The 130,102-nt window shown below is 41.8% G+C and overlaps 1 protein-coding gene and 1 long non-coding RNA gene across 5 annotated transcripts; one reads left to right on the plus strand and one right to left on the minus strand.

Moving 5' to 3' along the window:
• Positions 1-19,277: 19,277 nt before the first annotated feature.
• Positions 19,278-75,796, minus strand: LOC117348333. Its single transcript, XR_004536968.1, has 2 exons — positions 75,583-75,796; positions 19,278-19,609 (listed from the first exon to the last, which is right to left on the minus strand). It is a non-coding gene; the product is annotated as an uncharacterized LOC117348333 (long non-coding RNA).
• A 1-nt stretch (position 75,797) lies between these two features.
• C14H15orf39 (chromosome 14 C15orf39 homolog) lies at positions 75,798-121,549 on the plus strand. Of its 4 annotated transcripts, none has more exons than XR_004536967.1 (5): positions 75,798-76,099; positions 76,223-76,479; positions 86,899-90,345; positions 116,867-117,077; positions 118,454-118,579. XR_004536967.1 is itself a non-coding variant. In XM_033920328.1 (5 exons), exons 3-5 carry the CDS (start codon positions 86,958-86,960, stop codon positions 118,455-118,457), a joined length of 3,426 nt encoding a protein of 1,141 aa, XP_033776219.1. In that variant the 5' UTR covers positions 75,798-76,099; positions 76,223-76,479; positions 86,899-86,957; the 3' UTR covers positions 118,458-118,590. The 4 variants fall into 4 exon arrangements, 2 of the variants coding, with proteins under 2 accessions (XP_033776219.1, XP_033776217.1); XR_004536966.1 differs by having other exon boundaries at positions 116,867-117,005; positions 118,454-118,523; XM_033920328.1 differs by having other exon boundaries at positions 116,867-116,900; positions 118,454-118,590.
• The last annotated feature ends 8,553 nt before the right edge of the window (positions 121,550-130,102 follow it).

Genomic DNA, 130,102 nt, shown 5'->3' on the forward strand with positions numbered 1-130,102 from the left:
ATAAAATCAACTTATAGATCGCATAACCGTGAGGATCTATGCAGTTTAACAAAAAATTAGCCTAAGTCACAAATAAAAAATCTGAAGAAATTAATTACCCAGAAATCTAGAGAGCAAATAAGTCTTCAAATGCCTTCTAAAGTACAAATATGACATGGATAGAAAGAATAGTTGTGCAAAATCTTTATCCCAGAGGGCGGCCTGGTAAGACAGTGTATGTTCATGATATCTTTTAAACTTACATCCCTTCGCTGAAGGGTAAACGAAAAGAGCACGAGCTTTGTGGGAGTTTTTTTTTTGGGTATGAGTGTGTTTGACCAGTTATAATTCTATAATAAATTTAGCCAAATTTGAAAATGATTTGGGCCTCCATAGGTAGCCAATGTAATTTACGATAAAAGGGGGATACATGATCATATTTTTTCAGATCAAAAATCAGTCTCACCGCTGTGTTCTATATGAGTCGTAATCTGGAAATGTTCTTTTGTACCCCTGCAAGATAAACTATAATACTATAATATAGTAATCTAGGTGTCCAATGATTGCACCAGCAGCTTAAATGCAGTGATATCAAAATAAGCTCTAATTGTCCGCAATTTCCATAAAGTGTGGAAAGCCTTGCAGATTACCGTATCAACTTGTTTCTGCATAGTCAAATTCTGATCCAATGTAACTCCCAATATTTTAATCGATAGTACTGGGTGGACTTCTATAGTCTATGTCCCAGAAATGTCAAAGACAATTTAATCATTAATTAATAATGAGTATGACTGTTGGGCATGTCTTTAATTACCATCATTTACTATGTTACTCCAAAAAATGGCACCAAGGGACAGATGGACATTTTTCTCCTCAAACCATTCCAATTCGGTATTTTCAAAACTTGGCATCTAGATGATTTTCTATGTAGTTTAACACTAGTACATCTAAATTTCCAGGGGGCATGTTAGAGGCATAATGTGGGAAGGACTAGGGCAAGCTTATTACTTGGACATTTTTCTGCCATAATCAAATATTTAAGAATACGTCCAGGGCACAGTTTGGCTGTGCAGGGATAGACCTGTTTTAATAGCAAATAAGCGCCAAAAAGGTACTCAAACTGACCCAGATGACCACTGGAAGGATGAAGGCATGACCCCTCTGCACTCCCCCTATGGTCGCTGACTCCCCTCCTACCCCACCAAAGATGTGAATGAAACAGTACATACCTGCTTGTATGATATGTATGATACCTGCTTGTATGCCAGTCCTATTTAAGCAACAAGCAAAATCTCTGGAGTAGCCTGATGGTCAGTGCAGTGAACTCCAGAGAAGGGGACCCAGGCCAGTACCCCACTCTAACTACTATCCTTGTGGTGGGAAGTGTAAGTCCACCAAAACCCACCCAAATCCCACTGTATCTACATACAGGTGGCATCTGCAGTCATAAGGGCTATTGGTGTGGTGTCCAGTAGGTTTTGCATGGCTTTTGAAGGGCTCACCATACACTATAAGGGGGTTATGGTGAGATGTTTGCCTGGGCCTTTTTATATGAGGTTCATTTCTGTGCCCTCTAGGGTGCCCCATTGCACTGCTGGGATGTGTGGCCAGTCGACTAAAAATGCTGACTCCTCCTACAACCCGATGGCTTGTTTTGTGCATTTTTCTTTTGGACTTTTATTTTCAAAAATGGTCAAAAAGGATAGATGCACTAAGGGTAAACACATCTAGAAATGGTCATTTTCATTAAATAAGATAGATGTTTTGCTGTTTCGAAAATGGTCATTTTCTTTACCCGATTTTTGGACTCACTTCCGAAATCAGATTTAGACATCATATTGAAAATGGCCGTCCATATTAGTTACATCATTCCATCCACTTTTACTGTACTGTTCTTCTTTCTTATCAGGTGTTAAAGACTGTATTTTGCTTCCTTAAATACTACCACACATTTTACAGACAGAAAACACTGAATTGTTGCCTTCTATTAGCCTTTTATGTATATTGCATTAAGCATGTGAAATTGAAATGGAATGCAGTAAATTAGAACTGTAATGTAATCTGGTATTCAGAGTTTAGGGCTGGGAGACACCATTTTCAATTTCTAATCCCTTACACTCCCTTTGTAATGTTGGACAAATCATCTTACCTCCCAAAGCCTTAATTTATTTTCACATTTGAAAGAAGAGTTGATGAGCTAAGTATGTTAACTGATCTTACTAAGGTTGACTTCACAGAGCAATAACAAAGAGAAATTTATAATGACCCAACAGCTGAGGTGTGGCTCAGTCAGAGAAAGTAATAGCAGATCCAGTTGGCTTCCAATTCACTGGGCTCTTTGCCAACTCAAGATTATGGTTGATAGGAAAATGTAGGTTACAGTTAGTTCTCTTGAATGGGGGAAAGATCATGTAATGCAGAAACAAGAGAAGTGGAGAGGCTATAGGAAGTAATATAATCAGTAATAGTAAACTAGATTTAAAAGGTCTTTTAAATCTGATTTTGAACATTATCTTTATTGGTGAAATATTTTATTAAAATAAGACTTATTCCCACAGATTCTATATACAATGCACGAAAGTGTGCAGCAAATTTGGGTACATTTCCAAATTGCGCAAACAATTTAGTAACGAACCAATGAACACTGATAATTGGGTGCTAATATCAGTACTAATTGGCAAGAATTAAAATTTGCTGGGAGCTATTCTATACAGATGTGCACACAAATATTTGTGCGTGGATCCAAAAAGAGGGTGTGACCATGGGAAGGGCATGGGCAGGTCATCAGCATTCTAAGAATTCAGGGGATCTGTGACTAAATTAAGTGTGGGGATTTACACCAGGTTTCAAGTGGTGTAAATGTTTGCACCTAAAAGTTAGGCATGAATGCCAGCACTAAGCACTGTTCTATACATGACACCCAACTTGGAGAACAATTTATGGAGCAGTATTTAGCAGCCTGAGAGAACGATACAGTATAGGGGGGGTGAAGAACTTTTGTGCATGAAAGAGGAACAGGACATGGGTGTGGTAGTATGTGATGACCTTAAGGTGGCCAAACAGATTGAAAAGGCGACGGCGAAAGTTAGAAGGATGCTAGGGTACCAGTAGGAAAAAGGAAGTATTGATGCCTCTGTATAAGATTCTGGTGAGACCTCATTTAGAATATTTTGTACAATTCTGGAGGCCGTACCTTCAAAAAGATATAAAAAGGATGGAGTCGGTCCAGAGCAGTGGTTCCCAAACCTGTCCTGGGGGACCCCCCAGCCAGTCAGGTTTTCAAGATATCCCTAATGAATATGCATGAGAGAGATTTGCATGCCTGTCACTTCCATTATATGCAAATCTCTCTCATGCATATTCATTAGGGATATCGTGAAAACCTGACTGGCTTGGGAACCACTGGTCCAGAGGAAGGCTACTCAAATGGAGCGTGGTCTTTATCATAAGACGTATGGGGACAGACTTAAAGATCTCAATCTGTATACTTTGAAGGAAAGGCGGGAGAGGGGAGATATGATAAAGACATTTAAATACCTATGTGGCATAAATGCGCATGAGGCATATCTTATGATGGCATAGGCTGAAGTTAAAAGGTGATAGGATCAGGAGTAATCTAAGGAAACACTTTTTTACAGAAAAGCTGGTAGATGCGTGGAATAGTCTCCCAGAAAGGTATATGAGATCTCTTAGGGAGAGGAAGAGATAATGGATGCTGTGGACGGGCAGACTGGATGGGCCATTTGGCCTTTATCTACCATCATGTTGCTATGTTTCTATTTGGATGTGGGAGAGGTCAGCATTGTAATGGACTGGCCACGCAGACATGCCAACACAGCAGTAGGGCACCTTAAAAGGCACTACTATGAACTTCACATAAAAGGTGGCAGATATATATCTCACCATAACCCTCTTATAATGCTTAGTGAGCCCTCTAAAATGCTGTTCTGCCTTTTTGTGGGGGACGGAAGGGGGGAGGGTAGGGGATGGTTTGGGGGGTGCCTGGTGCAGGGGGCTCCATTGGTAGGAGGGATTGGGCATCCCTCCTGCCAATTTTTTCATGTGCGGGGTGGGGGGTTGGTCCTTAGTGACATTCGTCAAGGGGATGTCAGGGAGGGCCGTCTTCGGTGGGGGGGGGGGGGCTTTTTTCTTCTTCTTCTTTTTTTCCGAGACAAATATTGTGTGTATGTAACACACACAGCGTCTGTGCCCATTAAAAGAAAGGGCGGAACGATCAGTACAACAGGTAAACGGCTGCTCTTGACCAGTCACTTTTTTTGGATCGCTAAAACGCATCGCTTTATTATGGTGCATCGCCAAGCTATGTTAGTGCATCAATCACTCGGCTAGTTTGCACGGCATTTTATTATTAAATAGCTGATTTGTACGGCTGGATCGGAAAATGGGCAATCGAGGGGAAAAACACGTGGTGAACCGTTTTGTGCATCGGGTCGGCAAATGCAGTCATCGCTCAAGCAGTCAAAACTGGTTTATCGGCCATCGCTGACTGTAGTATATCTAGTTCATATTCCCTTCCAGCACAAATTAAGCTGGCACAACTCCCGTGTCACACGGTTGAAAAACACTACCACAGGTGATTTTTAAAAAAAATTGATTTATATTTTTTTTGCATTCAAATGTACTAACACAGCCATTGCTACTTTATCTGTTGGGGTAAGCATTGCCCTTATCATACAAGCTTTTATAGTCACCATTGAGCCAGAATATAGCCTGCCTGTATTTTTTCAACCATCACAATACTACTATTTATTATTTCTATAGCGCTGAAAAGCGTGCACAGCGCTGTACATTTGACATACAATACAGCCCCTGCTAAGAAGAGCTGACAATCTAGTTAGACAGGACATTTCATGGTTGGGGAGATTATGATAGAGGAAATGATACAGTGGGTATAGGTATCTGACAGCAGGGAGTGGGAGTTAAGAGTTGAAGGCAGTTTCATCATCAGCTTAATTGAACTGGATCCATGGGTGCAGTTGCCTGGGAATTGTAGGATTCTCTGGTCCTTGGCAAAATTCGTCATCTCATTTGCTCTGTAAATCAGTCATTCCATCTCACCACCCTCTCGCGTTCTTTTTGGTGGAAAAGAGCAATCTATTCCCCACTTCACTTTTCCCGTAGACTTTCATGGCATCTATCGTGTAAATATTCGAATTATTCCAGGAAAATGCTGGCAATTTCTTTTATTTTAGAATGAAAGCTTAAAATGTCCCTTGTTCTGCATGCAGCAGGTTGGAAGGTCCGTGAAGCACGCTGCTGCCTTTCAAAATGAGCTTTTGTTTCGAAAAAAGTATTGTTTTCCATCCTTATTCATTGCCTTGATTGCAGCACAGACACACAATACATGCCAAACAATGACCAGATTGTAGCTATGTATTTTAACATATGGGTGAAACCCCTCGTTATTTCCCATTTCACCAAGCCGTAATCTCTCCTAGCAATTGCAAATTCTGGCACCCTTAGTTACTAAGATAAACATTTCGGCCCTTAATATGATACACAGTGACCAGATTAGACGTATCTCGGCAAGTCAGTGTGTAAAGTCCTTTAAACAACAATCTGACAAGATTTTTGAGCACATCCATATTCGTGTGCTTGAGTCTGTGTGCATGTGAATGCAGTGAGTATATATACATCAACTGAGCTGGTGTAAACTTTGTTCAGGAAAAACACAGGAGGTCACAGAAGGAAATCAAAACAGTTCTAAATCCATCCCTGGTGAGATCCTTTTCTGGAGATCTATATTCTACTCTTAATAAATAAGGAACAACATTGGAGCAGAGGGAATAGAAAGCCTGCCTAGCACTAATGAGAATCATGATGTAACTTCAAGCCCAGCTTGCAGGAGACTTAAACAGGAGACAGTAGTTACACATCATTCTAATAGGCTTGTTTACCTTCATGGCATAGCCCTATGATTAAACTAGGTTAATCATAGCAGCTGGATAACACCCACACTCATATATACGGAGTGTACTGGACACATAGAGATAGACACATGAAATATACCCATATGGTGTACAGTAATTACATATACCCAGGTGCGCATACACACAAAGGAAATGTTCATATGTCTGACAATTAAGTTCATGAACATGCCACCATGCACTTACGTTGGCAGCACTGTACATACAGCTCGGTAAGATTCCATAACCTTGATATATCAGTGTCTCACAGCTGTGTTCGTGTCGACGTGTGGTGGTGTCTTGCTGAGTGATGTTCATTATTGTTGTTAAATGTTTTTGTGGGCCATCTCAAGAATGTCAGAGCTTGAATTAGAGCAACGAACAAACATTGCATTTCTTGTTAAACTTGGCAAGAGTGGAAGTGAAATCAGGGATATGTTAGTCCAAGTTTATGGGGATAATGCCATGAAGAAAATGGCAGTGTACAAATGGATAAAACATTTTTCTGAGAGGAGCAAAACCGTCACTGATGAAGAGCGGTCAGGGCAGCCAGTAACGAGTAGAACTGATGAAAACATTGCAAAAATTAATCGAATTCTGCATCAAAATTGTCAGCTGACTGTGAGAACATCAATAGAGAAACAGAAAAATCTTAACTGACAATCTTGGCATGAGAAAGGTGTGTGCAAAAGTGATCCCAAAGGAGCTCATTGATGAACAAAAGCAAAGGAGAGTCAAAGTTTGCCAAGACCTTTTGGAGAGGCAAGACAATGTTTTGGGCCTTGTTATCACTGATGATGAAATATGAATGTACCAATACGACCCTGAAACAAAGGGTCAAAGTGCCCAATGGAAGTCAGTCAATTCTCCACTGCCAAAAAAGTTCAAAGCAATTTTGGAACTCTTTTTCTGGAATGCCCATCAGAGCTGTCGTCATATTACCCTTGATATCCTGAATGTCATCAAAATGTCCTCCTTTCAATAATTCCTTTATCATCAGGTAAAGAAAAAAGTCATTGGGGGCTATATCAGGTAAGTAGGGAGGGTGTTCAAATACAGTTATTTGTTTTCTTGCTAAAAACTCCTTCACATACAGTACCATGTGAGCTAGTGCACCGTCGTGATGCAAGAGCCATGAATTGTTGGCGAAAAGTTCAGGTCATTTTCGTCTAACTTTTTCAAGCAGCCTTTCCAGCACTTCCAAATAGTAAACTTGGTTACTATTTGGTACAAATTCATAATGAATAATCCCTCTGATATCAAAAAAGGTTAGCAACATCATCTTGATCTCTTAAAAAAAACTAGAAGAACCCCCTATCTGTCCAAGTAGCTCCTACAAAAAATTGATACCATGTACAGATTTCAGAAGTGTCCAGGATTTGAAAGGACATGACTACAACACCATTCCCTAGTTGTTGAGTCATCTCAAAAGTGCCTATGCATTTCAAGGTCTCAAGCTTCTGCTCCTCCTTTGGCAAACATATATTTCAAGCATCCATGCTTCCAAATAGAATCAAAATCAAAATGTGCACCAAAGTAACAATACTAAAGTCCCACTAAGCATACATTTGCCACCTAAGTTGAGAAATTTCAACACACAAGTTCCTCAGAATGCCACACTAGATATTCGTGTGGTAGCCGTCCTCATAGGAACTTTTAAGTGTGTGAGTTTGTTGTTTTCTAACGTTTCATAAAGTGCAAGTGCTTCAATAAATAATTATCATTTTTGTTGTATTTTTAAATCGTTATCATTTTTGTTATATTTTTAAAGAATTACTGCAAAAGCAAATACTTAGCTTTATAAAACTGGGTCTGCCTCAATCCCCACCGACGCGTTTCATAATTTCATCAGGGTCGGGGATAGGGAGAGCTATAAAGAATAGATAATAAAAAAAGTTGTTAATAATGAAAACCCCCCAGTAAACTACAATTCTACTATCAATTCAACTATGTGTTTAAAATCTTTAAACAGCTGCCATCTATTGACGAATTTCTTCCTCAAAGCAAAGACTTTCAACAACTTTGCCAAAACTTGTAGACCACCAGAAAGTTTCTTGCCGGAGGCTTAAGATATCTGAGCCAATCAGAATCTTAGGCTCCTCGCAGTGCATTCCAGGATGCACCAGGAAGAGGGGCCTGAGGCCCTGATTGGCCCAGGTGCCTAAGACCCCTCCTATGGGAGGGGCCTTAGGTATCTACTAGTACTGCTACTATTATTTCTTTAGCGCTCCCAGACGTACGCAGCACTGTACAGAGTCACAAAGAGGACAGTCCCTGCTCAAAAGAGCTTACAATCAAAACAGACAAGACAGACAATCAGGGTGTCATGGATACAGTTAAGGGGAATGGTTAATCTGCTAGCTGGGTTGGTGAGCAGTGGGGAGTAGGGAGTAGGGTTATGGATTGAAGGCTATATCAAAAAGATGGATTTTCTGTCTGCTTTTAAACAAGGGAAGGGGCTTGGTGGACAAACTCGAGTAATTTATTCCAGGCTTAGGGGGCAGCTAGATGAAAGGAACAAAGTATGGAATTGGCAGTGGAGGAGAAGGGTACAACTAAGAGCAGCTGATCTGAGGAACAGAGTTCTCTGGGAGGTGTATAAGGCGAGAGAAGAGAGGAGAGATCTTGAGGGGCAGCAAAATGAGCATACTTGTAGGTCAGCAATAGGAGTTTGAAATGTATGCGAAGGCAGATAGGGAGTCAGTGAAGTGATATAAGGAGAAGGGTGACATAAGTGTAGCGAAGTTGGTAGAAGATGAGTCGTGCAGCAGAGTTTTGCATAGATTGCAGGGGGGAGAGGCAGCACTGCGAGAGATCAGTTAGAAGTAGATTGTAGTAATCTAAGTATAAGGTTACGAGAATTAGGAAAAGAGTCTGGGTATGTACTCAGAGAGGAAGGAGTGAATTTTGGTGATGTTGTAGAGATAGAAGCGACAGGCCTTAGCAGTTTGTTGGATGTGCATATAAAATGAGAGATCGGAATCAAAGATGACTCCAAGGTTGCAAGCAGAGGAAACTGGAACGATAACAATATTATTTACCAAGATGGAGAACAGAGGAAGAAGAGCAGAGGGTTTAGAAGGAAAGAGGAGAGGCTCAATCTTGGATATGTTTAGTTTCAGACGATGGCAGGACATCCAGGCAGCAATGTCATTCAAACATGTAGACTTTTTCTTGGACTTTAGGCGAAATTTCAGGTGTAGAGAGGTAGATCTGGGAGTCATCAGCATATAGATGATACTGGAAACCATGGAAGGAGATCAGGGCACCAAGGGAAGAGGTGTAGAAAGAGAACAGAAGAGGTCCTAAGAGAGAACCCTGGGGTACACCAACCACTAGTGGAGTAGCAGCAGAAGAGGACCCACCAATGCATACACTAAAGGTGCAATGGAAGAGGAGGCAAATCAGGAGAGGACAGATTCGTGGAATGCAAGCGAAGACAGTGAATCAAGGAGTAAGCTGTGATTAACAGTATCAAAGGCAGCAGACAGGTCAATAAGGATGAGGATTGAGTAAAGGCCTTTAGATCTGGCCATGAACACGTTACTGCAAACTTTGGTGAGGGCAGTCTCTGTGGAGTGGTGGGGGCGAAAGCCAGATTGTAGAGGATCAAGAATCTGTTGAGTTAAAAGGAAGTCCAGGAGGCGACGGAGAACAGCACGCTCAAGTAGCTTGGATAGGAACAGAAGAAGGGAGACAGGGTGATAGTTGGATGGGCAGGTGGGATCCAGTGAGGGTTTTCTGAGAAGTGGCTTAACCACCGCATGTTTGAAGGCAGCAGTGTTAGTTGCAGTGGAAATGGATAGGTTGAGAATTTGGCAGTTGGGAAGGATAAAAGTTTGTGAGATGGGGTCAAGTTGAGGGGTGGGAATAGGGTCCGAGGGGAATGTAGTAGGCTTAGCTGAAGACAGAAGTTGTGCAGTTTCTTCCTCTGTGATTTCAGAGAAGGAATAAAAGTCAGCGGTAGTTGACGGAGGGACGAGATGGTGGGTCCAGGCAAAAGGAACTTCCTGAGTTGTTTGAATGAAGGATGAAGGGATGGTGTGAGTTTGAAGTTCAGAAGAATGGATGGTTGGTAGGAGAGAAGGATGTGACTTTGTAGTGAATTCAAGGGCAATCTTGTGGACCTTGTCATGGAAGTAATCAGCCATAGTTTGGGGAGAGAGAGAAGGAGGGGTGGGAGATGGGGGCACTTTGAGGCGGAAGTTCAGTGTGGCAAAGAGATAACGGGGGTTAGAAGAAAAGGAGTTAGTTAGTTGGATGTAGTAGCCTTGCTTGACCTGTGTAAGCGCATAAATTTAAAGTGAAGAAAGTCAGCTTGTGTGCGAGATTTGAGCCAAAGGCACTCGGCACAGTGGGTACAGGAACATAAGTAATGGATACAGGGATTGAGCCAAGGTTGACAGAGTGGGAACAAGGGTGTACAGAGCAGAGGAGAGAGTAGAGGTATCTGGGCAATCATAGTCTTAGGCCCCTCCCAGTGCAACCCAGGATGCACTGGGAAGGGGAAAGCTCACTATTTTGAAGAAGCGGGCCTGCTTGCAGGAGGGAGTGGACATCCTTCTTGCTGGATTTCTACAACAAAGTATGAGGGAGAGTTTGGGGGTGTATGCTTGTGCTGGGGGGGTTCTTACCTGACTCCACCCAGCCCAGCAGACCACCAGAGCCTTCTCTTCGGGACTCGATGGGGTGGTGGGAGGAGTCAGAAGGGGGAGCCTTGCTGTCAGGGGGAGTTGGGGGGAGGGGGTCCAGGTTTTGGGAAGTCAAGGGTGTGGAGGTGGTCCAGGTGGCCAAAGCAGGAGGGGGTGGGCATCCTTCCTGCTGATTTTTTTAAAGTTGTTGAGGAGGGGGGGGGGGTCAATGTCGGGGGGGGGTCTGGGTGTGGGGTCCAGGTGGCCAAAGCAGGAGAGAATGGGCATCCCTCCTGCTTCTCTTTTTTTATGGGGGCTGTCGCGGGGGGCGCTTATTGTCAGGGGGCTGGCACAACTTTTTTTTTTTTTTTTTTAATGGGGACAGCTATTGTGCATGTGTAACACACGCATAACATTTGTGCCATTAAAAAAGAAAGAAAGAAAAAAAGTTGCTTTTCCAATGACTGATGGGTGTGGGATTTTGTCCGACCTCCGCAAAACTAATGTGCATGCAGAGTTAGTTGAACATCAATCACCGTTTTAAAATCGGACAATTAATCGGCCCCCAGTGACTCACACGTCTTAATGGGGATTTTTGGTGTGTCCAGGCCTTAGTAGCTTGCCTTTCCTTATCTTAGATTTTGGAGCTATTTAATGGGGTGGTTGTGCGCTTATGAATGTTTCACATTCCAGGCAAAGAAAGCAACCATTTGATTTACAGGAAGATAAATGACAATACCTAAATTATAAATAATCCTTGAATGTGTGTTTTATTGATTCAAGGTCAGCCAATAGAAACATTTCCAAGCCTAATAAATCCTTGGCTTCTGATAGCAGGCAAAAAATCAGCCTGGGGAACAAGTGCATAATTTGGGGGTTTACATTTTTTTTTTTTTTTTTAATCTCTATGCCAGGGTCTAGTGCAACAGCTCCAGTGTTTTATTAAACCTTTTTGGGAATATATGTAAATACCAGTTTGGTATTTGAATGTTAAAAACACAATATGGGTGTTTTGAGAGAGGAAGGAAAGAAGAGCCTGAGGGAGATTTGGATTGAGCTGCAGTCTGGTGACACTAAGTCTAAACATACAATAGTTTATGTCTCTTTTTATGCCTTACAAACAAGTAAAAGAGTCATAATGTCCAAATGGCAAAAGCACAAATTAGCTTTAAAAATTCCTTCCATCATAAGAGCATAAGAATTGCCGCTGCTGGGTCAGACCAGTGGTCCACCGTGCCCAGCAGTCCGCTCATGCGGCGGCCCCTAGGTCAAAGATCAGCGCCCTAACTGAGACTAGCCCTACCTGCGTACGTTCTGGTTCAGCAGGAACTTGTCTAACTTTGTCTTGAATCCCTGGAGGGTGTTTTCCCCTACGACAGACTCTGGAAGAGCGTTCTAGTTTTCTACCACTCTCTGAGTGAAGAAGAACTTCCTTACGTTTGTACAGAATCTATCCCCTTTTAGCTTTAGAGAGTGCCCTCTCGTTCTCCCTACCTTGGAGAGGGTGAACAACCTGTCTTTATCTACTAAGTCTATCCCCTTCAGTACCTTGAATATTTTGATCATGTCCCCTTTCAATCTCCTCTGTTGAACAGTTTAATCTTTCGCTGTACAGCTGCTCCTCCAATCCCATAACCATCTTAGTCGCCCTTCTCTGGACCCTCTCGAGTAGTACTAACTTCGTCTTGAATCCCTGGAGGGTGTTTTCCCCTATGGCAGACTCCGGAAGAGCGTTCCAGTTTTCCACTACTCTCTGGGTGAAGAAGAACTTCCTTACGTTCGTACAGAATTGATCCCCTTTCAATTTTAGAGAGTGCCCTCTCATTCTCCCTATCTTAGAGAGGGTGAACAACCTGTCCTTATCTACTAAGTCTATTCCCTTCAATACCTTGAATTATTTGTAAGGATAAATCTTACATTTAGGGGCTCCTTTTTCTAAAAAGATTTACAAATCGATTTTGGAAGAGATCAAACTGGCTATGTCACTCGAAGCCCAAATGATGAAGTTACGACTGTCTTATTTTGATCACACTGTCAGAAGAGAAAGCTCATTGGAGAAGGGAATCATGTTTGGGAAGACTGAAGGAACCAGGCAAAGAACGCGACCTGCAACCAGATGGCTGGACATGATGAAAACAACCATGGGGATGATGCTGGAGGACCTTAGCAAACTAACACAAAACCAATTTTCTAACATTGCTTCCTAAGTCTTCCTCCCTGTTACCTCAAATTATGCCCTCTACTTTTACCATTTTTTCGTCTCTGGAAAAGATTTGGTTCTATATTAATACCTTTCAAGTATTTAAATGTCTATATCATATCTTCCCTGTCCCTCCTCTCCTCCAGAGTATACAAATTTAGGTCTTCTAGTCACTTCTCATACTTCTTTTGGTTAATTAAAACCTCTTACCATTTTTGTCGCCTTCCTCTGGACCTATTCAAGTCTTTTAATATCCTTCACCAGATATAGCCTCCAAAACTTAATACAATACTCCAAGTGTGGCCTCACCAATGACCTGTACAGGTGCATCAACACCTCCCTTCTTCTGCTAGTTACTCCTATTCCTATATAGCCCAGCATCCTTTTGGCTACAGCCACCGCCTTATCATACTGTTTAGATGCCTTTAGATCCTCCAAACGGTAATGGAATTCAAAAAAGTGTGGGATAAAAATAGAGGATTTCTAGTTAGAAAATGAAAGATGTAAATTAAAGAACTAAGGCCAATATTGGACAGACCTGTACGGTCTGTGTTCCATATATGATGATTTGGTGTAGGATGGGCTGGGGAGGGCATCAATGTGAACTCCACTAATATGGAACATGAGGATGTTACTGGCCAGATGTCCTGCAAACACCTTATGCACCTAAAGCACTTTATATTTATTGAAATTGAAATGATAAATATTCACAGCACAGGTCACTTTACCAAGACCAATGATGAATTTACCACCCCAGTAAAATCATTCAAGTAGTGCCTTGGGTATTTGAGGCCTGATAATTCAATACAACTTGATATGAATTTGTTCTCTGGTTCATATTAGCCGACTGTTAACTATACATTGGTGAATATGGGGTCCTTTTTCTAAGGTCCTTTTACTAAGGTGCAATTTACTAAGGTCCTTTTACTAAGGTGCAATTTAGAGTCCATAGAATATAATGGGCGGGTTAGCATTTAGCGCACGCTAATCCTTAGCACGCGGTAAATTGATTAGCGTGTGCTAAATCGGCTAGCGCGCCTTCGTACAAGAGGGGGCATGTTTCTTCAGTGCATCTGCAGTCATGCTGTCAGTGGCATGGGTTTGTTTCGTATTAATTATTGATATGCAAATTAATTTAAACTGCCTAGCTATCCCAACACACAGCTTATCTACATATGTTTTTATGCCATGGTTTGTTTTAGGTTCACTTATGTGCACATCTTTCATATGTTCTTAATATTTCTATCCTTATACATTATTAGACCTATGATCCATTTATTCATATTTGCAGGCAGATACAATCTGTCTGGTTTTGCATCTTGATTTCACTTGGCATTTTGCACTCTGACGGTAAGATTGTCCATTTACAACTCTGTTCATCTCTCTTTCAATCACATATATTCGTGATTGAAGTCACTTGTCATTGCATCCTGTTCTAGTTTACATATGACATATTCTTTATATTTCACATTTATTCACTTGTCACTTTATTACATAATAATAATAACTTTATTTTTATGTACCACAATACCACAAACTGTTCAGAGCGGTTTACAGAGGAAGAGACTGTATACAGACAGTGATATTACCAAAAACTTTCAAAATTACATTAACTTGGTAAGATTAATCAATTTTTCCTGGAAGTGTTTTAGAAGGAGTCAGAGAAATTTGTCAAAGAGATAAGTTTTATTGACTTCCTAAAAGTTTGGTAAGAAAGAGCGTTTGAGATAAAGTTGGTTAAACAATTATTCCATTTGCCTGCTTGGAATGATAATGTTCTATCGAGGAATCCCCAGTTCACCACAGAATCCAAAGTGGTGAACTGGGTCAGAAACTGGCTGTCGGACAGACGCCAGAGGGTGGTGGTTAATGGAAGTCGCTCAAAGGAAGGAAAGGTGACTAGTGGAGTCCCTCAGGGTTCGGTGCTGGGGCCAATCCTGTTCAATATGTTTGTGAGTGACATTGCTGAAGGGTTAGAAGGAAAAGTGTGCCTTTTTGCAGACGAAACCAAGATTTGTAACAAAGTAGACACCGAAGAGGGAGTGGAAAATATGAAAAAGGATATGCAAAAGTTAGAGGAATGGTCTAATGCCTGGCAACTAAAATTCAATGCAAAGAAATGCAGAGTAATGCATTTGGGGATTAATAATAGGAAGGAACCGTATATGCTGGGAGGAGAGAAGCTGATATGCACGGACGGGGAGAGGGACCTTGGGGTTATAGTGTCCGAAGATCTAAAGGCGAAAAAAACAGTGTGACAAGGCAGTGGCTGCTGCCAGAAGGATGCTGGGCTGTATAAAGAGAGGCGTAGTCAGTAGAAGGAAGAAGGTGTTGATGCCCCTGTACAGATTGATGCCCCTGTACAGGTCATTGGTGAGGCCCCACTTGGAGTATTGTGTTCAGTTTTGGAGACCGTATCTGGCGAAAGATGTAAGAAGACTTGAGGCGGTCCAGAGGAGAGCGAGAAAAATGATAGGAGGCTTGCGCCAGAAGACGTATGAGGAGAGACTGGAAGCCCTGAATATGTATACCCTAGAGGAAAGGAGAGACAGGGGAGATATGATTCAGACGTTCAAATACTTGAAGGGTATTAACGTAGAACAAAATCTTTTCCAGAGAAAGGAAAATGGTAAAACCAGAGGACATAATTTGAGGTTGAGGGGTGGTAGATTCAGGGGCAATGTTAAGAAATTCTACTTTACGGAGAGGGTGGTGGATGCCTGGAATGCGCTCCTGAGAGAGGTGGTGGAGAGTAAAACTGTGACTGAGTTCAAAGAAGCGTGGGATGAACACAGAAGATTTAGAATCAGAAAATAATATTAAATATTGAACTAAGGCCAGTTACTGGGCAGACTTGCACGGTCTGTGTCTGTGTATGGCCGTTTGGTGGAGGATGGGCAGGGGAGGGCTTCAATGGCTGGGAGGGTATAGATGGGCTGGAGTAAGTCTTAACAGAGATTTCGGCAGTTGGAACCCAAGCATAGTACCGGGTAAAGCTTTGGATTCTCGCCCAGAAATAGCTAAGAAGAAAAAAAAAAAAAAATTTAAATTGAATCAGGTTGGGCAGACTGGATGGACCATTCGGGTCTTTATCTGCCGTCATCTACTATGTTACTATGTAATCTCTTGTAGATATAGCCCTTCAAGGATGGGAAAGCGAACAAATAGGCACTACATGTACAAGTTATGCTTGGAAAATGGAAATGATGGGATAGATATATTGGGGATGAACCTGTTATGGGTTTGAAGCAAAGGCAAGCAAACTTAAAAATAACCTTTGCTTCCACGGGCAGCCAGTGTAGTTTTTTGTAATACGGGCTTACATGATCTGACTTCTTGAGACCGTAGATGAGATGGACTACAGCGTTCTGAAAAATTCTCAGTCATTTGATGGTTTTCTTAAAAGATCCCAAGTATATAATATTGCAATAGTCTAAGATACTTAAGATCAAAGATTGAACCAGCAGTCAAAAAGAGAAGAAGTCAAAATAGTGTTTAATGGTACAAAGTTTCCATAAAGTGATAAAACATTTTTTTAACCTGAGAGTTAGTGTGATCTTCAAAAATCAAGCTTCGGTCCAAGATGACACCCAAGATTTTGATGGTAGAATTAATTGCGTGGTCCGACCCATTTAATCTCAAAGAGGTATTTGTGATCTTGTTATTAGGACTTGCCTAAAAGAACTTAGTTTTATCCAAATTCAGTTTTAATTTAAATTGCGTAGTCCATTGTTCTACCTTAGTAAGGACAGATGAGATGAATTGTTCTGTCTCTTGAGTCAGTGAGGTTATGGGAATAATAATTGTAATGTCATCCATGTATATATATGATTTCAGTTTTAAATTGGATAACATATTTCCAAATGGTGCCATACAGACATAGAAAAGTGAAGGGGAGAGTGGGGAGCCCTGTGGAACTCTGCAGGGATTACACCAAGCCTGAGAAAAAGTACCTTCGCTGTAAACCTGGTAAATACGTTTTTTTAAGAAACCCGTAAACCAATTTAGTACCTGTCCGGAAATGCCAATGGAATCAAGGCATCTGAGCAAAATGGCATGATCAACAAGGTCAAAGGCACTGCTCGGGTCGAACTGCAGTACCAGTGTGTTTTTTTCCCAGGGAAAACAGATGGAAAAGATGATCAGTCATGGAAGCTAAAATTGTTTCAGTACTATGATTTGTATGATAACCAGACTGAGAGTCATGTAGGATGTTGAACTTCTCTAAATATTTCATGAGATCGATGTTAACCAATCCTTCCATTAGTTTAAGAAAAAATGGTATGTTGGCAATAGGTCTGTAGTTGGCAGTCAAGGAGACAGACTCCTTAGAATTTTTAAGAATAGGAGTCACAAGGATATGACCAAGTTATGCCGGAAATTTGCCAGTACACATGCAAAAAGAACCCCAATTAAAGAGTTCAGCCTGGATAGGGGATGATTTCATAATAGTTGGTGGACAGTTATCCAACAGGCAATTGGATTTTACATATTTTGAATACAGCTTGAGGAATTGGTTCCAATCTGGATTTTCAAAATGATTCCAGATCATATCAACAGCTGAACTTTCTTTTCCTAAAGGAATTAAACTGATTGGTAAATCTAAGCTTGAATCTACAAGAGACGATCTCAAATTATGAATTTTTGTAGCAAAATAGTCAGCTAGATTTGCAGCCAAAGCTGGAAAATCTGTATTAGAACATTTATGTAAATCAATATCAAAGAGTTGACTATCTGAAAAGTTCTTTACTATTTAAGGTAGGAGAATTAATTTTTTGAGAGTAATGTTTGCAACGCTTTTCAATGATCATTCTTTTATATTCTTTAAACTTAAGCTGCCAAATAAGTCTGTCCTCATCTTTCCCTGATTTACATCATATTCTTTCCAATTTACATAATCCTCGCTTTAAAACCATTAAGTCAGTATTGTACCAGCTGTCTGATATGCGTTCTCTTTTCCTAAGTTCTTTCAGAGATGCAACGTCGTTTAAGACCTGGTCGCTAAAGTTTTTCCATCCTAAAATGAAATTTGGATCAAAAACTGAGTTAGATATTAGGCTATAATGCATCCAGAATTCTACCGGTTTCAGTTATCTTCTTGTGCAAATAGTTTTCTCTTTGAAATTGTTCCTTGGTTTCGTTTTGAGTTATCTTTTAATCCAGCATAGTTCATAATTACATAAAAGATGTTCCAACCAATTTTGGTCCAAATTTCACCCTAATACATATTATTTGTCATATTTCACACGAGTTCTTATCCTCACTCTATGTTTATACTAGCTCATGTTCACTATATATGTGGTTACTTTTTGGTTATTTTACATGGAATTGTTTTTATTCTTATTTGGTTTGATTATTATTTATGTATTTGATTATTATTTCTCCTGACGCAGGCACTGTGTGCCAAAACATGGCCCATGTCAGATCAATATAATAAAGACTGCTCCCAATTTTTGAATCTTTGTGCTCTTTTTTCATATCCATATTAGTGTATGAACCTCTCCAAGTTTCTTATTTTTCCTTCCTGTCGTACTTGAATTGTACTCGTACTAGTCACCTGAGGTTTAGGATAGATTTTATACAAGGTGTTACCACATGAAGGTTCTCAGCAAGACTTGGTGAGAGTAATTTGTTCTTTTCCTCCCCACCCCTCGAGATAAATAGCAATTTGCCAGCATTGCTGTTAAATTTAGTTGATGCTGTGCGCTCTGTTGACTGTGCTCCTGCCAGCTGATATCAGAACAGTTGCTCAAGCATTGGTGATTTCGCACTTGGACTACTGTAATGCGTTGTACCTTGGTATTTCTGTCTCGAGTTGCAGGACATTGCGATTGGTCCAGAACACGGCTACCAGATTAGTGACTGGTATTCCTAGAAAATAATATGTCACTCTGGTTCTGAAGGCTTTGCATTGGTTGCTTATCGAGTCCTGAATTTACTTTAAAATTTTGTCCCTGGTTCAACAGCTGTTGTATCATGAGGCTCTTAGTGGTATTGAAACAAATGTCATCTGCACATTGCTCGAACCGTAATTTGAGATCAGAATTGGGAATGGTACATTCCATGACAGATACTATGGGGATCATTATCAGATTACAAGGTTGGGCTCTTTTTCATGTGTAGCACCTTTGTGGTAGAATAGGCTTCCTGGATTGTTACAGATGTGTGTTTCTAGGAGTGGTTTTAAGAGAGCAGTATATTCATCGAGCAAGTATTGTTTATGAACTATGGAAGCCCATTGACATTTATCTGCAAACAATTTAAATGTTAATTTTTCATTAGGCTAGATTCTAGTTGATTGGCCTGATATATGTTTATGTTCATGTTCTAAAAGACTTTTGAGAACTGTAATATTTTTATGATGTTTATTTTCTGATATACCTTAATAAACAGATTGAACTTTTTTTAAAAAAAAGGAAATGATTTAAAACACCCCTATTTGTGCATACATTTTGAATGACTGTAATGTTGGTAATGTATAGATCTTGTATGTTGTGTTTTTATTGGATGATAGTTCTTACAGTGTAATCCGCCAAGGTATATGCGTAATATAAAGTTTTAATATAAATACAAATTTAAAAAATGGTTATGTGGTGATAGAGTTTTTGTCAAAGCTGCAAAAGAGTTGTAATGCAAACAAATCCAACAGGCATCTGGAATGTTCTGCATGTTTTCAAGTAGCCCTGCTCATCTCCCACAGCATACTCCTCTTTCCATATCTTGCTTGAACTGGAGGCCAGGTGCTTCTCATTTGATTTCCAGATGCTAATTTGTGTGAGTACAACAGTTTGACTGTCGTTCACATGATGCAAAACTTTCAGCAGCCAAGGCAGATAACTTGCAGATACAGGCAATGCAATCCAGACCTTGACCTAGGATAGAAAACAAAAACATAGCTCAGAACAGATTTCAGACGAAACATTCTCCCCCTTGTGGTCCGCCCTCCTGTTTCCCATCTCCTGCTATCCTTGTCTTTTTATGTATTCACTGGATTTTGCAGCCGCACTTTGGGGAAAAGAAGGCATTTATTGCAGCAGCTTGACCAGATGGTTTCCACTGATATAGAAATATCTTTATTTGATATTGGGGGGAGTGGGGGTTATGCTCCAGCTGCTGAACATTGTAATGTCTGTAATCTTACCTTTCTTGGAAAAAAAATAAATTTATAAAATCCAGAACGCTTTATGACAGAAATTTAAGAAGCACAAATGACAATAACATAACCCTGTGCTCATGGAATTACTTGAACATCCTTCACTATTGATGAAGGTATTAGCCTATGTCTTCATTAATTTGAAAAAAACCTTGGCTATGAAGGTTGAACTAATGGAACTTCTTCAGTTTCTGGACAGTGTTTATTATATGAAGTAAAAGTAGGGCCAATATACTGACTATTCATATTCTACTGTCTTACCTGAACTATTTAACAAATAGATTTAACATAAAGACCTTATCGTCAGTCTAGGTAACAATTGTCAAGCACTGGTAGTAGATGCAAGATACACAGTGGTATGCCTTTGAATGATGACCATCCTACCTTCAAAATTGACTTTAGCATACAGGGGTCAATTTTCAATTGTTGTACATACTTTGAAGGTAATTTCCAGGGAAAATTCTCAAATATGTTCTCTTTGAAAAATAGGTGGCGTAACGTCACATGCTAGAAGTGTCGGTGTATGTTTCATCTCCTAGTTGTGCAGACAGCCAAGAAAGAGTAAAATAAGTGCACATACGAGTTCTTGACTATTATTAGGTTATAGTCAAAGGAAGTTATTCATTCACAAGCAGCTGGTGAACATGAAACTTCACTATCTGTATAGTTTTAAATCTTATGCGGATAAGATCAGGCTGAAAATGTACCTGGACAGCCCAGTATAATCCTTATAAGAAGGGCCTGGGTTTGGCGCCAGTATACTGAGCCAGGATTTTCCTGGTCTAATATACCAGTGCCTAACAAAGATGCCTACCGGCACCTAACTCAATCCACATCCAAACTCTGCCCTTAACCATGCCTACTTTTTATGTAGGTACCTGTTTAGACAGTGTAGACGCCTACTACGACGTGGTAGGTGCCTACCGACTAAATTGTTTTTAATAGGTTTTTAATGGCACTTTCAATTATTAGTGCCAATTAAAAAATTGTTAGGTGCCTAACACAGTAGGCACCCTGATCTAGGTGCCATTTATAGAATCAGGCCCTAAGAGGTTCATAATCGAAACAGAAATATGTCTAAAAACCCGCCTTGGATGATCAAAAAGACAGGTCGTCCAAGTGCCTATAATCGAAATGGCTTTTAGATATATCTAAAAGCAGCTTAGGCCTTTTCACTGCTGCTGTGCACCCAGAGTGAAAAGGGGAGTTTTTGAAGGAGTGGTTAGGGCAGGAGGTAGGTGGGATGTGGGCCGACCTAGACTTAGTCGTCCTGCAACAATAATCAAAAGTTTAACGAGACTGCCTAGACGGAATTTATATGTTGTGACTTTAGCAATTTAAAACAGGTCTATGTGCCCAGAAGGTATCCAGATAACCATTGCTGGGACAGACCCCCACACACTCCCACAGTGATCACTGACCTCCCCTGCCCCACCACAATTAAAATCGGAATAAAAAAGTACATGCCTTCCTCCAGAACATCAGCACCTGGCATAGGAAAGCCTAGTAGAGCTGCACAGAGGTGGCTTAAGTAGTCTGGGGGTGGGATAGTGAACCACAGAGAGGAGGACCCAGGTCCATAAGCTACTCTAACTACTGCATTCATATTGAAAAATGTGAGTCCACCAAAAACTCCCAAAAGCCTACTGTACTGCCATATAGGTGCCACCTGCAGCCATAAGAGCTATTGGGGTTGTAGACAGGTAGGTATAGTAGGTTTTGGGGGTGCTTTGGGGGGCTCACCATGACCCATAACGAAGTTGTGGTGAGATGTTTAAGTGGTACCCTTTTTTGTTAAGTTCATAGCAGTACTCTATAAGGTGCCCCACTACTCTGTTGCCATGTCTGGGTGGCCAGTCCATCACTTTGTTGACCCCTCCCATGTCCAAAAGGTCTTTTGCTAAGCATTTTGGGCTTGAATGATTTTTTGGATGAGAATGGTGTATAAAGATAGATGACTTAATGGTCTGGACAATCAAACGGCTGGACGTAGAAGTAGATGATTCTCAAAAAAAATATTTTGGCCGTATATTTTGAGAATGAACTTTGGGCGCTGCTGACTTTGGACAACTAGTGCCTTAGGCCCAAAATGGACTTAGACATTAGTTTTTATTATGCCGCACCTAACTGCAAAATGTGTGTACACGTGGCAGCATGGGCAGGCAATGGGTGTGTCTTCCAGTTACACAAATCATGGTTTATACAACACGATAAATTATGTGTGTCACTTGGCACCTAGTGGAGCCAAATAATGCCTGCTATTGACATGGAATAAAAGGGCATGCTTAAATATTGGCATGCAAATGCTAACTTATAGTAGTATGGAATTTTGGCACCAATAGGCTGTTATAGAATTGGCACTAAGTGCATGGCATTGGTACTAGACTGAGGTGTAAATATATAGAGCTGCCCTATAAGACAGTAATCACCATCTTGAGTATTATGTTGAGTTCTGGTTCTTCAAGTCACATCTCTCCATATCACTTGATCTACTAAGCCACATCAAAGGTTATCTCTCCTTATATTGGTCATCTACATGGATTTCTAGCCACTGCCCACTTTTGAAGTGTTAAAGGCAAAAGTTGCCAAAACCAAAATCTATGGTCTTCCATAACTGATGAAGTGTGATGGTGTAAACAATGAAGTTGTCCATGGAAGTTAGAGCTCCATTCTCATCCTAAAGGCTTTTAGTGATGGTTGGTATATTTTGAACAATGGTCTGCTTATCTTGAAATCTCCTTCTTTCTTCTTTAAATGATTTACATTGTATGAATAATAAGTAGGAAAAGAATAGCCTTGGCAGCATTCCCATCCAGGACTCAGCCCTTGCTTAGACAAGTGTGCTTCTTAAGACTGATTGCACAGGTCAACAACATCATTTTCATCAGAGTTAATGTTGGACGGGTTTTGTAGTATTTTTCATGCTGATTTCAAATCTGTGTAGTTTTTCACATGTCACATTTTTGTAATGAGACTCATTATATATAATTATAAACGTTAATTGGGCGATATATGTATCATGCGTTTATAGGATAAACATATAAGGAGGGTTAATGACAGTTGTCTTTGGTTTTTTATGCTATTATGGTGATTAATATCAGTCTTTATCATGCCAAGACATTGTACTAATCATCCAGATAGTTTCTGTTACGTCTGCGGTTCATTCACGACAAAAGCACAACGTTGCCCAATTACCGTAGATCTGAAGAAGGTATACAAATTGTACTTTGGCTGTTGAATGGGTGACCAGGATAAGTCTTGGGCTCCACATATCATCTGTACCAATTGTTCCAATAGACTTCGTGACTGGCTCAATTGACGAAAGGTAGCGATGTCATTTGCAATCCCAATGATATGGAGGGAACCGTAAGATCATATTAAAGACTGCCTCTTTTGCCTTGTGAACACAAGTGGATTCTCAGCAAAAATCCACGTCTAGGGTGTCTCATATTTTTGATATCTTGTCGTGGAAGAAAGTAGAGAGGGATTCACTGTCTAAGTTTGTTTGTTGGTCCTGAGGTGGTTCATGAGAGGAGGAGAATAAGTTTATCGACAGCAAGAAGATGGCCTTTGATCTACATGGGAACTTAGATATCAGGTTAGTGAAATGTTCCTTTTTGCTTTCGAGTATCGCTAGTTTGTATTCTTTCAGAAGGCTTTTCCAGGTGGATATGTCCTCAGTGCTGTGTGATCTGTGTCAAATTTTTTCTGCTTTCCTAACTTTCCTTTTTAGTGCTCTCAGACTTTCTGTGAACCAGGGTGATGTGAAGGATCTTGTATTTGTTTTGGCATCTTTGGCTTTTGCTAATTTCTCAAAGAGTGATTTTACACCAGAGTGTCATATCTGCGCCTTCTTTTCTAGTGAATTGACTATGGGACCTGTGTTTAGGCCTAGTTTGAAAATGCCAAGGGACAAAGCGTGAAGGTTTACTGACTTTGGGTTGAGTGTGGTCGTTTTTTGTGATGAAGAATTTTCTGATGTTTTCATGCACTTTATAGCTTGAAGGTGATTATATGATGGTCAGTCCAAGGGACCTGAAGGATGGTTAATGGGGTAGATTTATTATCATTTTGTGGGCCTTTTAAGATGAAGATCAAGTCTAAAGTGTTTCCAGAAGAGAGAGTGGGGGAGTGGACTTGTTAGATGAATCCCAGATCTGAGCGATTTGGCAAAATCTCTTTGTGCCCCAGTGATTTTTGGAAATCTGCAAAGTTAAAGTCTCCTAAGATAATGATTTGCTTGTGATTCACTGACAATTATTATAGCTAGTAGATCATCAAGAGCAGACATTGGGGGAGGAGTCATAACTTTAAAAGTTTACGTGACTGAAAAAAAACTAATAACAGATCTGAAATTATTTTTTGGCCTTTCTGATTTTTAGTTGAGTTTTCCCTATACATATTTTATTTGGGACCACACCAATTAATGTGTTTTATATGTAATATACCCTTCTAATGAAGAATTTTTTGGGGGAAGGTTTTTCATTCTCTTTTTAGTTCAAAAATTTTTTATTGAGTTTGGTATATTAAGTACAATAAATGTTAACAAGGCAAGAAACATGCATGCTGCATCAATGCAATGAGTCACAAGAAATTATCTACATAATATGATACAGCAGGCAGACCCACGCCTATCTAGAAAGAGGGGAGTAGCAGCACAACACACAGCCAAAAGTACATGTAATATCCAAAACACAGAGAGACACTGGAGCCATACAAACATTTGGAATGAGCTATAAGGGAAGAGCCACATTTAAATGATGACAGTCATGTTTCCGCACTTGAGCAGAATGTTGTCAGCCTATGTTGCAATAGGAGTGAACCAGACTACATATTTTAGTATAGGAACTCGTGGCCTTGTGTTTTTCGGCTATAACACTTTCATATTTTACTGTAAGGCATAGCGTATTCCACCATGTGTTGTAATTCACCTTAGACATGTCTTTCCAGCAATGTAAGATATTTTTAAGGGCTAGAAATATTAATATGTTGAGCAGTCTCGCATTGTGATCAGGCAGCAAATGCAGAAGGCCATGATGACCTAGTATAATAATGCGTAAACTCAGAGGCTCTGATATGTTTAGTATTTTAGAAATAGTTTCCCATAGTTTATTCCAATAATTCACTAAGTGTGCACAATCATAGATCATATGCGTTAAAGTGCCCTCCTGCATGTTTTTCATTCTTCAGCATCATTCCTGTGAGGAATTTTTCCTTCTCCATCCACCAAAATCCTTCATTTTATATTACTGCTTAAAAAAAAAAAACAAGCACCTTTTCTGTATCCTCTCTGGGCCTACCCCTCACCTGCATAATGAGAGGCAGGCTACATAAAATGGTACCCAGACAGGGACAGGTTGGTAATGGAACAAATTTGTTTGCATGATGGTTTTATTTTCAGACTTTTTTTTTTTCCATTGCAGTGCTTGGAACAGTTTTTTGCAAGACACAGAAAATTGGTCCATACTGAAGACTAGATACAGCTTGGAACTTGCTGGCAATCAACTAAGCCTGTGAAACTTTGACAACATTGTATGCAGTGGCGGACCGCTTGGGGCGCCAAGTCTGTGGGGGCACTGGCACCTCTCTACCCTGACACACCATGCCACCTTTGCACCATCCCTCCTCCCACCCCATACCTCCATATTATCTTCACTAGCGCGAGCGACTTCTGCCTGCTGCTTGCGCCAGCCTGGTCCTCCTCTGAATCACTTCTAGGTCAAGAGGCCAGGAAGTGACATCAGAAGGAATCCAACACTAGGTGAGGAGAATGCTTGCAGAAGCCACTCACACTGGTGCAGATTAAGAGGTATGGGGGGAGGGTGAGTGCAGGTGTGGAATGGAGGGCGGGAAGTAGTGGGGGGGGGGACGTAAGGACTGGGGGCACAGAGAGGAGGGCACAGGGGGTGCAGGGGGAGGGTGTCACCACCCCGGAACCTCCTACCCTTATTACACCACTGAGTGTATGAAAGACATTGCCCATGAGGGAAGAGGAAGCCCTTTATGATAGTTTCGTCAAAGTTTTGATATCTCACCTTTCGTTGAAATTACAGCAAAACAATTTACAATCCTAGGGGGAAAAATAGGCAAGACAGACAATGCGAGTATAATTGGGGTGTAGCAAGGAAATAGTGGATACATAAGAAGAAAGAAGGGGAGAAAGGGAGGAAGATAGGCTGCTGCCTCTGGCAATTTTCCGTAGGTCTTAGTGAAAGGTCACTTTGGTCAGCCACAAAACTTAGAGACTTGAAGAAAGCGACGGGTATATTTTATTCAGCATATGCGACTCCTGAGCCACCAAGCTGGCAGCTTCAGAAGTCCCAAAACCAAGAAGTTACAGTGATATTTATACACTTTTCTGGCTATACAACTGAATTCTAGAAAAAAAAACTTCTCGCATATTACTTTTCTTAACAATCATTGGTCCTAAGCTCACACTAGCAGGTCACTTATCTAAGCCCTGCACTCTTTCTGTTACATGTCCAGGAGGGCGGAATACAATATTGTGTATGCTGAGATAACCATAAGAAGGTAAAACGCCCAGCTAAAACACCCAGTGTAGGCAGGCTAGAACAAGAGATAAGTTAGGTCTGCAACTAAACATAATTCAGCATTTTATTAAAGAGAAAACTTAATTTAAAACTCAGGAAAACCAGTCCCAGACTCCTTCATTAGTAGAATATTTTCAAACCTTTTTAAAATTTAGACGACGAAGATTCCATTTTTAAATAAACTGGCAGGGAACTCCAAAAAAAAGGAGCAAGGTAGAAGAAAGCAGTGTGGCATGCAATTTCATCTTGGGTGGGGGTAACAGATGGCAAAATGGCAAAGTTTCACATGCTGAAACTTCCTATGGTGAGAAGATAATACAGGAAGCACGTGATTTGCAAGGTAAGTGGGCACACCCCTGAAAAAGGCTTTGGCCTAGATTCACTAACCTTCCGATCTGTGGGTGATCTGAGGCAGGCTGACTGATTCACCAACCCTCTGCATGCAAATGGGGGCGAATGGAGGCACACACCCCTACCGACGATATGGATCGCTGGAGAGCGATCCCGATGCATGCGCAGACCATCTACTTTGCCTGTAGATGGTCTGCGCATGCGTTTGCAGTCCGTGCTTTTTTATTTTTACTTGCGAGCCCGTGGTTTTAACCCACGGGTTTAAAGCGTGTTAAAACCACAGGCTCGCGCTGCAGGGAAGGGAGGCAGAGCAGGAGACTATAGGGGTGGCAAACGGCAGGAGAATCGGGGCTGAGAGCAGGAGAATTGAGGCTGAGAGCAGGGTTTTTGCACAAGAAACTGGTCCTCAGTACTCGCTTGTTTTTGGATCAGCAAGTCTGATTTTTGTTAGTGAATCGCGGCCCTTCCTACTTTGCATATCGTTTCCCCTCATTTGCATACACAGATCGGAATCGGATCAGCACAGAGGTTAGTGAATGGGGTCGGAGGAAAATCGGGTCGCAAACCGGTTTGCTTAGTGAATCTAGCCCTTTGTGTGAAAGAAGCAAGATCTCTTTTTTAAGTGTATGTGATACACAACTGGAAGTTAAAATTCAGAAAAAAAATTAAAAGGGTAACATGATCATATTTAGAAGCAGAGTAGAGCAATTTCACAGCTGTTTACTGTATATTTTGTAATGTTTTTATGTTGGTTAATTTCAGACCACAGTAAAGAGCATTCCCATAGTCATTAGTTAGCAGTATAGAAGCTTTACATAAACAATAGTCAAGAAGACCAATAACTAGAAAGTAAACTAGGACCTTCTGAGCATCCTCTTCAAGAGAGGAGCAAAGAGCATGGACCTGGTACAGTAGGGGAAAAAAGCAAGACCTATCTACAGTTGAGATCTTTTTCTCAAATGAAAGTATTAAATTAATGTGACATGAATTTTAACAGATTCTACAACAATGTTTGGGGAATCCAGAAGAAATGGGAAAACAGGCTTAACAGAAGCAATGGTAATCCACATGGCCACTGCCTTACTGGGACTGTTTCAACATTAGCTTTTCTTCATACAACCATTGATAGCATCTAAAATAAGCATTAAAAGGGGATAAGTTTAAGTTATGGAGTCAACATAGAAAGTCAGTTGTATGTTATTGATATAGTAATAAATGTTAATTCCAAATTGTTGTATTATTGTAGCAAGATTTATGATGTGGCACTACCTGATTGGTCCTTTTTAAATATTCCATGAACTGACTGAACCTTGTAGAAGGAATCATCTAATTGGCTTCCTGTATCAATATAACCCTGGAACTTCCAGGTGCCTTTATCATTGTATAAGTCTCTTCTGGGAGCTCTAAGGGCTGTGTTTTCTGCTGACTGACTTTTGCTTACTTACTATGAATCTGTTCTGCCACCCTGGCTTCTGCCTGTTCCTGCACTACTTCTCTGCTTACCATCTGGACTTGGTTCTATGCCCAGTTCTTCTCCTGCTTCCTCCTCTGTCTACTCCTCTCTGCTAAAACAGCTGTGCTTCAAGTCTTGGCAACTTCTGAGCACTGTTATTCACTCAGAAGGAAGAAAGGTGAGTTTGGGTGTGTATCAGGGATTTTGTTTGTTATGACATGTGGAGGGGCATCAGGGATTTTGTTTGTTATGACATATGGAGGGGCATTTTCAATATGACATCTAAATCCGATTTTGGACATTTTGGGAAAAGCATCCAAAAATCCAGTAGAGAAAATGGTTATTTTCAAACTAGAAAAATGTCTATCTTTTTTCCCCCCCAATGCCCATTTCCTAGATGTATTTGTCCTAAGTACATCTATTTTTTTGAACCACTTAAAAAAAAAAAAAGTCCAAATGAAAAATGCCAGCCATTGGGGCATAAGAGGGGCCAGCATTCTTAGCAGACTGGTCACACAGGTATCCGAGCAGAGCAGTATGGCACCCTAAGGAGCACTGCAGTAAACTTCACATAAAACGGCCCAGGTGCACATATCACCATAAACCCCTTGTAGGGGAGCTCTCCAAATCTCACCCACAATCTACTGTACCCAACTGTATATCTCCCCAATTGCTCTTATGCTTGCAGAAATCACCTATATATCAGTACAGTAGTTTTTGGGTGGGTTTTGATGGGCTTGCACTTTTCACCACAAGTGTACTAGTTAGAGTGGGATATTGGCTTGGGCCTTCTCTGCAGTCCATTGCATTGACCACTAGGCTACTCCAGAGACATGCTTGTTTCTCTAAAAGGACTGGCCATAACATGTGAAGCTGTCACACAGGCTATGTACAATTTTGTTCATGTCTTTGGGAGGTGGGAGGGGTCATTAACCATTGGGGGAGTAAGGGAGGGGCCATGCCTCCAGCAGTCATTTAGTCAGTTTGCCTACCTCTTTGTCACTTATTCATTATTGAAACAGGTCTAGCCTCAAACATCCAAGTTTTGCCCTGAACATTTTCTATGTTTTATTATTGCAGAAAAAGTCCAAATCATGTCTGCCCTAATTCTCCTCCAAAACATTCCCCCGAGATTTAGATGCACTTCAAAAAAATAGCATAGGAAACCATCTCAAAAATGGGATTCAAAAAAGGCAATTTGGATGTTATAGCAAATAAAGGGCTCCTTTTACTAAGCCGCGTTAGGGCTTTAATGCGCGGAATAGCACGCGCTAAATTGCATTTAGCTGGCATTAGTTCTAGCCGCGTAGCGCGGGTTTAGCACGCACTAAAATGCTACGTGCGCTAAAAACGCTAACGCAGCTTAGTAAAAGGAGCCCAAAATGTTCAAATGCTACTTTATGCCATTTTGGATGCTTTTTCTCTTTTGAAAATGAGCCCGGTAGCATTTTTCGAAGTGTACTCCTGTTTTTTTTCAATTTAGCTGTTTTTCATAAATTGATTCTGAAGTTTTCCGTATGTATTTTTAAAGCCAGGATAATTTTTTAAAGACGAATCTGGAACTTTGAATCGTGCCGACGTTCTTGAGGCATTTCAGATTTCCTCCACGAATACTAACCCCCTCTTTTACTATGGTGCGCTAGCGTTTTTAGCGCGCGCTGCAGACTAGCGCACGCTGACCCCCCCCCGCGCTATGCGCCAAAAACTAACGCCAGCTCAATGGTGGCATTAGCGTCCTTTTCTTGTTACAGCATGGTCGCAGTGTTTTTCAATGCTTTACGACTCGAACTTTAGCAGCCGTATTTAGGGGATGCGCGTATCTTTATACACTGTACGTCTTTTCAACACACCCGTTGAAGACTCCTGAGGCAGGCCGGTTAGGCCGAAACATGTGCATGCCGGGTCATTGAGTCACTGGACGAATTTATGTGGCTTTGGATGAATAAAGGCAATTGGATTTATCAGATGAGTTGAAGGACACTTTTGTTTGGTGCGCACCATTCTGATTGGGACAATTCCACTTTGGTTCTGTGCTTTTGTGTTTGTGGTTTTGTTTCCCCTGTTCTATTTTGGGCATTAACGTCTAGCACACGCGGCAGTGCGGCGCGGGCTAAAACCACTAGCGCAGCTTAGTAAAAGGAGCCCTAAGTCTATAATATGTCTTTGGTGCGCTGATTTAGCAACACTCGTCCATAGAGAAGGGAAGGGGAATGTGAGGAAAAGTATGATCAGGAGGCGGCTATCCGAACTTACTCCCTTAAGTGCATTGATTGGTCCCTATGCTGAAGGGTTAGGAAGATGCTGCTCTTTGCTTGATTTTAACAAGACAGAATACAGTAGCTTGTTCCTCGGGGGAGAAGGCATTTCAGCATTATTGCTTCATCCCTGGGATCATTTCAAACCACTAGGGCAGGTGTCAGGCTCTACCATTCATTAAGAATCTGTCTAGCTATCAAGTATATAAGAGTGGCAAACCTTCAGATCCCTCTGGTTTCCCAAAGTCATCACTTCCCTCTCTACGTATATCTCTTGCAGCACCTTGCACCCCTCAGCTCTTTCTCTATCATGCAGTCTTTTAGCCTCTCATCGTCTTTGTATCCTGTAGAAAACACTTCCCTCCCTATATATCCTGCAGTATTTCAGCCCCTCATGCTGTGTGTATGTGGCCAGTTGTACTTTATTAGATCGTGAGTAGATGTGATTACTATTAATCGATATACGATAGGAAGAGATTTGGATTTTTATAAGGAAGGAGTGGCCTGGTGGTTAGAGCTAAAGCCTTAGCACTCTGAGTCAGTGGCGTAGTAAGGGTAAGAGGCGCCTGGGGCCCCTGCACCCTCCTCTCCACACCCGCACTCCTTACATGCCCCCTCCCACTCCTTCCCACCCCCCATTCCACACTTGCACTCTCCATCCCCTCCCCCCCCCCCCCCCCAGTACCTCTTAATCTTTACCAGTTGGAAGCAAGCTCAGGTTTGGGGAGGACACCTTCAAGAGGACTATCTCTGCATTCTGACTGACTGCTACCTAATTATAAGGCCCCTCCTTGGGTCCAGTTAGTTCCTATTCCCCTTAATTGTTACATTAGTGCCCCAATAAACAAAATTCTTAGAAAATCCATGAGCTTTCAAGACAGCATGGAGCTGGATGCAGGCAGTGTTACATAAGAACATAAGAACATAAGAAGCGCCATCTCCGGATCAGATCTTCGGTCCATCAAGTCCGGCGATCCGCACACGCGGAGGCCCCGCCAGGTATACACCTGGTTTATTTATAGCCACCATATCTTTATATGCCTTTCTCAAGGAGATATGCATCTAGTTTGCTTTTGAAGCCTGGGACTGTCGATTCCGCAATAATCTCCCCTGGGAGAGTATTCCAGATGTCCACCACTCTCTGTGTTGACACTGTGACATTGCCCTGAGGCTAAACCTGTAGGATGGGACCACAGGTAACACAGCAAGAACTCAGCTAAAGTGTAAACTGAGGTCTCCTCCATCCCCTCCCCCAGCAACGCTTAAAGGCTAAGGAGCAGCTGCATAATGTACATATGGAATTCCACAGGTAATTATATCTCTTCCACTAGCTGTACTGATAGATGCTGCAGATCCCGTCCATGGTGACCTCAGGCTTGCAGAAAGCCAGGTTTATCTGCTTGCTTACAATTAACCTCTCCCCTTCCTAGTCTGGAAGAGGGCAGATACTAGGGCAAAGCTTTGTAAAGGCCTCACAAATCCTCTCATTCTTTGCAAAATGAAACATGTTTTCACTTACGTGCTAGAGTGATGCAAGATAGCCTCCTCTCCATTGACAGGCTAAGCCTGGGGAGGCACAAGCTGTAAATTAAGACCATCTGTATATTGCTCTTACTCCAATTACTTTAGTGCCTCATCAAGGATTTGGTCTGCTTGAAAGAATATCCCCAGGTCCCAGAGGTATGCAGAGCTGCTATTTACCCTGGCACATAGGTGAACCCATACTTAACTCTCAATGCATTGTCTGGATGGGCATTAACCCCCCCCCCAAAAAAAAAAAAAAAAAACCTATTGCCTTTAAAAGAAGTACAGCTGAGGATATGCAACAGTCTTCACCAATTCATGGTTTCTGGACAGTAGTTATTCAGAGCAAGGGCAATGGAACACTTTTGGTTGGGAGATGGCCAAACAATTTCTGTCTCTATCAAAGCTCCTGGATTTTTAATTCTGTGTGGAGCTACAAAGATGACAAGGCAGACAAGCTATAGTTTCAGTGGCCCACAACAATCTGTTCCCTATGGTTCTGAGAATAATTCCATTTTCCAGTTGTTTAGTGCATGTAAATATTCAGTACTATCATGCCAAAATTAATAAAGAGTGAAGGGATGAGGGCTGGTAAATCCCTATAGTTGTTTTCTGGCTCTAGGGGATAATTTTATAAATGTGCAAATGTATAAATATCACGGCATACTTTTCCTGTCCAGGTTTTGGCAACTTTTCAAAAAGTCCGTGTATACTTCTATTTTAAAGTTTAGTCCAGGAAATGTATTAATTATTTCCCCATCATCAAGCATGAAGAATCAGCTAAGGTGACAACATTTGACAGTACTTGGACAATATAACTCCTTCAGAACTCAGAAAGTTCTAGAAAATCTTGTAAACATTTGTCCCCTTTCCGAACATCATGTTCGGTGGAGGTACCTTAGTTTTTTTCTTATTCATTATGCCAGATGAATGTGTTTTGTAGCTCTCTCACCTGTGTTCTTTTTCAATGAATTTTCCTTTCTTTAGAATTTTTTCTGTCTTTCAAAAAAAATAAAGAAATAAATCAAGTCCTTTCTTCTTTGGCCTTTGGAGAATATCACCTTTAAAATACTTTTGTTCCCTGGGATAGCTTCTTGGTTTTTTAGGATTCTTAAAATGAGATTTTGAAGAAGGCTTATTTGGTATAGAGAAAGCTTGGGAGATTAATATGGATAACTCTGTAATGAAGACATTATAGGACAAAGTTTAGTCCAAGAATGCTAACGTATCAGTTGGGGACAGGCTGGGGAGGGCTTCGATGGTTAAGATGGGCTGGAGTGAGCTTTGAAGGAGACTCCAGTGGAAAGAACCTAAGCACACTACTGGGCAGGGCTCTGGATCACTGGCCCAGAAATATCTAAGAAAAAGGACAATGATTGTTTTATGGAGCATGTATGGTTGGGCAGAATAGATGGACCATTCAGGACTTTATCTGCCGTCATTTACTATGTTACTATTTCACTCTGGTTCAGTGATGCCATCATTATTTTTCCTTTATTACTGAGCCCTATGAATTCATATTAAAACAATGAGATATACAACTCTACATCCCCCTGGGTAAGGTGCAGTCCTCACAACTAGAGACCCTACAAACCTGCCTCGTAGAGATTAAAACATGGATGACAACCAACAAACTTCAACTGAACCCATCCAAGACTGAACTTTTATGGATTTGCCATGACTCGTGCTTTGCCTCTTGTCTTTGCATCTCCTGGGACAACACCAGTCTGGTGTCCCAAGACCAAGTGTCCAGCCTGGGCATTACACTGGAAGCTGGTTTGACTCTTTCAACACAAATCTCCAAGGTAGTATCCTCCTCCTTCTACTGCTTACAGCAACTAACACCCATCCGCCATTACTTCACTGATTCTGACTTCACCCAATTGTTATATGCCTTTGTTCTATCCTGCCTTGACTATTGCAATGGTCTTTACACCGGTTTACAGGCCAAAGAGCAGAATCATCTACAAAGAATCCAAAATGCTGCAGTGTGACTCCTAAAAAACCTTGACCCTTTTGACCGTATCTCCCCAGCACTGATCCAGGTCCACTGGCTCCCAATACACCAATGCAATATCTTCAAACGCTTCCACGTCATGACATCTGACTATGTAGCAAGGAAACTCCCAATATACCACTCTCAGCGGCCCCTCCATTCACAAAGCGAACTCAGACTTTCCAACCCTCCAGCAAACAGCCTCCACCTGGAGACAGCCCGAAAGCGATCATATTCCTATAGCATACCTAAATTATGGAATAACTCCCTCCTGCCATTAGGGCAATTGATTACTGCTTTCTGGAAGGGCAGTAGGTCAAGATGCTTCTTTTCATGGACCAGATCAATTCTGGTCTCAAACTTTAACAGACCTTGCTTCGACGTACATTACCTCAGAACACCTGAGCCTGGCAACCAGTTCTTCTACCATTCACTGCAGATATGTTACTCTATGACTCTATGATTCGTGACACTATGGTTTCATTTTCTTAAATTCTGCAAAGCATGTGTTTCTTAGTCACATTTTCTATAAGTTGTAAGTTATTGATTCTATAGCTTTGTGTCTTGATCCTGTAACATGTTATTGACTCTGTAGTGTACATATCTCTGTTCCTAAAGACTTTGTGTATGTATCCTTGTAACCTATTCTGGGCTCCTGGGGAGAACGGGCTATAAAAATGAATAAATAAATGTGATGGTACTTAGGGAAATGTATGCTGGTCATGGAAAGCAGATTTCGGCACCCTTTCTCACTTAATATACTTTTGTCGAAATTTGCAGATATTCTGGATCCACATTTGGAGGCAGTTGTCTGCAATACTATAAGATCTTTCTTTTAGACCCTGGCTTTTCCAAAGCTGCAATAAAGGTTTCTACCACGGGCTGGCGAGGTAAATGCTCTGATGCTCATAAAATTCCTATCAGCGTCAGAGTATTTATCTCTACCGCGATTTTGTAAAAGAAGCCCATAGTTATTTGGAAATCATTAATACTATGAGATGACCTTTCATTGGCAGACTACTACATAGTAACATAGTAACATAGTAGATGACGGCAGATAAAGACCCGAATGGTCCATCCAGTCTACCCAACCTGATTTAATTTAAATTTTTTAATTTTTTTTCTTAGCTATTTCTGGGCAAGAATCCAAAGCTTTACCCGGTACTGTGCTTGGGTTCCAACTGCTGAAATCTCTGTTAAGACTTACTCCAGCCCATCTACACCCTCCCAGCCATTGAAGCCCTCCCCTGCCCATCCTCCACCAAACGGCCATACACAGACACAGACCGTGCAAGTCTACCCAGTAACTGGCCTAGTTCAATATTTAATATTATTTTCTGATTCTAAATCTTCTGTGTTCATCCCACGCTTCTTTGAACTCAGTCACAGTTTTACTCTCCACCACCTCTCTCGGGAGCGCATTCCAGGCATCCACTACCCTCTCCGTAAAGTAGAATTTCCTAACATTGCCCCTGAATCTACCACCCCTCAACCTCAAATTATGTCCTCTGGTTTTACAATTTTCCTTTCTCTGAAAAAGATTTTGTTCTACGTTAATACTCTGAACGTCTGAATCATATCTCCCCTGTCCCTCCTTTCCTCTAGGGTATACATATGATACATGTTTGATATTCTCATATCGATGGCATTAAAGGTAATTATTTAACATTCAGCTCTTAATGTTAACATGTGGTAGAATTATAGATGTCAAATTCATAAATATGAGAATATAATGCAGTGGAAAGATGTTAATCGGGACCATTTGTTAAAAAAAGTGGAGAAAGCTTGATCATTATATTAGAGATAGCTAAAACTAAATGGGTAATGTTATTTATGCATGATATTGGAACTGTATGTTATGTTAAGGAAGTTGTAGATTTTGTTTTATGTTTTCATGGTGTTAATGTATTAAGGGCCTCTTTTACGAAGCCGTTTAGTGCTGGCCACTGCGGTAACTGCCCCAAAGCCCACAAAGATTTAAAGGGCTTCGGGGCCATTGCCACATGGCTTTGTAAAAAAGGAGGTAAATGATAATAAAAATTATTTGAACAGAAGGTTGTAAATTCCAATGCAGATTGTGAGAAACTGCAGGAGGACCTTGTGAGACTGAAAGACGGAACAGCCAAATGGCAGATTAAATATAATGTGGACAAATGAAGAGCTTTGTTCCCAAACCTGTTAAATACAAAACGTTGTTCTCTGAATAAATGGAAGTTTTTATTTTCAAGAATGCTAAACAACCTAAGGACAGGTTTCGGAACTATGTGAGAATTCTGGGGCTCTACAGCAGTGCACTTAACAGGTTTTAACCATTATGCTAAAAACAAGAAAGAAACTGCAGATGGAAATGTACAAGGACTGGAATCTTTATTTTTAAAAAAACATAAATTTGAGATCCTTAAAAATGGATCCGCATTCCATATATATGAGAGCCATTTTTAAGGATCATGTACTGTACTATTGTCCCTTGATACTTAGATTCTGGAGATCTATCTGTGATCAAGTGAACAGTATACTGGAAAATCCAGTGGCATTGACGTACGACGCCATCCTGTTTGGTACATTAATGAGAGCAAAAAGTCAAATATCAGCTCGGAATAATAAACTGCTCTTTATAATGACAGGGGTTGCCGTACAACTCATTATGAAGAATTGGAAGAACTGGGATAGGTTGAATTGTACTTTCTGGTGGGAATCTCTGTGTTATACTTTTAAAATGGAATGTTCGATGGCCATACAACAGGGACGGTACAAGAATTTTATGGATGTTGTGGAACCATTGGCTAAGTATTGTAAGGAATGATAATTTATTTTATTTTGTTGACCTTTTAGCATACACATCCAGGGTGGGTGGGTGGGTGGGAGGGGGAGGGGTTTGCTTTGGAATTTAATTCAGGGAACATATGGGTAGTTCTTGTAGGTATCTTCTTTCAGATTATTTGGTGGGGGGTGGGGTAAAATATTTGTTCATTAATGTCAATAAGTTTAATGTGCTTTTCTTGTATTATTATGTATTTTGAAATTGTTTGCACATTGGAAGTTTGGAAAATCAATAAAGATTAAAAAAAGATTCCCGTCCTTGTACATTTCCATCTACAGTTTCTTTCTTGTTTTTGGTGTTCATTTTTTACTGCAGACTCTGGATTTTTCTTTGTTCTGCTTTAACCATTATATTCACTTTCACTCTATAGCCCTCTATAAAGGCAGTCTGATTTACAAAGCAGTGCTAGCGGCTGCTGCGCGGTAACGGCCCCGAAGCCCATAGAGATTTAAAGAGCTTCGGGATTGTTGCCGTGCGGCTTTGTAAAACAGGCTGAAAGTGATACACATAGGGTAGAATAACTCAAATTAGCTATATGATGCTAGGATCCACATTAGAAATCACAACTTGCAAAAGAATCTAAGCATCATCATAGATAATGAGTTGAAATATTTTGCTCAATGTGCAGGAGCTGCGCCCCCCCCCCCCAAAAAAAAAAAAAGTGAACTGAATGCTAGGAATTATTAGGAAAAGAATAAAAGAAACAAAGAAAATAACAGTAAGAACATAAGAACATAAGAAAAGCCTTCACCGGATCAGACCGAGGTCCATCCGCACACGCGGCAGCCCCCTAGGTACTGCCGAATGGAGACCCAGATATACCGTAGCCCTCAATATGATTTGCAAGAAGGTGTGCATCCAACTTGCGCTTGAATCTCTGTCACAACATCCTCCGGGAGAGCATTCCAAATTCCCACCACGCGCTGTGTGGAAAAAGTACTTCCTGATATCCGTCCTGAACCTGCTGCCACTCAGTTTCAGTCTATGACCTCTTGTCCGTGTCACTTCCGAAAAAGTTAGTAATGCTGCTTCTTGGTCTATGTTATCAAATCCTTTTATTATTTTAAAAGTCACTATTAAATCCCCTCTCAGTCTTCTCTGCTCGAGGGTAAATAGTCCCAATTTCCTAAGGCGTTCTTTGTAGCTCAAATTCTCCAATCCCTTGACAAGTTTCGTGGCTCGCCTCTGTACCCTCTCCAGCAGAGTTATATCTTTCTTGAGGTATGGAGACCAGTGTTGTAGGTCTGGCCATCCATACTATATTCTTTCCTCTCCTTAGCGATCCCATTTGTTTATACCATACTTTCTTGAATTTAGCTACAATCTTCATCTCCACCACCTCCACCAAAGGCCATTCCACACTTTCAGTAAGGAAGTATTAGCTTAGATTACTCCTGAGTCTACCCCTTCTACCTTCATCCTAAGCCCCCTCATTCCAGAGCTTCCTTTCAGTTAAAAAAGAGCCTTACCTGCTGTGCATTTATGCCATGGAGGTATTTAAACATCTCTATCATATTTCTCCTCTCCCATCTTTTTTTATCTAAAGTACACATATTGAGATCTTTAAGTCTGTCCCTATATACTTTATGATGAAGCCTATTTTAGTAACCAGCCTCTGCTCTGACTTCATTGTGTTTATATCTTTTTGAAGGTGCAGTCTCCAGAACTGTACCCAATATTCTAAATGGGGTCTCACTAGAGCAGGAGTGTCCAAATGGTCGCAATTGACCAGTAGATTGCGTTGCCTTTGCGATCTTTTTCTCCCTGCTGCTTCCCCAAGCCAGGCCTGGCGCGTACAAGCGCCGGGCCCACAAGATTTCACCTCCGGCGTCAATTCTAACGTCGGGGAGGAAGTTCTGGGCCAGCCAATCACTGCCTGGCTGGCCTGGAACTTCCTCCCCGACATTAGAATTGACGCTGGAAGTGAAATCTTGTGGGTCTGGCGCTTGTACGCGCCAGGCCTGGCTCGTGGAAGCAGCAGGGAGAAATCGCGTTGGTGGCTTGGGGGTGGGGTAGGAAAGAATCAAGGAAGTGGAGAAATCGGCACGATGACTTGGGGGGTGCAGGGGGAGAGGGAAAGAGAGGCAGAAATAAAGAGGGGGCAGGGGGAAAGAGAAAGAAAGGCAGAAAGAAAGAAATACTGGCTTTACAGAAGAAGGAAGTGCAACTAGAGACGCATGAAATCACCAGACAAAAAGGTAGGAAAAATGATTTTATTTTCAATTTACTGATCAAAATGTGCCCGTTGTGAGAATTTATATCTGCTGTCTATATTTTGCACTATGGCCCCCTTTTACTAAACCGCAATAGCGGTTTTTAGCGCAGGGAGCTTATGAGCATCGAAAGCAGCGTGGGGCATTCAGCACAGCTTCCTGCGCTAAAAACCGCTATTGCGGTTTAGTAAAAGGGGAGGGGGTATATTTGTCTATTTTTGCATAGTTGTTACTGAGGTGACATTGCATATTTTAAAGTCATCTGCCTTGACCTCTGAAACCACCCCCCCTCCTGAATACAAATGATAATTAACATTTTCTCTGCGTACAATGTGCTTTGTGTTTTTTTAAAAAAATTTTTATTGTTGGTAGATCATTTTGACTTGGTCATTTTAAAAGTAGCTCGCAAACCAAGAAAGTGTGGGCACCCCTGCACTAGAGACTTAAAAAGACTTAAGATTTACAAAGGATATCACAATGTCTCTACAAAGAAGATAAAGCAAAATTAGAAAAGGTATAAACAAGGGTCAACAAGCGTAAACAGGATGATTCCTACATGAAGACAGACTATAGAGGTCAGGGCTCTCCAGAGACGAGCTGAGATGGCTGAGGGAAAATATTATAGCTAAAATCTTGAATGGAAGAGGTAAACATAACGAGATTGCTCTTTCAAAACGCATAAAGTCTAGAGGACATACATACATAACATAGTAACATAGTAGATGACGGCAGATAAAGACCCGAATGGTCCATCCAGTCTGCCCAACCTGATTCAATTTAAATTTTTTAATTTTTCCTTCTTAGCTATTTCTGGGCAAGAATCCAAAGCTTTACCCGGTACTGTGCTTGGGTTCCAACTGCCGAAATCTCTGTCAAAACCTACTCCAGCCCATCTACACCCTCCCAGCCATTGAAGCCCTCCCCAGTGACATACCACGAAGTTACAAAATAGTCATTTAAAACAAATGTGAAAATTTACTTTTTTCACTCGCATGGTCAGGTTCTGGAACTCATTGCAAGATGATGTGATAAAAGCACAATATAGCTGGGTTTAAAAAATATTTGGACAAATTCCTGGAATTCAGGTAGATCTGGGGAAAGCCACTGTTTATCCTTGCTAGTAGGTAGCATGGAAAATATCTACTTTTGGGTTCCTGCCAGGCAAGGTTTAATTTCTAGGGGAACATCCTATACTACGGAGCAGGCAAGGGGCCTGCAAGTTCATTGGTGGTGGTGGTGATGGCGAAGTTAGGGGGATAGAAGGCTGAAGATTTGCCTGGAGTGTTTAATACCCTTGCACTATTCATTGTCTGATGATGTATTGTGGTTAAGGCAATAATTGAAAACCTATTTATTTCCTTCAGCTGAGAGGGGCAAGTAAAAGGGTATGAGGTGTTTGGACTGCATTGTTCTCTTTTAGATTGCTTTCATTATGGGTGCTGCAAATGATTTTCTGTTTATTTTGTAATTTGATGTAACTGGATTTTACGAGTGTTTTTATCAATTCTGCCCTTGACGTTTATGTAAAAGCAGGTAAAATATTGAAATTAAATAAAAAACGAAATCTGTTTCTTGCACATCTCCCCTCCTCACTTCTTCAACCCAACCATGGATCATCTCTTGCAGGAACTGAATCCATGACTTCATATAGGCCCCCTAACTTCTGAATGGCCCAGAGGTTATGCTTCTTGTCTTCCTACTCAAAACACAGGGCCTCATCCTTGGAATTGAAGAGACCGGTCTCAAAAATTAAGCACTTCTCTGAAAGCTCCCTATCAGCATGGTGCTTCTGTTGATGCCCATAGCACATTTCTCACATAGAACTCCCGAGGTGGATATTCTATTATGTCGCCCTACTGACAAAATGAGAGAAAAATTACCGGTATCCCTTGGCTATACCAGTTCACATAGAACTCCTGTAACACTACCAAAAGCTCTTCCTCTTTGAGGAGGAATTTGTTGACTTGTCAGTTGGTGGCTCAACTGGGTCACACTTCATCTTCATGGCCACCATGTGGCAGTCCAAGAAGGTCATCAGCTCCACAGCATATTAAGAAGTGGCTAAAATACTACCCGTTAAGATGGTGTATTGCAAAAAGAAAGAAGCCATTTTTGTGTGAAGTCTGGAGTCTGGAAACAAATACATCATTAATACAGTTTTTAATCTTGTTAGCTAAATGGACAATTTTGATCTATTAGAGGGGCTGTAAAAAGCAGTTAAGACCTGATGATGATGATATACTGCAGAGTTATAAAACAATAACAGGAAATACAATTACAATTAGTCAGGTGGACAGTAACAGTTTCTGTTTTAGTGATTAAAAGTACTGATTACCTCATATACAAGCTATTCTGAAAAGCATAGTTTTGAGTATAATTGAAAACACACATACAATATTTATTCCATGCGTGCAATTAACTTAATTACTTCATACATTAGAGTCTGGGGACTGGAATAACACTGTCTTTGGTCCACTCTGGAATCTGTCCAGTTCCTGTGAGTGTGTCCAAAATATTTCTGTTCTGTGTTCATGGCTGAAGTGCCGAAAGTGGGACCACAGAAGACAAATGCGAATAGGGATGGAGGAGTGGTAGACCCTGATCGATTTTCAGAGGGTTGTGTTCGTGAGGAGCTAGCTAAATTAAAGGTAGACAAAGCGACGGGGCCGGATGGTGTACATCTGAGAGTGCTGAGAAGTTCTGGTGGCTCCACTGACTGACCTTTTCAATGCTTCTCTAGAGTCGGGAGCGGTACCGGAGGACTGGAGAAGGGCGGATGTGGTCCCTCTACTCAAAGGTGGAAGTAAGGAAGAAGCAGGTAATTACAGGCCAGTAAGTCTGACTTCTGTGGTAAGCAAATTAATGGAAACACTTTTAAAATAGAGAATGATGACATTTCTGGAATTCGGTTGATTACAGGACCTCTTTCTTCATCTCCTCAGGTGCACCATTTCTCTTTCCCTCTCTCAGATACCCAATTCTCCCTTTCTATTCCCTCCCTCACCTCAGTATCTCTTTCCCTCACTCTCTGCATTCTTCCATTCTATGTCTTATGCTCCCCTCTCTGCTTCCCTTCAGTCTATGTCCCAAGTTCATGCCCTCTCCCTCCCTCCCCCCTTCCTTCTATCATTTCTCTGGTTTGTGCTCCCTCTTTCTCGAATCCCAACACGCCCCTCTCCCTCCCTCCATTCTGTGCCTCAACTAGGTGTTCCCTCTGGTGGGTGTTTACCTTCTGGCCTGCTCCCTCCTCCTCCTCACTGCCGCAATCATTTCTGTGCACAAAGCCACGGGCAGTGGCGCCTCCTACATGCGGCCTGCACCTGAACCAGAAGCTTTCTCTCTGACGTTGCAATGTCAGAGGGAAGGCTTCTGGATGAGATGCGGGATGTGCAAGGAGCCGCTGCCCGCAGCTTTGTGCATAGAAATGACTGCTGCAGTGAGAGGGGAGCCAGCCAGAAGGTAAAACACCCGGGGGTGGCAATGAGGAAAGCGCCACATCACCCTCAAGCCAGCGCACAGTCACATAAAACGGCCAGGCGGGCCGGATTCGGCCCACAGATCTTGTGTTTGACACATGTGCCCTAGATCTTTACAGTAGCTAGAAATGTCTCTAAATTAAATTTGGGGTTTATTTGCGATTTCCACATGGAAATACCAGCACTTACACATATACCTGTAAAAGATGATTCCAGAAAGCCACTGTTTGAATGTAGAAATCCAAATTAGGTAGATGTTTCAAGGGGGTCACGGTTTGGGACTACAGTCTACAAGTGTATTCCCCATTTCACAACAGGGGGAAAGGGAAAATGAATGGCACTTGTATACTGCCTTTTTGTGGTCACACATTCAAAGCAGTAGGCAACGGGGGATTAAATGACTTGCCCAGGGTCACAGAGAGCAGCACTGGAATTTGATCCCTAGGCCACTATTCACCTCAAGTGCATGAGGAAAGTTCCATAGTAACTTTTCTTCCTGCTCAACAGCAGGTAAAGGTGTTTAACATGTCAGTCTCCCTACTTAATTCTCAGCAATTACACTTATAGATTTGTAAAATGGGGCAGAAGTTGCAAAATCACCAAAACAGCATGCCAGAGATCCACCCCTCGGCAGCCTAGACACTTTGCACGGTGTCCAGAGAGCAATAGCGGTTTTTAGCGCAGGAAGCTGTGCTGAATGCCCTGTGCTGCTCTCAATGCTCATAAGCTCCCTGCGCTAAAAAACGCTATTGCGATTTAGTTAGAGAATGACACGGTGGTTGTTACCCGCGGCTAGCCGCAGCTAGCCATGGGTAACCTGCCAAAACGGTGACCAAAAAAAAGGTCACCGCGAGATCGGGGACAAGGCCATTCACTGCCCCGTGGAGCGGTGAATGGTTATCACGCACGGTGAACGAGCATGAACGCACGGTGAATGAGCATTCGATCCGGCAGCCCCCTCTCTCCCGCCGGCCGGCCAGCCATGCATCTTCCTCCATCCCTCCCTCCTTTTCCCTTACCTTCTCTTGTTGAAATGGGCGATTTCTATAAGGCTATGCGCTGTATTACAGCCGGAGCCTTGAAGTTGCGTCACGTTGCCTGCTGAAAAGTCTCCTCCGATGCAACTTCCTGTTTCCGGTTGCATCGAAGGAGACTTTTCTAGCAGGCAACCCCGACGCGACTTCAAGGCTCCAGCTGTAATACAGTGCATAGCCTTATAGAAATCGCCCGTTTCAACAAGAGAAGGTAAGGGAAAGGGAGGGAGGGTGGGAGGGAGGGAAATGCATGGCTGGCCGGCAGGAGGGAGCTGCTGGACCGCGTGAAGGGTGCTGGGGGTGGGGGGATGGAGAGGAGAAGACGCTGAAGACGGGGAAGGGGTGGTGAAAGGGATGGCAGAAGGGGACGGTGGTGAAGGGGACGGCGGGGATGGGGTGGTGAAGAGGATGGTGGGACGGGGACGGGGCAGTGACAGGGACAGAATTTTTCCCCGTGTCATTCTCTAGGTTTAGTAAAAGGGGGCTATAGTGCAAAATATAGACAGCAGATATAAATTCTCAAAGCGGACACATTTTGATCAGTAAATGGCAGGAATGGTGGTGGTACACAGTTGGTAAGGTGCTCCCAGCCACGGGCTGAACTAACCCCAGATATTCCATGCTGGCTGGGGCATGTTGTTCAGGAAATAAACCAAACACCCAGATTCAAGAAAATAGCTTGGCTCAAATCTTGGCCTTGGAACATATTGTCCCTGCTTTGTAATGGGGTTTTCAAAAACAATAGCATTTCATTCATTCTTAAGGATAAGAATATTTTAAAAATCCTTAGATGCTTTATGGCAGTGGACATGGACACAAACATAAGATGTTTTCAGGGTCTGACAAGAGGAATTTTAAATACTGAATCTCTGACCTCCTGGCCCATGTCCTTCCACATGGATTCTGAGGTCCTCCAAAAGAAACTTATTACCGTAATCATCTACCTGACAGATTTGAAATTGCCCTAATAGCGTGGTCTTTTCAGCTATGCTTCCTCCTTTCATTCACTTTGAAATATGTTGCCATTTGTCTAGGCTGCCATTCATTCTGCTCATCGCATAAAATGTTATATCTGTTTTAGTCTTGCTGCTGCAAGGGGGTATAGAAAATATATGATATAACATAGTAACATAGTAGATGACAGCAGATAAAGACACGAATGGTCCATCCAGTCCGCCCAACCTGATTCAGTTTAATTTTTTTTTTCTTTTTAGCTATTTCTGGGCAAAGAATCCAAAGCTCTACTGTGCTTGGGTTCCAACTGCCAAAATCTCCGTTAAAACCTACTCCATCGTAAAGATAAATCATGCTTGCGTAGTTATGTTGACTGTAAACATATAGGGGAAAATTCTGTAAATGGTATCTAAAAAGATAGATGCCTATAACATAGGTGCCTCTCTTGTCAATTATACTTAGGTGCAATTTTGTAATAGGTGCCTAACTTAAAACTTAGCACTCGAATAATAGCTATAATAGTGATATTATTCCGGCCTTAATATCCGTCCATATAATACAGTGGTTTAATAGTAAGAAGTAGGACTAGATACCAAATCCTCTCATAAAGTAGTAATTGATTCAATGCGAAAGCCTCAGTCCCACCACTCCACCGCTGTTATCGTTTTGAACCACGGGAAGACTTTCATCATTGGCTCTTGTGCATTAACCAGTAATCCAATACTAGTGCCTAGTTTTTATACATTTAAATTTACGTTTTCTATTTTTCTTCAGTTATTTTATTGTATATAATGTGCACTTATCTCTGCATCGGCCAACATCTGGGAGCCTGACCCGACATGTTTCGCGCCGTTGCGCTTTATCAAGGGTCTCCCTGCATGTTAAAAAGGAAAAAAGAGCAGCCATAAGAATAAGAATCAGGAAATAACACGTAGGTGGGGAGCAGTAGCATTAATCGTAGTTGACTGCTCTTTTTTCCTTTTTAACATGCAGGGAGACCCTTGATAAAGTGCTACGGTGCGAAACATGTCGAGTCAGGCTCCCAGATGTTGGCCGATGCAGAGATAAGTGCACATTATATACAATAAAATAACTGAAGAAAAATAGAAAACGTAAATTTAAATGTATAAAAACTAGGCACTAGTATTGGATTACTGGTTAATGCACAAGAGCCAATGATGAAAGTCTTCCCGTGGTTCAAAACGATAACAGCGGTGGAGTGGTGGGACTGAGGCTTTCGCATTTGATCAACTACTACTTTATGAGAGGATTTGATATCTAGTCCTATTTCTCACTATTAAACCACCAACTTAAAATTTAGGCACCTGTAAAGTAGTCCAGGGTTTTAAAGGCCTATATTATGGGCACTTATGTCCTTTAGAGAATTACGCCCAGCGGCGCCTAAGTCCTTTTCTGCCCCTAATCATGCCTGCTTCGGAGTTAAGTGCTGCTAGGCATCATCATGTAATAGGCACCTATCTTTTGTAGAATTGCGCCTAAGACGATAGGTACCTACCACCCAATTTTAATTTTTTTGCAATTATGAGCTTAAAGCTCATAATTGAAGCCAATTTACTAATTAGCCCCCACCCCCTTTTACAAAACTGCGCAAGACATTTGTAGCACTGGTCGCCACGCAGAATGTTCTGCACTTCTCCAACGATCAAAGAGTTCCTATGAGTGTCGGAGCAGTGCAGAGCATTCAGCATTGCCGGCCCTGGGGAGCTTGCAGCTCTATTGGCATGACCTGCAAGTATATTTTCAAAGAGAGAGTCCTCTGTTAACTTTCCTTCTGAAAATTTGTGATATCATAGCATGAAAGTGCATTACATTTAAGAAAAATGTCCCAATTACATAATCTGTACAGAAAATATTTAAATTTTGTAAATGGAAACAAACATAGTGCTATTGCTGCCACTCCTATGCCTACATGTAAAGCAGTGGTCTCAAACTCGCGGCCCGGGAACCACATGCGGTCCGCCAGGTCCTGTTTAAAGACCCTTGGTATGCTTATCATAATCACAAAAGTAAAATAAAAGAGTTTCTTGATCATATGTCTCTTTAGTTATAAATGACAATATTATTATTAAGACTTAGCCAAAAGGAAAGATTTCTAAACTATAAACTTTAAGATTTATAAACTACCTCATGCAAAATTGTCATTTCTTTAATAAGACATTAACTTTATTTTTTTCCTGAGGCCCTCCAAGTACCTACAAATCCAAAATGTGGCCCTGCAAAGGGTTTGAGTTGGAGACCACTGATGTAAAGAGACCAAGGGGACCTGCATTAAGGATGCCTGCAGTGACATTCTTTGGCTCTACTAAGGAAAAGAAATGGTGACTTCACTGATACTAGAGAGAAGGAGTTTCCACAGTGTCTAGTATAAGGGGAGGAGATTAATTTTGGAAGGAATTGCCCAGGGATATAAAATCCTGTGCTTAATTCAAAACCTTTTCTTTGGCTCCTTGCATCTCTGGCCTAATGACCTGCAAGTGAGGGCAGGGTCAATCTACTCGAAGACCCTATCCATCTAAGTCTAAGCCAGGGGTGTCCAATGTCGGTCCTCGAGGGCCGCAGTCCAGTCGGGTTTTCAGGATTTCCCCAATGAATATGTATTGAAAGCAGTGCATGCAAATAGATCTCATGCATATTCATTGGGGAAATCCTGAAAACCCGACTGGACTGCGGCCCTCGAGGACCGACATTGGACACCCCTGGTCTAAACATTTGTAGGATATAGGGATACTTAGCTACTTTAGTCAGAGCAATCTATAACGAAAAGTCTAGGAGTATTTACAGTGTACAGTAGCCACTTAAGTTCTGTGCTGTGATTGTATACCCTAGAGCAGGGCTGCCCAAGTCCGGTCCTCGAGATCTACTGGCAGGCCAGGTTTTCAGGATCTCCACAATAAACATGCATGAGAGAGATCTGAATACCAAGAAGACAGTGCAGGCAAATCTCTCTCATGCATATTCATTGTGGATATCCTGAAAACCTGGCCTGCCAGTAGATCTCGAGGACCGGACTTGGGCGGCCCTGCCCTAGAGGAAATGAGGATGCACAAAAGGGAGAAAGAAAATCCAACGTAGTCTGCAGTAAACAACAGCAACCAGAAAACAACAAACAGACTGCAGACAATGTACAAGATGCAGGCGTTGTTTATTAGTAAATGCAGTAACATATACAACCTTATAGCCAACCAAGGGACCCGACACGGTCCGTGTTTCGGATGACACGCCTTCCTCAGGGGTCCATGGTGGTTAAGGTATAAAGCAAATTGCGTAAAAGATAACAAACACATGCCAATCACGATCAAATGGGGTCAAGCAAGTCTTACACAATGGTAAAAAAGGTTACTACACAGTGAGCTAAAGGCTGAAATAGAGATCTACCAGCGATGTGGGCGTAGCCGATTGGTTGTTGTGCTCAGAAGGCGTGTCATCCGAAACACGGACCGTGTCGGGTCCCTTGGTTGGCTATAAGGTTGTATATGTTACTGCATTTACTAATAAACAACGCCTGCATCTTGTACATTGTCTGCAGTCTATTTGTTGTTTTCTAGAGGAAATGAGGGACAGGGAGGATATGATTCAGATGTTCAAATACTTGAAGGGTATTAACGTAGAACAAAATCTTTTTCAGATAAAGGAAAATGGTAAAAACAGAGGACATAATTTGAGGTTGAGCGGTGGTAGATTCAAGAGCAATGTTAGGAAATTCTACTTTACGGAGAGGGTGGTGGATGCCTGGAATGCGCTCCCGAGAGAGGTGGTGGAGAGTAAAACTGTGACTGAGTTCAAAGAAGCGTGGGATGAACACAGAGGATCTAGAATCAGAAAATAATAGTAAATATTGAACTAAGGCCAGTACTGGGCAGGCTTGCATAGTCTATGTCTGTATTTGGCCATTTGGGGGAGGATAGGCTGGAGAGGGCTTCAATGGCTGAGAGGTTGTAGATGGGCTGGAGTAGGTTTTGACGGAGATTTCGGCAGTTGGAACCCAAGCACAGTACCAGGTAGAGTTTGGGATTCTTGCCCAGAAATAGCGAAGAAGAAAAAAATTTAAAAAAATTTAAATTGAATCAGGTTGGGCAGACTGGATAGACCATTCGGGTCTTTATCTGCCGTCATCTACTATGTTACTATGTGAGAATGGGGAACTTGCTTTTTGAGGGGGTGCTGGAAAGCTCTCAGCCCAACCAAGAAGAGAATGACTTGCGTATGGTTCAATCAATGATCGGAAAGAAAAGTCATAACATAGAATTTCGTTTCTGCAAATAGGCGTTTAAGGGAATAAGATAACAGTCTTTTCGGCTACAGTGACAAAATAATGCTCAGAATTTAGGAAGTTGGTTTGTTGGGCTGAGAACTTTTCAGCACCCTTTCGTACTCACTCTTAGGACAAAGGGAATATATTTTATATTTATGTTATATTTTTATTGTAGCCCTTTTTGATGCAGCTTTAGTGAACTGCAGATAATCGAGTTTGTTAAATGAATAAATGAAACCAACCAACCAGGCCCAGATTTAGCCATAGACGGCACAGGCAACTGCCTCCAGTGCCAAATTTTGATAGATGTTGGAATGTTGCTGCTATTGCCATTCCTTCACTTGTGCCTGATGCCGCAGTACTGCTGTCCTGTGTAGCAGCAGTTCCTATACCAGAATTCAGTGAGGGATTGTGAACCCTCCTGTGCCCTGCCCCCTTCGCTCGTTTGGGCTGTCATCGTTAGAAGAATCCCATGTGAGCAGAGGAGGTAGAACCTGGCAGGGTCTTGTCAATGCTGATGGATTTGTAGGTCCTGCACTGAATTCTGATGCCAATGTTTCTGCTGCTACTGCTGTTTGCAAGCGATTCACATCAACTTATTCCACTCCACTCAGTATTTTATAGGCTTCTATCATATGTCTCCTGAGCCGTCTCTTCTCCAGGCTGAAGAGCCCTAGCCACTTTACTCTTTCCTCATAGGGAAGTTGTCCCATCGTCACCCTTCTCTGTACGTTTTCTAATTCCGCTATATCTATTTTGAGGTGTGGCGACCAGACCTGCACACAGTATTTATGGTGCGGATGCACCATAGAGCGATACAAAGGCATGATAACATTTTCAGCTTTGTTTTCCATTCCTTTCCTGATAATTCCTAACATTCTATTTGCCACTGCTGCACACTGAGCTGAGGGCTTCAACGTATCCTCAACAATGAGGCCTAGATCCTTTTCCTGGGTGGTGGATTCCAACATGTAACCCTGCATTACATAGCTATATACCTAACTTGTATGCATCCTTACTTAAAATCGAACCCTAAATAAACTAGTGGTAGTCTAAGCCATTATATATATGATTTCAATGAAAAGTTATATATTAATAATAATAATAACAACTTTATTTTTTATACCGCCATAATCTTGCGGTTCACAATGAAGAATAGCTGTACAATCAGCGAATTACAGTAAATTAAATAGATAGGAGGTCACTGATCGGTCAGTGATTATAGGTGCAAGGTGGTTAGAAGCAAAAGTAAACATAGGTTGCAGTATAAGAATTAGCTATTATACATAATACATTGAAAATGGTCGGACAACAGCGAGTATCTGGGTAACCATTGAGGAGAGGAAAAATTTTTTATTTTTTTTGTAAACAAACAAAGAATGTAGGATACCTAGTATGAAGAAGAAATTTGGGGTAAGGTGTGGGAGTTTTGTTCACGGAAAGAAAGTCTGGCTAGGACAGTGGCCCGGGGTACACATGCGGCCCTCCAGGTATTATTTTGAGGCCCTCGGTATGTTTATCATAATCACAAAAGTAAAATAAAAGTTTCTTTATCATATGTCTCTCTAGCTATAAATTACAATATATTAGCAATAATAGGTCTGCTTGAAATATGCTTGCATACAATAAAGGTGGTACATGCCATTGTATCTCATGTATATTCATTATGAATATCCTGAAAAACTGACCTGGCTTGGGATTCTTCAGAACATATTTGGGAATCACTGCTTTAGAATGTATGTGATATCTTTTGCAAATTCAGAAGGGATTTTTATATTTTGAATCTCCAGCCTAAGACTGACTCTATCTCATCTAGCCTGGATTCCTAGTATATGTAGAAAAAAAAAAGAATTTTCACATATTTTGGCTTTTTCCCATGGGGCCATTATGTTCACAAGAAGAATGAGTTTTTGTTCCCTCTGACAGGTGAGACATAAGTTTTATATCACCCTCTAATTAGAATATATTTACTGAGGAAATTCTTGTCAGATCAGAGTCTATGGGGCTCTTGTGATGAAGGCTGTTGTACTGTTGAGAGAATTATCTGAATGTACTTTTAACTATGCATTGGACAATCTAAAATCCTAAAGAGAATTAAGCACATTTTAGAAATGTTTGACTGCTCTGTGGGTTTTCAGGCTACACTTAGTTTACGAAAGGAACACTGCCTTAAACTTCGAAAAGTTGTCAACAAGAAAAAAAATCATAACCATAAGCAAAAGGCCAAAGTCATGCCTAGAAAGAGGGAAAGACTTCAGTAGTCCAAGGTTAGTAAAATAATTATACCATAAGAGCCCTATTTTCTTTCATTGGTCAAAAATTTCCTTGTTTTTTAAATGTTTTATATTGCTCACTAATATTTTTCAAGATCTTCCACTTATATGTGGAGAAGTACATTCATCAGCCAAAATTTATGAAGTAAATAAGGATCACTTAAAAAACAGGTCTTGTCCCAGTAGGGGCCACCCTTTCACCCTCTGGCTCATTTACTGAAATAAACAGATCATTAGATTGAGACTACAAAATTATCAGTAATCAAAATAGACTTTACTCTTACTTCATCATATCTCAGTGAAATTCTGGTGCTATATGTAAAAACAAAACCATTAATTTGTCCTGGTCGGGTAGGTTTGAGGCAATTAAAATGACATTAGCCCCTAAGCTTATTTATATTTTGAGTATGGTGCCTATACCTTTTTCTAATTCATTTTATAAAAACTTGAAAAATAAGATTTCTCATTTTCTATGGAGGGGTAAACCTCCAAGAATTGCTATGAGAAAGCTCAAATTGCTTAGAGAAAGGGGGGGGTATTAACTTCCCTGATTTTAAATTATATCATTATGCTTATATTATGGCAACTGTGGTGGCTTGGTTTTCACCAATGGAAGAAGAATGTAAGCCACGGTGGTTACAGCTGGAGAGAGCTTTGGCCTTTCTTATCCCCCTAGTAAATTTATGTACTATGCAAACTTCGTCCATGGTGCCATTATCCCTTGTTTTGCAATCTACTCCAGGTGTGCTTCATTTTTTAGCAGATAGCTTGCATTTGTCTTGACCATCTGTCAAATTCAAGGATCTATAGTTAGTTGGGTTGATTGGCAAAATAAGGGGATTTGGAACCTAGTCCAGTTATTGAATGGGAAAACTTTTAAATCCTTTGATGATTTAAGCAGGGAATATGGTTTAGGTTTGTACCAGTATTATCACTGGTTACATAGTAACATAGTAGGTGATGGCAGATAAAGACACAAATGATCCATCCAGTCTGCCCAACCTGATTCAATCTAAAAATTTGTTGGGGGGGGGGAGTTTCTTAGTTATTTCTGGCCAAGAATCCAAAGCTCTGTCCAGTACTGTTCTTAGGTTCCAACTACTGAAGTCTCCGTCAAAGCTCACTCCAGCCCATCTACATCATCCCATCCATTGAAGCCCTCCCCAGCCCATCCTCCACCAAACGGTCATATACAAGCACAGACTATGCAAGTCTGCCCAGTACTGGCCTTAGTTCTTCAATATTTATTATTATTTTCTGATTCTAAATCCTCTGTATTCATCCCACACTTTTTTGAACTCCGTCACCATCTTCATCACCACCTCTCTCGGGAGCGCATTCCAGGCATCCATCACCCTCTCCGTAAAGAAGAATTTCCTTACATTGCTCTTGAGTCTGCCACCCCTCAACCTCAAATTGTTACAACTTAAATGCTGTTTGAAAAGTCATCATTAGAGCAAGTACAGAAAGGAAATACTGATTTCTATGTTTTCTGTGGGGGGTTTTATAGACAAAACAAGAAGGCTTCTTCAGTTTACAGAAAATTCAAATTCAAGAGTGATGCTAGATGTTCTACTTTAGAACATATTTGGGAGCATAAATTGGGAGAAGTTTTACATATGGAAATTTGGGCAATTTTTTGGACTAGAGTCTGTCATCCACTTTTATCAGCTTCCATTACTCAATCTTTGTTTTATGTTGCCAATCATGCTCTCTGGACACCGTGCAAAGTGTCTAGGCTGCCGAGGGGTGGATCTCTGGCATGCTGTTTTGGTGCTCCATATGAGGTAAAATTGAAGTCATATTTCATTTTCAAATTTCATTGACTTATAAACGTGTTGTTTTACAATCTTTAGATCTATCACATATTTTGCAAAAATCAGAAACTAGGTTATTAGATATTTTATTAGGAATAGCAATACAACAAATATTAGCAAGCTGGAAAAATAACTCAGTTTTGTCTGAATGTGTTTGGTGGAATGCTTTTGCCACAGCGATAAAAAACCCTAGCACAGCTTTGTAAAAAGTAGAGCTAATTAAATAAATATTAACAAAATAATACAAAAAATAATTTATGACCTATGTGAAGGGGTACTGAGCACATTGTTTTAAATCATTTTCTGTATTATTTTGTTAATATTGAATTAGATAAGCTGACACTATTAATTGTTGATGAATGAATGTTAATGGATCTTTCTTTGTGATCTAATTAAGTAAACCGAATTGAGCTCCTATTTTTAGGAGATGATTCAGTATATAAGACTAAGGACTCCTTTTATGAAGCCGCGTTAGCGGCTTTATCGCACACGACTTTTAATCACGTGCTAACCCCCGCGCTAGCTGGAAAACTACCGCCTGCTCATGAGAAGGCAGTAGCGGCTAGCACGGCCGGCAGTTTAATGCGTGCTATTACACGCGTTAAACCGCTAACTTTCCTTCATAATAGGAGCCCTAAGAATTAGATTAGATATTTAACGAGCAGATTGGATATTTAACGAGTGTGTAGCAAGTTAAAATTAGTTTTCCCAAGTTGTTTAAAGTACGATTTAAAAAAAATTTGATATCTAGTTGGACAAAATGTCCGGCTGGGCCATTTTTGGAAAAAAAAGATAGACGACTTATGGGTTTGAAAATGGACATATTCTCCATTCGATTTTTGGGTGTTTTTCTCAAAATGTTAAAAGTCATACTTAGGCGTCCTATTGAAAATGCCCATCCACACTGACCAAAGCTCAATAAGTGGAGTTGTTTCAGTTTTCCAAGTAGAAGTAGTAGTTAACTGGGCTGCATTTATACCACGGCAAACCAGGGGCTCCTTTTACTAAGCTGCGCTAGTGGTTTTAGCGCGTGCACTACACGCTAATGCCTCCATAGTGCTGGCGTTAGTATTTTCCTTGTAGTGCATGGGTTCACACGTGCTAATCTTCAGCGCGCGCTAAAAACACTAGCCCAGCTTAGTAAAAGGAGCCCCAAGTCTTCACAAACCTGAAATAGGTCTAGGGTTGGTCAACTGAATGCAGACATCCCTGAATTCCAGAGGATGAGTATTTCTCAAAACCCTGAATCTTGCAACAGGTCAATCAAATATGGCCCCTGGTGCCCTGTTTTCCATAGTCACATCAACAATTTGGCAAGACCGTTGGGAACATAAGCTGAAGTCGAACGGGGTTAAATATCATTGGTATAATTCTTGTATTAACAGTGAGCGCACTTCTTGCTTGAGCCACTTCCAGAGCATCCCAGTCATGTTCCTCCTGCCAGTGACCTCTATGGAGATCGCTATTGTATCACAGAGGTATTTGCAGGATTAACCAATCGGCCAACTAGGAATGTGCCTAGGGCCCGAAGTTGTCAGGGGGGCCCGATGAAACAGAGGACACGTTTTGTATTTTTTTCCCTTGGCAACGCGGGCCCCCCGGGAAAGATCGGCAGCGCTGGCCCCCCCCCCCAGGAGATCAACCACACCGCCCTCCCCCGGCATCGCCATCAACCAATCTGAATAAGTGACATCAGAAGGGGTGGACCGGCAGATGCAAAGAGTTGCTGCAAGGTCCCATAATGACTGCGTCTGCCGGCTCTGCTCAGGGAAGAGGTAAGTGACGTCGGAAGGGTTGGACCGGCAGACGCAGTCATCGCGGGACCTTGCAACAACTCTTTGCATCTGCCGGTCCACCCCCTCCGACGTCACTTATTCAGGTTGGTTGATGGCGATGCCGGGGGAGGGTAGTGTTGTCCCATAGCAAGGGAAGTGGCTAATTTTTAGTGGACCTAGGGCCTGGGATGCTTGTGTGTTCAGTACAGAAAGAAGTGCATATCTGTTTTTATTTCTCCAGTGTTGTAATACTGAGTTTAATTTCTTGGGGTTCCCAGTTCAATTTCTATTTGTGATCTCTTGCTCTGTATTTGGTAAAGTTCTGTGTTTTGTGTGTGAAGAAGTCATTTAGGGCTCCTTTTACTAAGGTGCGCTAGTGTTTTTAGCGCGCGCTACAGATTAGCGCGCACTCCCCCCTGTGCTACGCGTACAAAACTAATGACAACTAATAACAAGGTGGCGTTAGAATCTAGCGCGCGCTAAAACCGCTAGCGTACCTTAGTAAAAGGAGCCCTTAAAGTTGTTTTATGTGTGGGAGTAATGGGAGGTAGGAATATCAGGGGGAGGGTGCAGAGAAGAGAGGGAATCAGGAGCCATAAGAACATAAGAATTGCCACTGCTGGGTCAGACCAGTGGTCCATCATGCCCAGCAGTCCGCTCACGCGGCGGCCCTCTGGTCTAAGACCAGCACCCAAACTGAGACTAGCCCTACCAGCACACGTTCTTGTTCAGCAGAAACTGGTCTAACTTTGTCTTGAATCCTTGGAGGGTGTTTTCCCCTATAAAAGACTCTGAAAGAGCGTTCCAGCTTTCTACCATTCTCTGGGCGAAGAACTTCCTTACATTCGTACGGAATCTATCCCCTTTCAATTTTAGAGAGTGCCCTCTTGTTCTCCCTACCTTGGAGAGGGTGAACAACCTGTCCTTATCTACTAAGTTTATCCCCTTCAGTACCTTGAATGTTTCGATCATGTCCCCTCTCAATCTCCTCTGTTCAAGGGAGAAGAGGCTCCTCCTTAATTTCTGCCCTGGGCCCCAGAATGTCTAAAACTGGATACAGTTAAGAGGGATAGTTAATCTGCTGGCTAGGGTAGTAAGCAGTGGGCAATAAGGTTATGGATTGAAGGCTATATCAAAAAAGTGAGTTTTCAGTCTGCTTTTAAACAAGGGAAGGGGGTATGATGGATGAACTCTTCTTTGTAGTATGGAGCAGTATTAGACTATGTGAGGGAAATAAATTGTTGTGCTTTGAGTTACCCAAAATAATTTTATTATTTTGGTTATTGCTAATAAACCATATCAAAAGATAAATATAAAATAATTACGTTCCTTGCATTTGTTATTGCTTAGGAAATGCATCATGGTAAAATGGACAGAAGAATCCCCACTGGACTTTCTTCTTTGGAAATGATTTGCATTAATGGAACTAGACAAGTTTATGACTCATATTGGGCTAGAGGGTAACAGGCTAATTTTTACGTACATGGCAGTGTTTGATTGAAGGTTTGACCTTTGGAGACAATCTTTGATCTTTAACTGTTCCAGCAAGGTCTGGAATGCGTCACTGCTAAATCCATCATCAGAGGATGTATAGTCAAACTTATGGCTTGCTAAATTAACAGGACTGAGCTGGCACTTTAATATTCTAAGGAAAGTAAACATTCAGTATGTCTATAGGAAACCTCATTTAATAGGGATCGGATCTGTTTTAAACCTATTTGTTACAGTAATATCGATGTAATGGGGGAAGTATAAAAAGACTGGATTGCCTGAATAAAAACCTCAATGCCCACATAATTTAACAACTGAAAGAGATATGTCCAATCCACCTTATCAAAAGCTTTCTCTGTGTGTAAGCTAACTATGAAAGTGTACCAACAACTTGCCTTGAGTTTAGTCACCCATCTGTTTATCCCAACAGACTTTGTTCCACCCATCTTTTCCCCATCTAATATCTACACTTGGCCCCTCAGCTATATTATAAGCTGTATTATAAAAAGCATTAGCATCATATCTATATTATTTGAATGTTCTAATGTGTTTTTATTGGTTGTTCATAAATATTATGCTGACATTGTATTATATCTCTGCTATTTGAATTTCAGCGCTATTAATAAGTATATTTTTGAAACTGTTTCACGCCATTCAATTTGCTGATATTGAGTTTACCTCAATCATTGTATCTATGTTTATTTTGGCTTTTTACTACTGTTATGCTTCTAATAAAACTGTAAGCTTTATGTTGAATTGTACTTGTACACCGCTTTGGGTGAATCTTATCATAAAGGTGGTTAATAAATCCCAATAAATAAACAAACAATAAGCTTGGCATGAGAAATGGCCAAAATAACTTTTCTTACATTAAGGACAGACTGTTAACCCTTTACCAAGTCAACCTGTTCTTCACAAATCAAATTAGGTAAAAGGGCCGACAGCCTGTCCACCAAAACCCGAGTTAGAATTTTGATGTCAACATTAAGAAGGGAGAAGAGTCTGTAAGACTCATGAAAGCCCAATTTACCAGACTTGAGTATTAGTGTAACAAGGGCCTTATTTGCTGGGAAAACCCTTCTTTTAGGGCTCCCTTTACGAAGGTGCGCGAGCGTTTTTAGCGCACGCACACGATTAGCGCGGGCTAGCCGAAAAACTACCGCCTGCTTAAAAGGAGCCCTTAATAACTTCTGAATAATAAGACTTCAAAAGTCCACAGAACTGTGACATCAAGATCTTATAATATTCAGAAGTAAAACCATCATTTAGTTCGATTGCCCTTTGAAGCTCCTTAGCTGTGATTGGGAAGTTAAGACAGTTGTATTCCTCAGGAGTTAAATGAGGCAAACCAGAATTAGATTTGATCCCTCAACTGGATCTTGAACTGAATACAGCTATTGGAAGTGAGTTTGAGAAATAGCTGCTCGCTTCTCTCTTATGGATCAGATGTCTGATGCCCATCAGGCAACAGTCATCAAATTCTAAACAGTGAAATAAATATTAAAGACAAACAATGTAAGTGACTTCATAAGTCGTATAAGAACCATAAGTACAGTGTAGATAAAGTAGGATAGAGTAGATCAAACTGGAGGGGGGGGGGGTTCACTATATGTTAAAGAGGGAATTGAATCAAGCAAAATAAACATTCTGCATGACATAGATAGCAGTGTAGAATCCATATGGATACAACTTCCATCTGTGAAGGGAAGGAATATACAGGTAGGGCTATACTACCATTCCTGGGACAGAATGAGCAAACAGATGAAGAAATGTTTTCAGAGATTAGGAAAGCTGGCAAATTGGGCAACAGTATAATAATGGGTGATTTCAATTATCCGGCAACTTATACGGGGTAAGAGTAGGAAATCATTGTATTATCTAACCACCACTCTCTTCCAGACAGGTTAGGGAAGCCATTGCCAACTCAATGGCATAGAGAAATGAAGACCTCAGTACTTACTGTGTTGTTATTAACAGCAATCGCTCCAAATCAACCCAGCACAGCTTAATCACAGGTCAAAAAAATCTCCACACTCAGCAACAGCAAAAACAGTCCTGAACCAGCTCTGGGAAAACTTAACCGTTTTCTCTCAAAAATCTATATAGCAGAGACAAGGTAAATCACATAACTTGAAGGCGAATCCTCTCCACTCTTCACAATCCACATCTTCATACCAGTCCCAAAAGAACTGACAGGAGTACACCCTGTTTTGTTGAATGCATCATCAAGAGAATCAGTGAGAGTGTTCAGACTCGTGGCTACTCCAAAATGGCTATGGAATAACTTGTAAGTTTCATGGCTCCATGTCGTGCCCGTCTTAGTTGGGCTGAGAACTTTTCAGCACCCCCTCGTAACTGAAGCAGAATTGGTCAAGTCTATGGCAGACATATCAGATCGCACTCATTCATGAGATTCAAGTGATTGGAAAACTCTCATACTCACATTTTAACAAGCCCCTCCTCTGGTGCACTTTAGCTACTGAGCAGGGAGGAAAGGAGGAGGTAGAGACAGATGCTAGAGAAGATGTAGAGAAATGGATTTGGCAGAATTCCCAGGTGCCAACCAGCCCAAAAAACAAAAGTGAAGCTAGGGACAGGAGGAAGCAAAACTGGCCATTGAGTTAACAGCTGCAAAATAAGGCGATGGGAAAACAAATTGGGGGAGAGGCTCCAGGAAGGGTTGTGGGTATAGGTTCAGAGTTCTCCGAACTACTGAAGGTAGTTTTATTCATTTTTGGAAAATTGGCAGTTCCGTGTAGACAGGAGAAATCATGTTGGTCATCTTCGAGATGCGGTGCTCCGCAGGGTTCTGCCTGTTACCATTGTGTGAGGGGCTGAGTGCTCTTGGTATAATGTTTTATCTTTATGCAGATGGCATTCAGTTTTTGATTCCAGTGCATAAATCTATGGCTGAGGCAGTGCAGTGTTTACATAAGTGTTTCCGGGTCATTCGAGAATGGATGTGTGTAAATCAGTTGAAGTTAAATGTGGCGAAAACAGAGATTTTGTGTATAGGTTGGGAGAAGCAATTAGATGCATTTCCCTCTGTGATCGCTTTGGACAATGTGGAGGCACCAGTACTTCATCGGTGTAGGTATCTAGGTGTCATACTGGACTCTACATTATCACTGAAACCGCAAATAAAATGTGGTGTCACGAGCATTTTTTAAGTTGAGGTTACTGCGCAGATTGAGAGATTTCTTGTCTGCCGATAATTTCAAAACTATGATAGTGATGATGTTGGCTCCAGTATTTGACTACTGCAATGATTTGTATTTTGGTGGGAAGGGGTAAAACGCAGACCTCACGGACCTGACGGACCTCGCGGATCTAAAACCGCACGTCCTTAAAAATCTGAGGTCCTTGCCACTTGTAGTTAGTTTCTGGCTCTGACAGACCTCGATGACAATTTAGCGCTGACGGATCCGTCTCAGCATAGGGAGGGAAAAGCATTAGGGATCCGTCAGCGCTAAAATGTCATCGAGGTCTGTCAGAGCCAGAGACTAATGCTGGAGCGGCTCTAAAACAAATCCTTTAAACCAATTTCCTGCAGCCCCAGTAAGTTTAAAAATCTGAGGTCCGCGGTTCTAACAGACCTTGATGACATTGTAGCGCTGACGGATCCTAATACTTTTCCCTCCCTATGCTGAAACGGATCCGTCAGCGCTAAATTGTCATCGAGGTCTGTCAGAGCCAGAAATTAACTACAAGTGGCACGGACCTCGGATTTTTAAGGACGTACAGTTTTAGATCCGCGAGGTCCGTCAGGTCCGCGTTTTACCCCTTCCCTATTTTGTCTTACCTAAGTGTTTTGACGGCTCTACAACTTGCTCAGAACGCTACTGCACGGGTGATTGCTCATGTTTCATGTTTTGAGCATATCTCTCCAGTTCTAAGGGAGCTACATTGACTTCTATTAATGCCTGTATTGACTTTAAAGTTTTGTGCATAATCTTCAAACTTTTGTATAATGGCTGTCCGAAGTCGCTGCCATCATTGTTACATTTCTATCAGCAGAAGCAGAACCTTTGTTCAATGGACAAGTTACTGTTGGATGTACCATCTGAGTGTAGTACGGTTGGCAGGGCCATGTTCTCGGTACAGGGACCTGCCTGTTGGAACATGCTGCCGCAGGACTTGAGGCAGGCCAGCAATGTGTTGCAGTTTAAGAAGGGTTTGAAGACTGTGCTGTTTGTGCTTTTGAGCCCTGAATAGGCTTTTTTATGCTGTTATTCAGTTTTTTCCTTATTGTATGTAAACTATCTGCAGGACAGATGGTAGGTTTATAGCTTGCTGAAATGTAGAAGGTGCCCAGCTCGAACAGGAACCAGAAATTCTGCTTTTCTCTCACATTCAGCTCTTGGCTGTAGCTCTATATATAAGCATTCAGCAGCTGCCAACACCTCAGCCCTCACATATTTCTCCACTGTGCGGCATTGTAATTGGTTGCTTAGGCTCAAATTGTCATGGGATCTGGGAGTACTTCCCTCTTCCTCACTGAAGTGCTTTGCTGTGATCGGTTTGCCAGTCTTTGCGGGATTGTGGTCACGTGTTCCTCAGCTGCTGTGATCAGACACAAGAAGATGTCCTTTCGGTCCGCCAGGTAAGGTATTGGCAGAGTCGATATTTTGTCTGTTCTGAGCTTTATGACGAAATCGAGCTGCTAACGGAGCCAGACCAGCTCCTTTCCATACCTCGAAGACTGCTTATTGGAAATAAGCCTGGCAGAACATCTTACTTTTTACTAATAGTGAGCAAAGCCGGTAAGACAGCAAATGACTTGAATTTAATGGACCGAAGTCATTGCATCACAGATGCCGATTTGTTAGTTGCATGAAGAACACATGCAGCTTCAATCAGAGGAAGAGTGGACTCAGAGGATTAGAGAAAGTAGGGGAGGATAACAACAAAGTAATAGAAGCTTAGTGGCTCAAACCCTCTATTGAAGATAGCTCTGGATTGTTCGAGGGGATATTTTACTACTGTGTGCTTTACAGTGCAAAATGTGCTTTCAAGTCTCAGTAATACAAAGTGGAAATGTGAATTAGCTTTTATTTTCTTTTAATAGTGCTATTGACATTTTAGTAGTAAGCAAAGCGGCGTTTATTGCGTTTTTTTAAAATACAGCAACAAATTGTGATTGCCGTATTAGTCCACTTGGCTATGTGGAATACAAGTCAACAATTAACTCCTAGGCGATATGCTGTTAATCCAATAAAAGTATCTTTGACAGCTTTCCAGGACTCAAAGACATTGGCTTTCTCCTCACCCCCTTTCATTGAGCTATACTAACATGAAGAGAACATGAGTTTGTAGTATTACAACGCAGTTACACTGGGTTTAATCTTCACTCTGAAAAGCTTGTTAAAAATACATTAGGTTAGACCAATAAAAAGGCATCACCCTTTATTTGGTTGATGACCCTCAAGTCCTTAAATACAGCAAAAGTATCAATGATGTGGATAAGGGAGCTGGAGGTTATAGCTAAAGCCCAGTTCTAGGCTACCTTTGGCTTAGATTTTGGTGAGTGTTGCAATCTTTGGCTTGGGTATGGGCAAGTACCACTATCAGAAAGTCATAGAGGTTGATTTACAAAGGTGCATTAACAAATTGCCTACTTCTAGTGAAAGGTCACTTGGACACACAAAGTCAGAGCCGTGAAGAAAGTACAAGAAATTTATTACGGTATACCGGACTCTAGTGCAGTTAATAGCCTGCCTACTAGAGTGTCAGAAACAGGAAATACACGGACTTTTATGCCCTTTTTGCAAACTAAAAATGCAAAAACTACAATTTTCATTTGTTACTTCTATAACTTTTCTACAATTATTATTGGTCCTAAGCTCACACTAGCAGGTCACTTATCTAACTCTTACAGTTCTAAATGTTAAATGTACAGAAGGGCAGGGTACATCATGGCTCAAACTCTTATCTATTTAGCTTACAATGTGGTAAGGCAGGGACATATATTTTAGGCAGATGAAGTCAATAGATTGTACACTTTCTTCAGCTATGTAGGCCAGAGCAATATTTTAAACAACAGTTAACCATTTCATGACCCTACACTAGCACAAATTAAGGGCAAATCTTAATGCTGTTTATAGTGAATGAGACCTATCAAATTATGTTCATGCATGATAATACACTAGTGGACGTTAGTCAGTTAGATTAGCCAGTTATAGCTGATTCCTAGTCCTCCTTAACCACTAGGGATTCTATGTCTGGTTGGACAACTTAAATAAACCCCCCAGGCCTTATAGAGCACATTCCAGTCATTGTTTTCAATGGTTTCCATCCACAAGCTTTATTGGCTTATTTCTTTATTTCTGTGCTGTTAGTGCAACACACACAATAGCAAGCGATTGCTTTGGCAGTGAGAAAAGGTCTGCTTTTGTGTGAATAAGATAGTTAACTGATATGTGACTCAAATATTTATCTACGCACAGATCTTCTTTTTCTGTTCAGACCATAAACAGAGCTTTTGATTTTAGGTTTCAACTGTTAAACAATCTTGGTGCAAACAATATAAAATAAGTGTTTATTGGATAAATACAGAAAAAAAACATTCCCCTATGTACTCTACAACCTTCCCCCTCTCCTGCCTTGAATTCTCCACTATTTTGTGCCTTCTCAGTGCTGATGATGCCTCAGTTACACAATTGTTATGTATTTGATTTTATCCAAAAAAAAGAACCCAGAAATGACATTTGTGCCAAGAAAAATACTGATTATTTTTTGTACTCTTAAATAACCCCCAGTGAGCTCAAAAATAAACACCCAAGACTAGAAGCCCTAAGTATAAATCACAGCCCTTGGTTTCTGTGGTAGCTCAAGTACCTTTTGTTGCAAAGCCTACTAAATTCTACGGCTAAAAATTTGTTTTTCAAAAATTCTGCATCAGTTGGGAAAAATAGTTGTTCTGTGAATGAATAGTTAAATAGTATTCAGTTTTAAATCCTGTTTTCCTTTTACCTACATCCTTCCTGGCACTAAAGTACACAATTTTCAGTGCACAAGAAAATTTTTGTAGTGTATTAAGACTGCCATCTTTGATCTGCCCAATAGATGTAATTTTTAATGATGAATCTTCTTGGAACAATTTTCTAGTTTAAAATATCATCCCTTTAATCAGGGTTATAGTATTCTGTAGCGATCTCTTCTGTAATTTTTAGCTGTGATTATTCTGTTTCTCCTAGGACTGAAGCCATAAAACGTTAATATTATCTTTTGCTAAGCATGTCCCTTTTTTTTCCCACCTAGACTCAAGTTGCTGTATGCAGTGTATTCAGGTGAATCTTTTTTAGCGAGTTTCAATATTTAAAAATCTCTTTATAGATTACATCTCTATATATGCTTAGGGATGAAATTGGTAGTATCCTTCTGTTGAGGTTCCTCCAGCTTTGTGAGGAAGCACTGTACTCCATAATATGCCAACAACAGTTGTTGGCACTGCAAAGAAAGCCGTGTTACTAGAGAAAATGAGAACATGCAGGGAGAGTGAGGATACAGCTGCTGCACATACATGAAAGACATCAGAATTGAGAGAATGCAAACTCAGCTATTGGGTGGCAAGGAGACATCAGACAACAGGGAGACAGCAATAGTTTCCCCAGAGTGAGATAGAGAAGGGAGTTTGGCTTGGGCATTGCCATTAGCCTGGAGAGGTAAAGACATCCTGCTATGTTAGGCTGGGGACAGAAAGTAGGCCTCAGTCTGGGAAAGAAGGGAAACATTCTCCATGAAGTGAATATATATATATATATACTAACTAGTTCTCCATGGCCAAGAAGGATGAGGCAGCCACACATTGGTGACATCATCTGATAAGCCCCATTGATTGGATTTGCTCTCCTAGAGCTCAGAGGCTTGGAAAAGCCTGCTTCGAGCATGCACGAGTGGCTCTATATAGGCCTGTGCCTAATGGTCGGATACCATCTGCTCTCCATGGAAAAACAAAACAAAAAAATGTCCAATCAAGGAAAGAGAGCAACCAGACAAAATGGCCAAACTGGCTCCCAAGAAATGCCGGAGCTGCAACAAGAAAATGAATGCCAGTGACCCTCAAGAAGTCTGTGTTCGATGCCTTGACGAAGCCCACCTCTTGGCCGCCTGCCCACAGTGCTTACCGATGTCCCTGAAGATGTGCAAAAAGTGGCTGCACTTTCTAAAAAGCTCCTGCGAAGCAGATGAACCACAAAAGGAAAAAAAAACACCTTCCAATGGTGAGGCTTTGAAAACTGCAGCCTCACACATGATTCTGTTCCAACGCCATCAGAGACCCCCCTCCCGACAGGCCCAAACAGATCCGGCTCACCTGGTTCTCCTAGGCCAGGATCCGACACCAACAAGGCTCCCCCTGCAGCACCCCACTGCTGCGCCCCAGCTCCAACAGCACTCCTCTAGCTACCAGGCAGCAACTTCAGAAGCAGCCATACCCCTTGGATCAGGTCCCGGCACTAACTTCTGCTGCAGAGGGTCTCCTACCCCCTCCACAGCCCATCCAAGCACTCACAGCAGGGAACTGTGCACGGCACCATTGTGCAAACAGCTCTGGGGAAACCCTAGCTGCTCGGCTCCAAAAACACCTCTGCCAGACACTGGGGAAACCACTCCTCATGTGAAACCAAGATGGTGGTATGAAAGCAGTTAGAAAAGGTTCTGTCTTACCTTGCAGTTTTCAGTTAAAATTAACCTTCTTTTTGCGAGGATTTGCAATATGCCCCATACTAAGCGCAAGGGTGTTCTCCAGGTGGACCCCTCTATGCCCAGAGAGTCGCTGATGAACCGGTTCCTGACGAGCTCGCCGGTTTTCTCTGGAGGGGGAAATTTGCTGCTGCTTCAGCGGAAGGAGCCGCCAGAACCTTGCGCCTTGAGATCTCATTAACACCCCCCTCCCCCCGCAGCTCGATCACTGCTGAATCTGGCGCACGACAACGTGGGATGTGAGAACACCGAAGCTATGATGAGCCCGGCGTTGTCATGTGGAGGGGGCCTCCATGTTGTCCAGGACGTCGAGTCAACATCGGGAGGAGTATTGGGAGGAGTAGGCTCCTCCGCAGTGACTTTGGAAAATATATGGATGGTACTTCAGAGACTTGAAACCATGGTTACAAAATCAGCTGAAGATACAACTAAAGTCGTGAGTAAATTGGACGAACTGTCTAATTCAGTGTTTTTCAACCCTTTTACACCTATGGACCGGCAGAAATAAAAGAATTATTCTGTGGACCGGCATCGGTCCATGGACCGGCAGTTGAAGAACACTGGGCTAAGTCGTGGGCCAGACCCCGCCCATCTCTACCCAATGTCCACCCCAGACCCCGCCCCCATAATAGTACTAATTGCACCTTGCACGTCCCGTGCCTCATCTGGAAGCCTTCCCTCTGATGTTGCAACGTCAGAGAAAAGGCTTCCGGTTTAGGCGCAGGATGCCCATAGGAGCCGCTGCCCGTGGCTTTGTGCACTGAATCAATTAGGAAGAGGGAGCTGGCTCGAAGATAACGCCGCATCGATCGCACCGTGGACCGGCGGTTGAAGAACACTGTTTTGGGCCTGATGCACGTGCTGGCCCTGTGGACCGGCAGGAAATTTCTGTGGACCGGCACTGGTTCATGGACCGGTGATTGAAGAACACTGGTCTAATTCACTACAAAAGTTTCAGTTTGAAACAAACATGAAATTTGAGCAAGTTAACAAGGACATTGCCTCTTTACAAACTCTCTCTGCTTCCATGGTAAAAGATAGACTTATGTTTTAATGAAAGATTGAGCAATTGGAAAATTTTAGCCGCAGGTTAAATTTACGCGTTCTTATTTTCCTAAAATTGCGTTAACTACACCAATTGATGCTTTCAAAAGGTATCTAATGGAAATTTTGAAAATTCCCTCTGATTTAGGGCTCCTTTTACAAAGGTGCGCTAGCGTTTTTAGTGCACGCACAAGATTAGCGCGTGCTATAATGTGCGCTAGCCGAAAAATTACCGCCTGCTTAAAAGGCGGCAGTAGCGGCTAGCACAAGTGGCATCTTAGCGCGCACTAAGCGTGCGCTAAAAACGCTACCGCACCTTTGTAAAAGGAGCCCTTAATTCCACCAATAAATAGGATTTATTATCTTCCAAAAAAGTCAGAAAATCCTGAAAATAATGGTGATACACGGCCTGATAAACCTCAGGAATTAGACTTAAACAATATTACAGCAATATTTGAAACTTCCCAGGTAGAACTACAATTGTGGGGTACTATGATTGTTTCACTGGTTTTTGAACAGGATTTAAATATGCTTATGAAGACTTTTTAAGTTATCCTGCCGTTGTTTCGGGCGATGGTGCGTCTGCATCTGGAGTACTGTGTCCAATATTGGTCGCCGTACCTTAAGAAGGATATGGCGATACTCGAGAGGGTTCAGAGGAGAGTGACGTGTTTGATAAAAGGTATGGAAAATCTTTCATACACTGAGAGACTGGAGAAACTGGGGCTCTTTTCCCTGGAGAAGAGGAGAATTAGAGGGGACGTGATAGAGACTTACAAGATCATGAAGGGCATAGAGAGAGTAGAGAGGGACAGATTCTTCAAACTTTTGAAAACTACAAGAACGAGACGGCATTCGGAAAAGTTGAAAGGGGACAGATTCAAAACCAATGCTAGGAAGTTTTTCTTCACCCAACGGGTGGTGGACACCTGGAATGCGCTTCCAGAGGGCGTGATAGGGTTCAAGAAGGGATTGGACAATTTTCTGGAGGAAAAGGGGATAGAGGGGTATAGATAGAGGACTACTACACAGGTCCTGGACCTATTGGGCCGCCACGCGAGCGGACTGCTGGGCACGATGGACCTCTGGTCTGACCCAGCAGTGGCACTTCTTATGTTCTTATTCTTAGGAGAAAAAATTTGGATTTTTCATGATGTCACTAAATCCACTCAGGAACGTAGGAAGTTATTTCTTAGCATGGAATTAAATATGTACATTTTGTACCGGAACAGCTCCGTAGTTTCTGGACTCAAAAAAGTTTACCTGTCAGAGCTGCAAAGAAATAATTTAAACCGGAATAGAATCATGTTAAGCCTGTTTCTTAGTTTTAATTATTACTATTGTTTGAGACCTCCTTGTCTTTCAACACCGAAGAGTTAAATAATTTTTCTTTACATATTGCGTAAATTTGTTGTGAAATTACTTTCTGGGCTTAATGCATAAACATGTAATAGATTTGTCTTTTTCCTAACTGACTATTTTCTATGATTTTCTGTAATAAGAGGATTCTCGTGTCTATATTTTGAAAGCATAAATAAATAATAATAATAATTTAAAAAAAAGCTGAATCCATTCCAACTCCTAGGGGTCCTTTTATCAAGCCGCGCTAGCGGGGTTAGCGAGTCGGACATTTCATCACGCGCTAATCCCCGCGGCCGGCTATAAAAAACTAACGCCTGCTCAATGCAGGCGTTAGCGGCTAGCGCAGCAGGCGGTTTAACGCGCGGTATTATGCGCGTTAAACCCCTACCACAGCTTGATTAAAGGACCCCCCTAGACTATTCACTTCTGATTCCAGTGAAATACAGTATATACCCCTCTCAAAATGAAAGAAACCTTTGTCAAATCTAAGGAAAATACTCAAAACACCTCCATATTCAACCCTAAGTGGTTGTTTCCTAATCACCTACTCAAAGTCTACCTTTATTTATTTATTTATTCATTTTTCTATACCGTTCTCCCAGGAGAGCTCAGAACAGTCTTACATGAATTTATTCAGGTACTCAAGAATCTTTCCCTGTCTGTCCAGGTGGGCTCACAATCTATCTAATGTACCTGGGGCAATGGGGGGGATTAAGTGAATTGCCTAGGGTCACAAGGAGTAGCGTGGTTAAGGAACCCAAGACTTCTGCTACATCTTTTTTGAAAGGAACGAAATTTGAATGTTGTCAGCATAAATGTAAAGCTGAAAGCTAAGCAATTTTAGTATCTATTGTAGTATGAAATCTTATACCCTTCTCCCTCGTTATTCGCGGGGGATACGGGCAGAGCGGACCGTGAATGGCGAAAAACTGCGATTATCCAGCTCTGACCCACCCCCACCTCCCTGCCGCCTTCCCGGCCTTACCTGGTGGTCTAGAGGGCTTTCAGGGCAGGAGCGATCTTCCTAAGCTCCTGCCCCATGCAGATCGCCATGAGGAAATGGCTGCTGTGAGTTCCTGTAGTCTCTCGAGACTACGTTGGGAACTCCCTACAGCCATTTCCTCATGGCGATCTGCACGGGGCAGGAGCATAGGAAGATCGCTCCTGCCCCGAAAGCCCTCTGGACCACCAGGTAAGGCAAGGAAGGCGGCAGGGAGGTAAAAAATATGGGTTTTTTAAATTTTTCCCCTCCCCAGAAAAAAATCGCGATTATGTGAAATTGCGAGTGCAGAAACCGCGAATGGGGAGGGGGAAGTGTAATTCTGCTTGGAGTTAAAATATGTAGCCTGATATAGTTAGTGTTACTGAACTTATGTATGTTTGCTGGAATTATTGCCTGACCCAAGACAGGAGGTGATTTAAATTATGAGTTTATAGTAAAGTGAACTTCTTTTACTAAGGTGCGCTAGCGTTTTTAGCGCACGCACAAGATTAGCGCGCGGTAGCTGAAAAACTACCGCCTGCTTAAAAGGAGGCGGTAGCGGCTAGCGCACATGGCATTTCAGTGCATGCTACGCGCGCGCTAAAACCGCTAGCGTGCCTTTGTAAAAGGAGCCTTAAGTTAAAGTATATTAATTTGATGGATTTAAAAGTGAATTTATAAGAACATAAGAATTGCCGCTGCTGGGTCAGACCAGTGGTCCATTGTGCCCAGCAGTCTGCTCACGTGGCAGCTTTCAGATCAAAGACCAGTGCCCTGAGACTAGCCCTACCTGCGTACGTTCTGGTTCAGCAGGAACTTGTTTAACTTTGTCTTGAATCCCTGGAGGGTATTTTCCCCTATGACAGACTCCGGAAGAGCGTTCCAGTTTTCTACCACTCTCTGGGTGAAGAAGAACTTCCTTACGTTTGTACGGAATCTATCCCCTTTCAGCTTTAGGGAGTGGCCTATCGTTCTCCCTACCTTGGAGAAGGTGAACAACTTGCCCTATCTACCAAGTCTATTCCCTTCAGTACCTTGAATGTTTCGATCATGTCCCCTCTCAATCTCCTCTCTTCGAGGGAGAAAAGGCCCAGTTTCTCTAATCTTTTATTGTACGGCAACTCCTTCAGCCCCTTAACCATCTTAGTCGCTTTTCTTTGGACCTTTTCGAGTAGTACCGTGTCCTTCTTCATGTACGGCGATCAGTGCTGGACGCAGTACACCAGGTGAGGTCTTTGAGCCGGCATAGTCATCTGTTCATAAAGGTGTTAAATGCCCCATTCAATAGAGCACAATTAAAAGGACTGAGCCATCACCTTCAGAAAGTGTTAATTACACCTATTCAGATAAGACAAAAGACATGACCAGGGTGGACACCAAAGCTAAACAGAACTTTAAAGGATGTAGAGCAAACAGAAGCCCTTCACACCAAATTCATCTCTGAACTAACAATAGAAGCTCATTCTATCAGATGACCTCATCTACCTATCCTCCATTTTAAACCAGTCAGACATAGATTCACACCTCATCCAGCAAGGACAGTAACAATACTCTGGATTGGGACACCACATTAAGCCATTGTAGTTCAATCATCATCCACCTAGGAACAGAAAATGAATTCTATTTTTAGAACAGGTCTCAACCCTAAAAATATGAAGCAAAATCCTTTCTAAGGAGGGAAAACACTCACTCTCCCTCTGGAACCAGCCTGGATCAAGCTACAATTCTTCTCCTCCCTGGATCACCATGCTGCTTCACTAGGCCATGTGGCCTCTGCTCCATTTTAAGGACTATTCGCACTGTAACTTTTTGAATCCAGCTAAATTAATTCTTCTGCTTTAGCAACATTTGTCTTGTGCAATCTTATTGTCTTTGCTCAAAAGGTCCCAACTGTAATAGCTTTACCTGCTTGATTAATGCTTAAATAAATTTTCAATTTGCTTACCCCCTCTTCTATTAAACTGTGCTAGCAGTTTGTAGTGCAGAAAGCTGCGCTGAATGGCCCGTGCTGCTTCCGATGCTCATAGGAACTCTATGAGCGTCGGGAGCAGCACGGGCCATTCAGCACGGCTCTCAGCACCACAAAGTGCAAGCACAGTTTAATAGAAGAGAGTTCTTGATATTTAATGAGTTAAATTTTAATCAAGTGAGCTAACTTTCCCCAAATTAATAGTTCTTTATAAGCCAGAGAGGGATGTGTATTATTGGTGGAATTCAATCCATTTAATAATAATTTTTATAGCACTATCACCAGACAAATATAGATGTTAAAAATTATAGGAGGGAAGCCCCTTTACACTCGTAACATTTTCATCTATGGAAGATAGTGGTGTCATCCTCATGGTTAATGGGTGTGGGCAGTATTCTTATTTTTGGTGAACTGTATGGTAAAACACTTATGGGGCTAACTAGCACTTTAATTATCAGCACACACTAAACATAGTGCTCCAGAAGATTGTAGCTGAGCCTTTAATATTTTATGTGATTCTTGCATGATCACTTAGATCAGGACAACAGAGTATGATTTATTGTTAGAGCAGAAACCTGCTTTATGTTGTGTGACCAAAACATGGTTAGTGGAGTGTGATCAGGTGATTCTAAATCAATTAGCACAAGTATGAATGAGCAAACTCATCTCCCAACCCCTCCAGAGTAGGTGGGAAGGGTGGAAAGGTGTTGGTGTTGATAAAGCCTATGAACAATACTGTAGCAAATCATGCTGGCTAAGAATGTGAAATAATGGCTTCATTTCCTCCCAAAAGGTCTTCTTCTAGGTCACAGGTGTCAAAGTCGGTCCTCGAGGGCCAGAATCCAGTCGGGTTTTCAGGATTTCCCCAATGAATCTGCATGAGATCTATTTGCATGCACTGCTTTCAATGCATATTCATTGGGGAAATCCAGAAAACCCGACTGGATTCCGGCCCTCGAGGAGGGACTTTGACACCCCTGTTCTAGGTGTTTGGGACTTGGAGGAATTTTTTGGACAAGAATGTAGTATAAAGATAGACATACTAGTGGTCTGGACGATCAAACGGCTAGACGTAGAAGTAGCCGATTTTCGGCAAAAAAAAATTTTGGATGTATTTTTTTTGAGAATGGCCTTTGGAAACTGCTGACTTTGGCCAACTAGCGCCATAGGCCCATAATGGACTTAGACATTTGTTTCGATTATACCCCTCCACGGCTGCAGGTGACACCTACATAGTAGTATCATAGGGTTTTGGTGGTTCACACTTTCCACCTTAAATGTAGTGGTTAGAGTGGCTTATGGACCTGGGTCCTCCTCTTTATGGCTCACTAGCCCATCACCAGGCTACTTAAGACACCTGTGTGCTACCATACTAGGTGCTGCTGTTCTAAAGACAGCTATGTACTGTTTCATTCAGATTTTGGGGGGAATGGAAGGGGGGTAAGTGACAATTGGGGAAGTGTGGGGGGTCATAACTTAATCCCTCCAGTGCAGGGATCTCAAAGTCCCTCCTTGAGGGCCGCAATCCAGTTGGGTTTTCAGGATTTCCCCAATGAATATGCATTGAAAGCAGTGCATGCGCATAGATTTCATGCATGTTCATTGGGGAAATCCTGAAAATCCGACTGGATTGCGGCCCTCAAGGAGGGACTTTGAGACCCCCCTGCTCCAGTGGTTATCTGGTCAGTTTGGGTGCCTTTTGGCACTTAGACGCTTTTAAAACAGGTCTAGCTTAGAACGTCTAAGTTAGGTCCAGGACATCTTGGGAAAGGTTCAATTATTACCACAAGATGGCCAAGTCTAAGCCCACCCAAATCCCGCCCATAACATGCCTCCAACATGCCCCTTTTTAGTCTTCGACTCACAGCAACTTCCAGATTCTCTAAGACTGGTAGATCAATTATTTCAATTTCGAAAAAGTTTAAAAACCTGGTTGTTTTCACAATAGTTAATTTGATTTTAGCTGTCGTATGGTAATTTTAAGCAATTCAACATACTTTTTTCTAATTTTTTCCATCCATCTAATCTAACCAATTTCTATTTTCATCCCAAAGTTTTTACTTGTTATGTTTCATTTTTTAAAGTAAACCAAGTCGAGTTCCTTAGGGAGTAGATTTGGTATATAAAATGAAGATTAGATTAGATTAGATATCTGTCTTATTTGATCTTGGGTGATGTCAGTTCAGATGGACAATCAGCCTGAGAATGCCTAAATGACATGTAGATTATCAGTGCTTAAAAGTAACAAAAGACCGTGGCACAGCCCTGAGGCTCTAAAGATGTGCTAAGGACTGGTGCTTATGATGGACAGTAGCCCCAGCTGCATGTTCTAGCACAGACAGTTAGAGTTAATCAGAAACCATTGTCAGAGTGATACTGGAAATTAACAGTAACTCCAGTCTATTGAGGGACAGTTTATCTCTCTTGTCTTTTCCAGTCTCTCACGCCCCACACACCTTATTTACCATAGTTTACAAAAGATAAGGGTAATTAACAATAGGTTTTATTTTTAGAACAAGTCTCAAACTTATAAATGTAAGAGGTTAAAACCCCCTCTCTCTCAGAAGCCTGGACCACCCTTCTTCTTCTCTCTCTGGACCCATTTACCCCAGCTCTCTCTCTCTGGACCCTGGTTTACCCTCTCTCTCTATTTTCTCTGGATACAGCCTCTCACCTACCCAGACACACATTAATGCAGGTAAACTGTCCTTTCTGTCTCACACAAGGATGGGGTAAAACATGGACCTGACGGACCTCACGGATCTAAACCCGCACGTCCTTAAAAATCTGAGGTCCGTGCCGCTTGTAGGTAGTTTCTGGCTCTGACAGACCTCGGTGACAATTTAGCGCTGACGGATCCGTCTCTGCATAGAGGGAAAAGTATTAGGATCCGTCAGCACTACAATGTCATCGAGGTCTGTCGGAGCCGATTTACTGGGGCTGCAGGAAACCAGTTTAAAAGATTTGTTTTAGAGCCGCACTAGTCTCTGGCTCTGACAGACCTCGGTGACATTTTAGCGCTGACGGATCCTAATACTTTTCCCTCCCTATGCTGAGACGGATCCGTCAGCGCTAAATTGTCACCGAGGTCTGTCAGAGCCAGAAACTAACTACAAGCGGCACGGACCTCAGATTTTTAAGGACGTGCGGGTTTAGATCCGCGAGGTCCCTTTCCCTCACACACACACAAGCAGTTTCTAAATCCACTCTGTATTTGTAAAACTTATTTCTATCTCGTTTTGTACATTTGTAACCCAGTATATGCTTGATGTTTCTTTGCAAACATTGCCTTTCTGTAAAATTAAGCCTATTTCTGGACAATATATTTTTATACAATCACTTTTGGCCGTCTTTGTCATTAATTTCACTTTCTACTGAACCTTCTATGAGGGTATTGAACCCAGGACCTGGCGGATTGTAACGCCGCCACTTTATATCATTGGGGTCTCGTCTGCTTCAACATCACCCCATCCAAAACCTTACATTTGGAGGGGGGGGAGCCTTGCCCTTACAGTTTCCTCTTTCACTCAAGGCAAGCTTAGAACTGAACCTTTCCTCACAATTTGAGCCTAGTGCTTCTCCGACCTATTAGCAAAACCTACTATACAGTGTTCCCCCGGTCATTCGCGGTCGGCGGTTCCGGTCATTCGCGGTATTTTCTGACCGCGAACCGTCGACAAGGAGAGGGTGGTGGGAGAGGCAGGAAAGAGCAGCCGGAGCGTCGCGAATGCAGGAAATCACTCGCGGTATGGTCCAACCGCCTCTTTCTGCACTAAGTCAGACTTTATCCAATCAGGAGCTGCTTTGAAATGGAGCCGTGGTGCTCCGGCTGCTCTCCCGCTGCCCTCTTCAGTCTCTCCCATGAAAAACCATGTATTCGCTGTTTTTCAAGATTCGCGGGAGTTCCTGAAACAGAACCCCCGCGAATATCGGGGGAGTACTGTACGCCCACATCTCTGGAACTATTAATCCTATACCAATACCATATACAGTATTTTTGATGATAGGAACAATAAGTCACTAAGAAGATTCTTTTTGGGGGGTTGGGGATTTGTGAAGGTACAGCAGCACCTTTTAGGAAGAAGGTACAGTAAAACCTTGGTTTGCAAGTGTTTTGCAAGACAAGCAAAACATTTGATTACATTTTAACTTGATATACAGTACAAGCAATGTCTTGCAATACAAGTACATACAGTATATACGCGTTACATCATCACAACTGAGCCGATGGTTCTTCTCTCTCTGACACCGCGGGAGTGTAGTGACTGTTCTAATCAAACAAGGTCTTGCAATACGAGTACATACAGTATACACGCGTCACATCTTTACAACTGAGACGATGGTTCTTCTCTCTCTGACACCGCGGGACTGTAGTGACTGTTCTAAGCAAACAAGGTCTTGCAATACGAGTACATACAGTATACACGCGTCACATCTTTACAACTGAGACGATGGTTCTTCTCTGACACCGCGGGACTGTAGTGACTGTTCTAAGCAAACAAGGTCTTGCAATACGAGTACATACAGTATACACGCGTCACATCATTACAACTGAGACGATGGTTCTTCTCTCTCTGACACCGCGGGACTGTAGTGACTGTTCTAAATGAGCGAGGTCTTGCAATACAAGTACATACAGTATACACGCGTCACATCATCACAACTGAGCCCATGGTTCTTCTCTCTCTGACACCGCGGGACTGTAGTGACTGTTCTAAATGAGCGAGGTCTTGCAATACAAGTACATACAGTATACACGCGTCACATCATCACAACTGAGCCCATGGTTCTTCTCTCTCTGACACCGCGGGACTGTAGTGACTGTTCTAAATGAGCGAGGTCTTGCAATACAAGTACGTATAGTATTTTGAATTAAAGTTTTTGGGTTGTGGAACAAATCATCTGAGTTTACCATTATTTCTTATGGGGATATTTGCTTTGCTATACGAGTGTTTTGGATTACAAGCATGTCTTTGGAATGAATCATAAACCAAGGTTTTACTGTATTTTGTTTTCAAAATGGCCGACTCTTTGTAGATCAGATACGTTAGAAGGAAGAAATACCAACAACTTACCAGCTATTTTGTCACCTCTTATTTAAAAAAAACACACACACACAAAATATAAAGTATTCTTTTTTTTTTATGTTTATTGATTTTCAAACTTTAAGAGTGCAATACAAATAATTGAACATAAAATACTGCATAAAACGCACTATTAACTACACAAGTAATACACAAAACAATCATTTTCTCCCACCCTCCTCCCAATTATTAATACAATAAAACATATTATGTGACTAAGTAATTTTAATCCTCAAAATACAAATCTAAAGCATTCTTGTCATACCCTATACGACCTGCGATCGAACTTACCGCAAGACCGTACCACGCTTCCGACAGAGGGCGCTACGCCGGGGGGGGGGGGGAGGGGGAAGAAATGCCTAGAGAAGGCGCCAGGGTGCTGCTGCTGCCGCCGTCGACTGCCTCAGGGAGCAGCAGGGCCGCGCCGAGGCGCGCGACCTCGAAACGTTCACGCAGCACCCGCCAAGCCCCGGGCGGGAACTTTATCTCGCCTTCCGGGCGCGTGTCAGCAGGGGGCGGGGGAGGGGACCGGACGGAAACGTGCTTCATGCGCGGCTTCGGGGGGCGGAGCGGGCAGGTTGGCGCGATCGGTGAGAGATTTCAGTCTGACGGGTGCCTGCTCGGCTCGTCGACCCGGCGTTGGGAGGGGAGAGAGCCCGCCTGCCTAACTTCAGCCGGGAACGCAAAAGGAGCGTCGCGCGCTGCTCCCCTCCTCCCCCCCCCCCCACGCGGGGAAAAGAAAGGGTGATAGGGCGGCGGCGATGACGGAGAATAACGTGCAACACGGAAAGCGAAGAGTGAGGAGCAGGTAAAGCCTTCGCTTGGAAACCGAGTGCGGTTTGGAAGTTTGTGTTAAATAATTAAAAAAAAAAAAAAAACCAACTAGTTGCTCCCGGACTTCACGCTTTTATTTTTCTGTCTCCTTTTCTAGGTCTCTGGTACTAATAGCTGTCGGGACCGTCTCTCCATGGGCAGCGCTGACACTTCTCTCACGCTCTTCTCTCCCTTAGCGCTCGCGTTCGGTGTCCCGGCATCCTGCTTTTTTTTTTTTTTAATTATTATTTATTCTTTTTAAACATTGGAATGGGATTGTGACGGCGGATTTTGACCACTTCCTTCTGTTCTTCAGAATGCTTACCCGAGTTTAAGGATGGAAACGTTTTGCAGCCCTTATAGTACTTTCGAGAGGTAATACGTTAACGGTTTTTAAGCTTAATTTAAACTGTATATATAAAAATTGTTTTCAACATGCCTGCAAGACACCATCCCCACCCCCATTAAAAAATAATAAAAAAAAAATATATATATATATACGCGAGCAAGATGTTTTTACCGCTGGCGCCCTGGATGCTCCGAGCTGCAAATTCAGCGCGCTGGCCGGCGGTGAAAATCTCTAGCGCGCTTTTGTAAAAGGGGGCCATGTTAGTTATGTACCCATCGCAATTGTATAAATTGATGCTTTGGACTGGGCACCACAGTGCCATGCATTTAACACCAATTTTATAATGGAATCTTAGCACAAAGATTACACTAGTATTCTATAATGGATGTCGGTGGCAGGCATAAGTTGGTGCCTAATTTTAATATTTTATAACACCCATGTGTGTATCTGGTATACCCACTTATAGCATGCCAGTGCTCCACCCCCCTATATATATATTGTTGCACTTATCCTCTATCTCATAGAGTAGCCACTGTCAACTAATGGTGCCTTTTTTTGCACATAAGTGGCACATATCTCTAGGTGTTTGTGCAATTGTCCTAGCTGCGTATAGGTGTCTGGGTGGTGTTTAGACAGAGTTGACATACTATTCATGCACTCACGTTTTATAAAATATGCAACTGCATTACAACATTATACCAGCCATAGAACAGGTGTAAATTTGTAGTTGTGTGCTACAGTTGCTGGTTCTGGATGATTAACTCATAAAAGCACATAGGTCCTTTCTTGCTTTTGTAAGACAGGCTTAAAGTTGGCAGCTTTCTGGACTTCTGATATAGGCATTCTGTTATAAAATCAGGTCCTTTTGAGTTTTGGGGTCCATTGGTGCTGTATTTCTGGAGACTTACAATAGTGGCTTTAAAGGTTCGTGGATTAGATATTTGTATATCTGAGCTCATTCTTCTTTCAGCTCTTAGAATGTATAGGCTTGACTACGCTCATTCTTATAGATTTGCTGGTGGGTATGGAGGAGTTCTTAGATTCAGTTGGTCAGTTGTATTAAAGTGCAGGAAGAACAACTAGGGGGTAAATACTCGGCTAGAGATGGTCAGTGTTTATGGCCATTGCCAGCGTTATGCCTAGATATTCAGTGCCAGATCTTGTCCAGACACCGGTGTTGAATATTTGGGTTTGTGCGGCCGGCTAACTCTTATCCAGTTTAAGTGCAACATTCAGCACTTTTGCTGGTTAAATATTGAATATTGGCACTTAACTGCTAAAGTACTGAGCTGGACCATTCAGAAAATAGCCAGCTTTCAGTTTAGCAGTTATGGCTGGTTTCTGCAAACAGCACCTACAATGGCCGCCAATTGCTCGTCAATCACGCAACAGTGCCGTTTGCAGAATCGTGCCTGCCGTAATGTAGGTCATGGTTTTGAAGGCCTACATTCCCAGCGCCTATGTTTGATGAGAATCGCGTCTACAGAGGCGCCTAAGGCCATTTCCTGCATAAATCTGCTATTTTGACGTTAGGTGCCTCTGTAGACATGATTACGGCGTCCTTTTTATAGGCGCCTATGGGCACCTACATTTTTTTTTAGTGGCATTTTAATCTGTTTTAAATGATGCGGTCAGTTACGGCAGTGATTAACATCAATTAAAACAATTAAATTAGGCAGCGATAGGGCACCGTTCAGAGAATTTGGGCCTTAGTGCTGATATTTCCAGTACTAAAGGGTTAACTGCTGTTGAATATCTAGGTGTAGCCCTGCACAAGTGATCTGATTGGTCCGGAACTTCTCCTGCCTGGTTAAATCCCCTATATAAGAGGTTTTTACCGCTGGCCAGTGCTGAATGCTCTGTGCTACTCATGACGCTAATAGAGTTTCTGTGAGCATTAGAGCAGTACAGAGAATTCAGCATGCTGGCCGGTGGTAAAAAAAACTCTTATGCACTTTTGTAAAAAGGGGTGGGGGGGAAGAATAATTACTGGTACTTGTCGACTTATCACAGTAATTGGTTCTGACTGACAGGTCGTAAATTGATCGGGACGTAAGTCGGCCTATGTTAGACTAAGGTAAGAATACTGTATTAGACTGGGCAATGATATTGTAATCATCTTAAAGTCATATCTTATCAACGTTTTCTTACTTTCTAAGTCGAGCACAGCACAATCCCTTTGTGGTGAACATTCGTTGTGGCGCCTCCTCTTTATATTATTACTGCTGCGTAGTGAGACTTGGGAGTGCGGGAGACTGGGGCTGCTAACAGCTGGCGGGGGAAACTGAAGTAAACGCATCGTAAAGTCGAACAGTCGTAACTTGAGTAGGTCGTAAGTTGACGAGTATCTGTACTGTATTTGATACTTAACTGTTTTCTGTCTCACATTTTAAATAATTACAAAATGAGAATTTTTTTTTTTTAAACTGCATTATTCTCCAGACCCATAGCCCACCAAAGGCTCATCTATCCCAATTTTCTCTTCCCCCAATGTTAGTGCTTGTACTCTCATTCCACCCAGGTTCCATCCTGCAGCTCCTTGACCACCCTTCTCCCAATTCTCTTTTCTAGAGTTTTTACCCCCACCTCCTTATTCTCACTCTCTCTCTCTCTCTCTAGCTTTATAACCCACCTCAAGTTTTATTAGAATTTGATAAAATCGCTTATCTGGATTTCTAAACGAGTTACAATAAAATAATTTGGGGTTAAAAGATTACAATACTAAACTTGGACATTTGACTAACAGAAAACTCAAGGTTGAAGGGTATGAAATGCAATTGTAAAAGAAAAGAACATTTAGAGTAAGGACAAAAGGACTGGGGCAAGACAGTGTTTCCTTGATAGCTCATGGACCGAGTCTAGAAATGAAGGTCGTCTTAGTGTAGAAGCTTCTTTAACCAAATGACTTTTAAGTAAACCCTTAAAATGGTCGAGATTTTTTTAGTTCTCAGATTGGTGGGAAGCAAATTCCAATATTGCGGAGTGACAACAGAGAAGATATCATGGCGTTTGGTACTAATTATTATTAATGATGGAATGATCAGTTGCTCTAACCCTCTCATTTACGAAACTGATATGGCTGAATGGCCTGTGCTGCTCCCGACGCTCATAGGAACAGCACAGGCCAGGGTTCGGGATGGTTCATAGGGAATAAAAAGTTTATCAATGGATTGGGGGGGTCTTTGTTATTAATGTTTTAAATGTTAGTAGTGAAATTTTATAAGAGATCCTGTATTTTATTGGGAGCCAGTGGGCCTTTTCCAACAGAGCAGTAACATGGTCATATTGTTTTAAAATTTGTGATTATTTTAATGGCTTCATTTTGTATTATCTAAAGTTGCCTGATTTTTTTTTTTTTTTAAGTAATTCCAATGAGTAAGTTGTTGCAGTAGTCTAATTTGGTGATTCCCCTGGCTTCAACTCTATTGTTATATCTACTGCTTCCCCCATCCCACCTTCTTGACTCTTATTCATGTTAATGGAGTCCTGCTTCATGTTTTCTACCTTATCGGCCCCACCTCAGACTTAAGGCTTATGCTCTCTCCATTTGACCGGCATTCTATCCCACTGTTACTCTTCCAGCTTCCAAATTTGAACCCTCCAATCCCTCTGTTGATCTTGGCCCTGAATCCTAGTAGCTGCAGCAAAATGTACTGAGTGCAGCATTCTGTTGCTCCCACTATAGGCTGCAGCTATGTTGCTCCTCCAATTACAACTGAAGCTTCGTTCTCTCTTATGTGATCCGAGTATGCAAATTCTACCGATTTTTTTTAAATTCTATGTGAAAGGGAAATTTTTGTGTTCTGCAGCTACTGGGAAGAGTTTTAAATAAGATTTGTCTACAAGTGATACTATGCAGGTCTGAGAAAACATTACAAATGATTTAAAAAAAAAATATTCATTTTAAGCCTGAAAATCTTGTTAATCCCATTCTATTTTTAGACAAAATACAGGTTTTATTACTTTTAGATGGGAAACTACTTGAGAGCATACCAACAATGTTCCATCTCCAAATAAAGCATTCAGCTTGTCAGTTGTCTGCATTTGTGCTTAACTATTAATGGATGAAAAGCACTTTTAATTTTTTTTTTCCAATTTTTTACGTGCTGGCACTTGTCACAAAATTAGAGAATTCTTTGTAATTCTTCTGTTGGTGTTTACTCTTGCCTTCCCTTTAAGTCCCTTTCCTTTCAGTTCCTTACACGAAGCTGAAGGAAAGATTGGCAAAAGAAAACGAGAAAAACATTTCTCCCTATGGGAGTGGTGGATGTCTAGAACAGATTTCTGATGGATGTGACAGGAACTAAGACAGTGGTAGAATTTAAAAGGTGCTTGGCACAAATGCAAAGGAACCTTAATGGCAGGGGCAAGGAAATTTTGACAACATAGTAGGCAAATGCACAAGTACATACTTGATGAGGCTACCTCATTCTGTCTAATGGTACAATGACGCTTGATCAAGTGGAAGATTTTTAAGCATTGTAGTAACTGTCTCAAAATGCCACTGTGGCAGTTTCATTTTGATTCTTAAAAGGAAATGGGGTAGTGCAAGATTACCACTAGAAGCACCATTAATGGAGATGGCACCAACCGTGTAGGAGTGGCTGGGGTTCACCAGCTACAGACCATAGGCCTCCAGGTGTGATATGGGCGAAGATTGGAGGGGGGGGGATTGAGGATCGAAGGAATCGGGTGAATATCGGGGGGGGGAGGGGGGGAGATTGAGGATCAGGTGGGGTTGTCAACCGAATGGCCCGTTAAGCAGTGGACTGATACAATTAGAAAAATAAATTCACCTGACAACACAAATAGAATAAAAAAATTTATTTTCAATTTAGTGATTGAAATATTTATATCTGCTGGCTTTATTTTGTCTAATACATGATAAAATGCATTGCTGTTTGTTGAACTGCGTTCGTAATGTAGCTTCTTGGGGGGGGGTTCAGTTTAATTTTTTGTTTACATAGTTCTGTTTTAATTTCTGGTAACTTCAGTCACTATTTATGTAGGGATCTGAGGTTGTGGGTTCAAATCCCACGCTGCTCTTTGTGACCCTGCGCAAGTCACTTAGGGGTCCTTTTCCTAAGGCACACTGACCGATTTAGCGCGATCTAAATGCTAATTCTATGGGTGCGCCTTAGTAAAAGGACCCCCTAATCCCCTATTGCTCAAGGTACATTAGAAAGAATGTGAGCCCCCCAGGACAGATAGGGGAAAATGCTTGAGTACCTGAATGTAAACCACTTAGGCTATAAATAGATGTTTTAAGGTTGCTATTTTTCAAATGTATTTTTCTGAAAAATATACTTATTAAAAAAAAATTAGAAATATTTATCAATTTTTTAAAAATGCAAACAGTCCATACCAGAGGCTGAAATTTTGCAGGATTATGGAGTTCTTATCCCTTTATCTTGTATAAATGAGTCACATAGTCCACTTTCATTACTTTTTCATTCAGGAGGTCACATAGTATGGAGCAATATAAAACCCTGCAAAAGTCACTCAGGGCCTGAACTCACACAAGGACTCTCGCGAGGAAAAGAAACATCATGAATATTAATTACACAGAGCCCAAGGATATCAATATACCTATTGAGAAAAACGGATAAGAGATTTTTATTTTTGTATTTATATACCACATATCTCTGTGATCTATAGGAAGTTACAGATAACATTTTTATAGGCTGGTCAGATTTCAAAAATAAAAGTTGCTAAAATTTACCTTTTAAACTTTTATGGCCTTTATTTCTGTAATTTGTAACACCACCTTTGGTACCTTTTCACTCAGAGGGTCACATATGTCTGATACTGGAGAGAGTTTATGCTGTTCTTAGATGACACCAGAATCTGAATTTTGTATTAAGGGGAATTGTGTCCTAATTTTGCTTTGCACTCGGAGGGCTTTTGTGACTGCAAAATGTTTACATTTAAATTTTATAGTGGTATAATATATAGTTTTGGGTCAGTATATTTATTAGTCATAGGCTGCATAGTTTTAACTGCTACAGTTCTTGCCAAGTATAACCAGCAATTGCAAAGTTTGCATTTCTTTAGTATTATTTAGCCTTGGAGTAGAAGTAGCATTCTTCTTTCCTTGGGACAACTTCCTGGCCAGTGTTCTGTGTCCGGAGACCTTGCTTTCCTTCCCCCCTCCCATCCCCCACCCCAGCTCTCGGACTGAAGCTCTGGGATAGGAGATAATGTCTCTTCCATTGCCTAAAGCAACCAGTTGCTTTGAGCCACGCCTGCATGATTTTTTTTCTGCTAGCATATCACTTAGTAAATGCTGACAAAGATAATTCAGCCTCTTAAAGAGGGTGTGGCCTAGCGGTTAGAGCAGTGGAATGAGAACAAGGGAAGCCAGGGTTCACTTCCTGCTTCTGTCACTGAAACTCATTGTGATCTTGGGCAAACTACTTTATCTCCCATTGACTCCAATAATACATTTAGGACCCATTTTACAAAGCTGAGCTAGAGGATTCTACTGCGGGCCAGTGAGGTAGATGCGCCAATGCTCATAGGAATTCTATGAGCGTTGGAGCATTTACCTTGCCAGCCTGTGGTAGAAACCTTTACTGCAGCTTTGTAAAAGCCAGTGTTAGATTGTAAGCACTTTGTGGTAGAAACATACCCCCTCTTTTACAAAGGTTGCTATGCTTTTTAGCGCACGCTAAATATTGTGCGCTAAACGCTAATGCATGCATACGCATTAGCGGTTAGCGCACGAGTTGATTCACCGCACGCTAAATCCGCGCTAAAACGCTTAGCGTGCCTTTGTAAAAGAGGCCCATAATGTACATGAATATTTTATCATGCCCATACAGTGCCATGCATGTCCTCCTGCTCTATAAAAAGTTAGTAGCATTGTTTTAAATTTTGCCAAATTCTAACGCAAGCTCTATGGCGGGGGTCCCTCCTTGGGGCCGGGGCCGGTCGGGATTTCCCCTGTGAGTGTGCATTGGGAGCAGAGCATGCACATGGATCTCCTGCATGTTCATTGGGGGGGTCCTGGGGGCCCTGCTGGATTCGGCCCTCGGGGGGGGGGGTACTTTGGGGACCCCCTGCTCTATGGCGGCGTTAGCGTTTAACGCGTGTGGTATTGTAGCGCGTGCTGGAACCGCTGGCGCATCTTGGTAGAAGGAGCCCTTAATCTTTTATGTTAATATGTTTTATGGCTAATTTTTGTGTGTGTTTGCTGTTGGAAACCATTTAGATATTTAAGCGGTCTATAAATGTTTTAAATAAATATTAGATAGATTGTGAGCCCACCAGGACAGAGAGGAAAAATGCTTGAAGTACCTCTATGCTTTGAGAGTGGTTAGTAAAACTACAAAAAAGCGGTATACAAGTCCCAATCCCTTTCCCTGATGTCATAATGCCTCATTCCACCAATGAAAGCCAACCTCATCAGTGATGTCACAATGAAAAAAAAAAAAGTTTGCTAAATTCTAATCCACACTGCTAACCTTATATCCCAGCTATCAGACACAAATAAATAAGGAGCAATATTAAGTGGTCATGTCAGTATCGGGGGTCTTTTTCTCCTTATTGATTCTCTGTCTTGTGTAAGTGAGCATAAGATATTCCCTAACTATTCCAACATCCATCCTCCCTGCCTGTTTTATCTTCCATCCCTCCATATGCCCTTTGTTCACCCCCACCCCTTCAAAATTAACATTTATTTATGGAATTTGGTTAATTGTATGTGCATGGATACTCTAGGGCAGGGGAGCCAAAGTCCCTCCTCGAGGGCCGCAATCCAGTCGGGTTTTCAAGATTTCCCCAATGAATATGCATGAGATCTATTAGCATACAATGAAAGCAGTGCATGCAAATAGATCTCATGCATATTCACTGGGGGAATCCTGAAAACCCGACTGGACTTTGACACCCCTGCTCTAGGGCATGCAAGCAGAAAATATCTTTCTTCCCTTTTGTTTTTCATTTGTGTCATTTTGTAATAGTGTACACACTAATAATAGTGTGCTTCTAGGGCCCTCTAAATCAAATAGCATGAGCTATAACAAACTGAAAGAATATAAAAATGCACACCCCTGTGCCCTACTGTGTGAACCAAGTTCAGATCCAGTCTACATATGCCATCTGCTGGATTCCACTGATACTGTAGAAAGTTACACCAGTGTGTTCTGTCTCTTCAACTAGGCATAGTTAAGCACAGTTTCTGTCTACTGGACTATTCTTAGACTGACTTGTATGTTTGAAAGACTTGACTTTCAAAGTTCATGAATACTTTTTATTCGTAATCTGTGATAATGCACTGAAATACATTTAGATTCATACAGATATACAAGTAAAAAAGGATTTATAAGACAAATTTAGTAAGGTGTCAACCAGAGAATTGATAAAGCATAAGTGCTTTATTACTTTTTCGTTGAAAATTTGATTAGTATAAAAAAAAATTTTCTCAGTATGCTACAAATATGATTGAAATTTTTTTTTTCTGACAATAAAACACTTTGGAACTGAGGAATGCCTTCCTTTGTTTGTGCTGCAGAAATAAGACATGCCATTTTTAATTTTGATAGTCCTTGATGTGCCCATTTAAATGGAAATTTTGCCTATAAAGAGTCTATCACAGACTGAGCCAAGTTCACATTTAAGAGTTATGATTTATTTGTTTGCCTAAAGTTTCAAGTTTATTTAAAATTTCTTATACCGCCCAGTCAAGCCTTCTAAGCGGTGTACAAAAACACCAAAACAATGTGCCAAATAAAATATAATTTACACAGAAACAGACCAGGGGAAATAACAATTTTTAAAGACATTGACGAACAGGAACAAAAGGAAAGAAGGGTTAGAAAAAGAGAACAAACAAGGAAAAGAATGAAAGTATGTGTCAAGCTAGGATAAAAATTTGTACCTGAAAAATCTTGTACTGTACTTGTACCTGTTAACTGTATATTGTTTATGTTGACCTGTAACCAGTCCTGGACTCTTTGAGGAGGATGGGATTGAAAACAAATTAAATAAATGTGTACAGTGTTCCTCCGGTCATTCGCTGTTCGTGGCCCCGGTCATTCACGGATTTTCCGACCGCAAATGACTGAGCAGGAGAGGGCAGCTGGGAGTGCCTGCGAGTGAAGGAAATCACTCGCGGTATGCTCCGACCGCCTCTTCCTGCACTAAAGTCGGGTCTCGTCAATCAGGAGCTGCATGTCAAAGCAGCTCATGATTGGTGAGGCCCGACTTTAGTGCAGGAAGAGGTGGTCAGAGCATACTACAAGTGATTTTCTTCACTCGCTGGCGCTCCGGCCGCCCTCACCTATCTCCCCTGTTAAAAACCGTGTTCGTGGTTTTTCAGCATTCGCGGGTGTTCCTAGAACGGAACCCCCGCGAATATCGGGGGAATACTGTACATGGTCTTACTGCAACATGCCACCTGATACTAAGGGGTCCTTTTACTAAGGTGCGGTAGCTGGTTTAGCACATGCTAAATGTTAAAGCGTGCTAAGGCGTGCCAACTCATCCATAGGATGTAATGGACACCTTAGCGCGCGCTAAATTGGCTACCATACCTTAGTAAAAGAACTAGTAAGATGAACCTTTCTAATATTAGGCATGTGCCCCCAGGTGACCATTGATATAACTGCAACAAAATGCAAAGCTATAGCAATTGGGAGTTGCTGGATAAGGAGATCCCTATGAAAGCATAATAGGTTTTAGCAGCACATGTTAAAAGAGATTTGCAAATTACTTTAGAGAGAGAAGGCCAGTTACATCAAGAGCCCACTTTAAATTTGTAGTGGTTATAATAGTTTTTTAGTTAATTCATTTGGCAATAAAACAAATTATTTTTTTACCCTTTTTATAAATAATAGGTCTGTCCTTCTTCCCTCTTGTTTCTGTTTGTTTTTTGTATTGTTTTGAATTATGACTGTTGTTTCAAAGGATATATAGTTACCCCATATATGTTTTTAACATAATGTTCACCGTCTAGAAGGTTGATTGGGCAGTTTATAAAATTTTTGAATAAACTAGAAACTTTATTTCTGATAAGGTACAAGTGTTTCAAGGTTCTGAATGTTTTCTTCTTATAATAAGGGAATACCGAGGAGATCTTGGTGCCACTGTGCTGCTCTGTATTGGCACTCCATCTAGGCATCATACTGGTACATGTATGGACAAGTGAAAAAAGCTTAGAGAAATTTTTTTTTGAATGTACATGTGTCCATTTTAAAAGGCATCCAACTCTCATCATGAATGGCTTAAAAAAAAAAAAATGTAAATAAGCCTCAGAATGAAGCCACAAGAAGCAATAAAACCTATAAACTAGTAAAAGGATTAAGGTGGAACTATGCTGATACAGCAGTAAATTTATAATATGCATCTTGCTCAGATCAGGCGAACCCTGGCAGTTTATTCATAGATCAGTTTATATGTGTTCTGACTGACTGCTGAAATGAGTTCTGTGTGTTCTCTTTCAGGCAGCCCAGAGTAGTGTATCCGGTGTGTGTCCGCGGTGTGTCCGGAGCGTGAATCCATAATGGCTGCAAAACGACAGTTCAGTTCCCTGGATCCTGTGATTTACAACAAGCTACCTCACCTGGAGACCGAGTCAGACCATGTCGTTGCCAGAGGCTTGTGCAAGCCAAACCCTCTGTCTAGTTATGGCACAGAGAACCTGCTGGGATACAAACATGCCTACTTACCATACTCCCTGCAAAATCCTGAAGGATCTGAGTCCCCTCATCCCTGGAGCCCAGCTACAGCTTATTTGCAGTATGCAGGCAATGCCTTAAATCAGCATCTGAGAACAGAGGGAACGCTAATAAAAGGCTTGTGCTATAGACCTGGAACTGATCATTTAAAACCTTGTTTGCAGCCTACTGGGGCTGATAAAGGAAAAGAAGAAATTGTCAGGGATCTGTTGATTGCACGGGGAAAGTGGGCAAATGTCATGGGACAGCAGGATCAGTTTCAGCAAGCCCAGACTCATGCTTTTCCACTACAAAAGCCTATGCCTGTAAACTTAGCTGCAACACCAGCACCTGGTGGCACTGCTGCTCTGGCTGTTCCCAAACCAGTTTACAGAAACTCTGTTTGCTTTGTGGAGCCTGGTTGCAATTCAGGGACAGCCCTGTCCTTAGGATCTCTGAGAGAAAATAAACAGAAGCAGCAAATGGACAGGGGATGGAGACACATGACCCCAACTGCTTCAGGGCATCTGATCCATCCAAGTGATAATCATTATGGAACCATCTCGACCAGGCAAAAAATTCCTCATCAACAGGAGTCCAACTTTATGTCTGTGCCACAGGGCTTTGGGATGCATGCTAAGGAGACTGGGAGGTCACCTGTGGATTACGCAACTTTTCAGCCAACACTGGAAAAAATGAGACTGCCTCAGGGATCCTCTTTCCCAGAAACTAAATATCCAACCGTGTATGAGAACCAGAGAATTCCAGAAATGCATCATGGGAGCCCAACGCAAAAGGCTTGGTCAGGTTTACATTCCACCACGAGCAATGTTCTGGCATATTCCCAAATGCCAGCCTATCATGATCGGTCTCCACCCCTCTACCCACTGACGTCACATGGGCAGACAATGTTATATCACCCAGGAGACCCACTTCCTGGCAAACAGAATGGCTCCGTGTTTGCCCTGCCTTCTTCAAGCAATTATAAAGGTTTTAGTCCAAGTGTTGGAGAGCCAAAGGCACTTCCTGGTTCTTACTTCAATCAGCAGCTTCTAAAGAACCATTATCCCAACACTGTAGAGCATTATCCATATAGACCTATGGTTCCAACTCCAAATGGAGCTCCTGTGCATGTGTCTGTAGAATCTTGCAGTTTGAAACCTGGGGTTACACATACAAACCCAGAAATCCAGCATAACCTGGGATACAAGCAGGACTTTCTACAGCCAAACCCCATTGCTTTTGCGTCCCCCGATATGACTTCATACAGTAATCCTGTGCTTGCTACTGATATCCAGTATGTCCATTCTGGCAGCAACAAAATTTTCTCATCCTGTGAAATGTCACCAGCCAAAGGGTGCCCAAGGGGGCAGCAATTTAGTGGCCATCACAGTGCTTTCCAGCCAGTATATGCAACGGGTGCTTCGGTAAACTGTTCTAGAAAGCTTGTGGATGGAGTTTTTGGTGGAGAAACGAGCTATGTTGAGGCAGAGAAGCTTAATGCATGTAGACAGGAATTCTCCAGTTTTGAAAAAAGGGCCAGTTTAACTATAGAGGATCTAAGATCTAGAAAAATGCTACTTCAGGAAGCAAGTCTCATGGCTCCAAGTGTTGTTGACAGCCCAGCTTCACAGCATAGTAAAACAGAAATTCAAAAATATAGAGTCTGCAAGTTAAACCCTCTAGAGACTCAAACAACCATTTCTACATTCCCAGATGTTCAGCCCTCTAAAGAAAAAGCTAAGAATCTCAGGAGTAATGAGAATTCTTCTCCTTCCTCACCTCCTATGCCAGTCATCAATAATGTCTTCAGTCTGGCACCTTACAGAGCATATCTTGAAGGTTCAGGCTTTCACCCTTTCAACAAAGACTGCAGAGGTGCACAATCGAGTGAGCGGTCTTTGAAACGTACAAATGAGAACAGAGGAGGCAGAAATTCATCCCCAGAGTTAGTCCTAAATATACCCAATATTAAATACCCAGAGAGATCCAGTGAACAGCCTGCTTGTAGAAAAGCAAAGATAGGAAACAATGAAAGAGTGAAATCTACTGTGGAAAGTAAAGAGCAAAGTGATGAGGGCAGGCCCCAAGAACTTTGTCAGCCAATGTTCATGCCCCCAAATCTTCCACTGAATCGGCCCACACACGAGGGACTGAATGTTAACGACTCAATATCATCTGCCAATATACACAGTAACAAACTGCAGAGGGAGAATGAAGTGCTCGATCTCAGTCTGAAGAAAACTGCCAGTAATCCAAATGCTGATCCTAGCAAAGGTCAAGCACAAGACCATCAAACAGAGCAAGAGAAATGGGATTTACTAAAAGCCCAAGAAATATGTAAAGAATCTCCACTTCATCTAGGAAACAATACTGCTGTTGATAAGAACAACAACTTTCACAGCTCAGCAAGTTATATGTTTAAAAAATTTAAAATCCTAAAACCTGCCCCCACAACTGGTAGGACCTTTTGCCACGAGAACGCCCTCCATGAGCATCAAAAACTCCAAGTGCTGATGCAGCCACACCCACAGCCTTTATTAGTGACATCTTTTAAAGTGGTCCTGCCAGAAATTTCCAATTCATTACCCCCCAGGGCACCAGAGTCATCCCCAACACTTGCGGAAGCCAGTGTGTGTCTGCCCAGCAGCTACGAGTCAGCACAGAGTCAGTATTTCACTGATCTGCACCTATCCCTCTGCACTACCATTTCTACCTGTGTGTCTGAATCTTCTCTGGAGCTCCTCCAAGAATGGCTGAGCAGGACTGGGTCTCAGGAGGAATCGAAGGAGAGGCCAAAATCTCCCATCAAACACAAAAATGGCTCCAGGATCTTGGACGTCCTGAAAGCCTCCAAAAGCAGGGAGATCTGGATGTATTTTGAGGGGGTCCCCGTACTCCTTAGCAAGCTGCTTTCTCAACTTGAGACATTCATGTTTATTCGGAGCTGCCCTTTTCCACATGTGGTTCGAGCCGGTGCCATATTCATCCCAATCCATCAGGTAAAGGAGAAGCTATTTCCAAGGCTTCCAGGAATATCTGTCGATCAGGTCTTGCAGGAGCATAAGGTAGAGCTTCGACCAACAACTCTTTCTGAGGAGAGGCTGCTAAGAGACTCTGAACTGAAGGGCTGTTCTTCTAAAATGCTGAAGCTTTTGGCTTTAAAACAGCTTCCTGACATCTATCCGGATCTCCTCGATCTTCTCTGGCATGACTGTGTCAGACAACAACTCGGTAAGGTATTCAAAATTATTGGCCCTTGTTTAAAATCTTCCACCATGTCCTCATATTGTATGTGCAGGCTGTGCGTTTTCTTCCTGATACTCATTTTGAGAGAATGCACGGTTGTGTTCCTGGTGAATATTCTGTGAGTCATTATTCTGACAACTGAATTGCACTATCTGCAGTTCTAAGCAGGATACAAACATTCATCTGTAATGGAGGTAAAGACAGAGGAGATTTTAGAAGTGTTATGTGCTGTTATGTATAAATTGGATTATACATGCAAGTAACAATTTTAGTAAAAGCACTACTTATATGTTTATGTGAAAGCACACGCATGTAAACGAAGCATACTCTCGGTGTGGTTTAGGTGGTTTTCTGAAGTGTATGTGTGTATTCCCTATTTTATGTCAGCATTGACACCTGCCCCAAATCACTCATAACACTTGGAGTTTGGAGGGTATAGGGGTGGGTGGAATTTTGTTTGCTTTTACCTTTAAGAAATGTAAAAATCTGCCACTTGCAGATGTAAATAATGGTACTTATACTGCAAATTCTTAAGTGATTCCACTCTTCTTTCAGAACATTTGCCTTTGTGAAATGGTTTCTTCTGATGTACTGTATGTGCCAGCAAATGCACCTTTTTTATTTTGGTAGTGCTATACATATTTTTTTTTTTTTTTAAACTCTCCACATTCAGCAAGCCTGACCTAGATGTCCTGTGCAAAATTAGTCTCAAAACAATAAGAATAAACATACCAGCAGCAAATTTCCCCAATTACTTATTTAAACCAAGTATTATTAATCAAAACTGAATCTATAGCAGTAGTAATAATCATTAAAACCTCCACGCTTCCTGAACCAAATAAACATATTGAACATCTTCCCTTAGCTTTAAAACCAGGGCTTCTGAAACCTCTCTTGGGACCCCCACAGCCAATCAGGTTTTCAGGGTGTCCTAAGTGAATATGCATGAGATCATTTTGCATACACTGGAGATTTGGTATATGTAGTACTGATTGTCCTCTTGGGATCTTCTTTTGAGCCTCTGAGGTCAGTTTTGATCAAGGATCTCAACTGGAAGATGGTCTTTTTGATGCCAATTGCTTTGACCAGGACAATGTTGGAGCTTTAGGCTCTGTCCTGTCAAGATGTGTATATCTTCTCGGAGGACTGTGTCTGTCTGCATGGTTCCCTCCTTTTCCCTACAGTGATCTCTCCCTTTCGTGTGAGCCAGAAAACCTGCTTACATTCCTTCAAGGACCAGGATTCAGGTTCAAGAACCAGGAGGCTCCACAAACTGGACATTTGCAGAACCCTGTTCCGGTATTTGAAAGGGGCAAATGCTTTTCATCTCTGATCATTTTTTTGTTTTTGTTTTATTCTAAGGATCTCATAAGGGCTAATGTGACGTCCAAGGCCTTCATTGCGCATTGGATAAAGGCAGTCATTGAGGGCATCTACATTTGCAGGAACAAACAAGTCCCTTCTGAGAACACACTCAGCAATGGTGCAGGCTACGTCTTAGGCAGAAGCTCGAGTGGTCTTCTTGAAGGATATCTTCTTGGCAGTGACTTGGGTCATCACTCTATTCCATTGTGAAGCATTACAGACTGGATGTGCCAGCCAGAGTCTATTTGGGCTGGCAGAGCCATCATTCAGGTGGCCTTGTTTTTCCCTGCCCAGCGAGTTTTGTTTGGATACATCCCAATTTTTTTGTACCTTTTTTAGTGCAGCTGCATTATCCTGCAACTCAACCCCCATCTCCCAGAAGACTTCAGATGACGGGACTCACGGGGATCTCTGTCTTCCTTTCTAGTGGTGGTTTAAAAAAAAAAAAAAAGAGTTCCAAGGTTTCTGGGGTGTTAAATTTTATTATAGTTTCAGTGAATGTGGTTTAAGGGACCGTTCCTGCTTTGACAGAGCACACTGGAGTTTTCCACAGAGAACCAGTTGTTATACTGGTGATGTCACTGGGAGATGTCAGTTTCTCTACCTCCATCTGTTGGTAGGTGGAGAATACAACACAATAGTCAGAATGGTGCAGATGGATTAAAGGAAATTAACAGGTATAACTTGGGGCTCCTTTTACAAAGGTGCGTTAGGGCCTTAACGCGCAGAATAGCATTGAACTGGCCTTAGTTCTAGAAGCGTAGCGCGGGTTTAGCACGTGCTAAAATCCTGCGTGCGCTAAAAACGCTTGCGCACCTTAGTAAAAGGAGCCCTAAATGTCACTTTAAAATGATACTTTTAGCTTGCTTCTGGCAAAAAAATGGGTTGTGTTAAACAATTAAAAATTAAACTATGATTACAAAATTAATAGATGTCATAGGTTATGCATAATTTAATTTTCTGTCCCCATATGCTCAATTTATACAAATACATCAGTTTTTTAAAATAAAGCATGGCATACATTTTTTAAAAATCTCATACATTTATGTTTTATCCTAACTAGGAATTAATTTGAGTATATCTTCAATTCCCATTGTCAACAGTGAGATCACATTCAAACAGATATAATGTATGCCTTTACCAAAACATTTGGCTGACTAACCCTAATTAATAAAATACCTATAATTCACAACTGAAAAACATAGCCAAGTTTTTAAAATTTCTTGCTAAAACTATTGCAATTAATTTCCTGTTTTATTTATGCCCCTCCCCTCAACATCCTATTTGTAGTAGTCACCAGGCTACAATCCTTCACTGTTTTGATCTTCAAAAATATTTCAGTTTCTTTTCCCCACTATGCCTCTCCTTCACCACTTGACCTCGTCTCCCTATATCTCTGGACCAGGTGTAACAGTTGCCTAATGGCTGAGGGCTTAGCCAGGCCACAGTGGCATCAACTCTTCTCTTCAGGAGGAAATTTATCTTCTCTTATCCAGCATCAGGGACATAATCCTGAGCTGCAGGGTCTTAAATCAGCTTGCAGTCAGGCACCCGGGACTTTTCTACCCTTGCATCCCAAAAAATTTACTCGGATTTTGCTTAGATGTTGACATAAATGTGTTGATCATTTAGTAACATTTTTCTCACTACTCTCTCTAAACACAATTAAATATATCTTGCTTTCCTATTTAAATTTTATTGTTAACCGGTCAGATATTTGTTTTATGATCGGGGTATAAAAAACCAATAAACTTGAAAAAACTGATATCGATGAAAGTAAGCAGCAAGTGGTCTGTGGCACTGCCATAGGAAGCTTGAAATGTAAGAAAAGCCAAACAATGTTGTCATCTCATCTAACTCAGCATCATGTCCCTGAATGTGGCCAATAGTAGGTGCTTACAGAAAATATGTAAAATAGCATGGTTGCCATGTTAGGAAAATGAAGTGATACCTTTTTGATTGGACTAATGATGCATTTAAGTATTCAAAGGCAGAGTTGCCTTCTTCAGGTCAGGTCTGAACAAAAGAGGACAATCTTCAAATATATATGGTGAGACAGCAGGAAAAGCATTCTAGCGACATTCATGTGGGAAAGGTGAAGTGATGGGAGAAACGGAGAGAGGTGAATGGATAACCAGAAAGAGACAAGGCGGTATAATTTTATAATATGTCGTCATTCTAACATTAAGGGCTCCTTTTACGAAAGTGCACTAGCGTTTTTAGCACACGTACCGGATTGGCGTGCGCTAGCCGGAAAACTACCATCTGCTCAAGAGGAGGCAATAGCGGCTAGCGTGTGTGGCATCTTAGCGCGCGTTAAGGCCCTAACGCGCCTTCGTAAAAGGAGCCCTAAATGTCATGTTCTGGATTGTTTTAAAGTTCTCTCTTAGAATTCTGGCCATAAGGTCATTTCTCAGAGCCTGGACACAGCATAAACGTTCAGCGGTGTAACCCTTATTTGTTTTTGGGCGTTTGATGTGGTACCTATGTGCAAGCTTTGACAAATTTTGATTAAATCGAGGAGCCAGCCCGAAAACGTAGGAGCCGGAAGCTCTCGCTTCTCCTTCCCTACCCCTCTAATACTTTCCACAATCACTGGTGTAGTAATGGGAGGGCCCTCCGCTCCTTCCGCCCCCCCCCCCCACTACCATGAACGTGTGCCCAGTCCCTTCCCACCTACCTCTTTAACATTCCCGACATGATCAGCAACCCCCGACCTGCTGTTCATGCCAGCGTCTGCTCTTCCTTTGACATTACTTCCTAGGCCCACTACTTCCAGTGTTATTTTTCCCTCTGTTAATCTCAGTGTCTTTTTATCTACTTCTTATGTAATAAGTTGTATCCCCACTTCTTGCATTCTACAATTCGCTGATTATCCAGCCTTCTTCGATGTGAACCGCCTAGAAGTCATTCGACACTGGCGGTATAGAAGAATAAAGTTATTATTATTATCAGAGGTTGGGGTTGCTGCTCGCGCCAGGAACATTAAAGAAGTATGGGGGAAGGGCTGCGTGGGGGGAAGGAGGGCAGGGGAGGGGCTCCACTGACCCGTGCGTTTCTCGTCCTTGCTATACCACTGTCCGCAGTAAATTTTTATGGGGGGAAAGGGACAAGGAGGGGTGGGAATGTTATGCTATGCTATATAGTTCATATATTCCACTAACCTCCTTTTGGAATCTAAGTGGATTACAACAAAGACAACCTGCAGTACAAGAGAATAATAATAAAATATAAACTAAATCGGCTTCTTATCAAATAGGTTTTCAAAGCCTTCTGAAACATACTATAACGCAGCGTATTGCACCTGTGTGCCTCCTGAAATTTCAGATGTGCAACGAGAAGCTGGGGAGGAGAGGCGCCGGCTGACTGCCTGCAGGACGTGCGTCTCACGGGTGAGACGCACGTCCTGTAGGGCAATCGGCCGCGCCAGCCCCTCTCCTTCTCTCTTTGCATCTTCCCTTCCGGCAACTGTCTGGAGGGCCCTTCGCACACGTGTGGACTTCGGCGTGATGACATCATGCATGTGTGGAAGTGCCTGGATGTTGCGACGTGCGCATGCCCGATGCTATCATGTCGATGTCCACGCACATCCAGATGCCTTGAGCCGCGGCCACCACATTTTGTGTGCTGCGGCTTGACAATGTTTGCAAGACAGTGCTATAAGGGATGCTGCATACATTGGAGGAACAAGCCAGATGGTAAAGACTAAGATTAATTTACACAGATACCATTTAAAAAATTGGAATGCCAACCAGGATGTCGCCTCTTTCAGACAAAACTTTAGAAAACCAGAACACTATGTCAAAGATTTTATGGTGAGGATACTAAAAGGAAATTTTAAAGCAATCTAGGAACTCAAGGCCTTTGAGATCAAAATGATAAAACATTTTGACACCCACACAGACATTTGGTTTTCTTTTCACATTACAAACTATAATTTGACTTTACCACCTTCTTATCACACCTTCTTTATCTCCATATCTCCCACCTTATCATACCCTCCCTCTTCCTTTGAAACTGTCATTTGAATACTTTGATGTTTCACTCTTTTATACTGCTAGCTATCAACATTTGTTTATCTCTGATCTGAAAAAGAAGGGTTACCTTCAAAAACTAATCTAACAATGCTCTAGTTAGTTCAATAAAGAAAGGTATCACTTTTAATTCTTTTTGTTTTGCTTTATTTCTTTTTCTAGTTCAATAGGTGTGTCATTCCGGATAGACGGATAATATCTCGGTGCTCTCGAGCTGTGTGGAAGGAATCCACTCCATCTTTTGAATCCTTCCTGCATCACCATAGTAATGCTCTGCAGCCCCCTTCAGTTTTTTCCTTCTGCCTGTACCCAGGAGTCTTTCTGACCTGCTCTGCTTTTTTCTTTATTTTTGTCAGGGGAGGGGGTTGGTCTTTTCACAATCTTTCTGCTTATTTCGGTGCTAGGAACTCCTCTAATCCAGGGTACAGCTCTGCCTGTGTGGAGGAGAAGCAGACTACAGTCTGTGGCTGACAGGCCAATCCCTTGTGGTACCTGTTAACCAGCCCACAGAAGCCTTTTTGGAGCTCAGGGTCTGTACCCCTTGTAGCATTGCTCACCTACTGCTTTGCAGGGGCTTGAGCGCAGGCTGTTAGAAATCCATAGGGGGCTCATAGGGTGCCGGCTGCATTTCACCTTCCCCCATGGAGGCTCAGTCAGACACCGGTCAGACTGGCAGCCCAAAGATTCAGCACTGGAAGGAAATTTTGTTGTGAGCCAGTGATTTCTTCTTCTAGGTCCAGCTACCTTTGGAGCTGAGGCAGGCTGCAGCACATTGTCAGCACAGTCCACAGTGAGTAAGGCTTTTGCAGCCAATGATGAAAATCAAAGGGGGAGGTCCATAAATCTATCTTATTTTTAAAGGTTTCTGCCTGTCCCTTTAGCAGGGCTGTGGAGTTGGTAGATAAATACTCCTACTCCTCAGTTTTTTGTACTTCAGACTCCAACTCCAGGTACCCAAAATTTCCTCCGACTCCACAGCACTGGTTAATTTTCAGATCGTTAAAATGGAATGTCAAGTTGAGAGAAATGAGCATTTTCGACACCACCTTCTTTTTGCTTTTAATCAAGGTTCTAAGGCCGCAGAAGTTGCTCGCAACATTTGTGCTGTGTATATAGTGGGTGCTATAGCTGAAAGAATCGCTCGTGATTGGTATGCCAAGTTCAAAAATGGAGTCGGTAGATAAATGTTCCGACTCCTCAGTTTTTTGTACTTCTGACTCCGACTCCAGGTACCCGAAATTTCCTCCAACTCCGACTCCTCGATTCCGACTCCACAGCCCTGCCCTTTAGGTTCCCCCACCTCTAAAATTGCTAGTGTGCTCTTTTTGTTATGATTTTGGAACTGTATTTTTGGTACCAAAACACTGCCACAGCAGCCATCTTGAGTTTCCTGTTTGGCTTTTATTTTGTTTTAAGTTTTCTAAAAGCTTCAATTCACTTTGTTTTGCCTTAAAACTGGCAGGGATGGAGTCCCCTGGCTCTTTTAACCCTAATTTATGCCAGGTTTACACTGGATGGGCACCTGAAAAACACTCTTGCACGATGTGCCACATGAAGGCGGGGGCTGTCAGCTTAGCCTCCCCTTTGCTCTCTGGGGTCGAGGAACAGGCTTGAAGCCCATTGGAGCTAAATATTTTCTAGAGCCCCGGAATGGTGGGCATTCTAAAGGCAGGGACACGGAGCCTAGGACACATAAGTTGGAGTCTTTTACAGAACACTCGGCGCTGTTTAGTATGGGTCTGGAAGTCCACTTGCTGTTCCAGTAGGTGGAGCTTCATCTTCAGGCTGTCTTGGTGGCGCACTTAGGGTGGACATTGTCCAAGCTGATTTCCTCAGCATATAGTCACTGGATCCCAGGAGAGTGGTGCTGTCTACATCAGCCATCCAAACCATTGTTTGTCACTGGGGGTCATCCAGCATTCAGTGTCATGGCAACAGTGGAGAACAAGAAGGCAGACAGCTTCTTCAGTCAAAGGTCCGAGCCTGGAAGCATGGGACTAGACATTCTGGTCCAACTGTTGCCACAGAATGAGCTTTTGTACATGTTTCTGCCGTGGCCCATGATAGGGAGGTCCCTCACAGGATCACAAGCCATCAGGGAACGGTCATTATCATGGCTCCAGATTGGCCACGCAGACCATGGTATGCAGATCTGATGTGCCTTCAGACAGGTCCCAGTCTAAGACTGCAAGTGCAGCTGGACCTCCTTTCTCAGGGACCAATAGCCATATCTGTCAAAGCAGTGTCTGATTGGTGAGGCCCAACTTTAGTGCAGGATGAAGCGGTCGGAGCATACCGTGAGTGATTTCCTTTACTCACTGGTGCTCCGGGGGGAGCACTATAGTTCTTCAGGGAGTTTCCCTATACCCCTGCTTCACAGGTGTTTCTAGAGGAGGCTATCACCTGCTTTGGAACAAACTGAAGGGGGCAGAAGAGCCCTCTAGTGAAATAGGAGGGATTCAAAAGCTGGAGTGGATTCTTTCTGCACAGCTCGTGAGCACTGGGATATTATCCTTCTATCCAGAATGACACACCTATCTACTAGAAAATCTATTAGCAAGGTAGGAACCTAATCTCTCTTTATTTCTTCACATCATAGCAGGTAAATACTAGGTGTAACAATAAAACAGAAGAATCACTTATACAGCAGTTGTCCTGAATTAATGGCTAGGGATATGAAGCACCTCTTTGTCCCTGTGATTCTACAATTGCTGCCTTATAAATAAGCAATGCTGAGTGTGGTTATATTATTTATTAGAAAAATAAAAATACTTGGAAGTATGGCAAACTGTTACAAAATTGGTTACCTAAATACATCAATGATTGTACAAAAATATGTATGAATATAATTGGTAGCACTGGTTATGTATGTAAAGTATTCTACAAACTACTTTGTTATATTAATAAATGTCCTGAGAAGATATCACAAAGAAGTAACTATATGTTACACTAATCACCAAGAATCACAAAGTAATCAACCCTTAGACAAACAAAGTACTTATGACTAACTGGCCCCTGGAACTATATAAAATATCCTCTTTGTCACCCTTCTTCAGCTGTCGGCGTCCAGTGGGGATGAGAAGATCCTTCTTCAGGCTACAAGCTTCCTAGCAAGCCGCCTTAGTTCCGGTAGCAGCAATGTCCAAATCCATGCATCTGCACAGCAATAGATTTCTCAGTCTGATAACAGCCAGTAGATACTCAGCTGTAAAGTTCTTCCTGCAAGTTCTCAGCACATAACAAAGTTTATCAGCCTCACAAACAATAGTCCTCCTCTTCACAGAGATGTGTACGACCCCCCAGAACTCTTCTCTCCTCTTTCTCTCTCTCTCTCCAAACGTGAACTGCCCTAGGCTGATGCAAAATTTCTCTGAAAGCCCAGATGACCACCTGGCCCAATCAGGACCCGTCCAGCAGGTTTCATAAGGAGGGTGCTTGGGCTTCAGTAACAAGGCAGGCACAGAATGTCTTGCCAAGATGATAACGAAACAAGACGGACTTCATAGCAATGCCTGTGAAGCTCGGTCCTCCACAGATTCAAAGGAGACTGTATGGGGCCCATGCAGATGGTGACATTGATTGTGAACACACAACTTTTAAACAAGTATAAGGCAGGATCCATAATGCTTGGTTCAGAAAAGATGATTCATGGCCCAGCAAGGCCTGAAGCCTCCAAAAGGTAAGGCAAGGATAGCCCTACAATAGTATGATTCTTTTGTTTTCAATATTTCTTTATTAAGATTTCAATTTTTCCATGATCAAATAAATTGCTCAATATTAACAGTGCATTAGCAAAAGAAAAAGGAAATACAATCATTTATAAGGGAAGCACAAATGTAGCCCCCAATTTTAAAACCAGAGGTCGCAAAAGTAAAAATTGTTTCCTCCTCTGAGTAATTCTTGATGCATTCTGATTTTATGATTCATAAATAGTTTTATCTTGGTGTTTTGAAAACATTTGAAAACAACCAAATATCTTAAGTCCAGTGCTACAGTGTAGCATTGAGTCCACAAACAGTGCAGCCGAAGCCGTTTCATCTGATTTCTTCCCAAAAATTTATCAGATCTAAACTGCCCACTGAGAAAGCTTGTTGGACATCCACTGATTAAACTTTAGAAATTGGTGGATAGGAGGCTTCTGGAACTTTTAAGATCTCAGACAAGTATCTCTTAAACACATCAAGAGCCAAAATAGGATAAACTTTAGGAAAATTAATTAGTCTGAGATTTTGTCTTCTAATAACACTATAATACTTCCAATTTAAAGTTGACATTTCCACCGTCTTTCATCAGAAATTGGCTTTGTGTTCCTAAAGCCTCTATTTTAGTTTCTTGTTCTAGAGATTAATATTCCAACTTTTCCACTCTTTATCTTTCATTTTTGACATTTCCAAAAGCATTCTAGTACAGTAAGAAGTTGACATCTGTACCCAGAGAAGTTTGTAATAAGGAAATGACTTCCCAAATTGAGTCCAAGCCAATAACTGAAGTATTTTTTAAAGGGGGAATTAAGGGCATAGATCCAAAATTATTAGCTTTCACATTACCTGAGAGTAAATCAGAACTTCCCAATTGGAAAATTAAACTTTACAGTAGTATTTTGTAAAAACTGCAGCTTCTTGGTTAACTTCATGGTAATTCCCCCATATCATTGTAACCCCCTGGCGTCCTATGGCTGGTTATGTGCACAGGAGGCAGGCCAGAAGGACACGATCGGGTAAAAAGAGAGTAAATAGGACAAATAGAAATTCTCCCTTTACCAATCTGTTCAGAGTTCTGGGACACTGATCCCAGAGCTATATGTATAGAGGTAACCAGCTGCTTAGAGAAATCCTCTACCAGAACTCACCAAACTATTTTTTTTTTGTTTGTAATTGTTTATTTAGAACATGGTTGCTCACAACAAACACTATACATCATACTTGAGTACCTGATTGTAAAAAAAAAACCGCTTAGATAACCTTGATAGGCGGTATATAAAATCCTAATAATAAACTTGAAACTTGACTTGCTGTATGTGGAGAAATATTTTTTTTTTGGGGGGGGGGATTGTTGGATTCCACCAAACTGTTAAACAGAAAGAGACAGGCTGTTTCTCCCCTACGCCAAACTACTCCCTTCCCCTTCATACACCCAACTGCAGTTCTCTCTCCCTCTACACTGTTCTCAGGCAAAAAAAAAAAAATCATCTGAATCTTTCAAAACAGCCAATAGTAGCTCTCTGCTCTTGGCAATGGAATGAGTCTATATAATGTACAGATAGTTTCCCATATTGCTATGACATCAGAGGCCAATTTTCTGAATTTCTGCACTTTGAAAGATTCAGTGAACACGGGAATCCCCTTCCTCACATAGTGACTTGCAATAGTCTAAGTATGGTAATAAAACCAGCTTCTTTAGTGCCCCTCCAGACCGGCACAGAAACTTATGGGTAATAGCACACCTCGATCAGCAGGTGGAGACTGAGACACAAACTTCTGCTGTAGTACCAGTGGGCTGTGCAGTCCCAAGTACAATCAGGAGGTGGAGGTGGTAAGCCTGTGCAGTCTTTCCCTGGTTTAGTGTAGGGCTGTTGGATTTTGCTTAAATTGGCCTTCTTGTCCCCTGTTTATGGTGCCAGATTGAACTTGGGGGGAGCCTTTTGGGGGTCCGCCCAACCTCAGGGGTGCCACACTCATCTGGTCGAGTCCCTTCCCCCCCCCCCATTTTCCCCCAGCTCTCTAAATTTTTAATTTAAAGGTGCCTCAGTTGTAAGCCTGGCCACCAACTACTGGCAGATAACACAGACCTGTTCCAGGAGGGGTGAGAGGGAGAAATGGACATGCTGCCTTTACAAGTGGAACTAGAAAATCTAGAAAAAGAAAAGGTGACTGTAGCCATGAATCACAAATGGACGAAACTGTCCAATTGTTGAAATGAGGGCCAACTGATTTTCAAAATTTGGAACAGCCTTCCAGACTATTGGAATTTGGATGATTTGGGGGTCCATTTATTATTATGAGCAGATGTTTTCCAATATGAATGTCAAATGTAAGCTAAGAAGTCAGCTTAATGATATAAGCTTGGAATCCTGTTTAAAACTGAAGACTTCCAACTATTCACTGAACATGAAACAACTCTGTGTGGAAATATCAGTGTCAAACATTTCATTAAATTGCTTTTCTTTATTTTCTATAAGTATTTGAAGTTTTTTTGGGGGGAGTTGTGTTAAATGCATATATACCCATATTGCATTACAAATCGTGTCTCAAACCCCCTTCTCTATCCATTGCGGCTCTTTGTAAATCTCAGGTCAAACATTTAGGTTAAAATTACTCTTTGCTTTGCAAAGGTTGCTGACCACTGGTCTAGGTGCCTTGAGTTCTGACCAGAGTGCCTGGGATGTGAACCTCATGATTGCTCTATTCTTAAAAAAAAAAAAAAAAAAGCAGTGTCTCTGACTTGTCAATGCTTTGCAGTCAGTCTCTCTTTGTTTTGGCAGCACCCAGGCTTAACCTTGGTGGTGTGTGGTTTTTGGCAGTGTTCTTGGACCTCCCCCCGCTTTCCTGCAGCTTTTGAATATGTTCTAACTAGCTTTTAGTTGAGCTATAATTTTTTCTCTTCTAAGCTCCATTTGCTTTGGAGGGACCTTTTTGGCTTGTTCCTTTTCATGAACCAGTATTTTAGTTGCACTTGGGACTGCTTTGTTTAATTCTAGCTCCTATTAAAAAATACAGTAAATAAAAGTGGAGCAGAGGGATATCTCGGAGGTTTCTGAATTCCCTATCTCACCCCCCCCTTCCCCACCAAAGCCTCCTTTGGAAGACGGCATGGTGAGTTTGGCATCCCCCTCTTCCCCCAGTGTCAGTACTCCACCACTATGTGTGTAAGTGTCTTTGCCCTCTTTCAAGAATGAGTAGATATGTTTTATTTTATTTTTTTCTTGTGGCAGACTAAATTATGGACAGGGTGGTCTAAAACCTCTCAAAGCTCCCTCTCCTTTGGCTGTGGTAAGGTATATTTGTATCATTGCCTTTTTAAACTCTACAGAAGTAAGCCATAGTTCTGCTGCTTTATTCAAGGATGCAGTGTTTGACACTATTGAGTGGCTGCCTGAATTTTCAGATTTCCCTCAGCTTAAGAGCACCCACGCGGAGAGTGGAGCAGGGCCAAAAATTCCTCCCCATCCCCGGAGTGAAGTGCATATTTCATCCCTGTCCCTGCAGTCTTTAATTTTCTTCCCTGCGTCTCCCCACTCAAACCAGAAACATGATTTTATGGCATTGCAAATAAACATTTTTAAGTCTTGTATATAAACACTCGCAGGGAAGTTGAAAAGAAAGCTATATACTCTGTAGGCTTTCTCTACTTATTCGTAGGTAGTTTATAGCTACTCTGGATGTTTAAGGCAGCTTTAAAAAAATGTTGCTCCCCCCCCCCCCCTATATGAGCACCACTCTTTTAAAAAAAAATGGGACAGTACTTCTGTTACCGATCTGTTTTATGCACGCTGTATGCACACTTCGCCTGGTCCCGGGTTCGATACCCTCATAGAAGATTCCATGGGAAGTGAAATCAAACAACAAGGACAGCCAGAAGTGATTGTATAAAGAATATATTATGTAGAAATAGGCTTAATATACATCAAGAATACTGGGTTACAGATATACAGAAAGAAATAGAAATAAGCTTTACAAATACAGAGTGGATTCAGAGACTGCTTGTGTTTTAGAGAGAGGACAGTTTACCTGCATTACAGAGTCAAGAGAGAAAGGGTGAGAGGTTGGTCCAGGCTTCAGGTTCCAGAGAGGGGTGTTGCAGAGAGGAGGCTGTTATAGGTTGGAATCTTATTCTAAAAATAGAAACTATTGTGATATCCCAGTATCTTTCTGTGTATAATTTGTAAACTGAAACAATGGTTAGTTTAATTGATAAGGAAGATGCGACACTTGCAGGAACGGTAGATGGGATTAGTCTCTGGCTTCTTTGTCCCATTCAAATAGCATATCTTCTTGATAAACAATCCAGTCTGGTTGGATGCTTAATGTATGTGAATTCTGTGCAGGAGTATTTAGGTTCTGCTTCAACATTCCAGAGTCAGATTGGCCTCTGTTGACATTAGTTAGGCCAACAGAAAATGCTGAAGACTAGCAATGCTAGGCTGGGCCAACAGATGTGGTGGCTCATTCTGATGCTGCTTATGGGACCTCGGTGTTAAGGGCTGGCTCTTCTGTCCCTCCCTAGCTGCTACCATTGCTTTGGTACATCAGCTAGTGTATGGAATCCGGAAGGGATGTAACAGAATGGAAGATTAGGTTTTACCTTTAATCTTCTCTCTGTTAGTCCCTGTAGGATGCCATACGATCCATCCTCTCTGTGTACACTCAGTTGTTTGGAATAGCCTGCTTCTTTCTGCCTCGGTTATTCTCCTTACAGGTAGAGAATGACAAGGGGGCACTCATTTTCCCGTCCCAATGAGCTCTTTTCCTGTCCCATGTCCCATTCCTGCAAACTCTGTCCTCATCTGCACAAGCTTCAAACACTTTATAATCATAAGTGTTCGAGGCTTATGCGGTTAAGGCAGAGCTTACAGGAATGGGACAGGGACAAAACTCATGGTTAGTGGGATGGGGAAATTGAGTTCCTGCGGGGACGGGGAAAAATTTGTCCCCTTGTCATTCTCTACTTACAGGCTTGAAGATTTTCCAGCCAGTTGACGGATCCTGTGGGGAGTTTTCTGTGAGTATGCACATTGCAGAAGGCTATTTCTTGGGGTCTTCGTTGCACACAGCAGGTTAGTTCTACATTGTTCCTCCGTGGTTTTTCTGGGTTGCCTTTGTGCTTGTTTATTACTTGTTCATGTTTTGCAGAGCAGACCTATGCAGAAATTGTTTATGTTGCTGGGGATCGTCCCCTGTACCCCTCTTGACATGGATTTGTGCAGGTATGTTGCTTGGCTTTAAGACTCAACTGTTCATGGCTCTAGCTCTCAGTCTAAAGGAGAAGAGCATGTGCTCAAAAAAATGTTAGATTTCTGCAACTCCTGGATTGGGGGGGAGGGATTCCTGTGCTTTTCCTGGGCTATTTTCTTTTGAAAATTGTTCAGCGGCCATCTTGGATTTTTTTTTTTTTTTTCTTACTTGGAATTTAAAGTTATGTTTAAGCTTCGATTTTGCAAGAAAACCACTCAGAGTCCCCAAGGTAGGATACTTTGGATTCATGCCTCATTTGCAGTACATGGCTGTCTCGTGAGCCACTGTGTTCCACGTGCTCCGCAATGCAGCGGGGGGGGGGGAGGGGTGAAATTTACTGGCCCAAGTTCCCTTAGCCCTTGAAGGAGGTCCTGCCACTGTTGGTAGCCGGGCACAGCCCAAAAAGACAAAAGTGGCCCCGATTAAATGCAGCTGCAGTCTATCGCCTAAAGTGCACAAGTCCTCCCAATGTTCCAAGGGTGGCTCCGTGGAGGCAGAGGCAGCTTCTGCCTCAGACGATGGGTTTTCCTTGGAATTTATTAACTTGCTTTATCAGGCTTATTTGGCAAAGAAAAAGGCACCTTTTGCGCCTTCTTTGGAGTCCTCGTTGGCTACCCCTTCTCAGAACATGGATATTACGCCTCGTTTTCCCAAGGTGTCACCGGCTGTTGCGCCAGCGGTTGGCGTGGATGACCTGGATGCCCAGACCATGCCTTTGGTTACACAAGCTGGCACTACTACCGCAGGGAATATCCCTGTTTTAGCTTTGTTTTGAAATAGTACATGGTGAAATGCATTGCTCTTTGTTGAACTGCATTCATAGTGTGGCTTCTTGGGGGTTCTGTTTAATTTTGTGGTAACTCCAGTCAGTATTTATGTAGGGATCTGAGGTTGTGGGTTCAAATCCCATGCTGCTCCTTGTGACCCTGCGCAAGTCACTTAATCCCCTATTGCCCCAGGTACATTAGAGAGAATGTGAGCCCACCAGGACAGAAAGGGGGGGGGAATGCTTCAGTACCTGAATGTTAACCACTTAGGCTATAAGTGGTATATAAATACAAAATAAAAATGTCTTATCCGTTTTTCCTCAATAGGTATATTGATATCCTTGGGCTCTGTGTAATTAATATTCATGATGTTTCTTTTCCTCGCAAGAGTCCTTGTGTGAGTTCAGGCCCTGAGTGACTTTTGCAATGTTTTATATTGCTTCATAATATAATAATAATAATTTTAATAATAATAATTTTATTTCTTGTATACCGCTATACCATAAGTTCAAAGTATTTACAACAAGATACATACAATGAGAGTAAGAGATGTAAGGGGAACAGAAAAAGTACTTTCTGGGATACAAATTGCAAATGGAAGAGAACCAAGATGGTTTGAATCAAAAGGAAGTATCTAGTCAGAGATTGGGGTGCAGGGGGAAACAATTTGGGTGGAATACCTTTACAAATGGGAAGAAGGATGAGTTAATCTAAAATCAAGAGAATTGGGGATTGGGATGAGGATAGCTGAGGGGGATTGGGCAAGAATTGGGAATTAGAATTTGTTAAAGAATTGGGAATTAGAATTTGTTAATATGTGACCTCCTGAATGAAAAGGTAATGAAAGTGGGCTATGTGACTCATTTATACAAGATAGAGGGATAAGAACTGCAAAATTTCAACCTCTTGTATGGATTGTTTGCATTTTTTAAAATTGTTAAATATTTCTAATTTTTTTTAAAAAGTAGTATGTTTTTCAGAAAAACACATTTGAAAAATAGCAACCTTAAAACATCTATATATCTCTGTGATCCATAAGAAGTTACGGATAACATTTTGTATAGACTGATCATATTTCAAAAATGAAAGTTGCTGAAATTTATCTCTCCAAACCTTTATGGTGTAATTTGTAACCACCTTTGGTACTTTTTCACTCAGCGGGTCACATATGTCTCAAACTGGAGAGAATTAATGCTGCTCTTAGATGACACCAGAATCTGAATTTTGTATCATGGAGAATTGTGTCCGAATTCAGCTTTGCACTCGGGTGAGGAGAGCATTTATGACTAGAATGTTTGCAATTAACTTTCATAGTGGTATAATGTATAGTCTTGGGTCAGTATTCTTATTGGTGATAGGCTGCATAGTGCTACAGTTTTTGCCAAGTATAACCAGCAATTGCAAAGTTTGCCGGGACAGACAGGGAAATGATTGAATACCTGAATAAATCCATGTAAACTGTTCTGAGCTCCTCTGGGAGAACTGTGTAGAAAATTGAATTAAAAAGCACAACTTGAAGAGCTATCGTATTTGGATGTTAATGTATTCTGTTACCATGGATACTTCTATGACCTTTGACCCTTATTTTAAGGCACTGTTTGCTCACATTCAAAAACAAAACTAACTTTTGCCGGGGTGGGGGGGGTTGAAGCTTTCTGTTTCTAATAGAGCTGGTTCAAAAATACTGTATATACACTCAAATATAAACCAAGGTAACCTTTTTCCCCCGAAAAATGAAGAAAAAAATTGACTCGAATATAAACTGGAGGGGAGGTTGTTAATATTCAAGTGCAGTGCCCTACCCTGCCAGGCTCTGCACCTTGTTCCCCCTCCCTCCCTGCTCTGCATCCAGCCCCCCTCCCTCCCTGCCCTGCCAGGTTCTGTATCCTGTCCCCCTTCCCTCCCTCCCGATGCCTTCCAGGCCTCCACTGGGCCTGCCATAAGTCCTGGTGGGCCGGGACAGCAGGGATCCCTCCCACCTCCTGTCCTACCTGATTCTAAGAATTTCTATCTCCCTCCCACCTCCCCCACGTACCTTTTATAATTCCTGGTGGTCCAGTGGTGAACCACAGCAGGAGTGACCTTCCTTCGCTCCTGCCCATGCAGAGCCGCTAGCTGATTGGCTGCCGTGAGTTCTTGCGGCAGCCAATCAGCTAGCGGCTCTGCACGGGCAGGAGTGAAGGAAGGTCGCTCCTGGCGCAGTTCACCACTGGACCACCAGGGATTCTAAAAGATACATGGGGGAGGCAGGAGGGAGATAAAAATTCTTAGACTAGGCTGGGACAGGAGGCGGGAGGGATCCCTGCTGTCCCAGCCCATCGCTGGATCACTAGGGATTTAAAAGGTACACGGGGGAGGAGGAAGGAAGTAAAAGTTATTAGAGCCTGCCAGGACAGGAGACGGAAGGGATCCCTTCTGTTTTGGCCCACCTCTGAACCACCAGGTCTCGCGACAGGTCAGACAGAGGCCTGCAACAGGTTCGGGAAGGGGGCGGGTCAGCGCTGACTCAAATATAAACCAAGACTTCCATTTTTTGGCCCAATAATTTCAGTGTATATTCGAGTTTACAATACCCCATTTTTGATGTGGGTTGGTTTAAAAAAATAAAATCACAAAATTTAAAGTCAAATTGGAAAGTAATGAGATTAACTTGAAATCATATATTTGAGAACAAGGTCATTTCACAAAATAAAAGACAAACTTTTGGGGGGATAGCTTCATTATTACAGGAGCCACAGAAGGCTAAACTGAATTTTTTTTTAGCATGTCTGTATTTTCAGCACTTTGAGGCTTTTTACGTATTCCGGTTTCAAAAAATGAAAATCTGCATTAGTTCCATTGACTAGATCATAAAGGTTGTATAATATCACCAAGTTTCATTTGTTTTACTTATAACTAAGGAAATATTTCAATTCAGTTGCAAAAATTTTGCAGGGATATTGTACATGTTTGTGGTATGGTATCAAACAAAGAGCCAAAATTGAAGGACTGGAGGAAATATAAATATCAAAGTTCAAAACATACTCCAGTAAGTTTAAATCAATATATACCTTGAGTAATTATTAGTAATGAAGGAAATAAGTCTCAGGTGACCATGACAAACTAACGGGCCACACACGGGGTGAATACAGCGTTAAGCAATACAGTTCAAATAAGCTCTGCCCCAGCTATACTATCATAGACAAAAAAAATCCCTTCATTATTAATGTAATAAATTCATAGTCAGTAAAAACTCTAAAGACTGATAAGAAATTGTTTATCTGAAAGAAGATTGTAATGGTGTCTGCCAGAAGACAATATTAGAATCCACCGACGGTGGTCATTGTTTCACGGCTTCATTACGCTACTGCTTCAAGGAACTGGATCAGCTGAAGTCATAAAAAGAAAAAACTCAATAACCTAAAGTTTTTTTAAACAAAATAGATGAAAAAAAGGGGGGAAACACATGCATACTTGGCACCAACAACGCACTCCACCCGAACTCCAAGACACTGCAGCAATGGCACCACAGAGTTTAAGACTGCTGGGAACAATTGCAGCCAATAGGCAAACAGAGCATACCTCCCCAGACATATTAGCCAATTGGCACGCATTTAAAGACCAACATCACCAATGAGAACCAAGATATGCAATCAATGAAAAATAAAGTTCATGGACGAGTGGTGTTGTAGGAGTTGAGAGGGTTAAAGCTGCAACTTGGAGAAGCTGAAGAAAAGTTATCATTAACTGTGTTGTGGAGTAGACTGCTTGAGGAGATGTTGCTTTTATCAGCTAATTGTCCAGATATGGAATTGCTTGAAACCCGTAAGTACGTATGGTTGCTGCCACGAACAATAGGCACTTGGTGAATACTTTTGGAGAAGAAGCGAGGCTGAAGAGCAGAACTTTGTATTGAAAGTGTTGATGAACTATTTGAAAATGCAGAAACTTTCTGTGATCGGGCTGAATGGATATGTGTGTGTAGGTCTCTAAGGTCTAGAGTACCAGCAGCAGAGACAGGGCTTATCAGAAAGTGGTTTAAAGGAAAAAGAGCTGCAATGGAGCAGTGAAAATCCTGGGGTGGAGTTACTGTGTACAAGTCAGTACTCCAAGATATACGGGTAGTAATCAGGCAGCCTGAGAAGTGAAACTCCAAGATGGGAATCTGGGAGCTGGAATGGCAAGAGCTTTGTCTTAAGTATTGTGGCTGGCCTTATAGCCTAAATCAGGGATCCGGAACAATCCTGAAAGCAGCCACCAACAATGCACCAGCGTGTGACCCAACAGGGAGTCACCCTGCAGGACTGAACCTTCAAAATCATTCACAAATATTTTCCCACAAGAATCAAGTCTTCACACAAGGAAGCAGATTTTGAAAAATAAGTCAATTTTATTCATTCAATAAAGCAGGTAAGTAATTCCTCAATCTTTGTCACAGTACTCAAGATTCCATGCCTCATTAAAGAAGAAAGAAAATAAAACTGCCAAAAACAAGAAGGCATGAAAACAAAACAGTTCACAAACAAAATCAAACTTTCTTCTTCTGCTTCTTAATTCTCAATTGTCTTTTAGATCACAGTTCAATACAGAGGTTGCTCTGCCTGCTCCAAAGCAGGTATGTCAGTACATCAGCAATAAAGTTCAGCATTCAGAATTCCTCAATTCACAATCAAAAACCAAAATAAAAGAAAGCCTCTGGCAACAATCTAGGTCTGCCAGGAACAGGAGAGTGTAATAGGTTTTGCAAAAATAAAGGCCTTAAGATAGGCTTTCAAATTCCCTCCGAAGGTGGAAGCAAAACCTCTCCCCACTTTACACTCCTAGCTTTCTCAAAGTTCCCATCCATTAAAAAAGGGAAAAAAGAAAACAGCACACAAACAGACCAAAAAACAAACACACTCACTGTTTGTGGCTGGAAGCCAAGTCCACCTGCATCAGCTCAGGGTAATTAGATTCACTGCCAGAACAGGCTTCTTGAAAATCCATAGGTTCATCCCTTAGGAGGGACAAGTCTTCAGCTTGTTCAGCCTCGAGCAGCTCCATGGGTTGTGGCCCGTTGTCCCTGTTTGGCTCAGGAGGATCCCTAGGGAGGCAAGGCTTAAACTTCCTCCCTAACCGGCTTCCTGGTCTGAATGCCAGTGCTGGCTTATCTAGTCTAGGGGCGTGCCCTGCTCTGGGGCCTCTAGAGCTCCCCTGGTGGTGGTTTAGACAAAACTCATTATCTACTTCTTCAGATATATCTGGCTCCTCCTGGTGGTCAGTGGCATTATTTCTCAAACTAACATCCTCGAAAATCCTGAAATTTTCTTTCCTGGATTTTACTTTTACTTTTTTTACTTGGTTTGACTGGGACCTTGGCAGGCCTTGCGTCTGACTGGTCACAGTATGCAACAGAATACTGTGGAGTAGGAAGACTACTAGTCCTGGAAGTGGGGCACACTTAAGGAATAAGAAAAGGCCACAAAGAGGGCCATGAAACAAGTGCAGAAAGTGACTGACATGCAAGCACCTGGGGTAGCCAAGGAGGCACCAGGAGGAAGGCAGAGTGAGTCTCTCAGAGGGAACAAGTTAAGTTTTGCTCTAGAAGTGGGTAAAGGGGCCCCAAAATAGTGTGCAAGACTTCTTTCACTAGATATTTGTTGAGGTTGAGAATTGGACGAAGATCTCCTGTTTTCTTTGGAATTAGGAAATACTTGGAGTAGAACCCTTGATTTTTCAGAGAAGGGGGAACTACTTCTATTGCATTTAGTTGAAGTAGAGCTTTAATTTCCTGAACAAGAAGGGACGTCTGTTGATATGGGAAAGAGGACTCTCTTGGAGGGTGGTCTGGGGGAATGGTTACAAAATGTATAGAGTAACCCAGGGGTGCCCACACTTTTTGGGCTTGCAAGCTACTTTTAAAATGACCAAGTCAAAATGATCTACAAACAATAAAAAAAATTTTTAAAAACCACCCCACAAAGCACACTGAAAGGCCGAAGTATCATTCATATTCCGGGGTTTTTTCAAAGAGGTCAAGGCAGATGACTCTATGCAGTGTCACATCAGTAACAACCATACAAAAATAGACAAATATACCCCCTCCCTTTTTACTAAACCGCGATAGCAGTTTTTAGCACAGGGAGCTGCGCTGAATGCCCCGTGCTGCTCTCGATGCTCATAGGCTCCCTGTGCTAAAAAACGCTATTGCGGTAAAAGGGAGCCATAGTGCAAAATATAGACAGCAGATATAAATTCTCAAAACGGACACATTTTGATCACTAAATTGAAAATAAAATCATTTTTCTACCTTTGTTGTCTGGTGATTTCATGAGTCTCTGGTTGCACTTTCTTCTTCTGACTGTGCATCCAATATTTCTTCCCTTCTTTCAGCCTCCTGTATGCTTCCTCTGCTCTAGACCTCATTCTCTCCCCCAACTTTCTTTCTTTCTTCCTGCCCCCTTCTTTCTTTCTGTCTCCCTTTCTTTCTTTCTCTCTCTCTCTCCATGCCCCCTTTCTTTCTGTTTTCCTTCTTGCTTTGTCTCCCTGCCCCCCTTCTTTCTTTATGTCTCCCTGCCCTCCCCCAAGCCACTAGATTTGCCACTGCCGCCATTGGGGAACAGGTCCCCAAGCCACCGCTGCCCCAAGCTCTCCCTGCAGAAGCGACACACTGACAAGCATTCCGCTCCCCAATGTCAATTCTGACGTCAGAAAGGAAGTTCTGGGCCAGCTAGGCAGCGATTGGCTGGCCCAGAACTTCCTCTCCGATGTCAGAATTGACGTTGGGGAGAGGAATGCTGGTCGGTCCAACGCTTCTGCAGGGAGAGCTTGGAGTGGCAGTGGGGGACATAGGGGAGAGGAAGGCTGATCGACGTATTGGGCACCCCAGGGTTTGTAAAACAAAGGGTGACAATGGTTACCCCATTTTATATTTGGTTTATTAAACACTGCCTGCATTTTGTACATACTGTCTGCAATTTTCTCTTGTTTTTTGCACCCCTGGAGTAATCCATGACCAAGATGCTTCCTTCAGTGTTGAATTATCTGCTCTATTTATCTGCTTCTGGACTTAAAACCACTTCGGACAGAGTTCACCTCAGTGCTATTAGTGCTTTTCATGTTCCTGTCAACAACAAACCTCTGGCCAATCTTCCGCTTGTTTCCCGGTTTATGAAAGGTCTTTTCAATTCCAAACCTCTGTTCAAGATGCCCCCAGTTGTCTGGGATCTTAATGTAGTCCTAACTAGGCTGATGAAGCCGCCTTTTGAACCATTGGCATCTACTCATCTTAAGTTTATCACTTGGAAAGTGAGTGAACTTCAAGCATTGGTTTCTGATCCACCATACATAGTTTATCATCATAACAAGGTGGTTCTTGGGATCCATCCTAAATTCCTCCCAAAAGTAGTCCCAGAATTTCACCTGAATCAATTCATAGTACTTCCAGGTTTTTTTCCCAAAGCTTCATTCTCATCCTGGAGAAACAGCTCTACACACTTTGGGCTGTAAGCGTGCAAAGAACTAAGCCACGCAGGATTGTTCATCTCTTTTGAGTCTAACAGATTGGGGTCTCCCTAAAACCAAGAGAACTATTTCCACATAGTTAGCGGCCTGTATTTCCTTCTGTTATGCTCAGCTTGAGGAGCCTGGTACAGCACACAAGGTCCAAGCCATGGCAGCATCAGCTTTCTTATGTTCCACTCCCATTGATGAAATTTGCAAAGCAGCTACTTGGTCCTCAGTTCACACATTTACATCTCATTACTTTCTAGAATCCTATTCCAGATGAAATAGTCATTTCAACCAAGCAGTATTACAGAATTTATTTTCTTCTTAATGGCCAACTCTCCCTCCATCCCATTACAGTAAGCTGGGGAGTCCCACATGTGAGAATATGCTGCCTGCCATCCTAGATTTAAAGCGCAGTTACTTACAATAACATGTGTTACCTGGGGACAGCAGGCAGATATTCTCACATCCCTCCCACCTCCCCTGGTTGGCTTCTTAGCTTCCCTAAGGAACTGAGGTACCGCGAGTCAGTGTCAGGCGGGAACGCACTCATACATGTGTGGTGCGGGCAATCACGAAGTTTCTGAAAACTTAAAGTGCAAGTACAGTTTTACCACTTAGATGACATCACCCACATGTGAAAATAATCTGCCTGCTGTCCCCAGATAACACCTGTTATGGTAAGTAACTGTGCTACCTCTGGTTGTTGAGCGTGACCTAATCACTGGTTGTGAAACATGGAACCGGTTAGCAGTGGCTCTACTACAACCTGCTGTGTGCTGCTCTATCACTATAGATCGCACACTGGCCATCGTTTGAAACTGTGTGGGGCTCCACTGTAGAGCACGGTTCGGTCACTGGCTGTTGAATGCTGCCATGTTTCGGACTGCCATGCACAGCTCCATTTCTGGCCTTGAGCGCATTCCCTGGCCTGGCTTTAGCTATCTCTCAGGTGCACATTCTTCACTGGCTGTCAACTCAGATGCCTTCCTTAGCTGTTGAGTGCATATACCTTGGCACAGCTCCATCCCTAGGGGGAATGTGTGTGTCGTCCTCTCTGATATCCACCTAGGCTTTGTGTTTCTTTGTCTCCTTTGGATGCTCTGGTGGCTGAGGTTCCATTTGATCAATACTGAACTTTAGCAAATTTGTCCTTGTGGTTTAGATCTTTGCTTTGAGTGGCAGCTCTCATTCTTCAGAGGACTGGTGCACAATTCTGGTTCTTCCTGTGGTAGGGCAGATAGCTCTGTCCAGATGGAGCTCCTTCAGTGGAGCGGCCCTTATGCTGTTTTTGGAGACAGCGGTTCTCAATTAGCCCTTCCTTCATTTCCTGGCGGATAGCAGACTGCTTAAATTGGTATCTTCCTCTTTCTACATTCTGTTCAATATCCCACCCTACTGAGGACTGCTTTGCTACATCCCACTCATATCTGGATTCATCTGCTGCTGATGGCAAGGAAGGAAAAAGTATGTTCTTATCTGATAATTTTCTTTCCTTAAGTCACCAGCAGCTGAATCCAGGGTCCTTCTCTTTTATCTTTGTTCCATAGGGATTGGACCAGTTGGCAGCCTGGATGTGGATTCGACAACTGTGTGGAGGGAGTTATTTGCCAACTGGCTTTTCATGTCGATCCTGCTGCTTTCTTAAGAGGAATACTGATTGACCAGTGAGCTTACCATCCTATCACTCATGTATTGTAATACCATTACTGAATCTGGTGCAAACCACTCCTGAATTGACTCCCCAGTCATTAGTAGCGGTATAGAAGCTTTCAATAAACAATATATGGCAGGGCTCAGTTTTAGTGTTCTCTATCTCCACCTGCTGATGGATAGTCATAATCAACTAATTTCTGGATTCATCAGCTGCGACTAAAGGAAAGAAAATTATCAGAAAAGAACATAATTTTTTCATCACCCTTCCTGTCTGGCATCTGCTCCCTCTTTCTTCTTCCCCACCCCCTACCTTGAAGTTTGAAATTTCCCTGTCCTTCTACTCCACCCCCACTAGCATCCTTCTGTCCCTCCTACCACATTCCAGCATTTCTCCCTCTTTCCCATTGTATAACATCCTCAGAGAATAACACGGTGATAAAATTCATCACCGTTCCCGTCCCCGCGGATAACCGTGGGAAATAATCCCATGTCATTTTCTAGTGTCTATTTCAACCTCGGTCCTTCTACACCAGCATTCTTCAAAGCAAAGCTTGCGGGTCAGTGGTTGTGCCCAATTATACTCTGATTCTTTCCTATCTCCTTAAAGAATGACATGAAGATGGTTTCCCGCAGTTATCCGCGGGGATGGGAACGGTGATGAATTTTGTCACCGTGTCATCCTCATTCCCTTCTGCCCCTAGATCCAACATCCTCTATTTCTCCTCTCCTACACAGCAATTCTTCCTTTCTCCTTCACCCCCACGTCCAATATGTGTATCTCTCTCACTCCTTCCCTTGCTGCATAGGGAATGGGAAAAGAGAGAAAGTGGATCCAGGATGCATCTCTCCTACCCCCTGTACTGCCACATCCAACATTTATCATTATCTTGCTCCTTCCCACCAGCCCCATGCCCAACGTTTCTCCATCTATCACTTCCCCCCAACCCTATGCCGCATCTCTCCCTCCCTTTCCTCACCCACCACTTTCTCATCTCTCTCTCAGTACATTGTTACATCTCTCCTCTCCACCAACATTTCCAACAAGTCTCCCTTTCTCCCACTGTACAGCATCTCTCTTCCCTCCCACCCCTTTGCCCGAGAAGTCTCTTTCTCTTCCTATCCCCATGTGCACAATCTGTTTAACACACACACACCCCAGGAGCATTTCTGACTCCCACCCACCTCCAAGGCCAAATATTCTCCCGCTCTCTCCCTTCCCCTAATCTTCAAAAGGCCACGAATAGCAGTTCCTTCTTACTTCTCATTTATAATCTTAATGTATATTTTCTTCAAACCGCTTAGAACCTAACGGATGTAGCGGTATATAAGAAATAAATTACATTACATTACATTCCTACACGCTACCGGCAGCTGACCTTAAAGCCTTCCTCTTCGCATCAGAGGGAAGGCTTATGAATCAGCCTCCAGCAATGTGTAGGAACTGATGCTTACGATCTTTTTGGCAGAGAGCAAGTGCAGCTGCTTATGAATTATTGAAGGAAGGAGGAGGCAGTATTTGGACATCATGGAGGACTCTGGGTAGAACCCCACAGGATCTAATTCCATCTCCACAGGATTTCCATGACCCTGGAGGGGATTCCTGCAGGATTCCCACCAACTCACATTCACATGCAGCTCTCTAAACAGTGCAACACAATGTATGAGTGGACTACAAGAAACATAAAATATTTTTCTTTCTGGCCTATTCTGCTTTTTCTGCCTTTTTATTAGACACTTTCCTCCATTTTACTGATTTAGGTAATATGATCTCAGATACCATAGTCTAAAAAAATTGTGAATGCAGATTAGAAGGTATTCATATAACTGTAGGAGTGGCTATAAAAATGTATCTTAAGATATTCTTTGTAACTGGGCAATATTTAAAACATTTTTGTGCAGGCAAGCAGACAATACAAATTGAGTTATTTTATTTGCTCAAACTGAAATACATTCTAGTGTGTGATTTTTTTTATTTTTTTTTTTATTTAAAAAAAAAAATCTGCATTCCAAATAATAATCACAAATTGCATGAGTGGTGGATCTGTCATGTGCTATGACAGGATAAAAAGAATTTAAATTCTCTTCACTATTCTATCTACTAGTAGTCCTATTGAACCTTTTTCAATTTAGTCCTTCATAGCATCAAATCCAGCTGGTCTGCAAACTATTATGCTCTCCTGAAATCTATAGTTCTTGTCCAGTACTAACAGTTTTAGAATATTTCCACTAATTTCCAGATTATTACCACTAACTTTATTTTTTACAGGTTCCAGTTCACAGGCTGGCCTACATGCCTCCAAGTACGTATGCGTTCTTTGTAAACCAAGCAAATGGTTTGTGTAAAGGGGGATTTCAGACGGAGAAGAGGGCTGACTAAACAACTGGCTTTGTGACTTTAAAATGAGGTAGCAGATTACTCTGTCTGGTTTATCATCCTATTCTCCCTTTTCATCACCCTTCCATACATTTACATCCAGGTCAGCACTGAGGGTGTCTTTAAGCATGTATTTTTAAAGTCAAATATGAATTTAATATAAATCATTTTTACTTGCATTTATAAGAGTGAGTGTCTGCACTAGCCAGGTGTGGTTCTGTCGAGTGTTGTGCAAGGTTCTTCACACAGCTCTGCTAAGGATCATCAATCCCAGTTTGTACACTAGGGGCTACCACAATACTGGCCCCCACAGTGGTCTGTCTGTGTACCTTGTTCTTGACCTTCATCGGTATTTTGGATATCCCATCCCCTATATTTGCTAATACAGTTGTTATCAACCCACTCTTATGAAACCACCTTGTCGATGGCTTCTGGATATCCACAATGAATAAGTATAAAATATGTTTGCATATGCTACCTCTTATCACATGCAGATATCTCATGCATATTCATTACAGATATTCTGAAAATCAGATTGGCCAGAAACAGAGAAACATGAAGGCAGATAAAGGTTAAATGGCCTGACCAAGCTGAGAAACATGCTAATGCATAAGGCTACTCTGCTGTACACATGTCTTTAAGTGTCCGGCATCCACAAAGTTCTTAGTGCATCTGTCTTTTTGTGCACCATTCTGGTTATTCCTGTGCTGCACACCCACATCATTAGGCCTGTTTTTAACTTGCATCTTCCCCTGCATTGCCCACTTTATTTTACAGGTGTAAAAATAAAAGTCTGATGCCAGCAAATAATTTTGAGAAGGTATTAAATGAATGTGAAATGAGCAGCTAGTGCTCTCGGGTTTGAATGTATTAGAATTATTGTTGGAATATGAATGCTGTTCCTTTTCTCCATTCCATCTTGATCAGATGGTAATTGAATAGGGGAAGGAACAAGTAGAAAATTATTGCAGCTGTGTGTTGGCTTATAGAATGCAAATATGACCATCTCATCTGTTTTCAGGGCCAGCATTGTGTGTCATCATATTGGCTGAACAAAGAACAGGAGAACCAAATCCACAAAACTCAAAGACGCAAAGTAAGGAGTGGAAATGTCCTATAAAGACTGGTGAATTCAATTTTTTTCTCATAAAAGTCCTTTTATTCATCCAAAACGTCATTCTTTTGTTTATATGAATTATATTTCCTTGTTATTATGTTTTTATATCATGATATTTATAACATGATGTTTTTCTTATGAAACTGTGTATGCAGGCTGACTTGGCCGAAACATGTACATGTCGGGTCATTGGGTTTTTGGATGAATAAAAGTACTTTTATGAGAAAAAATTGAATTCACCAGTCTTTATAGGACATTTCCACACCTTACTTTGCATCATCATATTAGCTACCTCATCTGCGTGTGTTTGTAATAGATGAATTTACCAGTTTTAGTCATAGTTGTGCCTTTCTCTTTTTCAGGTGAACATTGCAAGGGGAGGTCAGAAAGCAGAGTGAAGGTGGTGGCACCATCGCCAATGTGTCGGAAAAATACAACAGCAGAAAGAACAGCAACCCTTGCCGAGATGCCAGATTCAACAATGAGGGAGAGATGCAGGAAACGGGAAGTAATGCATTCCTCTTGCAGACTGTCTGCTGCATCGGAAGAAACTACTGCCTCCACTCCAGAGAAAAATAAAGTTCATGGTGGAAAGCACAAGGGACTGCCTAATGGGAAGAAAGCAGTTTTACCAACAGGAGAGATGGCTTCTCCTGGGAAAGAAACCAAGTCTTTGATTCTGAAATTAAATAGAATCTCCTTGCCCTCCTGTACCAAGAAAGGAGTTTTCCAATTCAAAAAGCCATCTCAGTCCCTTCAGCTAAAACAGACCAGTCTTTTGCTCAGCACTAAAAATGCCAAAGACTACTTGGCTATGGACAACCATCCCAATAGACAGAAAGTACAGATCAGTGTGAAGAAAGCAACTGTCCGGATTGCTAGAAAAACGCGCAGCACTTCAAGGGTTTTGCACCTTCGAAATTCTATGGTCCAGATCAAATTTCAGCGAATGGGTCCAGGAGCACAAAGAAAGAAATGTCCAGGCAAGAACAAAAAACGTTCATTGCTCAGTAAGTCCCTCCAGCCACACAGACACTGTGTGGAACATCCTGCAGCCCAGATGCCTTACCCAGAACTGGTGGGGAAGCGGATCAGGCATCTGTATGAGGAGAATGACAAGACAGAGGCCTGGTACCAGGGGGTAGTGCTGAAGGTCCACAAACAACACCAGAACCCTTTGAAGACTATTTACGAGGTCAAGTATGACAGTGAGCCAGAGTGGCAGTACTATCTGGAGTTGCTCCAGGACTATGAAAATGGATGGTTAGAGCTAGTAGAATAAAGACAGCATTACCAATTTGGGGGGGGGGGGGGTTAAAGGACCTGTGAAACTTGCCAAGCTGTTTCAGAAATCTTCACTGTGTTCATTCTAGCCCTTGGGGAAGATTTATATAGTTGGAACTCCTAATAACCAATGAGATCAACTTTTGCTTTTTCATATCCATCTATTCATACAACTCATGAGGTGGTGATAGGATATCTCCTGTACTTCAGTGATCTTTTGCTGATGTATCACTACCCTATTTTTCTGTTTTGAGAGCTGCTTTGTCCTCCCTTGACAAGTTAATTCATCTGTATTGTCGCCTTGGATTATACTAGTGACCTTGTGACTTGTCCAATATGTGTTTACATTTTAGAAGTGGGTGGAGACTAAGAATTCACCATTTGTGGATCATTTTCACATTCTATACTTTTTAAACAACGAGTTTTTAACGTACCTTTTATGCGGAGCTCTTAAATTCTGTTCATACATTTTTAGGTTATTTTGTTGTGGTATAAATGAAAACATTTACTACAACAGCACACAATATCTGTATATTTTTCCAAGCAAGCATTCTTTTGTCTGTTCACACTGGGAAGAATATAAGGTCATCCTTTCTAGCATATGTTCTGTACAGGCACTTTGTGATGGCCCATTTGCACTAACCACTCTCACAAGGCATTTCCAGGTGGTGGCAAGTCTAACGCGCGCGGACAAATGCGCAAAGACAACTCAGCACATGATAATTGAGCGCAAAGACAAATTAGCGCTAGACAAAAGAGCCAAGACAAACGAGCGCGGACAAATGAGCGCAAAGACAAATGGGAGCAGACAAATGAGTGCAAAGATAACAGAGCTAGCGTCTTTGTGATTGGTTTCCCTGCTCGGAAAAGCCCGCCATCCCTTCGCTAGCGTCTTTGTGATTGGATTCCCTTCGCTAGCGACTTTTTGATTGGTTACATTTACTCCTTTTATACTTGCTCCGAACAGTCCACCATCCTTTCGCTGCCTGACTGTGCCCATTATATAACTTGCTATATAACTGGTATTTCTCGAGCAGACAAATGGCCGACGCTCGCTTGTCTTGCGCTCAGATGTCTTCCGATCGGTTGTCAGCGCTCAGCTGTTTTGTGTTCGGTTGTCAATGCTCAGCTGTCTTGCGCTCAGTTGTCTTGCGCTCAGATGTCATGCTCGTGCTTTTTACTAGAAATCATTCGCGCTGAAGTGTCTTGTTCTCAGATGTCTTGCACTCACTTGTCTTGGCGCTCACTTGTCTACACCCATTTGTCCTCGTGCTTTTGTCTTGCGCACATCTGACTATGAACCTTCCAGGTTCCTCTCTTAGCTTTTGCATCTAATTAAATGAATCATTAAATAATAAAGCAAGGCCATTGGTTTTCTACCAAAAGGCCTGCCCCATTAAACATCCTGCAACCCACATGTGGACGCTTTAAGAGATTCCAAAGCTCAATTGCATTTTTCATCTCATTACAAAATGAAAATGTTATTCAATATGTAATTTCTGATTGCAAAAATTATGCAGCGTTCCATAGGTGCAGGTTAACTATCCTTCAATCTGGACCTTTGTGCGATATTAGAAAATATAAAACTAAATTTCTCCAGCTAACTATCCATTTATTTCAAGAATGTCTTACGATTGACACTGGTGTACGTATTTTTAAAATGTGATACTCTTCCTAACTTCACTATAAAGCATATGTCCATTTTACTGCCGCTGTTTTACATGTGAAATCGAAGGGAGACCAGCTGAGGAACAGAGAGGCAACTTTCTACCAGCAGTTGAATTTTTTTCTACTGGATGGAAGAGGAGGGTGAAAGCTGCAAGGTGCAGGACTCTGACTGTTTTAGACATAGCCAACATGAATGAATAATAAGAACCAAATACAGATTTTTACTACTTATAGTATTTATTTAAAATTGGGAGATGAAGTAGACCAGTACATCTAGCCAGACTTTTTCATGTGTGGCCGGGTTAAGGTCACTGTATTTCTCATGGGTATGAGTGGATTCAGACACCCATGTCCATTGGAGTGCGACTGTACAGAGAACTTTGGGCACCAGTGTTTGTGTATAGTGTAAATTTTGTATAAAGGAAGGCAATTTGTGTTATTTAATGTTTTGTATTGAGCAAACTTTGACAGGTGCTTGAATGCAATTAAAATCTTTTGGTTTAGAATTCTGTCTTGCTCTTAATGATTGTGAATATATTAGTACTTTGGGCTTGGTGGTTCATGAATTTGCAAACAAAATATTTTTTAAAAATCTGTTACCATGCAACAGATTCTTCCTGCCAGCTAATAGCGAAGTGGCTTGTTAAAACACACAGTTCATCTTTCTTTTGACATTCTGGATCAAACATTTTCGAACAGATGCTGTGGTGTTAATAAAACAAGGTAAACAAAACCATACGTATTTATGGATTTTCAAGTATTTTCCAATGACTATCTGATTTTTGGTATCATTTCCAAGAGTACATTCCAGAATGTGGGATGGTCTGATCACAACAATTGAAACAAAGGTAATTATGCTTCCGGATAGACAAATAGACCCACCCCATTAGTGCTATATGTGTTCCAACATGTCCTGGGTTGTAAAGAATTAGGTAAAAAGAAGTCTGTTGTGGGAAGATAGTTCTCCAAGTCGCTGAATTTGGTTCACTTAAAGAAAATAGGAATATTGCAGATGGCTTTAAAAAAAAAAAAAGCTATGGGTTAGTATTTTCAAAGAATGAGTTCTCCTAAAAAACAAAAACAAAACCCAACCCGCTTCATTCCTGTACTTTGGGAAGTAATTAGAAGTTCTATTCAAGAAGTTCCCTCTTCCAGCATCTTGGCCAAGAGAACGTAAGGCAGGGAAAAATGAAGAAGGATGGTGCATCCCTTTCATAACACACAACTCGGTCAGTGTCCCTTCTCAATATCCAAATGCCCTTCACACATCACTCAATTTCTTTTCTGCACAAACACCCACCCTCACCCACTCTGCACAGATGTATTTATATAATTGTAGTAATCTCCTTTTTTGCTTGCTTTCTAAAGCTGTTATAGTAACTTGAGTTGCTGTGGTTTGGTGCTAAGCTAAATCTGGAAGGGGAGGACTTTTCTAATGAAGTGCTTCCTTTGTGTCGCTCCTTGCAGTGATGTTTCTTATAAGAACAAAGTTCTACCTGGAGCTACACATACACCTTCCAAGTTTAACTTTACTCCCTCCTCTCCTTTATGGTTGAACCAAATGGTAGCGTCACATTGAATCATAGCACACAGTGTATAATTTAAGAATGACATTGCCCCTTCTACAAATTTTTCTCCATGCTTTCCCCACTAGCTTTGTTTTGGAAATACCTCTTTGCCCTTAACACTATGCATGCATGGTATTTTGTATTAGTGATTGAAAGGGGAAGTTAAAAGATGTGGGGCTAAAAATTATCCCATGCTTTCTTTTCCTGTTGAAAATGATCAATTTCTAAATATTCATTTTCTTATAAAATTCTGTAAAAATGATGGGGATACTTCAGTTTTGAAGTTGGGATTGTCTTTAGAATGTGTATTAGTTTCATTTCTTTTGAAACATGCAAGCAACAAAGCTGTTTATGAGCAAGTATATATGGTTTATTAATCTCTGTGTATGTAGAAAAGAGAGAGCGGGAAAAACCCAAAGATATCACAAAATATTTTGAAAAACTTTACCACAAGGCAAAATTCCTTGTTGTTCATGCCACCATCAATCTAGAACAAATGGATTATGTTCAGCTACCAGCGGAAGGAGACAGAGAATATAAATAATTCCCAGTGATTCGCCCTTTAAGGATATTGTGTGGCCTAGAATGTTAACTATTTTCTCTGTCTCCTAGTGGATGGTGGACAGATCATGTAGCTCTTTTATATTAGCTCCTGCCCTGTATTTTTCCAGGTGTCAGTTGTGCAGGAGGTCAATGCTGGTTTAATTTTGCTTGTTCCTGTTACCTGAAAATGCCTGAGTCTAGCTAATACTTGTCTAGTCTCTCAGCACCCCCACCGAACTAGGGTGACAGCGGTGTCGGGTTCTTCTCCCCCATTCATCATACACTATAAAGGAGTTATGGTAAAATGTATACCTGGACCCTTTATGTGAAGTTCACAGCAGTGCCATATGTCCAGAATAGAATAGAGATCTAAATCAGATGATTACAGTGTGTCAAGGAGTAGATGGCGTTCAAAAGCAGTAATCAAATAAAGGTGGATAAGGCTAGAAGGCAGGCCTTTGACTTTAGCCATGAAGTGTCACTAGATTCTTTGACAAGAGAAGTTCTGGGGAATGGATCTAGAATAATTTGAGTTGAAAGATAGTTAAGACACCAAAGTGAACAGTGTATTCAAACACTGGGTACAGGAGGAGGAGGGTGATGGGATATTAGCAGAGGTGGTTTGAGGATCACCACATGTTTGAAGGAAGAGGGAACAATGCCAGTGACAAGTAATCAGTTTGAGGATATGAGAGATGAAGGAGATGACAAAAGGAAAAAGATCTGGGAATAGCGTCTTAGTAGAAATTAATTATTATCGCTTTTAATAAAATTACAGAAGTAGCTAAGAATGTTCCTAAAAATAAAAAAAAATAGTAGCGATTACAGGCATTGCCAACTATTTCGCAAAAAGAAAACCCTTGGAGCAAAGACATCATTGGGCAGGCAGCAGATAATACGCCTCCTCTCATATGATAGAATAAACTTAACACCTAACTGTTGTCCAGGATTGCTTGGAGGATTAGAGGTACTCCACCAATAGAAGCTTCTTATGAAGAGAACTGGAACGCTTTCACCTCAATCAAGACAAAAAGAAAAAGGAGTTAGGATTGAAAAATAACAAATAAATGTGTTGCTACACTACTTTCTATTTCTGAAGTATCACAATTAATAATAATTTGCCCACATTCGTAAACATGTTGGTAAAGGCATCAAGTAGTGAAACAGAAGGTTGTTGAAATAGTACAGAGCTACTACATCAGAGGTGTCCAAAGTCCCTCCTCGAGGGCCGAATCCAGTCGGGTTTTTGGGATTTCCCCAATGAATAGGCATTGAAAGCAGTACATGCACATAGATCTCATGCATATTCATTGGGGGAAAACCCGACTGGATTCGGCCCTCGAGGAGGGACTTTGGACACCCCTGTACTACATGGTTTTGAAATGGAAATAAGTTGTGCCAGTGATTCTGTAGATAGTAACAGTGAAATTGGACGAGTTAAAGATGTTCTACACAATCCAGTTTTTCTTTTGCCTTCAAATACATACTGTATCACTCAAAAGATTTTAACAAAATGCATAACCTCGCTTGAAATCTAAATTTAGATCTGAGGGAAGGGAGGGGCTGTTTGCTGGAGGTGTCCATAGTTCCGTGTTCTTTTTTCATTCCCGGTACTAATAATGTTAAGAATGGACAACCCTAGTTTATAAACTCATTGCTTATATTTCCTAGTGTCTATACTTCCTTTCAAGCTGGGTCATCATTTCCATCGGTGAAGAAGTGACAGCATTTTTTTTTTTTTTTTTGCAATTCAGATAAAGAGATTGTATTTAGAGAATGACACGGTGACAAAATTCATCACCGTTCCCGTCACTGCAGATAACCGCGGGAAATAATCCCATGTCATTTTCTAGTGTCTATTTCAACCTCGGTCCTTCTACACCAGCATTCTTCAAAGCAAAGCTTGTGGGTCAGTGGTTGTGGCCATTCATATTCTGATTCTTCCCTCTCTCCTTAAAGAATGACATGAAGATGGTTATCCGCGGGGACGGGAAAGGTGATGAATTTTGTTACCATGTCATTCTCTAATTGTATTGCTTACATTAACCACATTATAGAAAGCTAACCTTCACTGGACAAGAGTGGAACATATGTCAGTTTATTTAACTAGGGCAGGGGTGTCTAACCTTGGCCCCTCACCAGATCAGGTTTTCAGGATTTCTCAAATGAATATGCATGAGATCAATTTGCATACAATGGAAGCAGTACATGCAAATAGATTTAATGCAAATTAATTTAGGAAATCCTGTAAACCGGACTGGATTGTGGCCCTCAAAGACTAATATGGGACAACCCTGGAACTAGGGTATTGTAGAATCCTATAGTCTTCCCCCAATTACCCAAAAAATACATGATTTGTAGGAATACACTAAATTATTTATTCATAAGAAAGGCTTCCAGCTGAGATGGATCATTAAAACATACTTAACTTGATAAGTATCAAAACATCTACATGGAAATTGCAGAAAGAAAGTAAATTGCTCACAATTTAGGCTTAAACTGGAAAAATTGTCTCCTCGGCTGGGTAGCTCTTGAAACAACAGGAAAAGTGTAATTTTTTGGCCATAATATAACACATCTTTTTTTAGAAAAGTATGCTTTTAAAATTGAGAATTTATCTTTTGCTATAAAGGTGACCAATAGCGTTGCTCAAGAAAAAATAATATCTTGAGAAGTTTCAATAAATTGAGTCAAATTAGCAATCAGATCAACATCAGACTGGATGGACCATTCGAGTCTTTATCTGCTGTCATCTACTATGTTTATATCAGTTTGCCTTTCTTCTGTTTAATCACTAGTTAAAACTAGTAGGTAATACCATTTAGATAATAAAATATTTCCACTGATGCTGTGGGTAAATCCAAAGGTCCAGCTGAATCCATAAGTATGGAGACAGGTTTAGAAATAGGCAAAATATATTTACTAAGAACTGCAGAAGCAGCATGGGAGCCATGTGATCTTATTTCCCCAACAAGAACATTTCCTTGAAGCTCTGAGGACTTCCAGGTTCAGGGAGAGGCACTCTCTCAATAGGGTTAAGAGATGCCCCAAGACTGGAAACTGACTGACTTAAAGAGTTAAGATGAGAAACAGTACTCACCAGAGCTGAAGGAGTCAAGTGTTTATCCATCGGGACCAATCACTATATTGGAAGGTGTAGAAACTGCTTTCACTTTCACCTTGTTGAAACTGTAGATGAATATATGCTCACAGAAGTGGCACCTAAGGGGCACTGTAGATCAGTGATTCCCAACCCTGTCCTGGAGGAACACCAGGCCAATCGGGTTTTCAGGCTAGCCCAGATGAATATGCATGAGAGAGATTTGCATATGATGGAAGTGATAGGCATGCAAATTTGCTTCATGCATATTCATTAGGGCTAGCCTGAAAACCCGATTGGCCTGGTGTTCCTCCAGGACAGGGTTGGGAATCACTGCTGTAGATGCTGTGCAGGGAGTCTCCAATTATAGGCCACAACAGATTATATCGAGAAGGGACGCAAAGCTGACCAAGGAAGGCCTTTCCTGCCAGCTCCCTTCAAGTTGCTGCTCTGGGTCCACTCTGCAGCTCAGTCAGCTCTGCTGAAGCAATGGGATATTTGACAACTAAGATCCTGGTGCATGGGATCCTCAACCCAGCCTGGTCTTCAAGATTTCCCCAATGAATATGTATGAGATCTATTTCCATTGTATGCAAATAAATCTCATACATATTTGTTGTAGAAATCCTGAAAACTAAGCTGGGTTTTGGACCTCGAGGACTGGATTTGAGGACCCCTGTCCTAGTGCCTCACAGAAAAAGTGATTGGATCCAGAGGTTTAAGCAGCATTCATGCAAAAGAATAAAAAAAACCCCAAAACAATATATGTAATGTGCATCCTAAAGAATCATGATGCAGATATTCACCTCTGGAATAATCCATTTCTTCTGAATAGGCACCGCTGTTTCCCAGTAGACACGTTTTATTTTACAGGTTTGGCAATGGTTGCAACAACATTGTGATCTTGATGAGGATCATCTGCTAGGGGATAGTAGCACCCTAGCTTTCCTCCTCAATATTGACCAAAAGGCTGGGAATAGAACTGTCCTCAGTTGATGGTTAAGAACCCTTGGTCTAAGCCAGGGGTGCCCACACTTTTTTGGCTTGTGAGCTACTTTTAAAATGACTAAGTCAAAATGATCTACCAACAATAAAATTTTAAAAAACACAAAGCACACTGTACGCAGAGAAAATGTTAATTATCATTTATATTTGGGGAGGGGGGGGTTTCAAAGAGGTCAAGGCAGATGATTTTAAAATATGCAATGTCACCTCAGTAACAACTATACAAAAATAGACAAATATACCCTCTCCCTTTTTACTAAACCGCAATAGCAGTTTTTAGCAAAGGGAGCTACGCTGAATGCCCCGTGCTGCTCTCGATGTTCATAGGCTCCCTGTGCTAAAATCCGCTACTGCGGTTTAGTAAAAGGGGTCCATAGTGCAAAATACAGACAGCAGATATAAATTCTCAAAATGGACACATTTTGATCACTAAATTGAAAATAAAATCATTTCTCCTAACTTTGTTGTCTGGTGATTTCATGAGTGTTTGGTTGCACTTTCATCTTCTGACTGTGCATGCAATATTTCTTCCCTTCTTTCTGCCTCCTGCATGCTTCATCTCCAGACCTCATTCCATTCCCCAACCAACATCTCTATCCTTCCACAAGTCCAACTTTTCCTTCCTCTCTCCCTGCCCCCTTCCTTTTCTTTCTTTATGTCTTTCTGTCTCCCCATTCTGCCTCCCTGGCTGTCTTTCGGTCTCCCCGTTCTACCTCTCTCTCCCTTTTTGTTCTCCCCAAGCCACCACTGGGGCTGTCGTCTGGAAACAGGCCACCCAAACCATTGCCGCCGAGTTCTCCCTGTATCCCAATGCTGCAGTCTTCCCCCCGATGTCAATTCTGACGTCGGAGAGGGAGTTCCGGGCCAGCCAGGAAGGATTGGAAGTTCTTCTTCACCCAGAGAGTGGTAGTAAACTGGAACGCACTTCTGGAGTCTGTCATAGGGGAAAAAACCCTCCAGAGATTCAAAACAAAGTTAGACAAGTTCCTGCTGAACAAGAACGTGCGCTGGTAGGGCTAGTCTCAGGGTGCTGGTCTTAGACCAGAGGGCCGCCACGTGAGCGGACTGCTCGGCATGATGGACCACTGGTCTGACCCAGCAGCGGCAATCCCCCCCCCCCTCAATTGGCAGGAGAATGAGGTCATTGAATGGGATTGATTTTTATCCGAACATAAGATATATTGGGTTCGACTAAAGATTCCATAAAGTCCAGCATTCTCTCTGTCTCTCTCTCTAACAAAAATTCCGAGCAGATTTTAATGCTCAGACAAAAGGGAATGAAAAATAACTATAACTGGGATCAAGGACATTTTTTAAAAACTTGATTTGCAGACAAGATCACCCTAAGCTCTCCAAGTTCTCTGCATCTCCCCACCCCCATTACAATGCATGCTCTTTTTGGATCATAATACCATACCCCTAGAAAATATACACATCAGGAGTCATGCAAGGTAGCGTCCAGATCTAATCATATGTGCTTATCTGCAGATTAACAATTTAAATAACACACAATTAATTACATAGGAATTGTTGGCAGGTATAAAAGACCTCAGCCTTACTGAGTCACTGCCAGAAGGGGTAAAATGTGGAACTCATGGACCTGACGGACCTCGCGGATCTAAAACCACACGTCCTTAAAAATCTGAGGTCCGTGCTACTTGTAGTTAGTTTCTGGCTCTGACAGACCTCGATGACAATTTAGCATTGACGGATCTGTCTCAGCATAGGGAGGGAAAAGTATTAGGATCCGTCAGCGCTAAAATGTCATGGAGGTCTGTCAGAGCCAGAGACTAAAACTATTCCCCTTAATTAACCTTTGCAAAAAGTCTCTCCTGCAAAAGATACCAGGGGCGGGGACCCAGCCCAACTGTCCGGGCTCTATAAACATTCAATTATTGCCAGCAAAGTAGCCGCGCCACTTTTAGTCTCTGGCTCTGACAGACCTCGATGATATTTTAGCGCTGATGGATCCTAATACTTTTCCCTCCCTATGCTGAGACAGATCCGTCAGCGCTAAATTGTCATCGAGATCTGTCAAAGCCAGAAACTAACAACAAGTGGCACGGACCTCAGATTTTTAAGGACGTGCGTTTTTAGATCCGCGAGGTCCGTCAGGTCCGCGTTTTACCCCTTCCCACTGCCATTCACTTCCCACCTTTATAACAATGTATCTTCAGCCAAAGCACGCTTGATTTGTCATTATTTTGTGACTATAGCTTCTGCTGGTTAGCAGTTTCCGGCATTCACCACTCTCTCTGAAGAGAATTATTGTTAATTTAAGTTTGTGGGGTTTTTAGATTTTTTTCACCATTTAGTACTTTTTCAATTGCTATTAAAAAAAAAAAAAAACCCCAAGACCATACTGCCACATCCAAAGCAACCCAGAGAGAGGATCCAATCTTTGTTTTTATCCGGTTAGATACACTGAGATATATTTATTGGGGGGGGGGGAATGAGAACTACAATTCTATGCATACATACAGTAAGATAAAACTGATTTAGATGGCTTCATGAGTTAGGCAAGGATAAGGTAACAGAACAGCAGATCAAATATGTATATTCATTGGGGAAATCCTGAAAACCCGACTGGATTGCGGCCCTCAAGGAGGGACTTTGAGATCCCTGGACTAATAGTATTTTTTGATAAGCTCATACTTCCAGGCCAACAGAGAGAACAATCCAGACTTGCTTTTTCAAACTTCCCACCCTACTACATTCGGAGAGCTGCAGAATTGTTCAGCTCCGGTAGGGAGATTTTTGGGCCCACTCTGCCTTTAGAAGTTATACGGCAAAGTAATGGGCGCTTTGCGATTCGATTTATTAATTTGTAAAGTGTCAAAGCG

The sequence above is a fragment of the Geotrypetes seraphini genome, chromosome 14, assembly GCF_902459505.1.
Source record: "Geotrypetes seraphini chromosome 14, aGeoSer1.1, whole genome shotgun sequence".
Classification (NCBI taxonomy): domain Eukaryota; kingdom Metazoa; phylum Chordata; class Amphibia; order Gymnophiona; family Dermophiidae; genus Geotrypetes; species Geotrypetes seraphini.

Bases quoted from the DNA above. Each gene is read 5' to 3' on its own strand.
- C14H15orf39 (XM_033920326.1), top strand. From the start codon at position 86,958: ATGGCTGCAAAACGACAGTTCAGTTCCCTGGATCCTGTGATTTACAAC. The intron at 90,346-118,453 runs GTAAGGTATTCA...TCTCTTTTTCAG, and splicing joins CTGTGTCAGACAACAACTCG to GTGAACATTGCAAGGGGAGG.